This window comes from Rhea pennata, chromosome 1 (assembly GCF_028389875.1).
Source record: "Rhea pennata isolate bPtePen1 chromosome 1, bPtePen1.pri, whole genome shotgun sequence".
In the NCBI taxonomy this organism is placed as follows: Eukaryota; Metazoa; Chordata; class Aves; order Rheiformes; family Rheidae; genus Rhea; species Rhea pennata.
Window position 1 is genome coordinate 122395422 of NC_084663.1, and position 123621 is coordinate 122519042.

Consider the following 123621-nt stretch of genomic DNA (forward strand, 5'->3'; position numbering starts at 1 on the left):
GAGAGATTTCCTGGGATGGTTTCAGCTGGCCTCACATTTACTTATGCCTGTCCCCTTTTTCTTGTAGTGATCCACATGACAATACTAGTGAGGTCAACTTTTAGCTGTAAGGCTACTCAACTCAAGATCTCTTGCATATATTTTGCTTTTTACTTATTTAGTCTTAACTCTGCAATATTGACTATATCTTTAACTACTAAATTATCTGTAGTAAGCATATTATCAACAAGTTATCTATATATATTATTTTTCTCTCTCTCATCAGGGATTTGGAGGAGTTCGCCCAAACTCAGCCTCTGGCTTTTGTTTCTTTCATTAATCCTTTAATTGCTCACTTGTATGTGATTTCACACAGGTGTAAATCTTACTGCAAGGCCAGTCATTGTTCCTGCTCTTGCATTAATGGATGCACTGTTTCTAACCAGGAAGTGTTTTCACATGGAGCACTTTATTAGTTAGACTACAGATTATCAGTCTCACACAGTTCTATACTGTTGTTTTGCTATACTACTATATATATGGGAGAAAGCACACAATAGTAGACCTTTGCCACCTCAGTCTCCCTACTGAAACTTATGAAGCACCTGTTGTCCATTTTCTTTGCAGCAGATCTCACTTTGGCATCTGATTGCTGTACATTATACTAACCAGCACTTCATGAATCCCTGGTTCTTGTCATTATGTACATTTTTTTAATCTGACAGAAGAGATGGTCTGCTTCATGTGATGATCCACTAGTATCTGTCTCAGAGACTTCCTATCAGTTATTGCTGCCTAGCTCTTTTGACATAAAAGCATCCAAACTTTTCTTCCCTATTGCAAATGTAGTAAGGCACTTCTGATGACACTGTTTCTTACTCTCATTTCCATTTCTGGCAAATCCAGATTGTAACATGACTGCAGAACTAGCATTTCTCAGAACCTGTGTTTCATGAATGTATATTCTGAGGCAATACCACATTGGTCGTGGGATTTTCTGAAGTTGTGTAAATTATAAATGCCTTTCATGCTCACCAGGGAGGATATCGACTGGCTCCTTTCTCTTCTCTCCTTAGCTCCATAAATGTGATACTGACATTGAAATCTGGAATAAAAATTGTATATACTCTAAACTGTGTAAGAATTCTCCAGCATTATGTAAATCAGAGCATCAGTAACAGATGTACAGACCAAACAGACACTGGGACATTCAATTCTCATTTTGGTGATATCTTGGGAAAATTGCTCATGTGGAAAAATTATCACATATAAAAATATAAAAACATATAAATCAGTCTATCTGACTGCAATATCGCCAAAACCTAGCATACCCATTCCTACCTGGGTTTTGGAGCTTGTCTAATGCTCTTAGCCTGCTTTACTCACTGATGGCACAAACAGGGTCTGGTTTTCATCTTGGATATGTTGCTGTAGTGCCAGTCTGTCTCCACCAGTGTCACCAAAGCTACACCTGAGAAAGTAAATAAGAGTCCATAAATTGAGGGTTATGTATGATGCTGACAGATAATATTGGACAATCTTCTGTGGCCTCATTCACACATTAATAAATCTCTGGTGATTTATTATGTGATACATACAGCAACACTACTAAATCTTTGTCCTTTTAAAAAGAATGTTTTTTGAGTTTCAATCTGTCAAAGCCTCAGATTACTCAAGAAAGCACTTCAAAGTACATCAAAAGCATAGTGGGAAAGCATATTCTCTTCCATGTAGTAGCAGTTCACAAAAATACAAACATCCTGCTTCCAAAACCAGGAAAAAAACAACTGCTTCCACATTGAGGTGGGAAATTAAATTTTGATCTATGTTAGGGATTTGGCATATTGCAGTCTTTTTTCTTTTCATGATTTACATGTTTATCCATAACAGGGCAGTCTACCAGCAGCTCTAGCCAATAATAGCAGCAATGGTTTAGCTATGAGTGAGCAGGTTTTTGCTGGAGCAGTGCATAAAACAGATATTTTGGTTTGTCAACATTCAGTTCTAAGTGTTGGGCTGCTTCCTATAGCGCTGACCACCAAGAAGAAATATAACAAAACCAAATTGTATACTAATATCATCAGAACTAGAAAGTAAGGTACTGCAGTTGCCCAAAAGCTCTTCTAACGCAGTACTGAGGCTGGAGAATCTGAATTGCATTTAAATTTTGGCCCCATCCACCATTCTAGCTGCACAAAGGAAAAATCAATTGAAAAAGCTGCTGTAAAGACTCACATAATGGTAAATCAGTTTCCTGGCGTCTATGTCAAATATTAGGAAATTCAGAGTTAAGAATGCCCAATGAATTCAGCTCTGTCTCCTCAATCCTATGCCATAAACAGGGTTTTTGTTACTCATCTTCCTTCTGTATACACATTCTGTATATAACTGGGCTGGATCAGCCTTTTTCTGACTGTGATCTGGGACCCATGCATGACTCATAAGCTATCAGAAAGCGTTTGATGGATCAGGCTGCCAAAAGTATCAAACATACATGCATCTTATCATACATGCAATCAAGAAAATAAGCAAGGTCATGAACAGAGATACACTAAACACATACTCAAAGCTGACCCTAAGGCTTTCTCATTGAATGTGAAAAACATTACAGGTGCATTACAAGAAAAGATCCCTTAATTTTATCTGGAGTTGGTATGTAGACCTTGGACAAGGTAAAAGAGCATTGGGCTAAGTCATCTCTCAAGGTCCGTTCCTGGCCTGCACTTCTGCGGCTGCGCAACACACTGTGTGCTGGATTCATTACACCTGACACTCAGTATCTGCGACACAGATGTTTACACTGAAGTAGTAGTCCAGTCTCCCAATACTGTCAGTGAGAAACAGGCCCTGAGAGGGGATAAATCCACATTCCTCCCCTCAACATAAACACACCAGGAAATAAATATCAAACAGTTGGAGGGAAGCAGGGTGAAAAGACAACTGCAACAGTAATAACACAATGTCAGTTCCTAGATGAACAATGGCTAAATAGTATTTTACTCTCACCGTGGCTTCAAGCCTGGGGTCATAAGGCATTATCTATGCAACCGCTCGGCGCTCGCTGTTTCCCTCACTTCCTGAACCCGAGATTAAATACGCTATGCCCACAAGATAGTAAACAAGTTCAGAATTCTTGAAGGCTTGGGATTTTGAGGTTGAGAATAGGCTAGTAGGAGAGGAGTTAAGTCAAAATAGTATTTATCCAATATTTTCAGGAACTTAATTAGGTATATGACTGTAATCCTACTTTCCTTTTACAGAAAAACAGCCACTAAAGTTAATGGGTATTTTTTGCTTAAGAAGATTTACAAGGTAGGACCTCTAGTTATAGGAGAGGAAATGCAATTTCAATGTAAGTCAGGAGTGTTTGGTTCAGCTTAGAGTGCCCTGTAGATGAACAGAACTAAAATTTACCATAGGGCATTTGGAGATAAAGAATGCAATTTGAGAAAAAAGTATATGGATCTGTAGTTACAGAAGAATGTGTATTGCACATTTGTATTCTGCAAGGTTTTGTTATTCACCTATCAGCATGACCTACTTCCCAACATCATGTGTTTTATATTGGAAGACTCTAATAAAGAAGTAGAACTAAATTTCCAGTGGAAAAGATACAAAACTAATATCCTTAATTCTGCCGAATAAAATATTATAATTTTGTAGTACAGTTATAATTTCTTTTTGTGTTTGAACTCCATAACCTTTTGAAATACACATATGTAAGGTATATACTCACACATATCAGCTGTTTGCAATAAGTTATTTGATTAAGTTTTTATTCAGAAAAAATACAAGGCAGGGAAAAAATCCAAATAAAATTGTACTTGAATTTAGTATGATTTACAGTCCATCTCCCATCACAATAGCAATTACGTATAAAGTGCATGAAGGAAATTCAAGACACCCTCCATGCCTCTTGACTCACACTGTGCCTTAGTTTTCTGCTTAAATTTAACATAAATGCCTAAAGTTTTTCAATTGTGCACACGAAGATGAAAATCTAGGTATCTCACTGCTGGCTAAAATGTCTTGTAAACAGCTCTGTCAGATTTGCTCAGTTCTTTTCTAATACAGACCAACATTAGAACTGAGCAAAAAGAGAAAAGAAATCATGCTATAATTGAGATATCTAGAAGGGAACTAGTCATATAAACTCAACAGTTTTCGAAAAGCAGACCCCTTATCATTTGCCCAGTTTGTCATTCAAAATCAACAGTCCCTTCAGAAATGCTTATATATATTTAGCTTGTGACTTCTTTATGTCTAGATATTTTTCTTCTAACATATTAGAAGCATTCGTATTTATGGTGATAGAACTTTTTTAATGCTTGCATACCTCAAAAGTGATCCAATGAAAACTGATCACACTTTCTGAAAGGAAAAGAATATTTATGTTTTGAGCTGAGAAATTTCAGCTCTCATGGCAACTGCTTTTCAGGCAATTGCCATTGTTAGGAAGCATATGTTCACAGTACAGATTTCTGTTCATTTGTCAAAATCAACTGCACGACAATACTGAGAACATAACAAAGTGGACAATACTGTAGAAATTATTATATGGGCAATGTTGAACATTCAGTAAGTTAAAGGATATTCAGCTAGTTTGGATTTAAAACATTTAACTGCTTAGACGAATTCTAGCTTTTTGTATCTTTCGTATCACATGCTTGTTAATACATTATATTTGCATGTTGTTTTGGTAAGACCTCAAATTAAATACAAAGTTGAGTTTAGATTTGTCTCCCTGAGCTTCCTGCAGCTGACACATCAGGGCTCTTGTAGTATCTGCTGCACATAACATGATCAGCTGTAAATGTCTGCCCGGGCTTGGTTCACCCCAGAAGTTAATCAGCCCTCTGCTGTAGCTGATGGGAAGTTGTATTTGAAGTTAGGTGTTAAATGTGGCTCAGTATTGAAAACCAATGTGGGAGCCCCTCCAGGGCTTTCTAATTAATGCTCTGAGAAGCCAGAATGAGAGTTTGGGGGCTATAGTGGGTATAATGGGTACAAAAAGGTGCAGCAATGCTGAAAAGAAAATCTCTTCAGATTAAGAGAAGATCTGCATCTCCAAAATATATTAACATAGTCAGAAAAATTGATAAGACGTGTGAAGATCAATGTAAGACACTTCCTTTTCAGTAGACCCTGCAGACCTGATGGGGTGATGTAAATAGCTACTTTCCTGAGACTGCTAAATAGGTTTCAACCACTTTGATATGCCAAGTGTTTTTTGCTCACTAGAAAAACCTAGTAGTGGCTTTATTTGAAATCTTGCTTTATTCACATAGCAAGCATCACTTCTGTTGAACAGCTCATTTTAAGCCTGGGGATGGTAATCGATGAATACCAGGACATTTGCTCTCAATTTCACTCTAGAGGTAACATTCAGCACTTCACAGAGCTGTCTTAGTATCTGAGAAAGAGAAGATGCCGCTTGCCGTCAAGATGTCAGAATATAGTTGAGCTGAAAGGTGGAAATGAGTTTTCTGGCAAACTTCACCGGTTCTACCTTTGGGGTTTTATCATGCCATTCTGTATTTACCATCCCTATTCCCAAACTTGAAATACATTTTATCTCTTCTTGTTTTTCTGCATCTGTCCCATGCTAAAACATTCCCTGTATCCTTTCAGATTGCAGTTCTGATCTTCCAATTGTTATATAAATAGCACTCACATGGGCTTCGATTGACATTACAAGCATGTAAGCACTGCAAGGTAGGGCTGACCATATATAAGAAAAACAGGGAAATTTTACTCTTCTGTAGTTATAACAAAATTGGAGCAGACCAGAAACAGGTCAGGCAAGTTTACCCTTATCTTCCTCTTGATGACATAACCAAGTCTTCTGCCTGTAGAAATTGTAGACATACTGTTTTTGCAATTAAGCTGTGTCATGCTTATAAGCAATGTCACAACGCAAATAAGCAATGAGTTGGATACAATTTATTAATTCGCAGGCATAGGCTATTCACACATCAGAGGGACAGAAAGAAAGATCAATCAATAGTTAGCAAATAAAGCGGAGTTTACGTACCACCAAGCAATTTGGGCTCTCAACCTCGAGGAGTTTCCTGGTCAGGCGTCCCTGAACCAGGGAGGAGGCGACTTGCATCTGTCTCTTCTAGAGTGAGTCCTCTTCCCTTACCTATAGATATACCTGACAGTGATGACCACAAGTCATACGACAAAGCTTTGTTCAGCCGGTGGAACTAAGATGTGGTTCAGATGAAACAAAGATGTGGTTCCAGGTGGTCAGTTCTTGGCAGATTGTCCTGCTCACAGGACAATGCAGCTGTCCAGGTTCTGCTCACAGGACAATGCACCTGTCCAAGTCTTATTAATAAAGCAAGTTGTATCAGCCCTCAGGTATCCGCTCACATTAATAACAGTGACTGGAGGGCAGCCTGTGGAAGCAGGTGTACTTAATCAATATAACAATGCGGTTCAGTGTAGCCTCCCCTACAAGCTGTCATGAACTATTTCAATTAGCTCATTTTTTAGAATGAGAATTTCTTATTTGGAAACAGACTTTTGAGGTATACTGAAAGCTTACATAAAGAAAAGATGGAAGCTGTACTACGTGCAAACCTCCCCCTACCCCATTTTCCCTGTTCCTGTACAAAACCAGAAGTTGCAGAAAAATAAGCTGCAAATAGCCATGTACTAGTAGTATGGAAATGTATAAAAAGGGGGAGTTTCAGTGCTGGGACACTTAGAGGAATGTTATTTTACCTTTGCTCTGTCTCCTTGGCTGCTTTAATTTATGGCAGCCTGCTAAGAAGCTATTCCGGCCAAAGATTTTGTGATTTGTCAAACTGGCATAGGCTGAGCAGCATTAGGCTAGGCTGATCAAAAGGACCGCCAATAAGAAGCTCTGCTGGAGCAGGAGATATCAAAAAGAGAAAGAAAAGAAAAAAGCAACATACATACCTAGTCTAAGGTCAGAATCTGTGTGTTGCACAAGAATTCATGTACAACAGGAGTGAGTTCAGCACTAGTAAAAGCACAGCCATTAAGAGATTTAAATAGCACTTCATGTAAACACAGAACATAAATATTTAGATATCGCTTGCATGTATTTTTCTAAAGTAGTTTGAAGTATTATGTTCTGCATGTCACATACTGCAAGTAAAAGAGAAGAACATTCAGAACCTAAAAAAATTAAAAATATTTCTTTTTTCCAGTGTCCTAGGATGGCTGAGTGTAGCAGGTGTGCTCTTCTTCTGATGATCCAGAGTGTGCTATGACTGGTGATTCTCAACGTTACTGCGTAACACAACTATCCTCAAAATCCCTATTCTAGAACCAAATAAAATGAAGTAATTTTCAGAGGTACTAAACATAGGCAATTTCCATTAAAAGCTTCAGAGAGCTGCACATTCTCACCATCTTTAAGAATGAAAACAATTATTTAGTGGCATCAGTATGAGTTTTGAAGGATGACATTAGGTACCAGCACTCAAAAACATTGTCCCAAAACATTTTTTTTTTTTTTTGTATAAATATAGTGGTAGACTTCAAGCTCGGATACTTACCTCATATCGCAGCGATGAGGGGAAGGGCAGACATCCCTACGCCTGCACCTCCGTTCCCGCCTGGGAAAGTCTCCCCACGGTTGGACTTCTCCGGCCAGGACACAGTCCCCACACGCAGGGCCGGCGCACCCTGAAGCAAACCAACCAGCACCTGCACCGAAACGCTAACTCTCCAGTCTTACCCTGGAAAACGGACCTGATCCGTTATTTCCCTTGATCCGTCCTGATCTAATATCTTGTGATATGTATTGGAATATATGGATTTTGTCCGTTGCAGGGTGCTGTTGAAAATTAAATAGCGGGGGCAACATCCTGCTCTTTCCGTGGAGGACTTCCACTCAATTCAGTCCTTTGCGGGGCGTACAAAACTTCGAGCCTACACCTGAACGTCCAGGGTTTAGCGCGTTAGAAAGAAGTCAGATACAGACTTGTACGTTTATTAACGTCACTACAGCAGTGCTCCAGAGCGTTTCCGTTACTCCCCTCCCACACCCCACGCCGCCACCCCCCCCCCCCCCGGTGCCATCTTTCCCCCTCCTCGGGCAAGGCCACCCGCCCCCACGGATGCGGGCACGCGGCCAGGCGCCCTCAGGGACCCCCTCACGGAGGAGGCCGCCGCCAACGGTCGCCCGCCGGCGCGCGGCGGCGGGGCCGTTGCGGCACGGAGGGCGGGGGGAGGGGGCGCCCCCTGGCGGCCGCCCCGCGCAGCCGGGGCGGGGGGCGCGGGCGGCGGCGGCGGCGGGCGGCGAGGGGAGGGAGGCGGGCGGAGGGGGGGAGCGCGGCGGCCGCCGCCCCCGCTCTCCGAGCCCACCTCCCTCCTCCGCCCCCGCCGGCCGGGCGGTTCGCCTGCCCCCAGCGGCCCGGGAGGAACTGAACCGTCGCTGCACAGGAAGTAGCGGCTGCGGGGAGCAGCGGCGGCGGCGACAGCTGGGGCTGCCGCGCTCAATGAAAGAGGCTCCCGCGCGGCCGCCCGCCCCGCTCGCCCCTTCGCCGCCCACCCAGGGCCGAGCCCGCCCGCCGCCGCCGCCGGGGGGGCGCCGCGGAGAGCAGCAGGCGGAGGCGGGCAAGGCCGCGGGGCTGCGGGCTGCGCCGGGCGGAGGCGGCTCCGGCGGCCACTGCAGGTTGGTGCCGCTCCGCTGGCGGGAGGGAGGGAGCGGGTGTTGGGGGGAGCGGGCGGCGGATCCTGCCCTCCAGCTCCCCGCGCAAGGCCGCCGCCCCGCTGCGCTGCGGCAGGGGATGCGCCGGGGCCGCTCCGTGCCCGCGGCCGCCCTTTGTGCGGCGGCGGGGGAGGGCAGGGGGCGGCCCGGCCCGACCCGGCGGTGCGGCACTACGAAGGGGCGAAACGGGCCGGGCGGCCCCGGCTGAAATTCATCTCCGCGAGGTAAAAATTAACCCCCCCCCCCCCGGCGGCGTGAAGCGAGGCTGCCCGGTTGCCGCTAAGGGAATTGCAGCTGGAGCCTGTGCGAAGCGTGCAGTGAAGGTGCGGAAGAAAGGATGTGCAAAAGAAGTGAAAGAGTTTTTTTTTTGTTTTTTTTTTTGTTTGTGTTTTTTTCTTTTTTTTTTTTAAAAAAGCCTCTCTCTGAAGAGCTACGCCGTATGTACCTGTGCACAGCGCTTGCGGGTGCAAAATGGAGAAGAGCAAACCCTATTGATTTGAGAGCGTGGACCGAATAGGATGTTGTTGTGCCTGGATTCTGCTCAGATGATGCTGGTGGATTTAATAAGCTGCTAACCTCCTGTGTAGGCACCTGAATCAATAAGTGCATTGATTATTCCCTTACAGCTTTTAATATGCTATTATGTTCTAAGGAAACTTTTGTGCGTTAGGACTTCTGTCGGAGTGTTACCCATTCAATGCATCATTTTTATTTTCTTCCCTAACATTATTATTTTTTCCCCTCTTTGAATCTTCATACCTTCACCCCTTAGATGGGAGGGTGGACAGGAGCCGAACAAGAAAGGAAAATGATACAGTTTGCAGTGATCTCGCTGTGATTTCCTCAAAGCAATAATTTCATTAGCTCAAGCTGTTCCGCAGGTTATCACGTTAATTTCAAGTTCAATGCAACTGTAATAGCTTTTCCCCTTCTCCCATTCTAACGGGAGTAAGGTGGGGTCCAGGAGTGGATGTTTGCCCTCAGCGAGCTGCTGATCTGTGCTAACACATTGAGTGAAGTGGCAAGCTCCTCCATTTGCCTGGGCAGCGTTTCTTTTGGTGTGATGCTCTGTGCTTGAGGCTTTTTGTTTGAACTACAGGTTGTCTGGGTAAAGTTCAACATAATTGCAGATAGGTATTTATATATATATATATATATATATATATATATATATATATTTTTAAGTTTCAGTTTACCTAGTAGTAAAGGGTGTACATCTCATTTTTATTTTCTTTCGAGACTGCAGCGGTATGCAAGATGTCAAAGTTAAACAGAGTTGTGGGAACCTACGGGGAACTTGCTTTGCTGCTGTGACTGTTGGGCTGTTACAGAGCTTTGTAATGGGAACAACTGTAGTCCCTTGGGTTTTTAAGCATCAATGATCAGGTCTTTCCTGTAGCTTTCACAAGAACCTTGGCTTTTGATTCCCTACTTCTGTACCATAGCCCGCTACCCCTTCATGTCTATTCTTACTGCATCTTCACTACTAAAATTGCACTCAGTACTTCTAGTCAGCCTTCTTTAAGAACAATATTGTCCACTCTTTTGAAAGTTCTGAACCACTTTCTTGCGAATTCTCACCTTCACTTCTCCACTCCTATACAGATGCTTAATTGGAAAAAGCTGGATAGAGAACAATTAGTCTCCAAATACGGCTTGGGTTCCGCAATCTTAGGAGAAAAACTTGACCAAATTCTCCCTGTTGAGCGTGGTTAAAATGGTAGCACCACTTAGTAAAGCTTTGTGTTGCAGTTTAACAATACATTGCAGAGAGCTCAGTCCTGACCTCACTCAAGAGCGAGTGAGCTGTTATCTCACAAGTGTTGAAATCAGAATCAGCAATAGACGAGGTAATCTTGAACTGAAATAAGGAGGCTATTTCTTCCTCCCAGGATATTCTTTTTGATCGCTGAAGAGATGCATTAACAAACAAAGCAATTCTATAATTACATAAACTCTGCTAGTGCAAAATGTGTGTTCTCTTTCAAAGCAGAGAAAGCCAGCTGCCATTGGTCATAATCTTCTTACAACATGAAACTGGTTGTTGTGCAGTCCAATGTTAGCTTCACTTTTTTTCTTTCCACTTGTATTTGTGGAAAGATGCATTGTTTTAAAATCCCAAGTGGTGTTTTGCTTGCTTACAAAACTGTTACTGCATAACTGGATTAGAAGCAGCACTCTGTGTGAGGAAATAGTGTGAATAAGGTATTGCTGTTAACTGAAAGGAATTACCTACAGCTATAAATTTTGGTAGGCTGCTTCTATACTTTCAGGATTCCCCCCCCCCCCCCCCCAAAAAAAAAAAAAAAAAAAAAAAGAAAGAAAGATTGAATGCAATCTTGCATCTTTTGCTTTTTAAAACATAATGATGTTTCTTTGTCAGTATCTGAGCCTGGCTAGAAGTGTCTTGTTCTTTCGATTTCTTTCTTTTCTTTCTTTCTTTCTTTCTTTCTTTCTTTCTTTTTTTTTTTTTTTGGGGGGGGTGATTTTGTGTGTGTGTGTGTTTTCTAGAATATTAATACTTTTTGTTGATGCATGATTCTTAGTCCATTTACAGCCACTGCTTGAACAAAGAGCAGGTGACTAGGCTGCTAGGTACTCTGAATGTTGCAAGATAAATGAATTCACAAAAAACAGAGATAGCAACAATTTCATTGCATCTCAGACCCTTCCACCAGTCTCTAGTGATGAACCTCTAGAAAGGATTCTCTGTCTACAGTTGCATTTCAGGCTAGTCACCAGCAAACTTCTGCTTTTCAATAGTTCTTTAAAAGATGGTATTGATTATTTCCTAAGCAAAACTAAAAGGAAGAGAATATTGAGGCATTAGGAGGTGCTATCCAAATCTCTTGATTACTTATGATATCAACCAATATAAAATGAGAAACAGAAACACTAATAATATGATTCCAAGGCCTCTGCAATATATTTGATGAATATATTCTTAAGTGTTGCACCAAAATCAATTTGCCATCTTGATATATGATCATATCAGATTCTAGGAGTGAGTCAGCACTGAAGTTGGGGCTCAATTAGTGCTAGGACAAAGAAACCTATAGGAAAAATCTGAATAATCTAGAGTGGCTTGGTGCACCAGCAAATTAAACAGTTCTTTACCGCTGATTATGGTTGACTAATTCCATAAGATTAATATCAGTTTGTTAAAAAGAAAACAATCCTCCTTTCCATTGCTTTTTGATGCTTCTGAAATCGTATATGCCTATGGTTTTACCTGTAGTTTCCTGCGTGCCTCAGCCTCTGGACATGTTTAAAAGTGAGCAAGACATGACAGTGAAGAGAAGCTGGGCACTTAAAGCTAGTAAATAGAAGTCATGGCAAGAATTAGAGAAATGTCTGTCTCTTTTGCAAAGACCAGTCTGGGAGGATTGTCTGTTGAATCAAATCTTTCTTGACAGCACTTTCTTTTTCTCTGCCTTTATCCAGTACTTGGATAGCTAGAGCATTCATTCAGGACATAAGGTAAATGATTTCTCTTTGAAAGCTTGAACCCAGCTAAATGCTTTGAGGACCAAGCAAGGAGTGATTAGAGGCTTGTCAGTCCTTTCTGTGTAACTGTCTAGCCTTGTATGGCATTAGACAGCATAGCTGTATAGCTCGGTAGATGGGACTTCTGTCTCAGGAAGCAGGAGGCTGGGGCTCTTGTCCCTGTCCAAATGAATTTTCAGTATTGGAAAAGGAACCAAGAGTGACACTCTTCCCAGACCAGAAGATACGTGAAACCATGAGAAGCAACAGTTGCAGTAGCAGAGGGCAGGGACCAGCTCTGCTAGGATACCCTGGTGCCTTACCAAGGAAATGGTGGGTGAAGGTTATGATCCTGTCCATGAAGAGAAACTGTGCCACAACTGGTCAAACTATATGAGAGTTCTGACTGGAACTGATGGACAAAAGAGCCTGTCAGTCTTGCCTTCCTGCTTCATACCTGTGTTTTATGAGCGAAGGACTGACCTAATCCTAGCACCCTCAGTCATCCCCTGAAGTTGTTGATCTCTGCCTAAAATAACCTCTGGAGAAGGCTGAGACTGGTAATGCATCTGCTTGGCGAGTGCTCTTTGTAACTCAGCCCAGATGCTCATCCTTCTTTCATCCTGTTCCTTGCTGTTCTTAGGCATACAACTCCCTCCATGCCCTTTCGTAGGGAGAAGAAGCACCTAATTTGGGGCTTGCTGATTCCCATGGCGATCAGGGGACTTGGGACCAAGGCTCTGTGATGCTTCTTACTGCAGTGCCTCATTCCTTGTGCGCCTGCAGATACCAACCCGTTGGTATAAAGCTGGGATGAAAGAGTGGCCCAATAGACTGACTGTTGTGTTGCACTTGGATGAGAGCTGATGTGTTAATGGGGCCTGGTACTGTTATTTATCTTGCTGTAGTATCAATAATGTGTCACTTGCTTTCAAAACAAATGATATGGCCTATGCTTTGAAGAGTTTAAATATCCTTCAAGGCTTTTTGTAATGGAAATGCTAGTTCTCTTGGCCAGATCAGTCTCTGGTCTGGGTACAATTTTATGCTTTTCATTACCACTGGAGTCTGCGAATGCTCCAAAAAACTACTAGTCCTTGGAGTAGGTGCTGAGCTCCTGATGTTTTATGAGAATAAAGGGGCATGTAAATCCTTTGTGTTTGGAGTGAAATACTAAAATTTTTACAAATAGAAGAGGTGGAGCAGAGTGTATGTTAGTTTCTCCCAGAGAACATTTAGGATCGAGCACTTTATATGTGTCTGAGTATTTATAGCAGGACTATTTAAAACCCTTTAAAGTAAAATGATTCTGCGTCAGTGTCCAGAGCTCTTAAATAGTCAGCTTTAAGTAATATGATATTGGCCGCTTTGTATGTGTAGCATCTCTTTTCCACACTGACAGACTCTCTGTTGCTATAAAGGAAATGGGATTTCAGTGCTTTTTGTTGGGGTGTGTGTGTGTGTGTGTTGTTGTTCTTCTGTGTTAACAATACTTTGGTAATTACAGTGTTTCTTAGGAGCTTGACAGCATAAACTGAGTCCTTTGTCAAAAATGTAATGTTTCCCTTAATTAAGAAAGACTAGAAGCAGCACCTGATTCTATTAATAAAATAGTCAAAGTTGACATCTATTTAGGATATATTAATGAGAAAAACAGAATACATCTCTGACTGAAGTGTTGCCCAGAATAAATGAGGTTCTGTGAAGCTTTTCTTATGGAGAAATAAACTATTAGTACTGTGAATGTCGCACATGCATGGCTGTGCGATATTCATGTGAAACCTCCCCAAACCCTTTGGTACGTGAAAACAATACCCGCTATTTCTTCTTCAAAGCTGTTCACAAATGTTAAATAACCCTTGCGACAACCCTGTGAAGTCAGTATTGTAGTAAATTTTTATGGATGGCATAGTAATTAATTGGCATTGTCTCCATCTGCACTGTGAAAATGGGATTTTCAAAGTGCCTACGGCCTGGCTCACTGCTAAAAATTACAGTTGTGTTAGCAAGGGGTGGGTGAGTGCATCTTTCTACCTGTTCTTCTGGCTATAGCTGTTCTGATAAAGACCTTTTTGTGGATAAAACTGTTAACATAAAGGTGTGTACCTTAGTTTGGTTTGTACCTGTCCTCATAAAGGAAATTTAGCATGTTACAGATTATATGGCTGATGTTAAATATCTTCAGTTCTTGGAGAGGAGCTCAGGCTTGTTCACTGTGCTGGTATATGTAGGACTTCAAGCTTATCTACATGTAAAATTTGTGTTCCTCAAACTGACTTCAGAGTATAAAGGTGATCGTTTGTGGGATTAGGTCTTGGTAGAGCTTTCCTCGCTAGGCTTTTGCCAGAGTAGGCTTACACAGATTAAGCGCTACCTTGACTCTGCTCTTAAGTTTCTTTGACCTGAATAGGCTGCAGGCCCGACCATTTCCTTTGCAGTATGAGCATAAGCTGTACATTTAAGCTGAGGAAGGTGTGGAACAACTAGGCCGTAAGTTCCCACTCTGGCTGTATCCATGCCTGTCCCTCTGCTCTTCCGGGTCACATCAGTGCCTTAACTTTTCTTTGCGGCCTGGATTTGGTTGCTGAAGTATGTGTGTCTATTCTCCACCAGTTCTGCCTACTGCCCTTCTAGGATTTATTAATGCCACAACAGATGGCTTGGAGAGGCAGTGCCTGTAATTACTGTTGCAAGATTTGCCTCAGCTTGACTCTGTACAAAGAGGACGTTTTCCCTAGAGGTTCCAAGTTGTTGAGTACTTTAAATGCAGAGCTGATCTTTTCGGGGGGGGCATGAGAGTTAAAATGTATGGATTATGTGCTAATTTAAAAAAAAAATGTATTTACTTTTAACATGTTTTGCATGATAGTTTAGTGCTACCAGTTTGCAGTCTTCTCCTGCTGGGTCAGATTTAATTTTTTTTGATAGTGTTATAGGCTAGACTGCTTGTGGACCCAGCTTTTGGTAGTGTCTGATATACCTTTAAATATTACAACTGTAATCAATTTATTTGTTAATGGTATATTTAAATATCCATTCACTTGACAGACATGGTTTCATCTGGTTTTAGTAAGACTTTCATTCCTTCTCTTAGCTGACCAGACAGTTACCAGGCTGTATGGTTGCTCCATATATCTTTAATGCCCCATGCAAGTGTTTGTCTCCCAGTTGCAGTTGTGATTGATTGATCTAATATTGTGCTGTACAGTACATACTTTCCCATGGGCCCCCTTGTTCCAGACGCCTTCCCCACCCTCTATTGGGCTCCCAACCAGCATGCGTCTGAGCTGATCAGCTCCTCTCTCAACAATCTAGTGCCTATAACCCTTGGATTGCTAACTGTTTAACCAGCTTCCAATTTAAATTTAAAGAGGGCTGAAACGACAGGGGAAGAAAGTTTTTTTCACTTCTTGCACTCGGTGAAGATACCTACTGAGCCAAACCACGTGGACCTGCAGCAGGACAGTTTTTCCTTCTGGTTGTCACAGCAGAGGGGGACACCTGATACCTCAAACAGTCTCCTGGAGTTGTTCACAGCACAGAGCTGGAGTTTTGCCTTTCTGAGGGAGCACGAAGCTCTGCTCACTATTGCAGGGATTTTTTTTCTAATTCATTTTGCATGTAAAGCACTTCTGGCTAAAATTCTAAGTAGCAGTGGGAATTTGAATCAGATTCCCAATCCTTACTGACTTCCCCACTTCCAGTGGAACCTTCTCATCTTTGAGATCATGCATTCAAGGTCTGTCTTGGTAATTGATATATGTTTTTTTTTGTTTTGTTTTGTTTTTTTGAGGTGTGTGTGTGTTTGCTTTTCTGGCCACTCAATGCTTGACTTCCTGTGAAGGGGTGAAGTGACATGTGTTTTCATAATCTCTATTCATAACCAACTTTTATGAAACTTGTAAATGGCTTTCGTACTGAATTTGTGTGTGTGGCTTCATTTTTACCTTTAGAGAAGACAAAAGCTCTTTGGAAATAGACATGTTTCAAACATAGCTGGAGCTGTAGCAGAGATTATATGATCTCTCTTAAAAATTGAGATCACTTAATCTGAAATATAATGTACTTCCAGTAATTTAGTATGCCTTTTATCTTATTAAATTCAGTTATTTTTGACAGTGAAAAGTAGGCTGTTCAGTTGGACTGTCCAGTTGCATTTTCCCTAACACTTTTTTCCTGTGATGGTACAACACCTACTACTGCCAGATGCTGTTGGTTTCCTTTCAAGCTTTCCTACCCAAATACTCATGAGAAAACAAACAGCCAGCCCCTACCCTCAGCTCCTCCTCCTGCCACCTCTGAAAGTACTGAGTTTGCATTCATTTTTTTTTTTTTTTTAATTTCCCCATAATATGTCTTAAGCTGAACTCCGAAGGCACGGGCACTACTTCTAGCTAGAGAAGTCGCCTGGTTACAGCTCACTGCATGCTGGGAGATAAGTCAGCAGCAGGGTCACAGCATGATTGCCCTGGTCATCAGCTCTTCCCTGGCTATCCTTTGCTAACTGCTGCCAAGGACGTGTTGGGAGGCTAGGTGGACCTTAGCTCTGAGCAGATACAGCCATCCCTGTTTTCTGCCTGGGTCCTGCTCAGCCTTAGGAAAATGCTCAGCTTTGTGTTTCAAATGAAAACTTTGATTAAAAATCACATTTCTTAAACTTACTTGTTGCAGCTGTGGCTGTGAATTGAGGACTGTGCTCTATTTGTGTAAGAGGATTTGGAGTACAACCTCAGAATGAAGACGTCAGCTGAATGTTCACGTATGCTTAAACTGTTAGAAGTGTGCTAGCAGGCTCTCTGGGATGCAGTTGTACCCATGTAGAAGACCTCTTGATGATACGTCTCTACTTTTTTTTTTTTTTTTTTTTTTTTTTTAATTTAGAAACTTTTGCCAATAAGGCAAACCTTACCAATATGGAAATAAGCTTTATTGGCTAAGAAGTTTCATATCAGTTTAATTGTACATTACAGGGTTTTTGCAGACATAGATACAACTCCTTAAAAATTGCTTTGCCTTCTGTTCTAGTAGCAGTATTGTGCTGGCCAAAGAGGAGAACTGACCTAAATGATGGTGGTGATATTAAAGAGAATTTTATGTAGTAACTTGGAAGGTAGGTTTTGTAGCTTTCCAGGATCTAAAATTACCATTAACTTTACTGGAAAAGCTAAGTTTCCTTGTTTTGTTGTTTACATATCTAGCGGTCATTCACAATATCATCTTGCTTATATTTCAGAGTAAGAGCCAGATAGATAGTGTTCATCATCACTGAAATAACAGGACCTGCTCTTATTTTAAGTACTGATGTGGCAAAAAAAAAAAAAAAAAAAAGTCCTTTCCTCGCTTTTTTTTTTGTCTTAGATTTTTTTTTCTTTTTCTCTCTCATTTATTTAGTTATTTTATTTCAAACCTAAAACATTTTCCGCAAATGCGGTGATCTCTGTTGTTCTCACTCTGCCCTTTTCTCAGTAAGCATCCATATGGTGGGCCTGTATTTGAAAGCTAAACCTTTGATTTCCTTTCAAGGCGTTAAGGGTGGAAAGGCAGTACTTTACATCCAGCTGCACTAGTCCTTAAGACTCCAATTTAAGAACTGTTCTGATGGATCATGCAGGAGGCCATGAGCTACTAGGGAGGGCTATCAATGGATAACTTGTCTGAGAAAGGAAGAGTATGTGGGTTTTTGTTTTTTGCTTTTTTATGTAAGGGAAACAGTCAAATGGTGTACTGTGCTTGGCACTGTGTTTGACATTAACACTGCTCATTACACCTGTGACTGCTGCTGTGAACTGAAGAACATCCCTTGATGACATGATTGAGTTTATAATGTCAGAATGAAGACTAATTTTTCAGTGAAGGAACATCCAGAGAAAATCTGGGTTTACTATTGTTTCAACAAGCGTTTTGTTAATTGACTTATTTTTATAAAACTTCACCTAGATAGCTTTTTTAATTGAATATTTAAGGAAGTTGAAAGCAGATATTTTGTTGTTTAATTCGTGCTGATAGTTGGCTTAATATAATTATTTTTTAATGTCCCTTTAAAAATGTGGCACCTTGATTTTTCTGACCCTCCTCATTGATGGAAAAAATGGATTTAATTTGTTTGGAGAAAAGTGTCTACTGTATCACTCCTCTGTGACAAGGAGGCGTGTAGGAAGGGTGGGCTGGGTGAGGAAATTGCTGGCTTTTAAAGTGATGAGTTCAGGCTGTAAACCTTTAAGAATGTCTAAAGCGTACTGTGCAGTTTGTAAGCTTGCTTTCTGAACCTCATGAATTCAGTTCTAAATATGAACCTATCAATATTACGTAGATGCTTTGGTTCTACAGGGTGACCTAAAATAACCAGCTTACAGCTTTTCCTCTTTTTTCCCTCTCCTCCAGGAAGCCTGTCCTTTTCTTCTCCCTCAGCATTACATTCTTGAGATATGACTATCAAAAGAAGGAGCAGAGCAGTATTGTGTGTTCAGGTTTCTGCCTGATCCATCATGTGGAGTACTCCTGGGTGGGAGCAATTTGTCGGAGGGCAGATAAAGCTGGCTGCTTACTTCCTGTTTAGTTAACTCATTGCTCCTCCCTGGTACAGTAGGAATATCATTACGGAAAAGATTGGCAGCATCTTTTCTACTGGGATTGCAACTTAGTCTTGGAGGGAGGAGTCCATTTGCTGGTACTGTTAATCCCCACCCCTGAATGAGATCACTCAAAGTGGCCTCACTTTTTGGTGATATCACTCACTACATTTGGGTTTATAGTCTCCCTATTTATACTGGTAGACCTTAATGGGGTCTTTTCTTTAATGTTTGTTAACATTTCATAGAATCATAGCATCAGTAAGGTTGGAAGGGACCTCTGGAGATCTAGTCCAACCTCCCTGCTCAGCAGGGTCATCTAGAGCGTGTTAGACAGGGTTGCATCCAGGCGGGTTTTGAAGATCTCCAGAGAAGGAGACTCTACAACCTCTCTGGGCAACCTGGTCCAGTGCTCCGTCACTCTCACAGTGAAGAAATTCCCCCTTGCATTCAGGCGGAACTTCCTGTGGTTCAGTTTCTGCCCATTGCCTTTTGTCCTCTCACGTGGGACAACTGAAAAGACTTTGTCTCTGTCCCCCTGACACCGTCTCTTCAGGTACTTGTACACATGGATAAGATCCCCCCTTAGTCTTCTCTTCCCCAGCCTGAAGAGGCCCAGCTCTCGCAGCTGTTCCTCATAGGGCACATGTTCCAGCCCCCGATCACCTTCGTAGCCCTATGCTGGACTGTCTCCAGTAGCTCCTTGACTCTCTCTTGTACTGAGGAGCCCAGAACTGGATGCAGTACTCGAGATGAGGCCTCCCCAGGGCTGAGTAGAGGGGCAGGATCACCTCCCTCGACCTGCTGGCAACAGTCTTCCTAATGCACCCCAAGGATACCGTTGGCCTTCTTGGCCACGAGGGCACATTGTTGGCTCATAGTCAGCTTTTCCACCAGCACTCCCAGGTCTTTCTCTGCAGAGCTGCTCTCTAGCAGATCAGCCCCCAGCTTGTACTGGTGCATGAAGTCATTCCTCCCTAGGTGCAGGACCCCGCACTTGCCCTTGTTGAACCTCAGGAGGTTCCTCTCTGCCCATCTCTCCAGCCTGTCCAGGTCTCTCTGAATGGCAGCACAGCCCTCGGGTGTGTCAGCCACTCCTCCCAGCTTGGTGTCATCAGCAAACTTGCTGAGGAGGCACTCTGTCCTCTCATCCAGGTCATTGATGAAAAAGTTGTCCAGGATGGGACCCAGTACTGAGCCCTGGGAGTGGAGGGGGTGCCACTAGCCACAGGCCTCCAACTAGACTCCACGCCACTGATGACAACCCTCTGAGCTCTGCCTTTCAACCAGGTCTCAATCCACCTCACTGTCCACTCCCCTAACCCACACTTCCTGAGCTTGCCTAGGAGGATGTTATGGGAGACAGTGTCAAAAGCCTTGCTGAAGTCAAGGTAGACAATGTCTGCTGCTCTCCCCTCATCTACCCAGCCAGTCCTTCCATCAGAGAAGGCTATCAGATTGGTTAAGCATGGTTTCCCCTTGGTGAATCCATGCTGGCAACTCCTGATCACCTTCTTTTCCTCCATATGTCTGGAAATGACATCCAGAATGAGCTGTTCCATCACCTTACCAGGGATGGAGGTGAGGCTGACCGGCCTGTAGCTGCCTGGGTCCTCCTTCTTGCTCATTTTGAAGACTGGAGTAACATTGGCTTTCTTCCAGTCCTCAGGCACCTCTCCAGGTCTCCATGACCTCTCAAAGATGGTGGAGATGGCCTGGCAACAACATCTGCCAGCTCCCTCAGTACCCGTGGGTGCATCCCATCAGGGCCCATGGATTTGTGGATGTCAGGCTTGCCCAGAAGATATTTAATCCTATCTTCCTCAATCAAAGGAAAGTCTTCCCTTCTCCACACTTTATCCCTCACATCCAGGCTCTGGGATTCTTGGGGGCTGCCCTTGGCAGTGAAGACTGAAGCAAAGGTGGCATTCAGTAATTCTGCCTTCTCTGTATCCCTTGTCACCAGGGTCCCCACCCCATTTAGTAGCAGGCCCACATTTTCCCTAGTCCTCCTCTTGCTGCTGATGTATTTGAAGAAACCCTTCCTGTTGTCCTTAATGTTCCTTGCCAGACTCAATTCCAGCTGGTCCTTAGCCTTCCTCACCGCATCTCTACATACTCTGACTGTATTCCTATAATTCTCCCAAGTGGCCTGTCCCCTCTTCCACATTCTGTGAACTACTTTCTTCTTCTGTCTGAATTTGGCCAAGAGCTCCTTGCTCACCCGTGCAGGTCTCCTGCCCCTTTTGCTGCACTCCTTATTCATAGGGATGCGCCACTCTTGAGCTTGGAGGAAGTGATGTTTGAATACTAGCCAGCTCTCACGGACCCCTCCTTCCTTCTAGGGCCTTAACCCATGAGACTGCACCAATTAGGTCTCTGAAGAGCCCAAAGTCCACTCTTCTGAAGTCCAGGGTTGCAGTCCTGCTTGTTGCCTTACTTCTTTCCTGCAGGACCCTGAGCTCCACCATCTCGTGGTCACTGCAGCCAAGGCTGCCCCCAACCTTCACATCTCTAACTGGTCCCTCTCTGTTGGTAAGGACAAGGTCCAGCAGGACACCCTTCCTTTTAGGCTCCTCCACCATTTGTGACAAGAAGTTATCATCAGTGCATTGCAGGAGCCTCCTGGACTGCTTGTGCCTTGCTGTGTAATCCTTCCAGCAGATGTCAGGGTGCTTGAAGTCCCCCATGAGAACCAGGGCCTGTGATCTTGAGGCTACTGCCAGCTGTCTGTAGAAGGCCTCACTGACTTCCTCTTCCTGGTCAGGTGGCCTGTAGTAGACACCCACAACAGTGTCCCCCATGCTAGCCTGCACTTTGATCTTCACCCATAAGCTTTCAACTGCCGCCTCCTCCTCCACCCCCAGGCAGAGCTTGATGCATTGCAGTTGCCCTCTCGCATAAAGAGCAACTCCACCACCTCACCTTCCTGGCCTGTCTCTCCTAAAAAGCACATGGCCAGCCATGGCAACATTCCAGTCACGTGAGCTTTCGACCATGTCTCCATGACTGCAGAGATCACGGCCCTGCGACCGCACACGGATCTCCAGCTCCTCCTGTTTGTTCCCCATGCTGCGTGCATTGGTATACACGCATTTTAAAGAGGTGGTCATGCCTGCAGCTTTCCCAGGAAGGGTGTAGAGGGGTCCCCCATAGCCATGTCCCAAATGCACATCCCCAGCTGCATGCGCCTGTTGGAGGCCCCCCTACCTGAGCTATGTTTTGTTGTTTTCCCTGTCTGTATGGCGCACCCCCCCTCCCCCCCCCCATGCTTTCTGCCTAGTTTGAAGCCCTCTTTACTAGGCTGGTCAACCTGTTTGCAAAGGCAAATATGCCCTGCTTGGTGAGATGAATCCCATCTCTCCCCAGCTGTTGTTGATCTCCAAACCATGTTCCGTGGTCATGGAATCCAAAACCCTGCTGCCAACACCAGCAGCACAGCCGGTTGTTGATTTGGAAAATCTTCCCATTCCTCTTCCCACTTCTGTGTCAGCAAAGTATTTAAGGGAAAAGAAAGTCCTAGCTTCATCTGTATTCCTACCAAATATTTATTTTTGATATCTGAATAAAAATGTAGTGCTTCCACTTAGTAGATTGTGAAGTGAATGCGAGTCAGTCTTATACCGCTGAAAAAAAAAAATCCCCCTCACGCTTGTCCCTAAAGAAAAAGTAGGCACATAAGACTGTGATGTATACTTGCTCCTGTTTGAAATCTGTGAAATAGTCCTACGCAGCATGAGGTGCGGTATGGTATGCAATTGTAGGCACTGCCTTTTAAGAAACCCCTTTTTCCAAGGGGAAATCGGTGAGCAAAACCACAGGAAAGTTTAGAAAACTTTTAGTAAAGGGATGCTTTACTGAATGAGGGCTGTTGCATTTAGAGAACACATGAAAGTATATTGCAGAGGAGAAAGGAATAAACTGCCCTCCATGTCCACTGTAGAGAGGTTAAGAAGTGCTTGTGATGTAGAAGACAGAGCTGGAAAGCTTTGGAAAAAACTTTCTGTTGCCAAAGGGGAGTTATGAACTCTCTAGCTAGAAGGAGCTCAAAAAGAAAATATCCTGGCAAATGCCTTTGGGAAGGGTTGGGGTTTGGTGCTTCTGCACTGTGGACTGGAGTGCTGTGACCCTCATGGGAAACGCACCATTTTTAGATGCAGAGTAAGGTGTCAGGAGGAAGTAAAGAAAGTTGGTTTTGGCAGTACCTGATCATCCCTTATATTGCCATGAAGAAATGAGGGAAGAATTTTAGAGGACAAGAAGTTAGTGTGGATAAAGAAAAAAAAAGAAGTTAGAGATGATGGAGAAGCTTAGCTAAAAAAAGGTGGGGACGGCTGGGCTAAATGACATCTTGAAATCCCCTTCCTACTGTATCATTACTGATCTTGTGCACATTCTGTGTGAAACAGTTCTGTTTCAGCAGAGAAATAGAATGCTCCAAGTCTGTTCTGCTTCTGGAGTCTAACTTACTATAAATCCCAGCACAGGGCAGCACTGCTCAATCTGTGCATCAGACTGACCCTGGGAAGAGTATTGGTATTCTTGCTTTTCTGACAAGGGTCCTTTTAATTGATGGCTACTTTATAACTTCCTTTTAAGTGTGTGGAACACAGTTAACTTGAAGTCCATGTGTTCCATGCAGAAGGTGGAGCAGAGCCTTCAGCATATTGATCTTGTAGATCAGCCTCAAAATTGGAGTCTGAATCCAGGGACTGCAAAGACCACAGTGTCCATTTCCTCTGTTTTGTGATTTTTCAGCCGTTCAGTGCTCAGTGAATTTCTGTGGTACAGAATTAATTCCTGACAACCAGCCAAAGTACCTTAGAGTTGCTCTGGCCAGAAGCTGTAACTACAAGAAATGTGTGGAGATCACTAAACAAAAGCTGAAAGCCTAAGTAAACCTCATTCAGAAGCTGGCCGGCATGTGCCCCCAGAATTTCAATGCAAGCACTGGATCTGTCTCCTAACAGAGTGTTGCTTGCCTTTTTGGTATTACAGCCATTGCACAAAGCTGATGGGTGCTGAAATAAATCGTTTTGCAAAATGATAAGCAGCAAATTAAACTGATTCAAGTTCCTGGCTCCCCATACTGTTGAACGCTTCACTAAGGTATTAGAGAAGAAGTACCAGAAAATTGTGGACTGTTAAGGTCTGCTATTCTGTATGGATGGAAAAGAAATATCATCAAGCTTCCTGAAATGCTTTCTTTTATATGTGGTATGCTTGAAATTGTTTGGCAGGGCATATGGTCGTTGCATGTTGCTGAAACAGAGGCAGTCCAGGATGCTCCACACAAGGAACTCCTTGTTCTTTCCCCAGCAACAGCCAGTGCCTAACTTTGGCAGTACTGAACTGTAGTCAACTGTATCTCAAAAACTTAAAGTGCAGTTATCTTTACTATAAATGAGACACGGCTTGACTCATTGTGACTGTGAACTTCAGTCTTCCTGTCACTGACTGTAGTGTGTGTGCCTAGGTAGCAGACATGGAAAAGATAAATTGAACCTTTATTCGATGACTCAGTCACTTTTGTGTGAATTTTTAATATGCTGCTTTTTAAAATGCCATATGCTCTTATGAGAGGGGAGCCCTGCTGTGTTTTTGCCTTATTTCCGGGATGCAGTTAAAATGGAATTCCATAATTTGGAAGCATTTTGGATATTACTGTTTAGCAAATGGATTCTATATCTTGGAAGACTTATTTTTTTTGGGAGGGTAACATAGGATTTTAGTATTTGGAGTTCACAAATATAGTCTAATGGAATGGTTTTTGTACCACCCAGTGAAGGTATAAACAACAGAATGCCAATACCTACACTTCATGTGCATTGGCTCTGACTAGCCAGTGAGTCCTCATTAGCTATATGCTTCTAAACCTGAGATTAATTATTACACAAATTAAAAACCCACTGCACTGATACAGATCCTCTTTGCAGCTATGTCCGCATTTTTCATCATTGAATTTTTGCAGAAACTTAGCTTACAAATCCTTACTAGAAAAGGATAGGTCTTGGACAGGTGAACTTACATATATCCACCTTATCTTGATCTCTTGATGTAAGCTTTTCTTCGTGTCTTTGTGCTTTTCCTCATTCCATCCCATATGCTGGGGATTTGTCGCAGATGTGCTGTGTGGTTCTGGGTTTTTTGTTGTGTTGTTCTTTTGTTTTTGTTCTTTTCTTTAGCACTTAATCTGCCAAATTACTAACGAGCAGAGAAGTTCAGAGCTGTGTTGCATGATGGATGAAGTGATTGTATTAGGAATGCTTCATCTCTGTATGTGTGTATATAAATCTTCCAGTGTAATTAGATCAGGTTTTTCTTTATTGTGCCTATAACCATTTTTCTATACTAGAAATATGAAGGGAAGGGAGGGAAAGGAGGAGGAGTAAGAAGTGAATAAAAAGAACCTTTAACTATTTCTGTTTTCTTGGATTTGCATTTATATAAGCCTGTCTGGTATTGGTAATGGGTAGCAGTGTCACTCACCGCGATGCTTTTGAAGCCTTTTGGAGAAGGTGAAACCTGGTGCTCTGGGACTGAAGAGGGAAGAACCTTTTTGCTGCCGCCTGCTCTGGCTGGGAAAGCTGGGCCCTGGCCTTTGGGCTTAATCTTGAGTTGGAGCTGCAGTTCTCTTTGGAGCTCATCATATATGGAGCCAGCAGGCTGGAATGTAACAATAACCCTAAATCCATGTTGGGGTAGACTCTGCCATTATGTCAGCTATGAACAAAGTCAGAAGGTTTTTGGAAATGGTATTTGCTGAAATAGAGCTCATGGGGGAAAATGATGGAGAGTTTGTTGTCCTAGAGCCTTTTTCTACTTCTTCCTATCCTCCTTTTCTTTCCAGGATCTTTCTTTCACCTACTGGAAGTGTGTTTGGATCTTGAATTTGCTTTCTGTCAAAATTCTCAGTTTCCTCCAGCTTGTGCTCATTTAACTGTTTCTGCTTTATCAGTCCCTCTGTACCAAGCAGAAACTTTCCACTTTATTAGAAGATGAGAGGACAGAGCTGCCTTCTGGAGTGTTGGTACAAACATTTAAGAGCCTCTCCCCTTTACGATTTGCTGTTTCAAGACTGAACGATGTCCTAATTTATGCAGAGATCCTATTTTAATACTATTGTTCAGAGTGTTAGTTTTGCATGGACAGGTTACAGTCTTCTGCGATGGGGTGATAGTTTCTGCATGGTAACAGAGTTCTCTAAGCCTGCTTAAGACCTTGATTATATTGGCCATAGCCGGGCTAGTTGTTTGGTGATGCGTTATTTTCGGAAGAGTATAATTGGACCAATAATCTTCAACTTGGGCTAATTTATTTTGTGTGAGTTTATTCTGGTTGCTGGACATTGCTTACAATAGAAGGAATAGAAGTTGGAAGAACTGAAGTGTTCAAACTCTTACTCGTAGTCTTTCCTATTGGCACATTTCCCTGATGTGTTTGAGTTTGAGATCATTGAATAGTGATTTCTGTTCTGTATTGAATGTACTTTTAACCATCTTAACAAAAATGTTTTGGTGAAAATAACAAAGCTAAAAGGAGAACAAAAACATTTCCTTTTGGCTTAAGGTGTGGTTTTTATAGATAGCCGACAATGTTTTGTTTTGACCTAGTTAGTTTAGACTTTATTCCTAGTGAAAACTTGAAATTTGAACTCCTGCTAGTTAGTAGGTCAAATTTAATAAAATTTGAGTGAGACTACATGGAGGACTTAAGCAACATTTCTATCAAGCTTGTTCATGATGTGATCGGCATTCCCCATCAGTAATCAGTGGCCTTAAAGAAAAGGTAGACCACCTGTGTAAGTAGAAAACTGTGTGTGCATATCAATTGATGTTAATATCTTTGATACCTGATACATACCTGTTTGCTCTTAATTTTGGAACCTTTTTTCTATAAAAATAGGAATTGCCATGCTTTTGCATGAATCATTGGACTATGCAGAAGTTTTAAATCTGTGATGTGCTTTGGAAACCTTGTCCTTTCAAGTTTTGATGTTCTGTTTGCCTTTGCAGCTCAGTTCTAGTGTGTGCTCTTCCTCTTGTGATCACAGTTTTCAAAGTTTCTTCAGTTGTTTGTCAGACTAATGCCATGCCAAGTGCCAGATACTAGCTTTGAAAAAGCAGCCTTTTCTATACATTCAAGTCATGTGGCCTTTCATCACAGGAACTAGCTTATAGGGATAGGATAGAGCAGTTGGGATGATTAGAAATCCAGTTTAATGTTCTTAGATTTAATTAAATGCTGTAGAGACTAGGAGTGTAGCTTAGGTATCTGAACATCTAATGATATTTTAGGCACTCTAGGATATTCCTCTGGCTTACAGCTATGACTCTCAAAGGGTGCTGGTTTCCCATAAGTCCAGTGTCATATCTGCCAGTCCCATCTGGATGTCATGGATATACCTTAGAAACATCTTTAAATGGCACTTGATATCTATGTTAAGAAACAAACATAGGTGTTGAAGAATTTTGAGAAACAACTTTCTTCTGCCTGTCAGCTTATAACCTTCATAGTTGATAGGCCTTTCCGCAAACCTCAGTTGTCTTCTCGCCTCTGCCTCAGTATTGGTCTATGTGTTTAAAAACAAAACTCTAAACTAGTACCAATAAGCAAACATACCGTAGGATAGTGTATGAATTTTGATAAAGTTACTTGAGTTTTATAAAAATGTACTTTACTGTACTGTAAAAAAATGTAAGGTTTTTTTAAGTTGCACTGAAACAAAGATCTTGTAGTAATCTGTAATACTGGGAACTTCCAGGGGTTGAACCTAGCAAATGTGCAAGTGTATTAAATCTTCCTTCAAAGATACATTCTTAGTTTTTGAGAGGGTGAGTGCCATAAAGCTTAATATTTTTAGGGTTGGTAGGAACAAGATTTTTACTATGTGTTAAATAGTTTCTAGGCAAGTGAACAAAGTAGCATCCAATTGTTTACTTTCTTTCCTATTCTTGGCCCACAGTGCCATACTCATTTTGTCAGGTAGCATACTCCTAAAATGAACAAGGTTATTTCATTTTAATGAGTAAGGTAGCAAATGAATTGGTATGGTGAGATTTCAGGGTTATGTACTTTTTTTAAAACAAAGCTATCGCGTACTATTCCAGTGTATTTATTAGTTTGGAAGCAGTGCGCTAAGAGATGGTGGGAAAGCAAGAAAAAAAGAAATATATAATAATAAAATCTGGTGATTTAAAGATGCAAAATATCTCTAGAAGTTTCCAGCTTTGGAAATTTTTTGTGTAAAAAGTGGTCATTGCCTAGCAAAAGAAAAAACAAACTAACAAACACACCCTTGCCTCTCTGTGCTTTCCAATGATTTACTCAGCAGTTCACCATAATACTTACAAGTATGTTTAAATTCTCTTAATTTGAAGATTCTTATATCTTCTAAATGAAGTTTGTGTTTGTTTGTTTCAAAACGCACACTCTTTATAAGCAGAGGGACCATAGTTGTAAACACTCTTTGAAAAGAAAGCGTAACAAACATCCTGAGCTATGGAAAGAATGATTAATATGAATATTGAGAGAAAGTACAGTCTTTGAAAGGCAGCCTCATCAATGGTGCCAACTCTGGTAATATTCATGAAGTCTTTGAATGTTGTTGAGCTTGGTATTTGAGTGCCTATGGGAAATGAAGGTGGTGCAGGTTTTTTGGTTATTAAATATTTAGTTATTAAAACTACTTTTGTATAGGTGTATATATAAAGAGGCTATGTAGACTTAGTTGCTTAGTATTTTGAGTAAACATTTCATGGTTTAAATGCTTTTTTGAGAGGGAAGGCACACAGTGGAAGGAGAGGAGGAAGCTGTTTTTTAAAAAGTACATTCCTTTTCTCTTAATTTTTTCTGTGTCCAAGGAAAAGAAATTGAAGTGGAACATAGCGCTTTTTTTTTTTTTTTTTTTTTTTTTTTTTTTTTTTTTTTTTAGAGTTGAGCAATAGGCAAAGCTTGAAGTCTAGAAATAATTAGAAATCTTCTCCCAGCTTAGTAGCACATGCACATTTCTCTCCAGTAATCAGGTCTTCTTTGAATGATGTTTAACTCGAGTTGTTACACAACTGGAGAGTAAACATCCTTTCCTCTGGTGTGCAGCGAATACTGAGTACAGTTTTAATTAATGTGTGTGCTTCCAGAAGATGATGTTAATTGTGTGCTTATTTTTAACCATCCCTTTATCTACAGATTAAACCATACTTTGTATATGGGTCAAAATATAGTCTGTTCACCAGTACCTATACCGTAAAGTGAACAGTTTTACTAATGACAGCATGCTATAACATTAGAATGAAATGGATAAATAATACTATTATTTGTGCTTTCTTATTTGTTCTAGGTGTTTGAAGGTGGTAATCAAATGCTACTTTGTGGCATAAGAGCGTGCTGGTGGTGGGGATAAGGTTGCCTCCAGGAGGGGAGTGTAGCTGGGGCAGGAAGCGACAGTGGAGCCTGCAGCACTCTGGTGGGAGCTAGACAGTTGGACTTGGCATCGATTTTAAAAGCCATGCAACACCTGGCTAAATGCAATGGTGAGAACTCATAACCATTCCTTGCGACTGCGTTGCTAGATAAAATGCCCACAGAAAGAAAGTTCTTGTATTGACTTCTGCCCATCTGTAGTTGGAACTTCCATGTTGTTGGAAGTTATGAGGGTGTTTCTCTGATTCCTCTGTCTCGGAGCGCTCGGTGCCAGGGCTGACCTGGTAGGTCCAGAGGGCATTTTGATGTTTGTGTCACTTGTGCACTTTACCCTAGTAATGCAACTCTGCCAAATGGCATCTTTCATATTTTAAGCAATATGAGATTGCAGCTAGTTCTTTGAAGGCTGTTGCATATCGGGTTCTGCTGTGAGTGGTGTTAAGTAAATAAGTGTCAGTACATAATTGTACTTCTTTTGGATGTGATTAGAAGAAGTAGTTCCAGCCATTTTAGCAATGTCTTCCTAATCGCCTGACATAGCAGTGGTGTGTGCAGCGGGGGGCACATCTGGCAATAGCTGGGTGTGCAAATGTGCCAGCATCTAACCGGCTGTCTCTTGCATGGTTTAAATGCTTCTTCAAGAGGGAAGGCACACAGTGGAAGGAGAGGAGAAAGCTGTTTTTTTAAAAAAAATTACATTCATTTTCTCTCTTTTTTTTTTCCATGTCCAAGGAAAAGAAATAAAGTGGAGCATCTAACCGGCTGTCTCTTGTATGGATGGTGCCGTGAGAATACAGCTTAATCTAGGCCTCTTTTTTTTCCCAGATGACAAAACCCCCATAAATGTCACGTCAGAAGTCCCTTCATGCCAGTAAGAGTGAACAGTGTTAAGTTAAACCTTACGAGCCATGTGGAGTTCGAGTATAAGTTAGATGGGGAGGCTGCTGCTGTGGCACTAAGTCCTCGGAGGTGATGGCAGCATCTTCAGGGTGTGTGGTACCTTTCATCACTACAGTACCCAAGCAGCTGTCCTCTGTCTGCAGCCTTCTGTCCATTAGCAGCGTTTTTCATTGATGTTTCTGAAGGCCTTGGTTTGTTGGCTTAGTGCTGAAGGTATTACCTGTTATGTATGAAAAGTGGCACAGCTTTATTTCTCAGCTTGTAAAAGTAGACTGCTTGTTGCTATTTTAAAAAGATCGATCTGCTGCGAGGTGAGTGGAAGCCTGAAATGAAAGGAGTAAAAATTGGCTTTAGTGACCCCCAGATGTCTTCTCTCAAGTGTGCGTGGGATCTTAATCCATTTACCACTGGATGCGCTATGCTTAAGATACCCTGTCACCTAGAATTTTATTTTCCATGTGCTAGTAAATATTTGAACCTTGTCTGTCATGTTCAGGAAGAAAACACTACCCTTCCACGGGTGCCCGTGTACCTGTACATTAGCCAGGGCTTCCTGCCTCTCCTCCTGGTGCCTCCAGAGTGAACGCTGCCTGGGACAAGTTCACGAAGCGTAGATCACTGAGCCAGTTCTGGGTAGTGTTACCCAAGGTGTAAAGGAACTACTACAGGTTGAAGGAGGAAAGATGGAGGTAAAACCTCCCCCCGTGCCTTTACATGGTGGATCAGTTTCCGCTCCTCTAATCCCTGAGTACAAGGACTTGTGTGGATGAAACTTGACTGTGGGTGAAACTACCAGGGAAAACTGGATTTTTTTTTTTTAACTAAGACTTTTAGGAGATTTGTTTTCCCTCAGTTTGAATTCTTGTAACTTTTTGTGTTTGTAGGATGCTACATATATTTTTTACTTCTTTAAATTAAACCTAGTGGTATTGCTCAGCTTCAGAAAATGTAAGCTTTATGTAATGTGTGCCCACTTAGACATTTCTTTTCATGGGGGCATGTGTGTGTGTTCCTGTATGTGAGTTTGAGAGCAAAGTAAAGATCGGAGTAAACTCAGAAACCTGATAAGACTATTGATCTCTCTCCCCTCTGCCCCCCCAACCCCAAGAAAGTTACTGTACTTGCCTAACAAAGGGGAAAGAAACATGCTGTACTGCAGTAAATAAACTTCTCTTTCTTGCTGTGTTCAGAGAGGTTGATTGCTTTAGCTGATAGAGGTGTAAGAAGGACAAAACAGCTTGCTTTCAATAAAGCCTCTGTGGCTGTTGAGTTGGTCAGTACATTTTGATTTTTTTTCTTTTCTTTCTTCTTCTTCCACCCCCCCCCCAATATAGTTAGTCCTCTTAGTTATGGCTGACTATAAAGCTCAGGTGGCAAACCATTATCATTTGGTTATTGTTACTTGACCAATAGAAAGAATACAATGAAGTAGTGCCATGCTTCATGTACTTTTGTATATTGATACGTTGCGTCTTGGTGTCGCCTTTCTCTCTGCTTAGATTACAGTGCCTGCACACATCTGATCCTCTGCAGAGCTCCTCTCCAGGTAAAGTTTCTGTGCTGTGCCTTGTCAGGTAGCTTGAAACAGTGAAGTAAACAGCAGCTGTATTGCTCATGGCAGCATTTGTAGGAATGTAATGGCTTTAAATGGTCATCAGCTCATGCATCTCATTTGGGCAGGAACTTGCCCTCAATCTGGAAGATCCAGGCTTCTGGGAACTTCATGCTTGACACATTCACCCTTGAAATACTCAGTGATCTGAAAAACATGTTTTTCCTTCCCAGCCCCTTCTTGCCCCCTCTCCAGCTCTAGTCTCCTGCAGTAGAATCATTTTCTCTTATTCCTCTATTTCTTCTTATTTTGCTAAAAGAAATAAATGATATAGGTACTTTCACTTTCTCTTTTTTAGCTGCTCTTACACATTCTAGTTTATCAGTCTGCTGTCCTTGTTCCCCTCTGTATCTTTTTTGTAACCTCTTACTTTTCTTTCCCACCTCTTTTTTACTCCACCCCACCTACCTTGGATTCATGGGTCACAAGCCAGTGATAGAGACTGTAAGAATTATTGCAAGATTAATCCTGTGTTTCATGTATCTGTACTTAAACTACAACTTGCCTCCAAGAAAAACATCCAGACTTGATTTAAAACAATAGTTAGCTCTGCAGACTGTCCTAACCCTTGGTGAGTTTTTCCAGAGGTTGGTGATCTTTGCTGAAGTATCTGTGTAGCTTGTGACTTGAAATTTTTGGCTTCATCTGGAACATGTTGGCTTTTATTTACCAAGCTTTAGAGCCAGCAGCTGAGGTATAATCTACCTTAAACGTGTTTCCATGCAGGGATGTAGACTGTGATCAAGATTCTTTTTCTTTTCTTTAGTTGAAACAGCTGCTGACTCTTCCTGGAAACGTTTTCCGGTTGTTGAAATCATTTGTGAAGCTATTTCATCAGTCTTTGAACTACTGATGCTAGAATTGGACATACAGGTGCATGATGACAGTCCCATCCCCTGCTTATACAGCTCCTCACAAGAGCAAGGCCCGTTTTTTGTTTCTTTTTGTTTAGGCCTACTTCTCCCTGTGCCTGCTTACTAACATACTACTTTTTCTGTCTTTGACAGTCACTTCTCCTGCCTCTGTCATACTGTTTCCTTTACCTGTTCTGCTTCCCTTGCTTAAAGATTATCCCACTTCCCAGTGTTGTACATGACTGTCTTTTCCCAGTTTCCCCAGGACCTACTTTTTATACCTTTGGGGTAGAGGGACTTTCCAGTTTGAAAGCCATTGAGCAAATACTGAAAGACTATTCGTATGGATCTACTTTTACTACCTCTGCTTTGAGGTACTGCTTCTGTTCAGAAGGATTAACTTTGGAGGAACCATTGATCTCAAGTCATGGGACTCATCAAGTTAGGGAATTAAATAGTGCTCTTCCTTTGTTTTCAGTGCCTAAATATTTAGAATTGGAAAAGCTACCTTTTTTGCTTTTCCAGTTGCCTATCTAAAGAAGGCATGTGTAGGGAAAGTAGTTCTTTCAGTTACTTGGAATTAAAAATCGGGGGAAAAAATGACAGGGACTAGATACACTCAGCCTGTCTGTCTTATGGTGTTTTTGTTTTGTTTTGTTTTGTTTTTTTCTCCCCTCTGCCGTTCAGTGTGACAGTCTGGCTAAGCGTGTTCTAGGGAAAGCTGTCACTTGTCTTTGAAAGGTCATTCACATATTCAAATCACTGAGCACAGGAACAGAAAACTCTTTCAGAACAGGTGTCCAGAGATACAATAAAAGATAATTTCTTGTATCTTATCTTGAAAAAAAGAGCAAAATAACTAAAACTGTAGTATGGCACTGATGGAACACAAATGTCAAGCATTAGAAAAAAATTAAAAAGCCAGGTTACTTTGCAGTTCTCACTGAAATTAGGCCTTTATCTCTGAGCTGACAGAATTGAGATGAGGCTTTGTTTGTTTATTCAAAGAAAGGAAAGGATCTTTCCGTCCAGCCTAGGAACAAAGGCCTGCTTTTGTTCCACAAAGTCTAAAATTGGCTGGCGGAGTGGATTACTGTACGAAAAGCTCTTAGAACAGGTACGTTTGTGGCTGTGACTTCTTGTTACGTGATTCTTTACCTTTGAGGCATTGAGAGTATACAAATGCAGGGGGAAAGGGTTATCTGCCATTGAAAGTGTGTTTCAAGTGGGGAGACCATAGCAATCAAATGGTAAATAGTGTTTTGTTTAACAAAAATGTGGAAAACAGTTTTATTCCCCCGATATTTCTCTGTCCCATTAAGGCCACTTGGAAATAAAGATCATAAAAGTTGAAGCAGGCTTGTACCTTTTATTATGGGTCTAGTTTAATTGATTTGTGACTTAGCTGTAAGGGACAAGAAGATGCTGATCAAATCTTGGTAACTGATTAAAGCCAGTCAGAGAACAGTATGTATTTATCATGTGTCCTCTTATGGACAAAGTACCTGGGAAGGTTTATCTTGTGTGATGAGTAAAGAATCCATCTTACAGTGGGTTTTTTAGTAATCATGGTAGGTTTTTGTATGAAGTAGTGATAATGTGTTTGAGATAAAGCTTTGTTCCACATAAATACTCCTTTGCAGGTATGTATTTGCATAAAATTTTTGATAAAAGTGAAATAATCCAGAACATGTCTCTGTGATAGCTTTAACCTACTTCCCTTTGAATGTTGATTGACACTTGCGTGGCAGCTTGTTTTTGCAAAATTAGCCAGCCGTAGGCTTTCTGCTTACCTGCTGTTTGGTCTATCTGCATTCTGAGATTCACTTTCCTGTGCGTTGTAGGAAGCTTTCCAAAGGACACCAGATATTTGCAGGTGTGAGCCCAAATATCAGTTCCTGTGATTCTTCTATCTTTTGCATGTTCCATTTTTGGGTTACTGTCAGCAAAGTGGAACCATTGCTTGGTGGTGTGATCCTGAAAATCATCGAGATATTTAAGCTGCAGCACATGTATGTGTGATCGTGCAGCCTGATTGCTCTGACTGTTCAGCTGCTGGGGTGGAGGAAGAAGCAGAACTGCTGCTTTTGGATGCCCTTGTCTGCAACAGCCTCTCTTGGAGACTGGTTTTGGATATGGAAATGAAATGACCTGATAAGAAAAGATAGCCTTGCAGAGCAAGGCTGTCTGCTGGCGGGTGCACAGCCTACACGTGCTGCTGAAGGTCAGCTTCCCAGCGCTGGTGCTCTTCAGGAGAGCTCTGTGTGGGTGTGTTATTTCCCCTGTGCCTGGTGCTCTGCATCACCCCCACCACCTGGAAACTTGCTCCATCTCTTTGCTCCTGATCTGCCGTGGCCTATTTCAGTGCTTGCTCATGATGTGAAGATTAGCTTGGCAGGGCACTGAGGAATCTGTGCAGTGGTGGCTCCTGGAGTGCCTTGGGGCCACTGATAAGGCTATCAGCCTGGAGTCTGCTCTCTCCCCTCTCCAGCCAGGTTTCTTCTTGGGTCAGCAAAGGCCCACAAAAGAGCTTTAACCTTTTTTTGGAAATTCACTAATGAGCAAAGGCCTGCGATATCAGGATCCTCTGCCCTCTTTGTCAACAAGAAAAGAACTTGTTCTGTAGTGAGAAGCCTTTCCTCTAGTCATTCTGGGAGACCATTTGCTTGTTATTCCCCTCATTTAAGTGTTTCCCAAGGAGTGTTTTCCTAAGAAGAATAGCAGCCTGGAGGATTGTAGGGAGAGATAGGTGGAGTGCCCCAAGGCAAGGCTTGATGCTGCAATATTGGGTGCTGCTCTTGAGGTGCTTGCTGAGCTTGCGGGAGAGAGTGGGAGAGGAAGGGGGAGTGGAGAAGCCTCACTGAGCAGAAGAGGTGCAATAACCTCTGGCACACTGAAGAAGCAGGAGAACTGCTTCTGCAATTGCAGCAAGTCTTCTGGGCTACATGGTAGTCGTACTTTATAAGTTTTATGGTGCTGCTTTAGTTTGAATGCTCTTTAAGGTTTTTATGAAGTAATTCTATAAGGGACATTTTTAGGTGTATTTTGCATGTAATCTCATGAAAGCTTGAGTGGATATAACAGTGCAGACATTAAGCCAGCAAATCTTAAGTTACCACCAAAAATACCCCCAAACCAGCGCAGGCTTCATGAAATATATGTAGTTATGTCATAAGCTCCAAACTTTTGAATGCATGTGATTGATCGTTTTCTTTGTGAGGAGTACATTGGTGTGGGTTTCTCTTGGTCTTTGCCATATAATAGAGATTTTTTTTTTAGCTCAGTGCTACTTGTATGTACAGTAGCAAAAATCTTAGGTTTTGCTGTTCTTGCATTTTAGAGTTGTAAGGGAAGTGCTTGTGGCCAGGTTTTCTAAGGGGTGTGCACATGCCTTATGAGTTGGAGGACATGCTTGGTTGGGGATGATGATTCTGGCCAAGAACACTGCACCAAAATGTTTTCCACGTTTCTACTCCTGCATCAAATTCAGCAGCCACTTCCTCATTGCTTTCTTCTGCAATGCTGTCCTTTGCCAGTTTTTTCTTCTCTCCCTGGGGAGAATGTGCACTGGTGAGCTGATTCATCAGCCTGGAGAGTGATTAGCTGTGCTCAAATTCGTCCTTTCCTCAGGCCTCAGTTTATTGTCCAAACATGAACAGGACTGGATGATATGAAGGTGTGAGTGTGTAGCTCTCATCAGGATTTTCCCTCTGCATTTCTTAGGGTTATGTTATTCCCTTTTAGATATAGGACTGCTTCTGTTACCTCTTGCAGGCAGCTGCTGGATCTGCTTAGTCAATTCCCTATGTTTACCTTTTTGGCTCCCTTTGCCCCTGCTCCCAAATTTGGCTGTTCCTTATTGACTTCTATTTTAACCTCTAAAAAGAGGACTGGACTACCTGCTCAAGAGGTTTTTTGTTCATTTGTGTTTCTTCTGTTCTGTAGCTGTTTCTTCCCTCTTTGGGTAGAAAACACTGAGATCTATTAGAGAATTTACCAGTAGATTAGTGTATGTTTGTGCTTGTGAGATCCAATATCTCTCAGATTTTCAGTGACTGATAAATGTTCTTGGCTGGGTTTGTCAAGGTGCACATCTAGTGCAGGAGCTGGGAAAGCTCAGAAATACAGCAAGCAGCTTGCTGAAAAAATAGTTCCAGTCTCTAGTTAAGGTGTGTTGCCTCCCTCCCTCCCCACTGCAATTAAAGCATTGCTCATCCTTCTCCACATCTCACATTATTGGAGTGCCCTTCTTGTGATCCCCTTACATCAGGGTGAGAGTGGATGTGATAGAACATTCCCTCCATTCCTTGATTTTCCTGTAGGATCCATGCGCCAGTCCAGAGTAGTGGAGTTAGGAGGACAGGTAAGACCAGGACACTAGACCTCCTGTGTGCATGTCTGTAGCCCCCTTATGTGGGAGGATGATGATGGTTCACTGCAAGGCAGAGAAGGACTGTGTTCAGGAATGAGTGGCTAGGTCAGTGAAACACTCAGTAGAGTTGCTTGCTAGAGTGCTATGACTGTGGCAGGACCAAGAAGACGCTTTGGAAAAGACCAAAAAATAAGGACTGGATCCCTTGTCATCACACTGTTCAGTTGTCAGCTTGCTCCCTGACTTGAGTTGAACCACGCTGGTTAGCACTCTCTTGAGATAAACCTGCCTTAGGGTACCCTAGCCCTGAGCTTTGTGAATATGGGTCAGTCAGTGCTGCTTGGCCTTTTTTTTTTTCTTTTTTTTTTTTTAACAGCATAGCTCCAGCTCAAGTAGAAACAACTGTATTGCCTGGCAGTGTGCATGCCAAAAAAGTTCTGCCTTTGCCTTAAACTCTTTGTATAGTTTGCAAATCAGCACAAAGTCCACTGAAAAATAAATAGGCCTCTACAGCAATGTGTCCTGAGCCCATGGGATTCAGATTCTGAGAGGATGATTAATGCTAGCTCAGTGTTTTATAACCTTTGAGTTTCTAAATGTCGTGTCTGGGAGAGGAAGGGGAAAATATACCCATGTGAAATGTTCGGACTCAGTATTGCTCAAACTGTGAATCAAAGGACTCTGTCAGGCTTTTTTGTCCATATCAGTTCAAATAAACATGCCAGTATCAGATTTTCCTAATAGTTGTAGGAATTACAACAATTGTACATATTGTAGGGAAGGGAAGGTTGGAAAGGCACCTGTCCATCAGATCTCTGAAACAAATCATTATTAAAACAAACCAAACCCAAAGCAATGGAACTGTACTGTCACATAGCATGTAATATGTGTAATGCTTTCTAGTAGGAAGTTTCTTCCTGTGCAGTGTTGGGCTTTGGCATGGGTTTTGGAGTTGTCCTGCATGGATTTGTCTGTACTACAGAGAGATCTCCTTGCTAGGAGAGTTGTGGCTGGCTGTGTCTATATTAGCCAGTTGTGATGGGAGTGGGCCAGTAGATCAGATGTCAGTTTCACAGAGTTTTTACAGAGTTTGTGTTTATTGTTCTTTGGATTAAAATTAGCCTGCTCCCCTTGATTGACACTTCATCCTATGCATGTGATTCAGTGTTACCTGAAGCAAAGCTGCCTCGCTAACCTCTGTTCTTTAGACCATTGCTCCAGGAAGTTTCAAATTGTTGCCTTGTTTTATTCATATGGATGATGTTAGCATGCCCTTGCCCTGTGCCTATGTAAGCCTCGTGTGGGAACCACCTTTATTTCTGTTCACGCTTATCTGAGTGACCTAGGCAATCTGATGTCTGCTTCCCCTCCTGACTCCTGAGTTTAGTTATGTTGGGGGAGAAAGGGGTTTTTCACCATCAGCTGCCCCTGGAGCATACCAAATGACCAGACTTTCAGCTTCTGGGCATTACAGTGTTTGAGGAAGAAGACAGAAGTAACAGCTCTCTCTGAAGTTTTGCAGCCGCTCTGCTTCTGGTCCTGGTAGACAAGATTACCTCGTAGTATGTCATTCTTCTCAAGTCATGCAATGACCAGCAGTGGGCACAGAGTTTTCCATGTTAAGTCAAGGCCTTCTGCCACTGTATGAAGTTCTTGTCACTGTATGAAATTCCAGTAGCCTAGGCCTTGTGCAAGAGTGAGTGTCATCTGTAGATTCTTGTGACCTTCAGATTCTACCACTGGTGGTGAGCTGGTGCAGAGTGAAGAAGTCCACCATTGGTGTAGTTATGGTTAAGGTTTCCAAGGCAGTCTTCCAAACCTTTCACTTCTGGATAGTGCAAGTGGGAGGGATCAACAACATCATCTGGGCTTTTGTTCACACCCAAGTGGTGTGAGCAGCATTGATTCCAACCTGATGCCTGGCCCAGGGCCACCATGGATAAGTAAACAGTGGGGGCAGCCCCTCCACAGGCCTGTGGTCTTTGGACCATGGAAGCGTATTTATAGGTTCTGACCTCATGTATCTTGCCTTATTGGTGCTGTCTGCCAGGAGATGGGATGTGACTATTCACAACACGTTCAGATCACAAGTGGTTGCTGTGTCGTGCACAGCATCGATGTAGTGGATGAGTCTTTTCAGAGACTGTAATTTCAGCCTTCCACGACTGCTTCAGGCAGCTCAGGCACCCAGGATGACATTCCTCCAGGGCACTGTCAGAGAGGAGCACCCCCATGCCAAATGTCTTGGAGCAGACTAAGTGGAACAGGGGAACAAAACTATGTGCCAGGCCTCAACAGTGTGTGAATGACATATGCTAAATAAAAGGCAAGAGATTCCTAGGGCTACTCTGTATCTCCTTAGCCTGTTTTCCCCATGTTTGCATGCATATGCGTGTGCTCTCTCTTCCTGTGGCACTCAATCAGCTGTCCCTTTTCAACCACACTGATTACTCTGAAAGCATTTTTTGAGTCTCCAACCCTTTTGGTCTTCCATGTGGTCAGGTGTGTGCCTGTGACTGCTATCATATTTCTTTCAGGAGACCTTATAGGTCAGAGTGGTTTGCAGAAGAGGAGGGGAGTGTGGGCTCAAAGGCAGCTGGATCTCTGGTATGCTGGGGTGGGGAAAAGAAGGCAAGCTTGGTAGTCAGTGTTAGCTGCTGTCATCTCATGGGAAGAGATTGGTGAGAGGAGGCAGTGGTGCCTGGAGCTTTTAGGATGAGGAGAAACAAGGAATATTGCAAACCGTGCAAGTGTCCCATTCCCAGCAAGTGTGCTTGTGAGAGATTAGGCCAGGTTGGCTTTTTTATTGTATTTTATTTTTTATTAATAATTGGAAGGGCAGAGACATCTCCCAGAGCTGTGATGACAGAAGGGGCCTCAACTGCCATAGCTGTGTATGGAATCTTTGTCTTCTTGGCCCCATTTAAATACTTAACTAAAAACTCTGTGGATTATAGGGGGAAGTGTAAGCTGACATTGGGGCAGGCTGTATTTCTAACCCTTCTGTACTGGTGTACCTGTTGGCATCTGTGATTGAGGAGGAGGAGGATTCTGTAGGAGATGGAGGACTTCCTGCAGGAGCTACAGAGGGTGGCAGCGATCTATGTCAGAGGGCCTTAAAGGAGGAGACAAAAGCAAGCTGGTTGGTCCTTGCTATGTGGCTGTAATTCAGTGGTATGACTGTGTCTATTTTTCCTAGGTTTTCAAGGATGCAGGGTGGTGGGAGTAGCAGGAGATGGAAGATCGATATAAACTGATAGATCCACTTCTGCCCTGGCTAGCTTCTGTAAGACGTGGGTGAAACTGAGCTTCAAATGGTACGTCCTACCTTGTTCTGATGAACTACCCCTGTGCCATAGTTAGTGCTGTGTTGTAGGAATCTATCCTGTGACCTGCTAATATATGCAGCAGGTGAAGGCAGAGAAGCATGGGAGGAGCGGGAGGAAGGAGAGAGGCAGAGAGAGTGAAAGCAGAAAAGGGAAGAAAAGGATTTCCCCTGAAATGTTGATCCTTGTTTGGTTTTTCTGGTCTCCACTGGACAGAGAGCCTGCTGAGAATCTTGGATGGCCTTGGCTGCCCCCTGTGGTGGCCTTTGAGGACATCTGACCACATCACAGCCTACTCAGATAAGGGAACGGTCTAGGGATGCGTACTTTCAGGGTTGTGCTAAACATGGACCTGCCCTACCTGCTACCCCATAACCTGCTGATGTGTCTCACACTGGAGTACAACATGGCACATTGTGGACTCCAGAATCTATCAGACATGATGGCAGCGTGGCAGACATCACAGAGCAACCGTTCCTTCTCCTTTCTTTCCCTGGGGTATTCACCCCACAGGCTCTCCCCTGCCTGCCTCACCTGGCCTGCAGGCTGCACACAAAGACACAAAGTGATTGTGTATTTGATCCTCTTCCTGCAGATCCTAACCTGCTGAGCACAGTCTCCTGGCTGCTCTGCAAGATCTCTGTGGGAGGATGTGTGTTATTGGGGAAGTACCAGGAGTGGAACTATAGTGTGGCTGCTCACTCTTGGTGACTGAATATGATGCATGACTTTGTAAGGTTTCGGACCTGTTGGAATATGAAGGAGGGAGGAAAATGAGGGGAAGAGTTATTACTGTGTTTGGTTGCTACAAGAGCTGCTCCCTGCCTTACATTCCAGAGAAATGGAAATGTCACAAATTACACTCTTTTTTGACTGTAGGGTCATTATAGGGAAGCCTAGGAGGGCTTCATTAGCAGAGTGTGCTGTATGTATGTGTGCTTGGTCACCAAGGCCTCAGTGAGAGATTAAGTTGAGTTTAGTTAACAGCAAATACAAAAGTGCAGGTGTTACTTAGTCCTTTGTTTAGCATGAGATATTCCAGGTGTTGCATGAGCTCTTGACACTCGAAGTCTCTCCTACTGCTTGGGACATACTGGAAGACTTAGCAGAGGTGCAGCCTGCTAACTACTTCAGATGCTTGTGTCTCCAGTAGGGTTTAGAGTGCATTGGGTGAGATTGGGTGGATCTTCTGGTTTCGTTTCATCCACAGGGAATCTTTTGTTCATACCAAAAATCATTCTGTGTTTTTTTTGAAAATCAGTGTGCTGAAGTGGGAGCAATAGGGCATTTCCTTCAAAATTGGACCAGTGCTGTGAAATAAGGTGCAGTTTTAGATGCATCTATTGAGTCTGCGACTTCCCTGGTGCCTTTGATATTATGATGGGCTCTAGTGTTCTTGTTGGACTTTCCTTGTTGTTTTTTTTCAGCTTGTCATAATTGGGGCAGGTGCTGGAGGTCTTGTTGCAGTCTTAATTTTTCTTAAAGAAACTATTTTTGTAATTCATGTGCTGGAGTTGATTATCTTGGCTGCAGTATTGCTGTCCTGGAAATGACCCCCTTGGCTGCTGGTTTGGATGTGTCCTTGTGAGTCTCTGTCTGTGGCTCCTGTGAGGAACCAGCTTTTCTCTTTGGAGGAGCACAATGGAGGACTGTAACACTGAGAAGGGTATGTGAGTGACTCTGTCTGTAATTACAAACGGGTTATGCCTAGGTGTACATTGCCCCTGAGGCGGACAAGATATATGTGGTCAGTTTGACACCAGAGTACTAATAGAAGCACAGAAGAGGTCAGTTTGGGCATAGCAGAAGGAAGACTGCCAGAGGCAAAAAATAGTTCATTCAAAATATGTGTTTCTGGACAAACTTTTCTTGACATGTTCATTCTGGAATTCGTTTAATCCCTTTTTAAGAAGGGATTGTCCAGTTCATGAAAAGTGGACAATTTGTCCAAAAAAAGTCATGTGGACTCTTTTTTTAAAAAAAAATCTAGGAAATAAGAATAAATATGATATGCTTTCCCATTTCCCCCAGATACACTTCTCTTAAGCAAACCTTAAGTCTGGATTTCTACTGTGGTGGCTGGTATTTTTGTTTAATAACCAGAGAGGTTATTTGGTTGATCTTTCTCTCTAAGATTTTGAATGTTTCTGTTGCTTTGGAATATCCATGATGATAAAGAAATTTTATTTGGTCAGTAGAAGAGGTGGTGGCAACAGTAAGAGAATTTGCTTATCTTGTGAATTTTGTATGACTGAAAAGAGAAGATTCTTCAATTACAGCTAGCTGTTTTCTTGGGTTTTTTTTTTTTCAGTTTTCTACAGAAGACTGAAATGAAACCATAGCTGATCGGGAAACATTTTAACCAATAGAAAAAAGTAGTTCCAAACTGGACAAAAGGACAACTAGGTGGATTTTCTCAGTTAAAGCCCTTCAGTAACTTGCTTCTTAAAACTATGAATTTAATCTGAAGAGTTAGTGGCTTCCATGGTGCAATACTGATGCAATGCAAGATCTGCAAAGATAAATATACAAGAGTCAGTCCAAGATTGGTGTAACTGCACAAATTTTAACTTGAAAAAGGCCTGTAATTTTTAGGAAATTGCTTTTACCTCTCTAGAAGGTTACTAACTAAAGTGATTTGCACAGTATGTAAGTAGTAATACCCTGCCGCTAACCAAGCTTACTCATTTGATACAGACATGAGCACTGAGCAATTTCTGGTAATGTTTTGCTTTATGAAGCCCTTCAGCTGTTGTTGTTTGGTTTTAGGATTTTGCGGAGAGACAGAGAGCTGTCAATATGTGGGTAGTGCTAGTTGGAAAGATAATTGGAAAGTACGAATGAGTGATGAGACATGTCTGGTAGATCTATCTTTTGATAGAGACAGTCTGGAAGGAGGGCTAAGTCCTTCAAGGTTGAAGAGAGAAAAGTTTCAACTCGTATGGAAAGGTCAGTATTTTACCAGTACCTTTTCTTCCCTCTCTTCTCGCCCCTGCCCAACTTTTGCTGTTTTGATAAATGTTACCAAGGGATCAACATAGTCAAAAAAACTAGCATAACCCAAAAATCTAATATATATGCAGTTAGAGAACAGGTATCCTTCCAGAGCATTGAGCTGAAAATACAGTTAGCTTCAAAATACAAGTTAAGAAAGCCCTTCTTCCAATTTTTGTAGATTTAATAAACATCTCTTAAATAACTATTTTCTGTTTGCTTTTTGATGAAAGTTTACTACAACTAGGAGATGCTTCACTGAGACAGTTCTGGTTTTCCTGTCTCTGAAGTATCTCTTCCTAAGCAAATAAGCTGCACTTTTGATAATATGTACCCTGCTCTAAGTACAGACCCTTGAAAATAAATCTTCAGGTAGTTTGCCTAAGATCAGAGGTAGGAGGCTGTTGGGGTAGAGTAAACACATTAGAAGTAACAGGAAAAGAGACTTTGGGGCAAGAATGTGGCAGCTATAAGGAAACAGAGTGAGAAAGAGATATTTAGTCTTTTATTATTTTCAGATATGTGACCCAAGCTGCTGCTGCTGCTTACTTGAGGTTTTGTTGAAGTATGGTGTGTTCTGGAGTTGGGGTCGTGGTTTGGTTTTGTTTTTAATAGGTAATCTACAAAGCATCTTGAGTTTTGTTGAGGTTTAGGCAATTAAAGATTCTTCAAGTTGGCTGCTTTTGCATGAGGCTAAGGTGTTGCATGTAGAGTGGTAAAAGGTTACACTCAGAAGTTTGCTTCCTGTTATAAAAACACCACTTTGAAACACTGAGGAGCCGTTATTCTCTACGCAGTGCTAGCCCTTAGACTTGTATGGTTTGATGAATGGTGAGGCATGCTATTTGCAATGCATCTGTGTTTCATTCACCTAGCTGAGATCCATGAAGCAGACTTGCCAGCAGAATGCATTTTCTGGTAATGCTTCATCAGAGATCGTGCATTCTTTCAGATAGACATAAAGGAATAAATATAGAATAACTGAGGTGCTAAAAATACCACTTGCATTGACGTCTTCTTTTTTCTTTAAAAGAGACCTTTTGGATATTTTGCAAGATGCTTCATATCTGCTCAGAATCATTTTCATTTTAGTTGCAGTGATTTTGAGGGAGAGAAGTCAGCTGATCTTAGAAAATAGCTTATCTTGATTTGATTTAAGAGTGCGATTTGGGAATAGAACAGATGCCGAGGAAGAGACTTGATGTGGATAGTGGTGTGAGAAGTTGGTTTAATTACTGCAGCTGTAGAAATTGAGCACTTGCAATCTCTGAGATTACAAGACTGCTCAGCTCTTGCATTTATGGAAGAAAGATCTTAAATATGTTGGTCAAACTCTAAGATATATAATGGGTCTCATTGGAGAGATGGTTCCACGACAGGAAAGCTGCTTGTGTGAAAGGGCTTCATTGCAGTCAAAGATATAGTAATTCTGGCATCCTTCTCAGTGTGAGATGGGGAAATAATCTTCCAAAAGATCTCTAATCTTAAGGTGAGATTTTTTCAGAGTAAGAGGATGATTTGCTTGAAACAGACTTTGAAGTAATTCTCTATTTGCAGATAATCTGCAGTGGACAGGGCTTCTTGCACATAGTTAGCCACTGATTATATTCTGAGTAGTCTTTCCAGATCTGTGTTGTGAGAATGAACTGGTGAATCAGTGAATAAATTTAAATTGGTTTAAGATTTGGCTGTTACTTTGGCACCTTGTCACGTAGGTTCACCTGTCAGGTACAACTTTAGCTTTTATTAATTTACTGCCCCGTTCCTTTATTTGCAAACTGCACATGCATTTCAGTAGCTGGAAATGGTGAGATGAGCCAAAGCGAGCGCCTGCCATCTGCAGCGCGCTGCTGTCAGAAGGCCTGCGTATGCTGTGATGCATGGGGAGGATGGGTTCAGGGCTTTTTGGCCTCTCGCAGAGAAGACAGCAGCTGCTAGCTTAGAGAAAACAGAGCTGGAGGGGACCCAGGAGGCACGTTAGCCTCTCCTTATGCTTCAGTCGTTCCTGGCAGATGTTAGCCTCGGCTTCTGACAATAGCTTCCCTCCCTCATCCCCTTTTTAATTTATCTTTCTGGGTGCAGTTTGAGCCTCTTGAGCACCGGCCTGGTATGGACAGGGAGAGCAGACTCTCCCCATCTGCAGCCCATTGGGCATTTCACTGCTGGGGCCACGTCCCCTCCCAGCAACAGCCCGCTCTTCGGCAGTTGAACGGGGGGCACGTTGCACTGCCTTCCGGCTGGGGCGGCTTGTCCTTTTGAACTTAATGGCAGGTGTAACTCCCACATTAGCTGTAATAGTAGCTGGCACCTTCTGCAGTCGCACCGGCCTGGCGTTAAGTGGGGCCCGCAGGTGCCGCTGGCTGCCCCGGGTGGTGTGAGCAAGCGGTCTGGTGAGGATTTCCTCTGCCTGTCCTAGCTGGAGCAGCAGCTGGAGCAGGTTCCTTGGCTGACTACAGGCAAGATTAATAAAATGCTCTGTACTGTCACCTTTTGCTCGCAACTGTTTTCTCTCTCTTTGACTGTGCCCTCTTCTGTTTGACTTGGGATATTTTTTTCTTCCTGTTTTTAACCTCTGACACAAAAAGCAGTTTAGTCTTTGACCAAATCCAAGCTAGAATGATGTAAAGATAATGCATCCTGTCAGGAATTACATTGTTATTTTAGATTATAACCAAGTCAAGCTGGATCAGGCTTTTTGAAGTCTCTTTTTACATATATTTCTGATTAGTTAAAAATACTATGAAGATGCTATTAAAACTTTCCTTCTTGTTTATGCAAGGAAAAAAAAGACACTACTTCAAAGGTCCAGTGCACAGATTTTTCTGGAGAAGATAAACTAGGACTTCACTCCTGTGCCATTCAGGTCTGAAAATAATATTTTTCTTTTTTTAAATTGAGTGTTGGTCATTGTTACTTGGAGAGGCATATGTGGAATAGGTCTGACTTTATTTTCTGGGATCTTTAAAAGTTGATGTGTGCAAACTTATAACCTGGTTCATTGTTAGTTTTGTGCAGAAAGACAATATTTTCAAGCACATGCATGTAACTAGTCTGCGAAGAGAAAAAAATGGTTTCACTATTAATGAATAAGAATATTTTTCCCAGTGTACAGCTATGTTTAATTTTCCTCTCCTTGTTTGTGTTATTGAATGAAATGTGATAACAAATGCAGCTAATTTTTCACCACTGCCACCTCAGAGCTTATGCAACAATTTAGAATTTTAAAACCTTCCTTAGAAGGCTTTTATTCTCTTAATGCAGCATGCTAAGGGATTCAGGCAGGGGGAATACTTTTGACTAGTTGTACACGTATTTTATATTAAGCTGTTTTTTCAAAAATGCTACTCATTTTGATTAATGTTCTTAACCAGATTGCTGCTCCATAACCTTTTAATTTCACTCATATTTGAATTTTGAATTTTGAATAAGCAGAAGCATTTGTGGTCTAGTCTTGAAAAATAAAATAACTATCGAAATAGTTGCCATACGAGTTTCTGCCCAGTGCTAGGATGCAGCTATCTCGTGTTGCAGTTTGCTTGTGCTAGCGCTGATAATAGTAGGTGCTCTGCAAACAGCTTGGAAGCTTGAAGGCTCTCCAAAGTGAAGGCAGACGATCAGGTGGACAACAACAGGGCTGATGAGGAGCAGTATGTGAAAATACTTTGACTCAAGCCTGTTTGATTCACTTGTGACCCTGGTGGCAGTCTCTTTTTGACAGGGGCTTGATGTGGATTGTTTGTGAGCTCTGGGAGAGCTTGAGTCTCCATCAGAGTTGGAGACAAAGGGAAGCAGAGGAGACAAAAGATGATTTACTACTTAGAGTTTTAGCAGGGGCTTTGTGATCTTGAGAACTGTTGTGTGGTTGATCTGAGAGTTCCTGGCTCAGTTATCTGGCCCTTCTTTGCACTATTTTCCAACTTTGCAGGTTGGGAAAACAGCACTTCCCAATGCTGCAGCAGGGCTGTGAGGCTTGGTGCGTCCACCACTCTCAGAGGATACCCTCGGGGGGACCGCAGTTCCCTTGTAGAGCTAACGTTGGAGGGACAAGCTGGCATTTCATGCCACCTTCCTGGATCTACCGAGACTATGGATAAATCCCCTTCAGAAAAAGGGAAGCCTGTCTGGTTTTCCTAGTGAAACACCTTCTTTGTGAACCTTTGGTTTGCCTCCATCCCTGCTAGCCTCAACGAATGTGTAGCAAATGCTGTAGCTAGTGGCAGAGGGTGGCACAACAGCTCTGTTGCTTCTGTGGGACCCCTGTCAGTACTGTGAGCAGAGACCTCACCAGGGAAACCAGCTGGTCCAGGGTGTATTGTGCACGCAGAAAGCACCACGATTTTTAATCCTGATATGGCCAACACTTTAAATCAAAAAATATAAATATACATACATACATATATATATATATATGCATTATAATATTACATATATTTTAACTTTTACAAATACAAGGCCCATAAATGAAAACTTTTTTGCAGACACTAGCTGGAATTCTCAATTTCTGTGAGGTTACTCTTTCATGTTAACTTTATCAGCCCAGTGAATTGATAAGAAAATGATTAATTTGGAGGATCTGGAAAGTCTGCTTGTGAGACATGAAGCTTAATGATCAATTGCCTCTCATTAGTGGGTAATTATGGAGAATTGTGCTTTGAGTTCTTTTCTTTTTTTCTTTTTTCTTTTTTTTTCCCCCAACTGAAGGCCATTTAAAGACCTACAGTCTAAAAGCTATCAATAAATCTACAGCACACCAAATAAAACTTCAGAGCAATGGGAGGAATGCTTATGCAGGCTCAGCCACACAAGAGCAGTTTCACACTGAACTGGACCTGGTGTTTGAGGCAGGGCAGAAGACAAAGAAGACAGAAATGCATCATAATGAAAGGAACGTGGTGTTGTGAAGTTCAACCAGAGAACCAGAGGAAGAAAACGAGGATGCTCTTTTCTTTTCTTTTCTTTTTTTCTTTATGGACTTGAAAGGTGAGAGAAGGAGAGGAACTGTGAAATTAAGATTAACCCTTGCCCTCTAGGTAACTCCTGTGTATGTTTTCCATATTTCACAGCAAGTCTTATTGCTGCAGTATTTAGATGCTGAACATGGCACTTAGGCCTATTATAGAAAAATGTACTTATTCTAAACAGATGCATTCTTCCAATTCTTAAAGCAAAAGAAAAATCACTGGAGTTACTATGGCATGACAGACTTTTGTCACACACTGTGGTAGAAAAACTTGTGCTTACAATTAAAAACTCATTTTTTTTTTTACAAAAATAATTTAGGTGTTCTTTACAGTCCATTTCTTTCCAGAAGCCAGTTTAGCTAATTCTTTATTTTATGAAGCATGTATAAGCTTGGATCAGCATTGAAGGCTTATTCATAATTTATGTCATCAATAATCCCAGCTAAAACCCCTCTGTTGCAAGCACTGCCAAACACAGGGAAATTTGGAAATATAGCCTGAGCATACTCAGATTTCCCTCTTATCCTTCCTCTTTTATGCTGCCTTTTTCTAGGCCTTTAATAAAGATTAAATCATAACAAGAAGTAACTTGTCTCTAAGGAATTGCAGATAAATGAATAGTTTTCTTGGAAACAAACTTTTCTGGGTTGTAACTTGGGTAACACTTTCAAAGACAGGTAACACTTAACTTGATTCCAAGATGTTCTGGTACATTTTTTTAAGGCAGCTGTGGTTTTCCCAGTTTACCTAACATCATATGGCCAAGGCTTCCTTTCCTGTATTTCATATTTGAAAGCCTTCCAAAAGCACAATAGTACTATACAGGCATCTGAACTGGCTTACTGAGGATCTGCCCTCTGTCTGGTGCTGATCTGTTTCAGGTAGCAGAAGCTTTATAGCTTCTTTAACCAGGAAGGATTTAACCTCTTCAGCTTAGACCAGCATCCACTAGTAAATCTTGCTACAGTGATCTCAGACGTTACATGCTGCTTCAGATGTTACTAGCTTCTGGCATTACAGAAGGGATGACCTACAGATGCTTTATCCCCAGCAATTCACAGCTGGGAACTTCTGGAGGAGCTTTTGTCTGTTTGAAAAAAAAAAAAAAAAAGTTCAAGGAAAGGTTATGCTAAGAACCCACCATCATCAGGGGCTTAAGCTAATGTATTGAGTTGTAAACAGAGACAGCTAAGGTGCAAGCATGTATTTCAGCTAAAAAGCAATAATTCTACCAGAAGAGTGGGACAAACAGGCGAGGGCAGTAACATCTTAAGCTCCCACAGCTGGATCTGCCAGAGGATTGGAGGATCGGAGCAGTGTCTCCATAGAAAGCTCAGAACAGATGGGCACAACTAGTCTTCTGCTGGTGCATAGGCTCCCTGTGATGTGTGAACAGAAAGGTTTGCAGAGTTACGAGGTCATGGATACTTTCCTTTGCTTGACTTCTGCTCATTTCTTTCCCATCTTACAGAGAGGCTCAAAAGGTGGAATGTTTTGGTTGCGAGTAGCACTGGAAAACTGAAGACTATTTGTCTGCTGCAGAAGTCTCATTTCCATCTTAGAGATGGAGAGAGTCTGTCCTTGGTACACCTAGGTCGTTATTCTGGCTGGTTTATAACAGATGCCTTAAAGAAGGATTTACAGTCAAGGCAGGCAGTGATTAGTATTTGCTCTGTCACATCTTTACAATTTCTATTTCTTCAGTTAATGTCTAGTCCCACTTCCCAGCCTCCCCATCCACCTGTAACATCCACGGCAAGAAAGTTCACAATTCAGTTATGTTTTATGAGGAGACAAAACTTCCTATTGTTTGTTTTGAACCCTGTTGAGGTTTCCCTAGTTTTTCTACTGTGACTAAAGACCTGTCTTTCTAAAAGTACTTTTAGAGTCCATCGTTTCCATTTATAATTAAGGAGATAGTTCGTAGGGGTTGCCTTTCTAAGAAGGTGATGGTCGTAATAGTAGGATAGTGATAGAAGGCAATTTCCTGAAGCCCTTCTGTTAATACCTGTACAACTCAGTAATGACATGGTTTTGGCATGAATTCAGTTTTATACCTAGGGAGAATGTTAACTTCTGATTAAAATACCGTGTCAATTTTTATTTTTATTTTTATTTATTTATTTATTTATTTGGCCTGGCTACTGTTTCCCCTTCAAAATTGAAAAACTAACATGTGGAAGGTAGTCTTTTGGGAATGGTCTGAACTGTAGGCCAAGGAAATAATTAGGAGATTCAGAGATGTTGCTACCTTCTACGTTGGGAAGAAAACTAACCAAAAATGGATTCAGTAGCTTTAAAAAAAAAAAAAAAAAAAAAAAAGGCATGAAACTTTCCCCCTTGTGCTGAAGACAGAAGCAGATGGATACAAATGAGTTCTGTATGTCCTAAATATTGGAGTGCTGAGAATATTTTTTCAAAGCTGGGCTATCAAAGTAGCTAGTGGAAGCATGATTTTAGAGCTCTTCATATTGAATTCAATGTAAGATATTATGCAAGAAAGAAACTGCATAAGCACATAAGTACACACATTTATATTTAATTGAAAGCCTTTTTGAAATGGAAAAATATGTATGTGCCTAAATGTAAGTGATTGTTTATGCACAATATACTGCCTAAATTCATTTATTCAGTCTTGGAAGACATCAGAAAAGCAGTTCAATATTGTTTTTGGCTTCCAGTTTATGATTTTTTTAAAAAAAATCAGGGGGAAATGAGGATCCTAAATTGGAAAAACTTTTCTCTTATACTTTAGAGCTCAAGTATTTCTTGTGCAGTCACCAGCACAATAAAGTGTCAGGCCAAAACCTGCTTTCAAAACTTGTTCTCCACTGCCATTCTTTAACATGGAAACAAAAATTTAGAGTTTCTCCTACCAGTCACAATGTTTCACTCCAAGACTTTTGATCTGGGTATTATCGATCTTACCAAAATGTCTGCAAGGGAGAAGCTATACATACACAGTGAAAACATACTTGTTCCAAGCAGCAGCTTGGCTTGTGTGGTGCAATTTGCTGAGTTACAGCATGATTTGTTTTACTGGATCTACAGCTTGCTTTGTTGTGTGACACTGGGAAATAGGATGAAATTCTTTCTGTAGCTTGCTGAGCTTTTATAATGTGCACTTTATATTGCCACACTTGCATGTAAGGATTTTAATATAAATAAAATTACTGATACTATCTTCAGTTAAAGGATATTTTTTTGCCTTTTTAATTCCTACCTTTCTGGGAGAAGAGTTAGTCATTATTGATTTGTCATGAGCACAACGATTATTATGAATAGTCTTCTCTGTAAATCTCCCTCCACCGCCACCCCATAACCAACACACTATGTTCTGCTTTCCCCTATCAGCACTGAGAGCCGAGCGCTTTTGGCAACGGTTTTACAGACCCTTCAATGAATATTTAGACGGAACAGCTATGAAAATGGCTGGAGCAGTAAAAAGCAAGAGTTGCATCATAGTGTGCATCTCGTGTGCGTGAGAAGGGCATCCTATATAAATAGCTTTACTTCTTTCATTGTTGTCAATGAAAGTTTCTCCTGGAGGCCTGCTGTTCTGATGGTTGGGTTCTGGCCTAACTTTATTCCAGGCCAGCTTATACCACTTTGTTTGTACATCGACAGTGGTTTTAGCTCAAATAGTTTATATCCCTTCCTCGGGCTTATCTTTACAGTCCTACAGGGAGTCTTTTGTTCAGCAGTATGTGCCAATCTCCATGCATGCTGGAGCTCCTCTTCTAGACTCATTTTTATTTCAAGTATCTCCTTTTTGAACATGGGCAGCTTCTTCTGTGCAATATTCCAGATGGGGTTTCAGCCCTTTTGCATACTTCCCCATCTCTACTGGAAATGTTTCTCTGGATACATCCCAGGATCATACATGCATTTTTCACACCTGCATCCCAACCATGACTTAAGACCATTTGGGCTAGGGTCAGTTTGGCAAATCCAAGTCCTTCTGCTGCAGACACTGATGATCTCCCAATGTCTAGCATGAGCTTGTTTATTTTATATAAGTGATTATGCACTATATTTTAGCAAGTTTTATCCCACTTTTATGACTCCAGCCTTTACAGTCATGTGGTGCTTAATATACAATAACTCAATGCACTCTCATGTTGAAATTGCTTCCTGACATTTTCATCAGCTGCCTTCATTATTTTGTGCGTGCAAGTAGTTAATCAGTTACAAACAAACAAGCAAACAAAAAAAACCCACTGATTTGGGTTTTTTTGGAGCATTTTCATTAGTAACTTCCCAGTGCCTATAGGTTTTTATTTCCATGCTGCCCATTGCTGTTTCTCTTGGGGAGGATTCTTGTCAACATTGCAGTTCCACTACCAGTCTCCAACTTCACGTGCTTAAATAATATGTAATACCTAGTGATATTAACTTAATGTTTGTTGAATATCCAGATAGCTGAGACTTACTTTATTTTGAGTAATCTCTCTTTGCAAACCTGTGTTTTATTATGTTCTGATCTCTTTTTAACTTCATGTCTTTATTCTTCTCTGTCAAAGTCTTTGCTGAAGTCTCGTGTGCTGTTAATGTGTTCATGAGTTCTGTCATCTTTTTATTTTGGAAAAAAGTATTAGTATTAAAATATTCAAATATATTTATATCTTCCACATTTTGAGAGGTAGTTTTCTATTGGTTCAAAATAGTTGAATTTATATGAGCATTGAGCAGTTGCGTTTTGTTTTTGTTGGACAATTTCTAAGAGAAAGACAGAATTGTAAAAAGAGTTGTATCTTTTGAAGTTGTGTGTCTGATCATTCATTTTCCTTCCCTCCTATGACAGAGAAAGATAATATCATTTATTCCAAGAAAACAATGGATGTGTTTTGACATCAAACTGGCCTTGAGAAGTCTGCCAGCCCAGGTGGACTAGCAGCTAGTGCTGTTAACTGGATACAAACCTAAATCTGAGGTAGACCATTAGCTTACTGAATAGCTAACTAGTTTTGCATGTACAGTTTGGTTTCAAGAGCCTGTCTACACAAATTTGTCTGAGGCTGGTCACAATTAAGCAGTTCTTGAACAATGTTGTACCAGGGATGAACACATAAAGTATGAACTTAGATGACTGGTCTTTATTTCTGTTCTTCTGATGCAGATATTGGAAAGATTTTTGCTAATGCACTTCCAGTAGCAATTATCTATTGGAAATTATCTCTGAGAGATATTTTCCTGTAGATCTTATATCCTAGTTAAAACAGTAGTAAATGAAGTGAAGAACATTTGTTGTAATGGCTTTTAAGATAACATATCAAATGATCTTTTAACTTTGCTAGAAGCAATGGTAGGTTTCAGAAATGCTGTATATTAGCTTTTGTGACACACCTGAATTATTGTGCTGATGTTTGAAAAATTCTTTAATTTGTTATTTTTTGAGAAAAATAAGTTTGCACTCTGATTTAAAAAAAAATCTTCATTTATGTTTTTAAAGTTTGGAGATTTCTGATAGTTTCCAGCAGAAAACTGCCATAGCATAAGGCTTCTGAAATTAGATAACGTGCTTTAAAGAAGCCACTTCTATGTAAAGTACATCTCTAATTACTGAGACTAAATTATTTGAAAAGTGAGCTTTTTTAAAGTAAATCTTCAGTTCAGTAATTCTAAAATTAAATAATAATTAACTTAATTACTCCAAGACCGTAAAAAACTGCTCTTAATAAAGTACAGGACTGAAGTGTGTGTTTTAAGAGAGGATAATTTCATCAGCTTCATTTTCAAATAATTTCTATCAGGACAATGTTTGTAGGTAAAAGAAACACCTTTTGTTATCCTGATTAGTAAAGCTGGGAAAAGAAGACTAGTTCTTGGGTATGAAAACCCTTTCTCAGATCTGAATAGAAGCTGCAAACTTCAGTACTAAATGTAAGTTGAGTACATTTTCATTAGGTATGTGCCAACTGGACCTTCTGAAAGAGGCAGTAGACGGTACCCTTGGAGAAAAGCATAATATTGACACAAGGAAGACAGAAAAAGAAGTTATTTCTCATATGAAAAGAGAAACATGGGTAACTTTTGTAAGAGTTTAAGAATTTATGATATAGGTTAGCAACTTTGTATGGTTTGCATTGTATTTTTACAGTGCAATTTTTTTACATATTTTTATCTTGATTAATTGAAGAATAGGAGGGGTTTTTTTGTCTGTAGGCAAATAAGAAAGCAAATTTCTTGAAACACAAACAGTGGCACTTCCCAGGTGGGAGGTGATGGAAAGTCTCCCATTACCCTGAATGTTGCCAGGTGCCAGATGTCTTCTGTGGTCCTGTTGGTAAGAAAGAAATCTTTCCTCTCATCCTTGTATTTGTGTTTTGTTTGTAGTAATAAGATGCTACTAGAAAAAAACTGAGGGTGCAAATCTGGTTTGATTCATAGTCTATGATCCCTATGATTTGCTGGGAAGAGTCAGAAATCTCGCGCTTTTGGAATTTAATTTGGGGACAGAGTCTGCTCTTCAAGTTGATGTTTGCCATAGTGTTTGCTGGTGCCATCTCGTGAATGCTCTATCTGTTAATAATGATTGCGGCAAAGACTAACCACAAAGAAATCTCTAGAGGACCTCATAAATTGTAAACAGTCTCTTTCACATACACCCCCCACCACGCACATGTGTAAAAGGGGAAGTGTGGCCTTACTGTGCTTTCAAAGACCTTCTTGCAGAATTCTTAGAAATCTGAATGCTGATTCAAGAGTAATCTTGGACTACACTTTATTTTTTTTAAGTCCATAATTAATAAGTCCATTAATATAAATGGACTGCATTTAATTCAGATATCTATAAGTTTTTTCCAATAACCAGATAGGAAAATGTGCTAACACATCTGATTTGCTTTTCTTTTTGCCCTTTTTTCTTGTCTTTGCTAGAAAAGGTGGCAGCAAAGGGGGAAATCTGACAAGACCCCACTGACACAGCAATAGGACAAGGTTTATCAGGACAAGATTTGAAAACCCCAGAATGGCTAGTGTCAAGTATTGATATCTTAATGATGACTTCTGGGGTACTCAGCCCTTCATGGAATCTTAGTAGCTGTTTTTATAGGAAAGTAATTTAATCTTGGTGATTTTACCAATATCAACAGTGCTGGTAACCTTTCAACATCTGTTATAGGACAAGTAGTCTCCCAAGAAACTCTGATTTCTGTGAGATACTTCTCAAAGCTCTAATTCAGAGTGATACGTATTGGACCAGCCATAGTCTATGTTCAGAGCATGTATTCTAACCCCATGCAAAGTTAGGCCCATTCTGAAGCTGAACATTTTTTGCTGTAAGGAAAGTTAAAATATTTACCCAAAGCATGTTGAGTAGGTAGATAACCACTTATTGTACCTAAATCTGCTTAGTATTGACCAGGTGCAGCCCCTGAAAATAGCCTTATTACAATGTCTTGGTAACCAGCTGCTTTCAGAACTGGTTTTGGTGAATGTTTTTGCCTGGGCAATGCCACAGAAATACTTGAAAACTTCAGTTCTTATGGCTTTGCTGTTTTGTAGCTTATTACTCAATTTATATGGGTGCAATCTTATTTATTTATTTCTTTATTTATTTTTGTGAAAGGCTTGAAAAGACCATCAGTGTGAGTGTTACCAAGAACTTAAATATGTTAGGGAGCAAGATCATATAAACTATGCAAGGCTTTGAATTTTCAAGCTCTGCTTCTATTGGAAGAGAGTACTTGGGCTGCTTGTACCCTGCCTGTTGCTAAACCTTGTGCACGTTCTCCTTGTGCAGTGAGTGCTGTCTTTTATTTGTGGTCGATACAGCCTACAAGGAAGAATAATCTGGAAAATACATGTTCTGAATGATGTGGAGGGCCATACTGGAAGCTGCATGACTTGAATAGTCCCATGAATAATTCTTTCAGCCTTCGCTTTCTTAATTGCTCAGATGAATCCTGAGTAGGTCGATAGATATTAATACGGGTCAGAGAAATTTTACTGAGACCTTTTCAGTATGCCAATAGATACTTCTTATGCAGAGCAAACCTCCACTTTAGGAACCATTGCACAGCTGGTGCCTCAGGCACACAGTCAGAGATGAGGGACTGAATTATGGGGAGACTAAATTGTAATTGCATTTGGTGTAGTCATTGTCCCTACATGTTGTGGCTTATCCATAGGCAGAGAGCTTATAGCAACTGTCTGCTGCTATTGTCCTTTCTGTGTATCTTCATGAGGGAATTTCTCTTTCTTAGGCTTGCCAATGTGATGATTTGTATCAATTTTCAGAAGATTCAATTTTAATATAAATTTAACTGGAGGCTACAGCTACGGGAGCTCCTGCAGCTTTTTGATCTGTTTGATTTGTGAATGTTACGGATATGCCTGCTGGGGAGGGCTGGGGCTTAGTCTTTGCAAGAGTGGTCGGGGACATAAAGATTCAGCAGACCGAAAAAGCAGCTTACAAAAGCAGTGATGGCAGTCACAACCTCAAGAATTTCCTATAAAGTTCAAGAAAGGGGAAATGTAAAGTACATTAGAAAACTATTTAAAATTTCTGTTTTCACATTTAATTTGCTGAGGTAGAGCCTGTGGTTGCGTGTTGCTTAGAAGCCTGTAAGAGATAGGCCTCTCTTCACTGGTGAACTGATACTCTGAAAAGCTTCTGACAGGGATATGCTCCCTGCCCTTAGTCTGATGTGGCTTGATTTTAAGCCAAGAGTCTATTTTGCACATGTAGGGAAGTAATATTTTCCTATATCTATTTTTACTTGATAATGCAGTGGCTTGGGATATTATGAAAATGAGAAAGGACTAGTTTTGAGTTTCCTTGTTAGTTTAAAAGCATATGAAAAGGCTTTGGTCTGTTATATATGTATATTATAGCTTAGAATATTCTTGTGTAAGGTGGAAAATATTGCTTTGAGCTTTTTTTTTTTTTTTTTTTTTTTTGTCTTTCACTTCAGCACATCTTCTCTAACTGTTAAGCCTGCACATAGCACATAAGAGGGGGCAACAGAAGGTGGTCAACTCCCCATGTTTATTTGGAGGTGAGTGTACCAGCTATATTTTATTAAGCACTTGATGCTCAAAATATGTGCTACTCGCTTCTGTTCCTCAGCAGGCTTAAGGAGAGGAACAGCCTTCTCAGATGATGCTGGCTATGCTTGGACCCAGGACCAGCACTGTTTGGTCTTGCCAAGGTGGTTGCTGCTGCAGGCATGCACAAGGACCAATTCTAGCATGGAGGAGGTTTAGCTGATGGAAATAAAAGATACATAAATTGGGTCTCTTAGGCACTGAGCAAGCAGCTTGGTGGTTGCTGCTCCTGAGTGGTATGTAAGCACCTATTCTTAAATCCTAATTTAGACTCTAAAGCTTTGTCATGAATGTGGTCCTTTAGCCTGTGAGATGTCTAGCGTAAGGCTTAACTTTAAATGAGTTCACTGTTAAAGCCTGTTTCCTTCAAAATGTATACACCAAGGGGCTGAATTATGCAGGACCAATTTCACTTGTTCAACCAACCTTTGATTACCGATTGCCTATTAGGGATATTTTTTTTGAGAGGAAAAAATAATCCAAACTAAAAATGCTTATAAAGAAGCTACGAAGGCAAGTATTGTTGCTCTTTAGTAATCACTTTCAAAATGTAATTGTTGCAGTGGGAGCAATTACATCTATGTGTGATCTAAGTTTTAAAGCTTAAGTTTTAAAGGCTTGCATTCAGGACTTTTGACAGTGTTTTCCAAAGCAGCAGAAAATACGGATGGTAATATGTGCATGTTTTCTCAACAGATATTTTGGCATGGTATTACTGTGCTTTATAAGCAATGTCAGCTTTGTCACAAGGGTACATTTGCCCAAGATCTGTACTCTTATTCTCACTTTTTAGAAAGAGTCTTTGTTTTTTTTGCTGTTGTTTTGACATTCAAGTTTAATTGAACAGCTAGCCAGCTGCCCAAGAATGGTTTGGCCTGAGACTGAGGAGTTGGAGGTTGTGCAGCTGTGTGAGTTTCTAATTGAAAAAGGCTGGCAAATAACGGATGCCTCTCTAAAAATAGACTATCCTTTGCTCCTGAAGCAACATTAACAAGAGCAGCAAAAGAGAAGCAAGTTTAGTGCAGTGTGAACAGATGAGGCAGTTACTGGGCTGCTGTGGCAACAGTTATTTTTCCATGATGAAGGGTGAATGTACCTTTAGGAACTCGGTGCATGCCAGATGCGTAGCAGACGACCACCAGAGTGGTTGCTCAGCGGCACTGAGTACCTGCCTGTTGTGGCGTGTTTTGTGACTCCCTGTTGGAAGACCGACCAGGCAGATGATGCTCCTTCCCCTTAGCTTTACGAGCTATTGCCCTCCTCAGTAAGGACTCATCTGGATACTTTGGATCTGTATCACAAGATAAAATGTCAGAGCAAAAGGCTTAAGATGAATAAGCATCTTCCTTTGTGGTGCTTTTTTTCTATACTAAAAGTATAGCAGATGCCACTAATTGCTGTCTTGTATATCCCAGAAGCAAAATATCTGCACTGTTTGAGACTGCACACCAATTTAGTGATGGAGTATTTGGTAATAGACTTAGAAACCAGTGACGTGTACTGCTCTGTTAAGGCTATTCATTCCTGTGTAGCCACTACTATCTATTCTTCACCTTTATTGGGTTAACTGTTCCTAAGCAGGCCTACTGAAATGATTTATTTTCTCAAGACAAAAAAGTCCTTAAAATTCTGAAGAAAAATGTAAAAGAAAAAAAAATCTGTTGCATGTGTTTTATATCTTGTTTGTATAGACTTGGGATGGGGAATAGCTATAAAAATGGTTATACAAGCAAGCCTCAGGAGAGGACAAGCTTAAGTGTGAGTTAAGAGTGAGCCTCTGGTTATATCTGGGAGTGGCGACCTGTGAACAATCAAACAACACATCTGGATGATCTCAGTTGCCTGGAAGATGAAAAAGAGTAATGAATTTAGCAACAAAAGTATTTTTTATTAATGCAGCATGGTTGGATTATTATAGATGCTTCCAAAATATGGCTTATCATGGCAAAGTTAAAGGAGTTTAAATAGAGTGAATCGGAAAAGAGGTAATTCATGTTTAATGGACTTGAAAGTGAACAGCAGACTGCAGACCCAAGAAGCAATTATATGTTGCTAAGTAAATAGCATGAAGATTCTTGTTATATCTATATCTATATAGATATAGATATCTATATATATATAGATAGATATATCTTGTTAGATATATATAGATAGATGTATCTATTTCTCCTATCAAGATAGTCTATCTTGATAGGAGAAATATTGATTCTTTTACATTTAGTTCTGGTGATTAGACCAGTCTGTTTATTTTAAATGAAGCTAGCCTGCTTTGCTAGACTTACTGTCTATAAATGTGTTCAGTACTAACACACTGCACTGAACTGTAGGCAATTTTTAATACCCTTGAATACCTGTTTTTGGAGCATCTAATTGCAGATAAGCTAAGGGTTATTCTCATGGATAAAAATGAATCATAAAATCATAAATGCTGCTTCTCAAACCATTACTTTTCCTGGCCGAGGAGCTTTTGAAGAGCAGTGTCAAGCTAGGAGCAATGACATCCAGAATTTGAGCATGGCTCTTTTGAATGTGAGGCTTTGGTACAATAAGCACCTCTCTTATGGTACGATAAGCACCTCTCTTATTAATATAGTTTCTAATTCTTCGAATGATGGAGAGCAATTTTTGACTTGACAGTCCAACTATTCTGAAAAACTGAAAGCTCTAATAGAAATGGGAACCTGCTTTTATAGTAATAATTTCACATAACATTTCTTTCAGCTCTTTATTACTGTGCTAAGTAACAGAAAATATAATCTGTGCTCTAGTTATCTTGTGTGTCCCCCACAGAAGTGTAAAACAATGTTAAAAAAGAAATCCATGCACACGTTCGCTAATCTGGTTTGGAGGCTTGGATTAGGTGAGTCGGAGAAATCTCTCACAGTTGGATTAGTCTCAGTACCACAGCACTCATAGTACTGTGAAGGGACTTACGATGTCAGTATTTTTAACATCCTTTCATCTAATCTAGTTTGAGCTAATTTACATGAGATGATGATTAAAAAAAAAAAAAAAAAGAGCATTCATGCAAACTTTTGTGCTTTTGTGATCACTTGTGGAGTACCATTCATGCAAATTCAATTTCTGAATTTTGCTGATGCAAAGAAGGCATGCATTTCTAGTGGGCTAGTCATTTTAAGCATCCCTACAGCCTTCAGTAAAAAGATATTTAGGTCATCTCCCTCTCAATTACTGCGTTAAAAGCCTGCTATTCAGGGGAAGCTAAACAAGTGGAACTGAATTGTGAAAACAACAATCAGCCCTGGATTTTTGATCTTTTTTGGCAGTATCCTTCAAGTGTGTGTGTTACCATAGAAGGGTCTCTGGCCCTGAAGAATTTGTAGAGATATGAATTAACTATATACCACAAGAGGCTTATTTATCAATAGGATGCCAAGCTACCAGGAGATGGAAGCTCTTAAGAATTGGGGAGAGCTATAGCTGTTTCTTTGCAGTCTTTCTCCCACATGATTTGAAAGTGGCTGGAGTGTTTGCAGAACAGCTTCTGCTCAGCTTCGCAGCTGTTAACCAACAGTCAGCTGAACTATAGTCTGAACTATAAATTAACAACAAACTTTCCACATCTAAGTTAATTTTCTGAACTGTATTTATACTGTATTTATAAATTGGGTTTGGTTGTAATTTAAGATGACTTCAACATGTGCAAAAAGCATATGTTCATGCACAGAGTTCAACTTTGCATTCAAAATATGATCTCCAAATTTGTGTAGGAGAAAAGAATTTTTTTCCCCACTTGCAGCAACAACATTATTGATATTCATGCCAGAATGGGCTAGTGTAATCATCTTGTCTGAGAATACAGAACAAAAACTTTGTCTAGTGTGTCTGTATGTGTTTTTGCAATCTATGTGTTTTGAGCTGTGCCCTATCTTTTCAGAAAGATATCTGGTCTTATGAATATGCAAAAAAGCCATCTGACCACAAAGATAATTATTAATTCAGATCAATAACAACATTGTAAAATGTTTGTTAGTGAAATCATCCAAAAGAAGTATAGCTGTTGTATGCAGATAGGAACATGCTGCTGGTGATAGGAAAGAGAATAAAAGTTGGATTATGTACAAGGAAGAATGGAGGAGGGTTGGTGTGGATCGCTGTCCTTCTGTCCTGCGCTACCTTTCTTGCTTTGTTACCATTTGGATTGTAAATAGCAGATTGTACACACCACTTAACAAAGTAGCATCACTTTGCACGTAATCCTCCTCTGCAGCATCAAATTCTCTAGTACAATTTAGACTGCCATTTCAGCTTGCATGAACTGATTGAGAAGCTGTCTGGGTTCTGTACCTGCTGTTGTTCCAAGCCAAATTTCTCACCTTTTATTCCCTCCTGACTGTAAGCAATGGGGTTTTGTCTTAAGCTAAGTGACAACTAGTCACCCAGCAGAACACCTACCACTTCTGCTTTTAGAATTTTTACTTCTCTTTTGTCTCCCTTGTGATTGAGCTCTTCCAGAACTAAATACTTCAGAACAACAGCTTTCGTGTTTCCCTCCCTTTTGCCTTTCCCTCCCTCTCTCCCACATGCCTCCCACCTCCCCCCAACTTAAACGCTTAAAAATTTTCTGGTGGAAGTGTACATTTCCTCTGAAAAAAATGTCTCACATCAGACATCCTTGTCTGTATAACAAATGTCGGTTTACTGACTATAGGCTGGTTATTCTTACTTGTCACAGACCCATGAAGAAGCCTGCAGAATGTATGTGACAAACAACTGGCATCTGTTCTGCTTCTGAATACTTCTGGAGCAGCCTTTCACTATTGCTAAGTGTGCTGGTAAGCTATGAATGATTAGGAGTTTGAGTAGTACGTCCTTAGGGTGAATTGTATCTTTGAGTGAAATAAGGTGCATGCTCTTCTGTGGAGTTTCTTGTTTTAATATAGCAGAGCACTGGCAGGGGAAAGCTTTCTTATTGTCTGTCTCTGTTTTGAAGCTATGACTTTCACAGGATACAGATAGTTCTCTGTTGCCATCTGGGGCCCTCTCTTTATTGTATTTGTTTTTTTTTTTTTTTATTTATTTATTAAGTTTTTCTATCTTTGCATTTCAGATAGTGGTAGCAAGCACCGGAGCAGAAGTGTAAAGCATGAGTAAGAAAGGTGAATGTTCTGAGTCTCATGTTGTCTTGGCCTCCCATTAGGAGGAGGTCGATTTGCAAACGTGCAGCCCTGAGAACCAGCTTCCCATGCCATTCAGTGGAGTGGCACTGCTGCTCATGTGGTCCTGGGGTAACTAAGAAAAGTGTTATTGTAGATGCAGTCATAGAACAAGCTTTATTGTTCCTGTTTTGCAAAAAGCAGTGCTTTATACCTAAAACTGAAAGCAACTCAGCACTTCTTGAAAGACAGACTTTCAATTTCTTCCAAATTAATAAGTGGTGTGTCAAAGAAATGCTTTGAACTTGGGTAAGGATTTGTAGATGCACATACAGTGCTTATTGAAACTTCATTTAGCAGCAGTCAGAACTTGTGTCCTTGTTCAGCTGTAGCATATTTGTATGTTGACAGATATGTCCTAATTGGCTCTGTTTCTCATAGTTGAAAGTTGATTTTGCATAGTCCTTCCATACAGAAAGCAAAGGATGTCATCCATCTTATCGTACTTAAAAATCTAATCCATGATCATCCAAGAATTTTCTTTATCCCTTATTTTTCATCCCTGTTTTACAGGTAAGGAATCTCTATCACAAACAATTTTCTAGATGCACATAAGATGAAGATAACTCAATTTTTCTGCCTTGGTTCCATTTTTATATTCCTCATCCTTTTTCAGCCACAAACAATTTTGTGTGGCTGAAAGCAGACTTTTGGATGAGTCCCTAAATTTTACAATTCTGTGCTGTAGATGCACTCCTGAAATTTCTTTTGTAGTTTATTTGAATACAAAAGATGAATTCCCAGCTTCTTTTAAAATTCAGCCACCTGAGCAGAGGGGATTGTTTTCCGTAGTCTTAGACGTGAGTAGACACTATTGAGTTTTTTCTTAATCATCAGAGACTAAGATTGGCAACACTATATAATTACATAACATTGATTATTTTACACAATACAAGAGACCTATTATTCAGAAATCATTTTGTACTAATGGGCTTCTGTTAGATAACTTCTTTCTGTTTGTTATATAAGGGCTAGTATTATAGAATCATTGTTTGAATACCAGCCTATAATTTTAGAATAGATTTTATAATAGAAATACCAAGTAAGCCTTGTTCTAAGTATAGGCAATTTTTGCAAATTCCTAATTAAAAAAAAATGAGGGTTTTTTTGTAATTGCTGCTTTGCTTTGGTTTTCATTTACAAAATCTTGATGGTCCTGTGACCAGTCACATTCCATCGTATGCAATTTCTATACTGAATATTGTGATCTGGAAAAGTATTGATCAGCAATCCTAGAGACTGTTGGTTTGGCTTCATCTACTGAAACTCTATAGGCTAAGTACCAGTTTATGGATTGTGCATGCTTTGAAACCTTCTGTCACCTCTGAACTATGTATGTGTTTTGGTATCTCAATTTTTTGTTTTGAAAACAAAATTTTTATTTTCTAATTGAGAGCAAAAGCAGTATGGCTGGTCTCAAAATAAGACTGGGGAGCACAATCAGTAAAAAATTCCCTTGGAGCCTGTAAAAACTGCTTATTCCCACAGAAGGAATTCAGTTGCAAGCCATCTCCTCAACTTGCAGAGATGCGGACAGTAGTAAGCCTGTTACCCATGCAACCACTTTGGGGACGTGGTTGAGTTGCAGGTGAGGTTGGAGGAGTGTTTAAAATAGCCTCAGACTTTGCCTTTTGAATTTGCCCATAGGGGGCACTTGAAATTTTCCTTTAAGGCATGAATGCTGTGATGTTGCTGCCTTGCTTGAGATGCCTGTTTCTTACAGGCCCAGATCCACTGGACCTTCCTCTCCAAACTTCCTAGAACACGTCATATTTATCGTGTATGTGTGTGCCTCTTGAGTTCCACTCAGCTCTGCTGAATTTCATGTCAGAGAAAATCTCTTAATTTAACTGTCATTTCTTTTCTTTCTTTTTTTTTTCTTTTTTTTTTTTAATAGTTCTTGACACATACCCCCCCACACACTATTTTGGTCCATGCTTGCAAATAATTCCAAATACTGCACATCTCTGATTGTAAAACTTCATTCTTAAGTGTTTTTGTAACATCTCTTTCCACTTGAATAAAATCTCCACTTAGAGGGCAGTCAGGGATTTAGAGGAGTTAGCAAGCATCTCAGTAGCTTTCCGCAGTGTTGCTGCTAAAGTCTGGTGAGAAAACGAAAACGTTGGGTCGGTGGCTACCATTTGAGTTTTTCCGTGGTATTTGAGCTGCACTTTGGATTTTGTTTCCTCTGGTTCCTTTTAGGGGCCTAAGTCTTCCCTCGTGAGTATCAGCGGTGCCAGTGAAATAACTGTATTAATACAAGGAGCTGTAAAATTGTAGATGAATGGAAATAACCGTGCTCCTCCACCCGACTTTTGTGTCCATATGTAGGCATGGCTCCGAGACTCTATTTGGGCCGTTCAGACTACGGTGTTGAACTGCTGCAGGCCCCTGCGCCTTACTCACCGCAGCGGTGTAGTGTTGCCTGCTGGTTGGTTTCTTGTTTCTTTCCCCCGCCCCCTCTAGACACCAGCATCTCTTTTTTATTAACCCGGCAGCTGGAGTGTGCCCGTTGTGGCTCAGGCTGCCCTGCCACGCTACATTTGGAGTAGGGAGAAGAGAGGAAGCACCAGCTTGTGGTTCAGTGGTACGTTGAGCAGAGCCGTCCTCGGAGGAGCGTGGAGGGAGGGCTGCGGGGCCCGGCGCCCCAGCACCGAACCCTTCCTGTGGCGCCCGCGAACGTGATGTTGGCCCCTCGCCTAAGGACGAGACTGGCCATGGCGAGAGCTGCTTTTTTTTCCAGTTCCTGCCTCGTCCTTTGTCAGCTCTTAAAAGCGTCGGGCAGCGGCGCTGACCATACGCACCTCCTCCGGCGAGCGAGCCCAATTGGTTGTAGCATGGTAATTTGCTGTAAGAAGATTACTGGATTAGAGCAAAAGCTTGGTTTGTCAGCAACACCACCTGACAGTAATATTTATTGAGAAGTATTACCTGTTTTTAATATTAGTCCACTTACGCCCCGATCATGCCGTCATCCTTGAGGAAAGGGGGGCTTTTTTAATTTGGTGTCTTACTAACCAGCGTAATGGAGAGGACACCCAGCTTTCTTCCCTGGTGCTGAGCAGGCAGTTTCAGTAGCTGCAGAGCTTCCAGATTTACCTCGATGTGCTTTTGTCATCATAATCCGTCCTCCATGTCAAGACTGATTTACTTTCCGAGCAAAGACTCGCGTCGTCCGTTTTGTGCCATTCCATTTTTCCTCCTCCTTTTTTGGTTTTATTAAGCAACAACAAATTGGGAAGATGTTGGTAGGCCAGTCGGGTATGTGCTTGCTAGCTGGAGTTTGCGCTACGCTCATTGCACTGGCTTTAACCTATTACTTGTACTGGTAAGTTGAATCCCGGGCCGCGGCAGTGGTGGTATTTTCCTGGGAGTGGGGTGAAGAGTGGTGGTCCCTTTCAAATTGCTTTTGGAGGGTGATGCATGTAGTAACGTGTGGTTTCCCGCACTCCTGCCCTACTCGTGCTGGTGCCCCATTAGCTGTCATGGGGCTTGGTGGTGGTGTTTGGCGTTTCTGTATGTTTTTACTTAGCTGAGAGCGTAATGGTTAAGGATGCTGCAGCAGGTGTTGGATAAGATGGCAAATACTTCTCTCCTGTTGAACTGTGAAAGCCTTTCTGAACTTTTTATGCTCCTGAGTTTTCATGCTCTTGCTTTAGCATTTGTACGGTTGCCTCTGTGGGCACGCAACGCGGCAAGCAGGCTGCGACGGGCTCGCCACTGCTGCACCTAGCTAATACGTGAACTCCTTTGCCCGGCCCTTGAGCCTTCAGGAGAAACACTTCGTCCGTCGTTTCTCTCGCCGCGTCCCGACAGCAGGACGTGGTGCCCGAGGAGCCCTCGGCAGTGTGGCCCGTGGGGAGGGCTGAGCAGCGGCCTCGCACGAGCCAGGGCTGTTCTGGGGCTCTGGGTTGGCTTCGCTGCTCTGGACTTCTACGGTCCAAGACTCGCAGCCGAAAGAAATCTTGGAACTTCTTAGAGCTGTGTCTGCAGCAAATAGCAACTTTGGGAAGCCAGAATACAACCCATTGATTAGTTTTAGTGGAAAATTTGCGTGCCATTTCATTAAAAAAAAAAAAAAAAAAAAAAAAAAAAAAAAGCCGGCTGGAGTTGTACTTAATTAAAATGGTTGCCATTGGCAAACTTTCCAAAGGATGTGATTTTGCTGAGGACAAATCTCCAGAGTAATGCGTGGGTTTTTTATTGGTTTGTTTTTGGTTTTTTGGAGTAATGAATAGACAGATAAATGAAAATCTGGGGGGTGATACTTTGGTTTTGGTTTTGCCAAGTTGTTTTCTTGACATAGTTATGGTCTTATTTACCAGACTACAAGCAAGTGTGTATGTACACATAGATGCACATATATTTCTAATGTTGATGAATTTGTTTATGTTTGTGCTTTGCGGAGAATCTTTGCAGATACATAATTTTTCATCCATACGATATAGCACAGATTAAAATCCCTGTAATTACTAATCTCTTTATTCTCAGAAATGTTCAAGATATGAACATACGTAAAAGTTGACTTCGGTTTTTAGTGTGGAAAGAACATAGGAAATGCTGAGTTTAGAGGTATTGTTAACAGCTGTATAACTAAATACTCTCTACTAAATAAAGTTATGTGGTACATGTATACGTGAGTAAAGTCAAGGTGTTTATTTTTATGTGTCCTGACTCAAGTCTAAGTGTAATGTAAATCACTTGTGCCTTTGTATTGATACAAATGTTATAAATTTGTGAGCAATACACATAGGCATAACACATTCATCTCTTATTTGTGGTGTTTTATTTTTTCTGTCTATAAGAGCAGTCTGGTTTGTTCAGTCTGAAATTCTTGACTTGAATCCAGGTCAGAACTGGTTTGCAGGGCAGATTACAATCCTGCACACAGCAGGAATTAACTGGTATTAGATCAGATCCTCTTCCTCAATAACCTCGAGGTTTGGGAGAACATTAATGACATCATCTACTTGTTTCTGAAAAGAAAGCTTATTCAGACCTTTCTGATTAGATATTGATGAAACCTAACCCTAGTACCTCAGAGTGCTTTTGTGACATTAGCTGTTTTGAGTGTTTTTTTTTTTTCTGATTGGCTCATTTAACACTTCAGTGCATTGATGCTTGAAGATAGCTAACTTTCATAAAGTGTTCTAGATTCCTGATTTTTTTAACATGATGCCTGCTCTGTAGGAAGTAACTACAAAGACCTTTTTTTAATATATATAAATAATTAATAAAAGATATGGGCATATATCTTTTATTTGTTATTTTGACTGCTGCAACCCTTCTCAAACAGGGCTGGGCCGATTAAGATGAGAGATCACCAGTTCAGCAGGGAATCAACTTTGCATATTGAGAGATTAACCCAGTTTTCCTATAATTCCATCCACGGTCTTTTGCTTCTCTTGAATTGGAGCATCCTTATTAGCTTGCTAGATGGGAAGCGTTTGGTTACCCTCTGGATAACGTAGTTTGTACTCTCTAAAGAATCCATCTGAGGAGCCAAAGGGTCTCTGTTTCTTGGGGATTTACTGGCACCTTGCAGACTTTGGGCTGGCTGGCTTCCTTGCTGCATACTTGATGCAAGCAGGCCACCGACCTCTGCAACAACCTGGGAAATCCAGCCCGGGGAAAAAAAAAAAAAAAAAAAAAAAAAAAACGTTCAAATGTGCAAAGGCTGGTGCTGGAGCAGCAGTGAAGGATGTGTGAGGAAGCACTACGGTAAGAGTCACTTGAAATTACAGGTAGCTGTGTATTAAAAAGCCACTCCAGAGGGCTCGCAGGCCCAAACATCTCTGCACGTAGGCTTGTTTTTATATCAGGTATGAATGCCTCACAAAACACTGCAACAATCTATTACATATACAGGTAGTATAACCTGTAGTGCAAAATAAAGGCCACAGAGATGATAGTGAGCAAAAGAAAAGAGCAGGAGACATTTCTTTGGTCAGTCGTTACTGTCACACAATTTCCATGGTGGAAGTGTTCCCACAACGTAAGACCCTACAAGAATTGTCCTTGTTTAGCAATCAGTGGATCACTTAACACACAAATAGCAGATTTATCATTCTACTTGTGCTTGTAATCACTGAATAATATATAAGGTGAACCCATAAGCATCATCTGCTCTGATTTCTTGTATTTTTAACTGAGTCTTTCCAAGCTACAGAATATTCAAAACAAGTATCTTTTCATTTCCTTTCTTTTCTCCCTGCAACTTCTTGTGCCAAATCTGTTAAAAAGTTCCAGCTTCTGGCCAGTGAAGGAACCTAAAATAATTTTGTGTAGTTAGATTAATTGGTGTACTTCTTATTAGAACATAATGTAACTCCGTGGTTTTACTGCATTCCTAGCCCTGCCTTGTAACTTGAGTGCTTTGCCAAATCACCTGAAATTCTCATGAATGAAGCTCCTTAAGGTTTTGATTTTATTAATGCACTTTCCTGTATTAGGAGTGAAATAATTCAGATCAAAGTTTTGACTACTATTGTATTTTATTTTGCAGCAGTTTAGGGTTTCTTACTGAGAGAGGAAAAGATGAATGAAGGTCAGTGCTATACTTGCATATATATTCAGGGAGTTTTAATGAGCTGCATAATTTCACCAACCTTTTATTGAATATAATTGTGCTTTGATCTTTTGATCTCAAGATATTTGAAACAATAGTTTGGCACATCATCTTTAATGTAATCTGTCTTCCAATTTCACTTGCATTTTATTTGGATTTGCCATCACTCTATTTATTGAGAGAATATTTGTATTGCATGTTGTATTTTTTGGCTGCCATCAGTCTGGTATCTTAAGTAGAATAACCTACAGGTTCCTAATTTGCACAAATTAGAGGATGGGATGTACACCCAGTGGAGGCAAGGCACTTCCGTGTCTGCAGAGTCTGGCGTAGCTGAACCCCAGGATGGTTAAGAATTCTGCAGTGTAAATGCTAAACTAATCAAACATGTACTTAAAGACCTGCTCCTGTCAAGTTAGTATTTGATCTGTGCGTTTCTTAAGAGTTTCTTAAGAGAACAGCATGGTGGGAGACTGTATGGTGACTGTCTATTAAAATATTATCTTAAATGAAAATTGATTTATGGGGAAAGTAAATAGGCAAAAATGAATAGCCAGTTCATCTGTTACCACTGTTTCTGCACCAGTTCCCAAGCCCCTCAGGGAACAGTACAGCTAATGGAAAAAGCACTGCTCCTCTGAGCTCTGGCTTTCAAGTCTGGTTGGGATGGGGAGAATGTCCTTTTATGGGTGGTGGACTCTTAGGAAGGAGTTTAAAAATATATATGCCTCATCTATATTTAGTGCATTATTTGCATATCTTAATGCTAGACTGCTTTAACAGCTCTTATAAGGACTTAGAATCAAAAGGATTGATGCCTTGGAGAGCAAAGGCTCTACTTCAGTTTGCAGGCCTGTGCAGTCCTCCCAGAGGGACTCTGGGCACGGAGGGAAGAGAAGTGCAGTGGGGAAAAATCCCCAGTGTCTTCCAGACCTTCCTGCCTCATTTTTATCTCTGTATTTGGTAGCAGAGCAGAGAACTTGGGCTACAAGCAATTAGAAACTTAGTGCTTGTGAAGCTGATGATGTTTCTGGGTTTGAGAAGTTGATGTTTCTTCTTAAACAAAATGATAGGGAGAGAAGAATTATGCTTTGGTCTGTAAATTCTCTCAAGCCTGTAGCATACCGCTGTCTGCGCCATACAGAAGAATGCATCTAAACATGATGGGGAAAAGGTCTCCCCCATCCCCACTTGACACATGAAGTGCAACATGATGCAATTCTTTATAAAGTCTATTATCTGTGGATAATGTGCCCATAATCTACGGGCTACTGTGCTTTGTATACCACATTTGTATGAAAGCCACTGTATGCACTGCTGCTTTATTTAGACAGCTTAAACCAAAGCACTGAGAAGATAGGTGTCCTGCAATGACTTGATGGTTGTCTGTGGGATAAATGCCTCGAGATCAAACCTCCAGTGTCTTCCCAACTCAACGATAGGATCAAACCATGCAGTTTTAACTGCGTAATGCATTCAAATAAATGCAAACTTTACAGAAAAGTTGAAGCTTTGAACAGTCTTCTTAATTTGGATTTCACAGGCTGTTTCTGTGCTGTGGTTGCTGTTCACAGGTCTGCAAACAGGGAAATATTGAGTATCTGAAAACTCATTATCCTAAGAATTTGACCCTGCCAGTGTTTACAGACAAACCCTGAGTTTATCCAGGCCAAAATAGCATTGCTGTGTATTTAAATTTGATGACTTCAAGAGGTTGAGCTTGGCTGATTTTTCAGCTTGCTTAGGTATGGAAATACAGCTTACACCACTGTGGTATTCAAATACATTTTTCTGTGTCCCTCTGCTCAGCTGTATGTTTTGAAGCCATTAGAGGGGCTGTGGGAGTGGCCAGGGAGAGGAGATTGGGGCTGTAGCAACCTCACTCAAGTTCTCTCAATGTGCCAAGCTTGGGTGTTATTTGATATCAGATATATACAGAGATGTCAGGTTGTAGAAGTGTCAATCAATGCTAAAATGCAAATTCGTATGGAACCAGGCTCCTGGAACTACTTGTTAAGATCCTTTTTTTTTTTTTTTTTTTTTGCAGACTGCATTCTAATAATTAATATCTTGTTACTCAAGCTCCTCTCTGCAACCAGAGCAATGTTTACATATGAACAAAAGGGGAATTCCTATATATTTGTTGGAATTGGAGATTAGGAAAAATGTAAGATATTACAGGCTAATGGAAAGATTGGGAGAGCTACTGTCCACAGGCACAGCAGGATTTTACTCTTGAATGCAAACAAGTTGACCTCAGGGACTTTGCTTTTCATGCCCATTGCAGCAGCTGCTGTGTTGCAGACTTCCACTGCAGAGAGGTGGACGCTGTTCCCATTTTCCTGGGGGTGTGCAACAGTTCTCCAGGCACTCGGTCCCCCATGGCTGATTTGGATGCCCGTTGCAAACAAATGATGTCAGGCTGTGATATGAAAAATATGTGACTTTAATACTCTGAAATTTAGAAGATGTTGCCAGAAACCAGTGATTTGTTTTGTATGAATTAGAACCACTCAGGCACCTTATTTTTGCTTATATTTGTATGCCTGTACACATACATACCTTCATGGCGTAACTGTTGCAGTAATGGACATCGTGCTTAACTTCTGGGAAGTCAAGTCAGCATTGAGGAGCCACCTGTGTAAGCTGCTTGATCTCACTGTGATCATAACTGTACCCAGAGTTCAGCCCAGTCGCTGGGCAAACTGACAAATCACGTTCCTGTTGGGCTTGACTGGGAAGTCAGTGAGCCATGTCCAATCACAGATTTTCAGAGAAACTCCGTTTTCCAATGTGAGATAGGATAAGATTTAGGAGCTGTTGTTCACAGGAAACCAACCTGTGATGGGATGGGAAGGGAAGGATGGAGGGAGGTCAGAAATGCCGTGAGATGGAATTTTTCTGTGCTCTCTGCTTTTTCAGATATTTATGATGACTTGGGTTTTGTGATATTTTTAGGTGTTCTTTGCTGTAGACTATCTCCTGTTACTGTTGAGATCTCCACCTGGGAAGCAGTGGATAAATTCTATTTTGGGGGCAGGAGGGAGGAGGGGAAAGACAGTGGAGGTGGAACTAGACTTCCCTGCTAGGAATTTGATCCTTAGGTGTAAACAAGAGAGATCAACCTGGCCCAGTGAAAACTGCAGCTGCTGAAAGTGTGTTATCAAAAACTACCATACCATTAAATGGCTGAAAAAGGAATGTGTGTCTCAGAGTTAGCACAATAAATGATGAGACGTCTCTTAATGCTAATGAAGAGATTAAGAGTGCAGAAACAAATGCTCTAAGTAATACTTAATTTGCATCTATCTTAAGAAGGAAAGGGGATGAACTTGCTTTAAATCAAATCTTAGGTTTGCAGAGCTAGGGGGGTGGGGGGAGGGACTCTGTGGCTGGGTTACCTGATAGGGTATATCTACACTGCATTTGGAATGTGATTAGTTTTAAAGGAGGGATGAAATGCTTGCAAGAGTAGCCATGGCAACATAAAGCTCACTGCAGGCGGCAAAAACCACCTGGGAAGTAGAGTGAAAACTCAGGCTGTTTGGACTTAATTATTGTTGCTCAAAGTGCATTGCCTACCCTTCTGTTGAGTGCACTTGATGCCACGTCAAGGAGGAGGAGGTCCCAGGATAGTTTTCTGTAGCCGAATATGAGGTCTCAGCATCCTTTTTTATATGGGGATCTAACTGAAGGCTCACAATTTTACAAGCATTCATTAAGGAGTTGGGGAGAGAAGGTGGCATGCCTTTTGAGGCTGAGCCCTGCTGCAAGCAGAACTAATTTCAGTTAGTGTGATGCTGAGGACTTTGTCCCGGTGGGTTTTGAGACTCTCCAAGGGTGGAGATTCGTTAGCCCCTCTGGGCGACTCACTTCAGTGCTTCCATGTTTGCTGTTAATAAAGTTAGCAGTGGTACCAATCAGGGTCTTCTCGTAATATCTAAAAATAGAGAAGGGAAGCCTTGGCAGGGAAGGTATGTTGCTGTTAATTCCTTTTGGAATAAGTTCTGGGAATTTGAAGGGCTGTTGCTGGTGGAAAGTTCTTGATCTTCTCAACAGTCTTGTTCAGGCTTTTTAAGTTAGTGTGAAATGACACTGATGGAATAGAAGTATTGGTGGGACTTAGACCTTAGTGTGGATAATATGTCTGTTGTGGCTTTCCTGTGTGTGTGCCTGACATAATTACTGCCAGGCAGATTTGCACTGACCATGTTTGGATAGTGCAGCAAGATGAAGGGTGACTGGATAAAAAAAGCCATATCAAGTTTTATACTTCATAACATGGTCCCAAGATAACTTCCTACTGTGGCCAATAACTTGATCCTAAATTTCAGGAACTGATGCATGTTATTATTACTCGATGTCCAAATGTGAGCAGTAAGTCGGCATTCTGGAGGCTGCTTCATAGGCAAGACCAATTCAAAATGCCAAAAAACCTTACGTTTGGTCATCGTGAAACTGAAGTAAACTCAGATGCAGACCAGGCGTTTTCTTTCTTGGCAGCCCTTTTGTCTGGGAAAGAAAGAATTAAATCATTTGCAAGTGTCCACAGTTTGGCCTCGTACATATGAAGACCTGAGCTCTCATATTGTGTTAGGAATCTATCTGAGAAAAGATGCAGTCAACAGCTCAGGTCTCTCTCCTTCTCACATTTGTCCCATTGTCTGAAATACAGGTTTATTAATAGTCACCCTAAGATAGTTTCCTTCATGTCACCATCAAGCACATACTCTATTCACTTTAACATGCTCAAATTTATTTATAAAACTGGAAGCTGAAAGCAAAATTCTGAGATATATAGCAAGATCATAAAGTGCTCACAGGAACTGTCAGGCAGAGAAAGATTGAGGGGACTAATTAGCTGTATATACAGGAGTAGGTAAGAAGATAAAAATGCCATCAGTGTATAGATACCAAAATGCATTAACATAGTGGAGAGGAAGAAACTTTGCAGAGAAAACTAACTAGAAACAAGAATATGAAATGATATGTCAGTAAAAATATTATTCTTAAAATATAATAGCCTTTATTCAATTTTTTTTTAGCAAAACAACAGAGCTGTGCTTGTAAGGACAGAAAATTGATGGGATCTTGAGTTCTTGAGAAATTGCTGTAAAAATAAAACTTACAAGCCATTAGGAGTCTGTTTTGCGCCTTATGTTCAGGAATAGCATCAAATGCGTTTTACTAAATAGACCATCTTTCTACTTTGTACACATACTGCTATGATGAGGGGAGGACTGAAAACAAAATCTTTGTTGCTCTCTAGAGATCAATGGTAGAAGCTACACTGCTGAAAATAAAAATTTATGTGGAGAGGAAACAAGATAAAATTAGGTATATTTGAGTTTACTGTCCTCTTGATGTTCCTGAGAAATTTTTGAATCAACTAATGCCTGCTTTGCTGGTCCACTGGGAGTAAACCTAATCTGAGGAAGCTGATGCAACGGGCAGAGTTGAAGAGGGCTGCAGCAATGCAAAATGTGCATGCGTGTGCACGCAGTTTCCTTCCTGTGCCCAGATGGTTAGGAAATGAATAGCCAAATTCCAATTTTTTTTTTCCTGTCAATCAGTAAGCTGCTGCTGCCTGACTAAATTAAAGATGTTAACTATGTGTCTGAGACATAGTAGTAGCTGTCAAATAGGTGTCAGAATATAAGATGATTGTTTTAAGCCCCTGTTTTTCCAAGTAGAGGGAGAGATTAAAATAATGAGGATTTCTTCAGACTTATCAATAACTCCTGTAGCTGCATTTAGTGGGGGAGTGAAATAACATGCTAAACATTGGCATGAAGGTGGAGTGTGATGCACAGAAGGCAGGTCAGCGTTGCAAGTTCAAATGTACAGATTTTGGAGGGGCACGTGGACTGATGATCTCTGCTCCCTATCCTGCTTTGTTTTTATGTTCCACCTTTTTCTTCCCTGCTCTCTACTCTTTCACCTTCTATCTTTCAAGACCACCATCTCCCTCCTACTCTTCGCCACCTCAGCTCTTGCAGCAGGTGGCTTGATTGAGTATAGACACTGGGTATCCTGCATGCTCCTGCCCTCCATTCCAAAGGGATCCTGGGAAGCTACAGCTTTGAGGAAAGTTGGTGCTTACCTGGTGCAGTTCTTGGACTGAACTTATGTTGACCTGGGTAGCAGCAGCTACATGTATCAAGTTTTCTGTTTTGCAGTTGTATGGCTCACTTCAGGGAATGTGCCTCCATTCCAGGGCGTGTGACTGCAAGGGCCATCTAGGACAGTGCACTTCTGTTCATCCAGAAGCAGTACAATACACTGAGATGGAAACAGGCAACATTTTTTCAAACACTGCATTTTTATACAATGTTTACATTTGTACTGCTTTACACCCTTTGCTGTTCTGTGGAGATTGCCGAATTACCGGCGTTATGAAATTTATGTAGGCTGACTGATAAACATTCCTAAACATTTAAATAAATCACTTACTGTCACTGAGTTCACTACTTTATTTGCCAGTTCCACTAGCTAATAGCTTGCTAGCACTCTGGATATTTGCTGTCAATAAATTTTATAGAATCATAGACTCATAGAATCAGTAAGGTGGGAAGGGACCTCTGGAGATCATCTAATCCAACCTTCAAATTTCTCTCTTTAAAGAGAATGAAGGAACTCTTAATTTTTGTTGAGGCTTATGGTTTGTATAAATCAGAGTGGGAAATTCAAGAAAGGATATTCCACCAAATCTGCAAAATTGTAAATCCTTGTTCCAAAACACAAAGTTTCCTACAGAAATATGTGTGGGTGTGTGTGCATGAATATATATATGCTTTATATATATATATATACACACACATATATATATAAAAAAATTTATATGTATTATATATATAATGTTATATATATTTTATATATATAATGTAATCTATACATACAGATTTTTAACCTAGTAAAGCCACATGAACATTGCCTAAACAAAAGAATTTTAAATGCTAGTTTCAAGAACAAAAGGACTTAAAAAAAACAAAGCAATTAACCACCATAATAAATACATACACACACACACACACACACACATACACACAATTATTGGTGACTAAAACTAACACAAATATGTCTGTAATCATTTCTTTGGGGTCTTGCAGCTAGTCTAAGATTTGACTGATGGAACTTCAGAATATGCAGCCTGATGGGAGTCTTAGTACAGGGTACGAAACAGAAGTCAGTCTCAAGATAGCAAGCACAGTAGGAGTCACAGTAGTGACAAACATACTTATGAAAGTGTTATTCTTTAAATACTTGCTTTCCTCCTTTCTTTTAAAATACATTTTCCCCATAGCATTCTTTTGATGCTGACAGGAGCATTTTTAAAGCATCTAGACATAAATGTGTGCAAATCCTTCTTTATGGTACCAATCATAGTTATTGTAGTGTCAGATTTTTGTATTCGTAAAAATGCATTTGCACCTGTACAGAGAAGCTATCTAGCCCTGTAACTGCAGAAAAAAATGAAAGGCTTTGGAAGGATACTGAATTACTCTGAAAAAATACACTGTGGACAGCAATTCTTTCTACTAAAAAGAATAGCTGCAGCTAGACCACATTCACTTTGAGAATAGACAAAAAACAGGGCTTCAGTACCATTGAAGGTCTGGCCCTATTTAAAATTCAGAGCTGCCATTTACTTCTACCTGTTTTTTTGTTCGTTTGTTTGTTGTTTATTATTTAGAAGAGCAAGAGGCTCTTTGCTTTTTCAACTCTCATTTGGGTTTTCAACTTTGAATTAGCTAGTCCAAATGAGGAAAATAGTCTCTCTACACCTGCTAGCTCTATCAAAACCAGAAGTAATTAAGGCAAAAAGTCTTTCTTCACAACAGGAATTGAAAATGCTTACATTTGAGGGGAAAATGTCAGTATCAGCATTTGTGCCACAGGAAAAGCTGAAAATAATAGAGCTACTAAATGCAGAATATGTTTTCCTGATGTTTAAATCCTGACTTGACCTCAAATCAGATGAGGGTAAAAATCCGGAGTTCTTCAAAATAATATAATTTTAAGCAAATTGAATGTGTTTGAGGCTGGTGTTTGTATTCTTAAACACGAGGCAGTGTTCTGTGCTTTAACCAGTTTTCTCAGAGCACTTCTGAACTGTCATAGCAATGAGAACAGAAACACCAGCTCTACTGGTCAGTGGAGTGGTGTCTGCCTCATATTCAAGGTATTTGTGAGCAGTAATGATAAATACTAAAACTACAGAAAGAATGAAAGTAGGAGAAGCTGATGATCTGTAACAGGTATAACAAGTTTAGCATTTGTGAAGATAATTGCAAGGCAAGAATCAGTTCCAAGCCATTTAAAAACTGTGAAGAATTGCTGCTTTCCATCTGTGTCCTTCTTGGAAAAAAAAAAATCAATGTTTATTTTAACTTTTCTATTATTTTTTATGTGATAATTTATGCCTTAGCTCACCAGGAAGAACTAAGATGGCATTGGTTACTTTTGTGGAGAGGAAAGAGTTTTGATACTCTTGCCACACTCCCTGAAAAAAAAAGAATTCATACTTCTGTCAAAATGAAAATTTTACTACAGATTGGAGGGCTCGCAGGGACTCAGTAGCAACGCATAGGTGCGTACTGCGGCATGATAAGGCAAGTAGTGAGCCGGCTCCATAAGCATGTTTGTTATGGCCAGCCCAACCTTTTGGCGTAAACTGTGGAGTACGTGCTGTCCTCGCTGCCAGTTCCCACACTTCTTTCTCGTTACGGTAGTAATTACTTCGAGACCATTTCTTTCCAAGTGACAACTGGATTACAATGAAATGCTCTCAGACCTACACCAGCTATCCTGGAAACTGCTGGTGTGTCCTGTGCTAGATATATGTGCTGACCTGCGTCCCTGGGCATGGCTCGTGGCACGGCGCCATCGCCTGCTGGCGTTCGCGGTGTGGTGGAAGGTGCTCGAGTGCTTCTCGGTCCCTTCCCAATGAAGAGGGAGCAGAGGGCTCCTTCCGCCTCCCCCCTCCTCCCCACAGCCACAGGGCCATTGCACCTCGAGCCGCAAGGCCGGAATGCAGATGTAACGGGGCTGCTCTGGACCTTTGAGATGTGGAGCAAATTCATCGCAGCTGTGGTTCTTCCCTGTGGGGGATGCGCCACAGTACTGCCATCCTCCATACTCCCTGCTGTGGGTGCTAGCCCATCCTGGGCTGAGAGACTGGGGGGGGAAGGCAAAGGCCTCGCAGGCCTCTGATGGCATCAGGATGGTGTCAGGTCTTGCCTGCCACCATGATGGACTTAATGCAGGTTTTGTGGAGGAGCTCTCCCCCTACAAGGTCCCACCAGCTGCGGGATGGTTTCCTTGGCTTACCTGCGGGGTGGAGGAGTAGTGTTTCCAAGTCTCTGCCTGGCCACTTAGCTAAAACGGGCCATCCCCATCACTGCCCTCCTTTGGGGAGAAGCGTATTGCCTCCTGCAACACTGCCCAGAAGTCTGGGGAAGCGTTTCTTGTCCTTTCCTGTCTCTTTGTGCTGTGAAGAGATGCCTCCATTGCTCCCACAATTTGAGGAGGAGGTGGCATGAGTGTGTATTGGAGCAGATCTTCATGAGCAGCTGTACCCTGCTCTGCTTGCCTCCAGTTTGGCCAGCTCAGATCTGGAAACCTTAAAACGAGATTGCTATGGCATTTGTACCCGAACTTGTAAGCAGCAGCTTGAGCAGGTTCACTGGGGAGCATGAGCCAAACAAGCACGCAGGTAGCCTGTAGGTGTTTGTAGAGGCACTCTGCATCTGCGGCATCCTGAAGCTGTATGTTGTCAAAAAGGAAAAGATTTCCTGTACCTGCAGTGGAACTTCGAGAGCAAGACAGAAGCACACAAATACGACGGTTACTAGAGGTTTATTGGCTTGTTTTTCGTGGCAAGTGTTCAAAGCTACTCAACTGTTTTGTGGCGCTGTGGCAGTTTTGCTCATTTCCAGTGTGATGGTGGAAAGGTGTGTGAACTGCTGCCAAGCCAGGCAATAAGCTCCACCTAGCTGTTGGCTCTCACAGGTATCAGATTGTGTATAGGAATAAAGAGATGCGTAGTGTATAAATTCCACATTTGTATCTTTCAATTCTGCTGAGCAGGGAAGATGCTGCTGAAGGCCATTCTATGATTTCACTGAAGAGGGCAACCGGCTGGGAAAAGAAAGGGACCGTTTAGCACCAGGGGCATGGGAGAAATCATATCCCAATACCTCTTGGCAAGTGTCACATCCCAGTATTGCCTGTCATCTGCCACACTTGAAATTGGGCAGAAGACCTTACTGTAGCACTTGGAGTCATATTGCAGGGAGCAGTTAGCAGGACAGAAAATACTTGGCTCACCTCTAGAGAGCCGGAGTGGAACTGCGAGATCTGCTGGAGTGTGCTAAGTTATCCAAGAGCTTCTTACAGCCTGCTTTTGCCCTCGGTGCCTGCAAAAACTGGAAACCCGACAAGCATTTTTCAGGGCTCGGTGTTGATGTACAAACTGAATACCAGACGGGCAGGCTACGCCGGCAACAATGTGCACAAAGGTTGAATGGCATAAATCCTCCTCTCTTTCACCGGCCCGGGAAGTTGCTGGTATGTATAACGAAGAGGAAAGTGTAATGCGAATGAAGGAGTAGGAACAGGGGAGCTTGCAAGGATTAGCACCCGCTTCTCTCTTGATGGCGGCAGGAGCTTCTGGGTTTTAGCTAAAGAGGCAAAGGTGAAGAATAGTAGCCACAAAGAAAGTTTACAGTTCCCAAAAGAGGGAGCCAGAGTGGCGGAGTAGAGTTTGCTGAAGGTGTTTAACAGCCATTTCTATCGAATCACTTTTAACTGCCTCTCCAGAGCCATAACCTTGAGGAGCCCTGCCATGAGGGACTCAGCAAATTTGCTGTTATCATTATTTGTCTCTCTTTATTTTGGGTGCTTTTTAGCATAAGATGTCATGTACTGATACTTAGCCTCTTTTCCTTTTTCTTTTAAATTGTAGACTTGCACCACTACCACTCTTGGCATAAAAGCCACCGAGGTCCATTTCCTTTATGCCTCTTGCCATGCCCAAAAGCTGCTGAGAACATGAGCGCTCCTTGCTTTGAGTTGATTTCTTCCATGTCCGTGTCTGACTGCAGCAAAGACTGCCTAGTCAACTCTTCCTGTGAAGTGGTGTTTTCAAGGTTGATTTTTTGAGGCTGACTGAGTGGTCAGTGCTCAGGAGGGAAATGGGACCAGTTCTCCCATGAGACTGGTGAGCAGCACCTCTCAGTGGGAAAGCTGTGCTCTAATACAGGTGTTAACTTGCAGTTTAGCTTAGCTGTGCTGCAGTGAGCTTATTCAAGAGCAGCTTCTTTTGGAACTGAATAGCTCTTATTTTTTTGACACAAATTATTCAATTTTCTTCTATTAAAGATAAAACTTGGAGTATGATAAGAATAAGAGAGATACATGCACAAGCAGATCTTGAGGTAGTGGAACTCCTTTATAGGAAAGCAAAATAGAGAATCCTTTAATGTTCAAGTGTCTTGCAATTACTGCAAAACTGTACCATGGAAGAAGTGATGTCACTGTAGTTCACAGTGATATTCAGCTCAGATATGGAAGTTGTTGTTTTGGGCTGGTTTTACCCAGTGAACTTGCAACAGAATCACTCCAGTTTTTCTGTCACAAGCAGAAAATTACTACAAAAATACCAGTGTTTTCTTTGTAGATAAAGACATGCCTGAAGCGAGAGAGAATTTCTTCCCTGTGCTGGTTGTCTTGTGGTCACAGACTTCTCAGCAAATCAGTTTTCATTTCAGTTACTTGATGCATTTATTTAAATAGAAGCTGAGTTAACTGAGTATGTATGTTAAGCAGAATTGGAATTTGTGCACACCTGCTAATTTTACTCTGTGTGTGCACATGCATACACTTAGCATGGTAGAAAGGAAACTGTTTAAATTTGGAAAATAGCCATTGTAACATCACTTGTGTTTTTATTTGTGATACTGTAGCAACAAGTTAGAAAAATAAAACTGCATCTCTAGCAGAGGTGTAAGCACAATACTCTGCTGCTAGCGAAAAGGCTTAATTGTGTCTGTAATACTTCATGAGAAGAGAGGGAAAACTGCCCCTCAAGTGCAGTGATGTGTAGTCTCAAGTGCTGTTTTATCCCCATGTAAAGCAGTTCCATCAGGTTGTTTGGATTTTTTTTTCTGTGCTTTGTTCACATATTCTGTGGTTCTCTATCTACAAAGCACAAATTACACAACTGGTTATCCTGATTTTCAGAGCAGCTCGTATCTTGATAGAAAGCTCCCTCAAAGTTTTGAAAGCAGGGAGTGCCTGTGGCTAAAGTCCTAGTAAGGTACGGACTTCTTCTGGAGGTTCTTCATAGGGCAGTAGAGGTTGCAGGTTGTTTAGCTGTGCTGTGGCTGTAGATCATCTCTGCATAGAAAGGCTGCCCGACAGCCAGGTAATTTCTTAGCACAAGATTCATGGAATAAAGGGGAGACTTCATAGTTATTTCCGGTGGTACTCACCAGTACTCAGCCATAAATTGTCTACATCTGTACTTTATTTAATAACTTACTTTCTCATGAAGTTCATTTGGTACATCTATAATCTCATAATAATATAATTAAAACATATAAAGAGTAGAGGAGGCATGAACAAGGACTGCTGATTGAGGGCATGTGCTCCTCACGTGGGTTGCTTTTTGCTCTCCAAAGAGTTTTGCATGCTTATGAAAAGCTTTGTTGCTCTGATTTGGTTGTCGTTGTTCCTATTGACCATCATCAGTGGCGTGGAGTCTAGTTGGAGGCCTGTGGCTAGTGGCATCCCCCAGGGCTCAGTACTGGGTCCCATCCTGGTCAACTTTTTCATCAATGACCTGGATGAGAGGACAGAGTGCCTCCTCAGCAAGTTTGCTGATGATACCAAGCTGGGAGGAGTGGCTGACACACCTGAGGGCTGTGCTGCCATTCAGAGAGACCTGGACAGGCTGAAGAGCTCGGTGGAGAGGAATCTCCTGAGGTTCAACAAGAGTCAAGTGCTGAGTCCTGCATCTAGGGAGAAATAACCCTAGGCACCAGTACAAGCTGGGGGCTGACCTTCTGGAGAGCAGCTCTGCAGAGAAAGACCTGGGAGTGCTGGCAGATGACAGGTTGACCATGAGCTAGCAATGTGCCCTTGTGGCCAGGAAGGCCAATGGTATCCTGAGGTGCATTAGGAAGACTGTTGCCAGCAGGAGGAGGGAGGTGATCCTGCCCCTCTGCTCAGCCCTGGTGAGGTCTCATCTGGAGCACTGTGTCCAGTTCTGGGCTCCCCAGTACAAGAGAGACATGGAGCTGCTGGAGAGAATCCAGCGTAGGGCTACAAAGATGATCAGGGGGCTGGAGCAGCTGCCCTATGAGGAACGGCTGCGAGAGCTGGGCCTCTTCAGCCTGGGGAAGAGAAGACTGAGGGGGGATCTTATCAGTATGTACAAGTGGCTGAAGGGAGGGTGTCAAGGGGATGGGGACAAACTCTTTCCAGTTGTCCCGTGTGACAGGACAAGAGGCAATGGGCAAAAATTGAAGCACAGGAAGTTCCACCTGCACGTGAGGGGGAATTTCTTCCCTGTGAGAGTGACGGAGCACTGGCACAGGTTGCCCAGAGAGGTTGTGGAGTCTCCTTCTCTGGAGATATTCAAAGCCCACCTGGATGCAACCCTGTCTAACGTGCTCTAGGTGACCCTGCTTGAGCAGGGGGATTGGACTAGATGATCTCCAGAGGTCCCTTCCAACCTTGCTGATTCTATGATTCTATGAATATCAATTATTCTATTGGAGGTTTCTAGTCCTCACAACTCAGAAATGAATTTGCATCTTTGTGACCTGAGCTTGGCTTAAGCTCTTCTTCCATATGCATATTTCAGAAATTCATGATAAGCGGGATTTTTAATATGAATGTATGAAAAATAGAATGTTAGAATTTAGTATCATAATGGTTTCGCTCTTAACTCCTTAAGTAGCGAAAATGTTACTGAAGTAGATAAGATAGCACCAGAATTTAGGTTGAGGGTTATCACATTCAGAGCAAAGGATGTTGGTAATTAGTTTTGTAAGTGGAGATAAATATGTTACAATAAAGCAGAAACAGCTGAAAAACTGAAGTAGCATGATGAGAAAAACTGAGAACAAAAGACTAAAGATGTAACACTGGCTCCAGCAGGTTTTGTTACTGTCAAGCACATTAATTGTCATTGGGTTGGAGTATTAGACTCAGTGGACCAAATTCTAATTTCATGCTCATGTTCATGCAAGCTTCATGAACTTCAGGGGATTGCACATACATGATAGGAATAAATGAAAAAACAAAATAGAGCTGGAAATGTACATATATGGAATTAATGGCTTGATTTTTCCTCCTGAGTTCATAAATAGATATGTGTTTCATAAAATGGCCACAGTGTGCTTAGTGCATATGCTCTCTTTGTTTTTAACCTGATTTCTTAAAGAAATGAAGAGAAATCACGTTCTCTGTCATTCTGCCTCCTAACAGCTTTTGAACTTGGTGGCAAATTTCAACTACGTTTAACAGAGAGGTAGAGGCCTCAAAGCAGTTTAATCATTAGGAGTTTCATGGATGTAGAAAGCTGGATAAAAGAAGGTCAGTATTACTGTTTCTACAAAGAAACAGGTTGTTGGAAGCACATGATGCCTTTTGGATTCTGGAGAATCCACACGAGTGTGCAGCCTCAAGACTTGGCTCCATAGTAAAGAGAGCTATATGAGATCTGCCGCTCACAGAACTCATTGCCCATTATGTGATGGCCATTTTTGGTTTCTCATCGCACTTCTGTGGTCTCATGATGATAAAAAAGTAAAATGACCCACAAGATGCGGCTCTAAACTGCAATGGAGATTTGGTTTGAGCTGAGCTTTACGTTAGAGCTGTCCTGCAGCACGACTGTGAAAGGTAGGCACTGTGTGAGGAAGTGAAAGGGAGAGTGCTGGAGGTGTAGGCAGTTCTTACTGCAGCTGTACAGGAAAAATCTGGGATTTTCTTGGTGAAAGGTCAGCATTGTGAAGCTACAAGATACTTCGGGAAAGGAAGGGAGGAGGAGACTTCACCATCAAGTCTATCAATGCATCCATGATATGAGTATACTTTAAAAAAGAAAAAGTGAATAGTGCTAAGATTTGCTGACTTAAGCTAAGGCAGACGTTTACTTCATAGACATTTAGCTGTTCTTAATATATGTGTCAATGAGATGCAGAAGCCTGGCTTCTCATTCCAGCAAATACCGATTTCCTTGTCCTCTTTGCAGCCTGACTGTGGAATTCAGCAAAGAAGCCTGCTGACTACCCCTTTGCCTGTTGGTCTGTCCTTAAATTGTCTGGTTGCCCTACCTTGGCAGGGATGCAGAAAGGTAAAGAACTTCTGGGGTAAGAAAGGCACTGGAGAGGAAGCAGCTCTGTTTTGGCTGCTGTTCTCGCTTCACATTGCACTATTATTCGTAAGACTTGTGGTCCCCAAATTCTTGGGGACACAGTGAACACAGTTGCAGGCTCACGAAACCAGCTGTACTGCCACCCCCCTGAGAGCCATGCAGCATTGCACTGGAGGCCTGCCAGTGTGAAGCTGTGCCTGGAGCGCAGGGGAGGGCACCGGCCCCAGAGTGATAAATCCTGCCTTCCACAAGTAATGAAGCCAGAGAAGCAACGCGCTGCGGTGTCCTCATCTTTCTGCTTGGTAGAACTGGATGTGCCCTTTTTGGTCTGTAATACCACCAAGTCCTCCTTAGTTTAAATGACAAACACTGGAGTGCTCCGAACTTCTTCAAAGCAAAAATGTAGAAGAGGAGCCAAATCATTTTGCTAGGTAGGAACCTCCAAGGATAATACTTGAAGTTTCTACCTCCTCATGACATTTGGATGTGTTTTGGCCCTTGTCAGAGAGGGACCAATTTGTGCATAAAAATAAAAATTACTATTGTAATAATTATGATAGACATGGTCATCAGCAGAGCTGGCTGCATATGGCACTACAGAATACAAGTGGGGTTTCTATAAACAGTTATCTGGGGAGAGAGGGAAATTGGTCTTTTTTTTTTTTGGTTTGTAGTGTTTTTGACAGATGAAGAGAACGACCCCACTCTTGGAAGTGTAGAAGTTGGTGCTTCTGTTTGGCAGTAGTTAATACATTGACTCGAAGAACATCCGAGTGAAGAGACAAATGCATCTGTGACGGTATTAGGAAGCGAGGAAGCAAGTGGCACAGCTACCTCCTTTAACGTGTGTGTGAACGCTGCTGCTGTGTTCTGGCTGTTTCAGGCACCTGTACTCTGCAGCCCTTCAGTGCAGAGTAGGGGAGAGGAGAGCTCCACTTGTTTCTTTTTAAATGTGATTCTTTGATTCCCAACAGCTGATTTCAGAGAAGTTTATTAGCAGAAGAAACATTTTGTCCATCTTTCTTACAGGAAAACACTGGGACAATTTAGATTGTTCACCGTAAGCTTAATATGAGCTTGTTCAACTTGCCCTGCTTTCTGTGATAGGCACAATAGTTGCTATGTTAAAACAAAATAGTTTTTTCCCCCTCTGTAACAGGCATCTGAAGTGGTTAGATTACTAATTATAAAAATAGATTTTGATTGTGCAAAAGCCAGTGAAACGTTCTGTGGCTTGAAAGCCAATTGGTTGGAGATGCAGTACAAACAAAAGCTTTTCCAAGTAAAATTGCTGTTGAGTTTTATAAATAGTACCATAATATAATCAGGTGGCCAGTGAAGATGATTTGGTTCCTTACAGCGGGCAGGTACTTTTTCCCCCCTAAGCTTTGGGAACTTCTAAATCACCTTCAGATGCTTGATTTCGCAAAAGTATTCATTCCCATCTACTGGTTGTTTTGGTCGTTTGTGACACTTCAGAAGCAAGACATTAATTCTTTCAGCAAACTTTGGCCAAGATTGGGGTCATGCCTTTACTTTGCGTGAGATACTGAGGCAGTGGTTTGACTATATAGTAAATCTAGTTTTAGGACTTCTATTACCAAATGTGTCAAAAAAGTCAGTGTCACTGCACTGTCTGGAATAAACTCAATCCTATGGCTCATTTAAAACATTTTTGGGGTTAACTTTATACTTGCAGAATTTACATTGGATCAGATGTTGTCTGTTTAAGCTGCTCTGACTTTATGCTGATTCAAATATTACCCGTCCATCTGCACCTGGTGTAAATAAGGAACATACTTTTGAGTTAAGCGCTCTGGCCAATACAGTGGAAATAAGATTCTGTGCCAAAGCCTTTTCTGGATCAAATTTGTACTGCTATATAAGCAGAGGTTTTTTTATTGTTTTACTTTATTTTCACATTGAGTGGTCTATTTGGTCTAGAATCGTGGCCTGAGAAACTGAGAACCTTTCTGCAGCCATGGGCTTTGAACCTGGAAATAGCTCATTTCCATTTTCATGCCTTACTTTTCGAGAATGATGCTCTCTGGGACTGCCACTTCTCCTTCATTACAGAATTTGCTAAGGATGGTGAACCTGCTCTGCTATTCTAGCTCAAGCAAATGTGTAACAAGGTCTCTGTAGCCCCCAGCAGCCCTTGCTCAGCGCTTGCTCAGAAGTGTACAGAGCAGCGGCTTTGACAGCAGGCTCAAGGCGTCACTACAGTTGCACAGCTCCCGAGGCTCAGTGTGCCAGGTATTGGGGTATAGAGGGATGAACAGTTCAGGAGCAAGACTAAGCAACATTTGAAATACTGCAGCCATAGTGCAGCTTGTTTACTTACTGGAGCTTGACTGATTTGGTGTGAATGAACAGGTCTGTGTTCTCCACAGCATTAAGTCCAGTTTATATAACTTTGTTTGAAGAGAGGTGTGAGATTCATCTTCAGCGAGCAGTGGTCTTCTTGGTTGGCTGTGAATTGTAAATAATGATTCTTTCCTATTTTTGAAAGTGATTTGTACCATCAACAATTTATTGATCTGAATGAAGCAGGCCTGGAAAACATAGTGTTATCGGGTTGAGTTCCTGTTGCTGAAGTTGCATGGACTGTTTCAGCACTCCCATCTTGCCTCCTCAGGGCTTATAAAGTCCAGTCTCAAATAGATTTTGTTCTTTCTCTTTCAGGACAGTTATTCTGAGTGACGGCCCTTGCAAGCGCTTCTGAGTGGTTATCATGGGCTTCATTGCCTTTCTGAAGACCCAGTTCATAGTTCATCTCCTCATTGGGTTTGTTTTCGTTGTGAGTGGACTAATCATTAACTTCATTCAACTATGCACACTAGTCCTCTGGCCCATAAACAAGCAGTTTTATCGCCGAATAAACTGTCGCCTTGCCTATTCACTTTGGAGCCGTGAGTATGCTTGAAGGGGGTTTGAGGTTTTGGGGGAGGGTTGCTTTTTGAAATGGAAAAATAAATAAATATATAGGTTCATATCATATATATATTTATTTATTTATTTATTTATTTATTATTATTATATATTTTTTATTTTTTGAATGTGAGCCAGCAATGCACCCTTGTGGCAGAAAAGGCCAATGGTATTCTGGGCTGCGTTAGGCAGAGCATTGACAGCAGGTTGCGGGAGGCAATCCTTTGCTTCTACTCAGCCCTGGTGAGGCCACACCTGGAGTTCTGGGCTCCCCAATATAGGAGAGACATGGAGCTACTGGAGTGAGTCCAGAGAGGGGCCACAAAAATGATTAAGGGTCTGGAGCATCTTTCATGTGAGGAGAGGCTAAGAGAGCTGGGGCTGTTTAGTCTGAAAAAGGGTTGGGATATCTTATCAGTGTGTATAAGAATCGGATGGGAGGGCGTCAGCGGGACAGGGACAGACTCCCCTCGGTAGTGCTCAGTGACTGGACAAGAGGCAATGGGCACAAACTGAAACACAGGAAATTCCACTTGAACACAAGAAAACATGTTTTCACTGCAGTGATTGTTGAACACTGGAACAGGCTACTCAGAGAGGGGTGGAGTCTCGATCCTCAGAGATGGTCAGAAGCTAGCAGGACGTGGTCCTAGGCAACTTTCTCTAGCTGACCCAGCTTGAGTAGTGTTGGTTGGACCAGATGGTCTTCAGAGGTCCCTTCCAACTATTCTGTGATTCTTTAGTATATATTTGTGCATGTGAGTGTACATATTTGTATATGTTTATCACTACACACAAAAGAAAGTTAGAGAGCTGATTAAGTTAGTAGCAGACTTTTTCAGAGAAGTCCAAAGCAGCCATCTCTTCTGAAATACTGTGAAAGCAAACTCATGTTACTGATGCATACTGTGACTTTGTTATTTAAAAGAAATGCGAAGTAAAGCTGCCCTCTCCCCTCCCCCCCACACACTATATCTTAATTGGTAGGAAGTTGGCAATTCTGTCTCAATACCTTCTTCATCCTGTGTTAGGGCCTGTGTTAAGTGATACGAAGAGGAAGGAGACGTTCAGAAACTACTTCAGGTATTTAATGTAGGTGCTATGCTGACCACTTGTTTGGGAGCCTAATTTGACTGTGTGGTCTGTGAAGAGAGATATCTATCTTTAAGTACCTAATACAGATGCCATTAGAGCTGGATCATGTGACAACTTCAAAAGCTCTTTTATACCCTGTGGTGTCCATCTGCAACGCCTATGTATCCTCTTGTGAGGAATTTTCTTCTCCCCGTGTGACAGGTCCAGTGAGTGGGGCTACTCTGCTCTCTGCTTTCAGACCTTCACAGATTTTCTTCCCTGTGGATGAATTTTTTCTCTCCTTGCATAGCTTAAGAGGACATTGGATTTCTGAAATGAGTGTTTAAAAGGCTTCTTAATCCAAATGTCAGCTCCTATTTCAGTGGTGAATCATCTAATTCATTTCCATTCTCCATCCTCTCCCAATGTACATGACCACTTACCTTAGTGGGAGTTGCTGAGCACTTTGGGTAAGTGAGTGCTTAAGTTATATTTGAGCAGGCCACTAACAGGCATCCATATTTTTAAAATCATTGATGTGAAGTGCTACCAACAAAAATTCCCTGAAGTATCTACCTAAATTGCTTGTTAAGCTTGTTGTCCTTGTCCTTCCGGTGCTTTTTATCCCACCTGTTCAAACTGCAGGCTAAGAAGCACTGGAGAAAGGAGACTGAGTAGAAAATGGCAGGCAAACTGTCAGGAGAAAAGGTTTTATAATGGAAAAAAAGTGTATGTAACTAAAATTAGCATAGTTGAGGGGGGCGTGGAGGTGTATGTGATTTTTCTTGTTTGATTATTTTGTTTGTAAATAATCCTTAATGTCCTTTTAATAACTTACAGCCTGATCTTATCCTGAAAACTATTGTTGCTTAAGTAGTCTGGCTTTTCTAAAGATATGTGCTGCTTGTAACTATAAGGTTTGTAAATCCAGACTCTTGATTTCTACAAGTTAGCACTGTGTGTGTACAGAGATCACCTTTTAAATGCTGTTGTCTGTCTGCTGTGTACACTGAAAATATCGTACACTGTTGTCCAAAAAGGTCCAGAAAAGTAGAGCAGATAATTGGATTGCATCTGGAATAACCCCTTGTGTATAGCCTACTCTATAAATTAAATGAGTGTGAAATTAAACTATGAAAATTAATGTAAAAGTTACGTGGGCTGGAACAGTGATGATGGCCTGTAATGGAAGCGCTGACAGAACATGCATTCAAATTGTGATTTATAATGAAATAAGTAAGCCTTGTAAATGTAATATTTCAAGTGTTGCCATTCATGCTAAAATATATTCTGTTACATGGGAGCCTTTTGGCAGTGACTCTGTAGTTTGGTGTTCTATTCCAGAAGTTACATTTTAGTTACGTTTTTCAAAATGTTTATTTTTAGGCTGATAATACTGATCTAGGCAGAGCAAGAGCTCTGCTTACAGTAGTTTTTCTTTAACAAAAGCTGCTCAGCTAATCTGGCAGAGGAATGTGTGCACAGGAATAGATCCATAGGTATACATGAGTGTGTACATATACTGTGGTCTACAGAAAACAAGGTTGTAGGTTTACTACATCTCATCTCAAATATGTAAAGTTTGGCTTCAAAGGAGAAGGAGATAAACTCTCTCCCATGTCCATGGTAAATACTGAGGGGGAGGTGGGGAGGAAGAAAAGGCAGCAAGAGAAATGTGTTTTGGCCTTGAAAATTTTGTAACAGTAAGAAGCACTGCAATTACCTGAGGCGGCTGTGATTCACCTACTTAAGGACGAGACAGACTCAAACTTTTGGTCTCAAACTTGTTGTGTGCACTCCTCCTCTTTAGCTGAACCCTCTCTCTGTGCCACACACATGTGCTCTCTCTCCACACTGCTCTGCCCAAGAAACAGGGGTAAGCCATACCCCCACAACCCATCCCTGCAGGAGCACAAGTCTGCAGTTCATCTCTCTCCTGCAAAAGGAAAATTTACACCAGAAGCTTCAGCATGTCCCATCCTGCCTTTCTGCAGTAGCCATCACCCCTGGCCAACTTTTAGCCTTCCTAACCCAACCCGCTGCAACCTGTTGCACCGTCAGCCAGAAGCCGGAGCTCCCCTGGGAGCAGCAGCATGGCTCTACCAGCATGCACGTACACACATACGTGTGTTCACCTGCTTTGGTGGGTTATTTCTGGGCTGAGAGCTGCTGTTTGCAGCAAGCACCCATTGAGCATGGGTTTTGCACAGCTGATACAGCTGTCAGTTGGGGAGGACTGAATTTAGGTGCCTCCAACGGTCCCTTCCATGTTGATTATTTTATGACTTTGGTACTTTTTCGAGGCAAATAGTTTGTTCACATTGCTTCATACGTCCCACTTAGGTCTCACGGAGCACGAGCTGCCTCCACTGCAGTGTGGGACGGCCAGCTAGTGGTACTGGTGGCGGTAGCTGGGCTGGAGGGACCTGCAGTCCTCATGGTGCTGTGCCACGATCTGCTCTAGTTTGCCAGTCACAGTTGAGAAACATCTGATTTTTAAATTGTGAAACAAATGGCTTTATTTTGGGGTACTGTTCAGCCAGCGAGCACATCGCAGTGCCTTACAGATTGCCCTTGAGGGCCTGCCTCTTCCCTAAGGCAGCGCTGCCTGGTTAGGGGAAGATGTCTCTTCCATCTGTCACTCCTGCCAGGACCATGCTAGGGTAAATTGGTGCTGGAGGTTTCTATCAGACTCTGTACTAAAAGTGAACACTTCTTCACATATATAATTCATGAAGGAAAATCTGTATTCCAGGCTTACTCATGTCAACTCTTTTTCAGATGACTCATGTCTTTGGATAGCACAGTGTGTTTAGTTTAGTCTAGTTGCAAATATGATCTCCCAGAATCTTAGTACTTTAAGATGACTGTCCTTACCTTTCAAAAGAGCTGGGAGATGAGCCATGCCTTCTTTACTTGTTTTGTTCCCAGATGGATTGTGAGGCCATAAGACCACTTGCTTTGGCACGTTGAAATCTGGACCACAGGAAAGGTTTTGGTGGTAGTAAAGTGTTTGTTCTCAGTGATGGTTACATGAAACATTGCAAGTCTTACTTGCACTTTGCTTGAAAGAATAGGCTTGCTGTAGCAGTGACAGGATCAGTACTACACAAAATAGCTATAACCCACACACCCCAAAAAGAAGAAGAAAAAAGAAAAAAAAGGAAATGAACCCATTCCTTGTTATAATTACATCATTTATCAGTACACTTGTAAAGAACAATCTGTTTCCTCATATTAATTCTCCAGCTTATCAACCCTTTTGTTTTAATATGAACTCTGGCAAATCTCTAAGCAAAGCTTCCTCTACTATTTCAGAAGGAGTAATATAAGAACACTCTTGCACCAAATCATCCATGCCTGCTTCAAAAGAATTTTTCCCTGATCTTAAGGAAGAAAAACTTGCATTTTCTTATCAAGAATAAATACAAGTGTATTTGATGTTGGAGATGTTAGTCCTCAGTAAGAAGAGAACAATGTAAAAGGAAATTGTTCAGGGTCCCACACTAAATGTAGTCTCCTCTCCTGAGCACCTGCAAGCGTGTAGTTCTGGAGTGAGTGTGTTCTCACTGTCCTCCCTTTTCACTGAGCCAGGATAATCCGAGCAAGAGTGGTAGATGACCACATCATTCCCAAAGGAGACAAAGCTAGAAAGACATGACAGAAAACTAATTGGTATAAACTGTTGTTCGTTGCTTTAATTTCAGTTGGCAAGGGTTATACTTCCTTGACCAACAAGTTGCATAACTTTCTTCTGCTTCCAAATAAGTTAGTCTTGAAAAAATGCTGCAGGATAATGGCCTCGTAGATACATGGGCATACAAGGAATATGAATGAAATAACTAGTGTTGAAGAAGCTGTGCCTGTTCAGCAGATCACAGTATTTTTTTTTCCCCGCTATTCACCTAATACTAAGTTTACCTTCTCTCTGGTGTAGTACAAAATGGGATCCAATCATATGTAGTAGCATGGAAGAGGTATTGTGATCCTACTGATCAGAAGCCCTTGTGCAGGAAGGAACTACTACATTTTGCAAAACCAGGGCCTTCTCATAAAAAGGTGAAATATGCAGGGAAGCAAAACCTGATATAAAGAACTGAGAGGACTCCTTCTAATTTGGCCCTGCAAGTTTGTAACAGTAATGTAGGAAGAATTAGAATTCAACTGTGTCATATCTTTGCAACCAAATTTTTATTGTATCCATAACTAATTGAAATGAGAAAATGCCAGTGGACTATAGTATGCATGGAAGCAAATCATCTTGTTGGGGGGATGAACTGTTCTCACACTTCTTATAACTCTTATGACACAAGTAATGACTTCTACTACCTGATGGTACTGAAATTAGAGAAGTAGGCTAACCATAGCAACTACATTAGTTGCATGCTGAACTTCGGTGGAGTTTTCTTTCTTCTTTCTTTTGAAGAAAGTGGAGGTGAAAAATAAGAGAGGATAATGAAGAAAATGTACATAATGGAGTAAGAGAGACACTGGAATTTTGAAAAGTTGAAGAAGACAGAGGTGAAAGGACTCATTTCTTCTCTTGAAGGCAGAGGAAGAAAGGCAACTACTATTCCTGGCCTTTCCTAGTTATTTTGATAAATTAGCCTCATCCTCTGGTGCTTCTGACTCCATGTTGATGACCATAATGTTGAATGATTTAAGTCCTGTGTTCTAATGATAAACTCTATTGCAGAAGGTCTATGGCATCATATCCATTTAAAAGCTCTTTATTGGTCTATAAGCTCCATAAAGCTTGTTTCATGCTGAGTAGAAGCATTAGGCTGAATCTGTGCATAACTTATATTCCACCTGGGAGAAAGCATACTCATTCAGTGGAGCAATCAACAGCTCAGCAGTCTTTTTTCAGGCAGATTTTTTTTTCTTTTGGTGATCATGACATTTCATATTCATAATAGAATGTCTAAATTTGTCACTGTTTAAAAACTTGCTGAATTATTCATAACATACATATCTACTGGCCTAAAAACTGCATAAGGATAGTTGTGTGATCTCGTCTCTACCTGTCCAAGCTTTCATTTCATTTGCAGTGGATTGGATTGAAAAGGTGAAAGTGGTGTTGGGAGTCAGAAAAAGTTGGTTATTGAATCGGGCTGAAGATTAAATGGTAAATGCTTTCTGTAAATGTCACATCTAACTCATCTCTCTATCTCCATCATGTTTGTCAGAGTTGGTAATGTTGCTGGAATGGTGGTCAGGCACAGAGTGCACCTTGTTCTCCGATCAGGCTACAGTGAATACCTTTGGGAAAGAGCATGTCATCATCATCTTGAATCATAATTTTGAAATTGACTTCTTGTGCGGATGGACTATGACGGAGCGCTTTGGAGTGCTAGGGGTATGTGGTGTCATGAGCTTTCCCTTTGTCCTGAAGACTACAGGTCTGTTTTAAACCCATGCATGTTTGGTTTCTTTGCATTTGGGTTTTCATATGCAACTCCATTAGGTCTCTGTCATCTCAACCTTAGCGTTTTTGTTTGGTCTCACTGTATAAATCAGCAAATGACATTTTTCGATTGTTGTTTTTGTTTTTTTCTCCAAGAGTTCCAAAGTTCTTGCTAAAAGAGAACTATTATATGTGCCCCTAATTGGCTGGACATGGTACTTCCTTGAGATTGTCTTCTGCAAAAGGAAATGGGAAGAAGACAGAGATACAGTAATTGAAGGATTAAAACGTTTGTCTGATTATCCTGAATATATGTGGGTAAGTGTCAGCTTTCTCCTATAGTATCAGCTGTGCTAGAAGTGAATTGATGAAAGAAGTACTCATATGGCACAGTTGCCTTATGTCGGGGGGAGTTCTGCTCCCTGCTTCCTTCGCACATAGTCAAAAAAAAAAAAAAACATATGCCTTGCTTCAGGAGGTTTTGGGGGCATGCTTGTAAAGAGTTGCTCTATTTGCATGTGGTTAAGGAAGGAATGTCATTTGGAAGGCAACTCAAGCTTGCATAGATGATTAGAAGCTTGAAGATGATTTATAAATCAGGTTGGTATAATGTTTGCTCATTATGTCTTAACTTCTTTTTACTTTTTTTTGTTTAAGAAAAAAATAACACAGCCCATATTTGACTACCGTCTATATAACCTTAAGCTAAATTTTTTAAGGTAGGCTAAAAAAGGCACACAAACAAAAATGTTTTTTGCTTGGAAAAGTGCATAAGTGTGTATGTATTTTGGGAGGAGGTTTGCACAGGCATAGGTTTTGATAGAACATTCTTGTGTTGATCTATATTCTTTGATCTATAAAATTATAGATTTCGCAGAAAGTCTCCATGAAAACAAATAATAAATTTACACTTGCTCTTAGAGCTATGCTTTTCATTTTTATTTTGACACTATTTGAAATCAAGGGTGAAACAGATGTGCCTCATGATGTGCAAAGTCATTAGATTTTACTGCAATAATACAGTAGTAAAATCAACCTATGAACCTTCTTTTAGCTTTGAATGCAAATATTTTGATAAAATTACTGTTTTGCAGCACATTTAATGTGGTTTTTAGCTGATAAAACATTTTAAGGTTTTTTCCATTTTAAGTCAATTTCAGTGTTATCCAATAGTTTGTCAAAATAAATAGTGAAATAGTAAGCTTTAACTAATACATAGTGAATGTACCATTTGTGATTTTCTATCATTACAAAAATATAAAGAATAATAATCGGGATAGTGTGTTTTAAACTACTTAATTGCTTGAATAAATAGGTATGAATAAAATTTAATATATCCTCCTGAGTAGTTAAAAAAGACAAAAACCTACCAATTAAAAATGTCAAGACTGTATTTTTACTTGTCAGCCTATACATTTTAATGGTTTTACTGTTGAAAACCAAGGACTAGTCTCTAGAGAAAACAGCTAAAAAATATAAATGCAAAACATAGTTAGCATTGATTATTTAAATTAAGACTTCCTGCTTGGTAATTTAAATCATGATTAAAATTGACTTGAATAAATAGATTTCCTAATTTTTGTGCGTGCTAAATGTTGCAATTAGGGTTGTCTGTGCAACCTTCGTTAGGTTTCTTTTCACATATGCATTGCAATGTAGTCTGTATCGGGGTCCCATGCTTTAGTTCAGAAAGATCACTGCATGATTGAGTAGACAGGATGGGGATGTTATATAAAAAAGAGCTTGAACATAAGAGTGTAGACCAAGGCTGCAGCGTTACACGCTCTGCCTTGAGCTATCCTAGCCACCCGTCTGTGGAGATGGGTTAGGTGTTCGTAATGAATACTCCCCAAAGGGCCAAATGAAGATTGCAAGGCCAGGCTCTCTTCTGCCACTGTGCTCTGGCACTTCTAGCTATTGTGTTTGGCTTTGCAGTTTTAACGTTCATTTAACTTACCTTTTATGGTACGCGGTATGTGTATATACTAGAAAGAAAAAGTCAAGACACCACAGTACTGGCAGACAACATATGTATAGTGACAGCAAGCCTTTCTTTTGAGTTGCAACAGTACAGCGTTGTACCAGCCTGCTGTGGGAAAGGGCAGTAGCAGCCTTCCTTTTCCCTTTCCCTTTCCCTTTCCCTTTCCCTTTCCCTTTCCCTTTCCCTTTCCCCTGCCTGTTGCCTGTCCATGATGCAAAGGTTTGTGCTCTAGAACGCAGCAGTGCTTCTGAGGTAAAATGAAGTCACGAGGGGTACAAGGTCCACCATTCAAAAAGGCCAGGGGTAAACAGAAATGCACTCTGAGGTCCTCAGAAGAGTTTGGTCTGCTCCTTGTGTTGTTGCTTCTGGTCTCTTTTGCAAGTATAGCAGAGATAATACAGAGGCTGGAGAAGGACAGATCCATGTTTGTGCTGCTTGAAGTCAGTATGGGAGGATTTTGGTGTTAACACAGTCAGACTGGTGATTTGCAAGATGAGCAAGGTAAAGGCTTTAGGGAAGACAGCACTTTTTATGAATACAACTGATATAGGGGAAAAAAACAGAAAAGCTTTCAGGCAGACAGGTCTGTCATCGGATGAGTAATTCTGATTGTATACAACAAATTTTAAATGAGGTGGTTAGTGACTAATGTTTTTTTCCAGAAGTGGTTGGGTACTGATGTTTGGATTGCTTTCTGTGATTTGTAGTCTAGTCTAGCACCAGCGAAAGCTCTTTATTTTTTGCAAGTGAACGTTTCATGTATAACCATTAGTCTTAAATTTGGGACCTGTATTGTTAGATTTATATATCATCTATTGTGAATGAGTTATGAGGTGATGTTTATGCCTGATACAAATTAGGCAAATGAAGTGTGTGTGTGTGTGTGTCGGGGGGGGGGGGGATGCACATGTGTATCTTGCAAAAATTTTCAATGTTCTGTTTGTTTTCTTCTTGTGATCACAGGTTATCTTTTGTTTTCTCCTTTTGTCTTGTACTAGTTTCTCCTGTACTGTGAAGGAACTCGTTTTACAGAGACCAAGCATCGTATCAGTATGGAGGTAGCTGAATCCAAGGGGCTACCTAAACTGAAATATCATCTGTTGCCCAGAACCAAAGGTTTCACCACTGCTGTCCAGTGTCTCAGGGGAACAGGTACTGGCAAGCTGTTATTTGTTCCTAACATTAACTGCAGTATGTTATTTAGTATACCGTGTTGTATAGCATGGTTTAGTGCTCTTAGTTCTTGTTATGTCCATTACAATTAGTAAGTTAGCAATAATAAACGTTCAGCTTTTGAAACCTTAAGTTTTTGCCATGTAACTCAAATTATTAGTTTTAAATAATAAACTCCTCATCGATGTCATTATTGCCTAGTTCATCAAGTTTTGTTGTCTTTGGTAGCACACATGCTGTCTAGATGGGAATGTCAGGTGACTGATGTAGATAAACACCATTTTGTGCTTATGTATTTTGAAGTACTCTGCTACCTGACATCATTAATGCAAGGTTTTTATGAGGCCCTATTGCTGTCTAATGCAAAGATACTGGCAACACAATTGCTAGAGATGCTGATGTAACAGTCGTATTTTCTTTTTTGCAACAGTTTCAGCAGTGTATGATGTAACACTAAATTTCAGAGGAAACAAGAATCCTTCTTTATTAGGAATTCTTTATGGAAAGAAATACGAAGCAGATATGTGTGTAAGGTGAGCATATCATGATGGAGGTGAATTCTAAGATGCTTGAAGTGTATTCAAATTTCGGAAGGAAATGTCCTCTGACATAGTCCCCTTTTCCTTGTCCTTCAAGTTTCTCTGCAGGCCACAAAGACCCTTCTGTTTTCCCCCTGCTTTGTTTCATTTCTGTGTTTGAGAGCCAATGACATCACCCAGCAGAACAGAGAGCACTGAGTAGACTTTCTGAGCCTGAGTATGTCCACACTGTCTTTCCAGGGTTTCTTCAGATTTTGTCTGTCGTTTTCCTTTTTCTACTGGGAACAGAAAACCAAGCGTTCTGTCCCCTTCCCAGTCCTTTCTGAGCATATGTGTAGTACAAATAGCCTGTCCAACAGGAGCAGTCTCTTGTAATAAGTGGTGTAAAGCTCCTTACTGTGCCAGTTTCTCTCCTTTTCTCACATGATTTGATTATATCAGATTAGAAGTTAAATACTACTGAAATTCAAACGTCATGTGAATGCAGTGGTTCATTCCTCACAGTTGGACTTTTGCCTATCAGAGCAACTCCTAACACCTTGCTCCACACAACATATGCATGCACATGTGTGCACGCATGCACATTCACTCTCACTCTCTCTCGATTTCTGCTTGTAGCCTTCAGCTTTGACGGTGTCCCGGTAATCGTAATAGCTTTGACCTTTCCTGTTGAACTTCTTTTTCTCTTTTATATTTGGACTTTACAAGTGTCCTAGACTTTCCATAGCTCCTTTGACAACTCATCATTTGTGCCTCTTTGAGGGCTTAACCCTCGCTTTGGAAAATATTCTAGTAAAGAGGTTGATCGTGTTTAAAAAATAGAAATAAAAACTGCCACTTCCCCCACTCCACCTACCTGGCCTTGGGTCTGTGCACTGCAGATGCATGCCACTGTCCTTTAATGAAAGCAGATGTGTCATGCCAGAGCCTCCAATAGTGAAAGGCTGTGGGGAAACACACGTGATTATCTGTGGTGTTTAGATATGGCAGGAACAGTTTTATGGTAGAAAGCTAGCCCAGGGAAGGCAGAGTGCTGCAGCCTGAATAGGGAAGGACAGTTGTTCCAGTGCTGCTCTCTGGTACTGTGCAAGATTTTAGTGTGAGATTTTAGTCTTTCAGGTGGAAATACTCTGGAGATGATGGGGAGAGAGATTCACACTTGGCAGGGATATTCCTGATGAGGAGTGGATGATTTGTAAAGTGAGCAACTTAACCAGCTAGCAAAACAGCACGTTACGCATTTGCCACATATAATCCCATACTGACAGTAGATGTGCGTTGCGTGTCTAACTAGTCTGGGATACGTACGTGTGGACGTCCATATGTATAATTATACACTGAAGAGTGGCTGTATCCAGTTAAATATCCTCTAACGTGCTAATTGAGATGGGAGTTGGTCTTATTTATTGGTGAGGTGGTGGGAAGAAAGAGGAGGAATGTAGCCTTCAGTAGTCTTGGATTCATAAAATTCTACTGAAGAGTAATGATGTTGCCAGGTGAGATTACTAATTGTACCCTACTAAAGAAACTAATGACCATGTTGTTCTGATAACTTTGATTTTAAAAGATGCTTGTAACCTGAGTCAACCTTCTCAAGATACTTTTTTACACTTAAACTTTTCCTCCACTTTGGGGGAGGGTATCATGATATTGAAGAAACTGTTTTTACAGTCTAGTTTTGCTGAACATGGATTGTGTCCGTAATGTGTTGACAAACTTGACCTAGGTCAGAGAAAGAAAGCAAGAAAAGCTTGCTTTTTGGTGAGAGGTATATGCAGTTACCTGTACAGAGGTAAAAAGCTTAGCCTGTCTACAGATGATCTAGTCTTCCCTCTGACTGGCTCCAGGAGAACAGAAATCATTATCTAAATTACCAAATGTTCTTCCTGTGAGTACCCTCTTGTGGTGATCTCAGTAGAGTGACAACTTTAGCAGAGCTTTCAGCAAATGAATTCTTACCAAGCTTTTTTTAAGCATTATTTGCATTAATTGAGTGACTCCTCCTGTTAGAGCTCTTAAAAGGAATTATGTTTTTTTAAAAAAATAGTGTTTAACTGTTTTATGGGAATGCAGAAATATATTAGAAGCTTTGAGCTTATGAACTGGCCCTAATCCTTGGCAAACCATCTCTGACTTCTTTTATCGCAGTAGTGTCTTTCTGCTTGGCTCAGTGAATCACTGCTTTGGATACTCCCTGTCTCCCTCTGAGGTTGCTACATTACTACGAATAGTTGAACCTTTGGCTTTTCAAGCTGAATTGTCCTAGAAAGTTGGCCCACAATAGTGTACCGTCCATTGCTTTGAAATAAGTCTTGCACTTTTCAGGTTTCCTGGTCATCCCTGTACTTCTACTTCTTTATATGGGATGCGGTAAAACATTTTCCCCCTGCTGCCACAGACTCATAGGCTTCAGTTTATTTAGTGGGAATGTACTCCCTAGTTGAACAGTAGCAAATAATTTGTATCTGGGATCATTGTGCCTGGAGTTCTCCCAGAGATCGTTTTCTTGCTCTTACTGCACTGCTGTAAGAGATGGCCAAGACTGTTCTAGCTTCCTCAGAAATGCTTCTGAGGGTAAGAGGTGTGCGTGCTTGTTCTCCGTATGTCAAGTGACTTCTCTCTGAATTGATCCAGGACTTAGAGAGTTGTGCCACTGAGAAAGGAGATGATCCATTTGTGAGTGTGCTATTGACATATCCCAGAATTAAAAGAATGCAGGAAAATAGAGTGGCTCTTTACTGCCAGAAAGAGACACCTAAAACCATCCGGGTTCCAGGTGAGGTCAGAACAGTTCCCAGGGTTATGCACAATTTCTGTATGTACCCAGAACTGTATGCCTCAATCTGCAGGGGCAGAGGCAAAGAGAGAAATGTAGTCTCTGTGGAATATTTTCCTTAAAGTTGGTACAAAGTGAATTTTTAAAACCCCCTCCCATTCCTCCCAAAATGTTTTATTCTTCACTAAGAAATTAAAATGAACTTTGTCCTGGATTTTGTCATTTGTTTGTTTTTTTCCCAGCTCTGAATTTCTCAGTCTGAACTCATTGGGATTCAGCTGCTGATGGCTCCACTGAGGGAACATCAGAATTTTAATGGGAATGCTTGTTTTACTCATGTGCTCTGAAATTGATGGGAGGTTGTGCAGTATCTTTTGTTCTAGTAATTTGAGTTTTTAGGTGGAGATCAGGAGTTGTTTAACACCCAGATTTTCTCCACACTTATGAACTCTAATGCCTCCTGCTAGTGCCCGATATTGAATGGGAGGTCTTCCTTAGCAGAGGTCTTAAGTCAAATACCTGGATTTTTCTTTAATTCTGTTTTCTGACTCTCTTTAATAAACCAGGAGATTTCCTCTGGAAGATATCCCTCAAGATGAAAAGGAAGCTGCAAACTGGCTTCATAAGCTTTACCAAGAAAAGGTAAATGGCTTTGCTTTCTCCACTTCAAGACTTTCACGGGGGCAATGTGTTCAAGAACTGAGTGATGCATACTCTTCCACTGGAGGGAGAGAAGAGATGAGAATATTATGTATAATTTGGCAGCCATTCTGCAAACTACTGGAAGGATCAGTGCAAAGAAACTCTGAGGGAGCCCTGTGCTTGTGTCCTCGGCCACAAGAGGGGTAGCTAGTAAGTAAGTCTTGAATTACAAAGAAGCCCTATGGGGGACACAGAGGGAAGGACAGAGGGAAACCCAGGCTGTGGAAGACTAATATCAGTCCACGATCTTTTTATGTTCTTCAGCTCTTGGGTCTCTGTCATGCATTTTTAAAAGCTCCATTTCCCCTAAAAATGATTTTAGCCACTGAAGAAGAGTGATAACTGTATATCAAGGGCAGCTACTCCTGACTCTAAGCCACAATTGTCCTCTGCTTTCATTTCTTTCATGCTATCCCTTTCCTTCTGCCTCACTGTGATATCTCTGAAGTTGTGTGACATGGTACAGACAGTCCCTGAGATCTGCTGCTGGAGACTAGTGTAGCCCATGGTCAGAGTGTGTTCAAAATGCTCAAAGCTTTTTCTCAATTCCTTTTTTTTTTTTTTTTTCCTTAGATGGTTAATTTCTTGATGACAGATTTAAATTCTGTGGGGAGGGAAAGGAAAACTATACTGTTGCCAAGTCTTAATGCAGGCTGGACTGGTGAACTTGAAATGTGTATCTTGATTTTTATGCTGTTCCTGTGTGGGGGAAAAACAGAGGAGCACAGAAACCTTACTTTTGTGGATTTTGTTCTGCTGCAATGACAGCATTTCCCAGTTTATGCTTAACTTGTAGGTAGGCAGCAGGTTATTTGTAAGTGTCCAGAAATTCCATTTCAAGTTTAATTTTGTTCATTTTAACCTAATCTGTTTGAGTAGGTAAGCTCTAATACAATTCAGGGGAGATAAGTTATCTTGCAAAGATATCTTGCAAAGTTATCTTGTAGTTATCTCTCTTCCTATTCCCCCCTCCCATTAGCTGGTGCATCAGGTGGGCTTGTGAGTCAGCTAGTGTAATACAGGATTAGAGAGCCAAGAAACCCTTTGGAGTCCTTGAATCCAGTCTCCGGCTATCGCAGACATGCCATTACATAATTCCTTTGTAAAGACGTTCTTGGATGTGAGAATGCCTTCTGAAATTCCCTCATTTTGAGGAGCAAACATTAAGATATATTTTGCAAAGGGTTTCTTTCTCCATTTTGCCCCATCTTTGCTAAGCTAAGCAGACTGTGCATGGAGCATTCCACTTTGCTTGGCTCTGTTCCTTGGACAGAGCGCTCTGCTTTTGCCTCCAAATAGAAGGTTTGATGCTTCCTGCTGATGCTGGCAGTACCTCCATTCTGCTTTGGTGTCAGATGATGGGGATTAGGGCAGATATTATTTATGTAGGTGAGTATTTTATATATTGATCTCATGGTGCTAACAATCTATTTCTGGACCTGTTACTGGAATCCTTAAAATACCTTTCCTGTAGAAAGGGAACATGCTCAGAAGGATGTGTTGTTGACAAGCAATGCCTTGAGTTTTGTAGCCCTTCATAGGCGAAGCTAAATGGGCGGTGGAGGGAATGAGAAATAGCCTTACTGAGCCATCCTTGATAAGTTTCAGGAGCATTCACGTAAACTGAGGGCAGAACGTGCACCTGCCGCTCTTCTGGGCGATACGTTTCATTACTGCATCTGTCTGCGGGCTTGGTTCAGGATCTGACAGCTCTGTTGAAGTTCTGCGGTTCTGGCTGCATGTTTAAGCTTCGTGGGGCAAATTAGATGCCAGTATCTTTGCTTCATATTAAAATGCTATTTGGGCTGGTTAGTTTGTGCTTTGCTTTCCTTTTTTGGCTGTGCATGCAGCGTTTTTCTGCTGTGCTTTACTACATCATGCTGACCTTTCTGAAAATGAAAACCGGAAGAAAAAGCATTCAGCAAAAGAGCAGGCAGTGTGTGAATTGGCCTCTGGCGTGAAACTGCCCTTCCAAAGAAATGAATAGAAAAGGTGAAAGGATTTGGTAGCGGAGAGACTGATACTGTTTCAAGCTTCTGACTGTGGCCAAGATTTCCTTCAAAGTGCTAATACAGTGGCCTTGGCAGTAGACAGAAATGCCCAGATAAATGACAGCAGTGGAGGTGGACGCCGAGTACTCCAGTCGAGTGTTTACCTCAGATACAGTCCTTAACGCTGTCCTGGAGTTGACTAGTCTTGGATTGCTTTGTGCAAATATTACAAATATGTTTTCTTCCATCTTCTCTTTCTTCCAGGATGCTTTGCAAGAGATGTATAATCAAGAAGGCATATTTCCTGGCCAGCAGTTTAAACCTCCTAGAAGACCATGGACTCTCCTAAACTTTCTCTTCTGGGCCACAATTCTCCTATCTCCTCTCTTCACATTTGGCTTTGGCGTTTTTGCAAGTGGATCACCTCTTCTTATCCTTGCATTCCTGGGATTTGTTGGAGCAGGTAAAAAAAAAAAAAAGAGAGAGAGAGAGAGAAGATGCAAAGCCCAAAGTGACAAAATGGGGTCCATTGTCTCTGATAAGTTCACTGTATAAATTAATAGGATCGGGAGTTGCAAAAAAGTATTTGGATAGAAATTGTGGGGAAGGAGAGCACAGTCTTACTGTACATCCTGTCTGTGATTTTTTTTTTTTTTTAGAAAAAAAGAAATTGCAGTTTCCAGGCTACCTGTCCAGTTAATCAACATATGAGCATTAATGATATTTTTAAATCCAGGTTTGTTGTCCTCTTCCAGTGACATCTGACCTGTGATCAGTGTGCATCCTCATATGGAGCACAGATGAAAAATCAGCGTGTGATCTGTAGACACTACTGATTTCAGACTTTGGATAACTCATATTTGTTTTGCTTGTGTGTTTGTGTGCAACTTTCTGAGTCTTTTAACAGCTTTAATATGCCTCCCATTTTTCTGTTATATTTTAAAGCTTCCTTCGGAGTTCGTAGACTGATAGGAGTAACTGAAATAGAAAAAGGCTCCAGCTATGGCAACCAAGAATTCAAGAAAAAGGAATAACTGACAGCTGCAGTTCAGCACATGTAACCAGACTGTGGTATCCAATTAACTTCAGTTAAAAAAAAACACACAAAAACACTTAGAAACTATCTTTTTCTTAATAACTGATGACTAATATTAATGAATAAAACTTGAGCCAAGAATGAAGAAGTTGGAGGCATCAACTGAAGAGAAAGCATCGACTTTCTGCCTGTTTAAGGATTATTGTAGTCAAACTATGGGAGAAAATCTGGAGGAAAAAAGAAACTAATTTTTCTTGCTTTGGGAATGTGAGGGGGGAGGTATAAGGGAGCATTGGACATGGCCATGTGCGTCTTCAGATGACTGAACACACTGGTTGCTGTCAAGACCACTACACTCACTTTTACAACAGGAGCCACTGAATGTTTCCTCTTGCTAAAGCCAACGCAATGTTTGTTGTTTTCCAATGTTTTTTTAATTAATGCTCCAGGGATAAAAACAACCCTTCGTAAATTAACTGAAAAACATTCTTTGGGTCAGAGTCATTTTGGAAAGGCTGCGTTGTCATAGCTACAGGTGAAATTGTATTTGTATGTTACACTGATACCTTTTTATTTTCAGGCAACATCTTACAACTTCTGTAATGCAAAGGAATGGATAGTGGAGTTTGGATGGAAGCAGTATATTACTGATCGGCACGTATTATAGAACAGAATCACTAATATTACAACAGTATAAAATTCTCATCTTATCTCCTGCCAACTGCTCAAGGCTCAGTTTAAACTCAACATACAACTTTGGTCTTGAGTGTTGTTTGCCCTGTTTCACATCATACATATGTGTAACCTTGAATTTGTTTGGGTTTATTTTGTTTTTTGAATTACTGGTGACTGTGGGATTTGGAGTTGTGCAAAGAAGGAAATTTATTCAATTGTCCTGACATTTCCTCTTTTTATTTCTGTTCATGTGTGTCCTCACTGAAGTCCCATTCAACCAATTTCTCTAAGTAAACCGGGAGACAGCAGCAGAAACCAGCACAGTAGCTTTCCAAAAGCTGTCTTTTACATGAAGTAACTCTAAAATGAGGGGCTAGTAGGAATCAGAGTTCAAATACTGGCATTTCTTGAGCTTTTAATGGGAGTTTTGACATTGATTCAAAGGGGGACAGGATCTTACCCTGTGTGCTCTACCAATAGGCTATGCTGCACTTTTTACATGGTTGTGCTTTAGTTTTAATGTGGAGTGTATTGCAAGATGAGCCGTACTATTAAGCACTAGAGTAAGTTTGGGATCTCTTCAGGGATTTTAAATAACTTTAGTTTTGCTTGTTGATCTTTTGGATTTTTTTCACTGAAATTTAGAGAATTGTGGCTGTACCTCTTTTTTTTTTTTTTTTTTTTTTTTTTTCAAATGCACAGTATGAGATTTTGTAGATTGCTGCTGTATGCGTAGCTGGAGAATTATTGGCAGACAGATGGAAACTACCAACATGTTCAAGTCTGAAGGCCAAATTCTGCATTTGGCTACACACAGAAATTGGTGAAATGGGTTGCAGATATACAGCTGAGTGCAGAAGCTGACCCTCAAGGTCTGTCATTTTAACCTAGCTGCCACTAGACTATTTATCTCACTTTTGTAAAGAATCTTATCAAAGCACTGATCATCGTTTTCCTCTTTGCTCTAGTAACCAAGATAAGAGAGTAATAATTTACCTTCTTATTGTATTTACTCTTAACTGTTGGAATGTAACCTGTTCTTCCACAGGTTTTTCTTTGTTTTTAAACATTAGAAGACTAATTTCATAACTCAAAAAAATATTTTACTTGGGGTCATTAATCACTGTTCCAACATGCACTTGATTTTTATTTGTTGTCTTTTCAACAAGAGGATTTGAAGGAGGTCCTATGTTGTCTGTCTTTTGTTAGACTCATCCACAGTGCAGCACTGTACCAGCAGCCCAGTATTAGTATGTTGTGCTTTCTACCCTCAAAAATTCTGCCCTTAGCTCAAGCTTAAATGTTGGTGGAATTTGGAATATGCTTTGGGAATTGAGGAGAACAGAACTTAGCCATGACTTTGTTTTCCTTACTGAATGTTTTTGCACTCTGCTTAAACACAGATTAGATTTCTAAATGCTGATAAAGAGAACTCTCTGATTTTCTGGTTTTGTTTTGTTTTGTATTGATCAGAGGACCAAAACTGGTGGGCTTCTTTTTTAAGTAATTCAGTAATGGATTTAATTCTTGCTTGTTAGAAAGATGTTACAAATGCTGTATTCTTGCTTTCTGAAGATGATAACAAATATATTTAAATTGTACTGGTTCAGCAAAGCGAGGCTTGCAAAGCAAGCTGACTGTTGACTATGCTTTACACTTATCTCTTATGCAGTATATTGAGGGGCATGACAAGAACTTCCCAAAATAACTCCCTTAATGTTGAGAAGAGGGGAAATGTTTAAGGGGGAAGGAAATTAGTAGCCTTTCTCTCACGGGATTCTTTTCTCCTCTTAGTGCATGTAACTCCCTCTTAGGAATCATGGGATTAGTGCATGTACATCAAGGGGAGACTAGTCAACATTTCATATTTTCTTATCATAACTTATTAGTCATGCATTGTTTTTGAAAATATAATATATCATCATTTGCTTAAATTTTGCTCTTCTAAGCAGACATATCAGTAACCATTTGGAAAACTGAAATATACAGCAGTGCACAAAACAGTATAAAAACAGCACAAATCTCTTCATTTTGAATTTTGTCTCATCAAATAAGCTTTTTTATACATATATAAATATATATACACATACACAGAGTATGTATAAATTAACATGATGGGAAATAGCTGAAGTTAATGTCACTAATGAAGATTAGCAGATGGCTTAGATTGGAAAAATGAGCATAGATTTTATATCTTACACTATTTTCTTCTGTTTAATAGATCATAGCTTGTATATTTGACTACCAAGCCCTCTGAAAGCAATAATAAACAAAAATATATCATGTTTTTTGTCTTTACTTTCCACCATGCTGTCTGTAAGTTTTATCAAACTTAATGTTATAGGAGCATTTTCTCTCTTCACCTTTCAAAACTCTGATTTATTGCTTGATTGTTTAGATAAAATAGCATGTTCTCCAGTTATGGACTTGCAAGTTGATTTTCATGGAGCTCAGCATTGACTCAGAAGATACATGGTTTTGCAGACTAAATATGGACAAAGGCTATGCTCTGGGTCTTGGCAGCCTTATCATTGTCATGAACAACGATGTTGCTCTCAAAGCAGGGTTTGTAATTCCAAGATAGCATCATGTTGACCTACATCTGCCTTTCTAAGAACCTGGTGGGAGAGCTCTCAGACTGCTGGCTTCATGGCATCTCTGTTAGGAGGGCAGAAAAAGCTGATGCTGAAGAAGGATGCGTAATGTGTCCGGATAACTGGTATCCAGAGGTCTTGACTCAGTAGGAATTACCACTCTGTTGCTCACTGTGGGTTAAATGTGCTCTTGCGGTTGACTTTGTGTTACTGAGTAAAGTATTTCTCAGGCACAAAGAGCATGAGCAATGTTCCTTTGTTCTGCTTTAACTTATCTTGAAGGGCTCTACACTTAATTGCTGACCAATGAATATGACTACTACCTTTGTCCTAATTGCCTAGTATTCACAGAAGAAATGAATGCATCTGCCTACTCACTTCTTCTGTGTGATACCACTTGTCTCTATCTACTGATGTCTGTGTATTTGCTTGCCTGTATTTTCTGCATGTTGTTCGGTTAGGACTGCTCAGCAGGAGCTTGGAGCTTTCCAGCTCAGTGTGACCGAGGCCCACTTGTGTAGCCTGAGCTTCTGTCGTCTTGAGTTTCAGCGCTGGCCAACGGGTTTAGTAGGTCTGAAGAGACACAGTTGCATTTAAGTCTACTGATAACACAACTTTGCCGCTACAGAACAGAACTGGTATCAGGGAAGATAAGTCTTACCCAGGCCTGCTCACAGATGGTATCAATACCTGCTAGTAGAACTCTCCCTGGCATTGAGGAACCCAGTTAGAGGGGATTAGCACACAGTCTTCACTGGCAGTTGGAGTAACTCGTCAGCGGGTGGTCAGTGTGCATTTGTTAACTGCTAAAGGTAGAGTTCCTGTCTGGGACAACCCCAAAACTGTTTTCACTTCATGCACATTTTGCTTAAAGAAGTGTGGGGTTGAAGGCTTTTTTTTTTTTTTTTTTTTTTAATGCTAAGTTCACACTACAGAGTGAACAGTGTTTCAGATTGAAGTGTGACAATAGTCACAGAGCTGGGCATCTTGGAGAAGTATTTACTAAGCAAGTCCAAGGCCAAGACGGACAGCCTCAGCCCAAATACATTTCACTCAAGTGCTGCAGGCCAACGCTGCTGAAAGTGAGAAATGAATTCCTAGGGTCTCTCTGAAAACTGGATGCAGCGCCATGGCTCTCAGCATCTCCTAGATGTCCATGCGGTGATGCCGCTTGGCGTGAAGTTTCTGGTTCACAGCAGTCTGTGTTATACATTCCGGTTTGTGCCTGTTAGTGGAAGCCCATCTTCGCGGTAATGTTGAACCTGTGATTCGACGCACTTTGTCGTGGCTGCTTGCTCCCTTACCTTGATGCAAAACGGGCTCCTGCAGAGCTGCCAGCACTGCATGAAGCTGGGATTTGAGGCAGATAACAGTCATGCCGAGTTGCAACTTGCATAGCTGAAAGGAGGAGAAACACACACAGCTCCAGCCAAATTCTTGCCCTGAAAAAAATGGAATAATTGCCAGGAACTTTGTAAACCAGAGATCGGCGTGTTTGTGGGCAGGCAGATTCCACTCTAATACGAATGTGGAACTCTCTGTGGCCGTTTACAAGGTAACTCTTGCCATATTCATGTGGTTGGGCTCAGAATTTGTCTTGAAAGGTCCATCCTCTCGTTACACAGTGCAGCTTTTACTATGGCACACTTCCCCATCTTTATCTTGAAGAATAATTTATCTGACTTTTCTCTATAACAAGATCTTCACAGATTTCTTTTTTTTGTTTGTCTGAGTTTTTTTTTGTTTTTATCTATTTTGAAGGAGAATTTTGTAGAAGTCAGTGTTACAGGGTCTGTGTCGTGTTTGCTAGCCACCAGAAAATAACATGAAAATATCTCACACCTTTTGGAATTGGGAAAACAGTGAATTGCCATCCATAAACTAGCATCATGTTTCTTTTAACGTTAGCCTCTCTAAGTTTATAGGACACTACCTGTAGTTTTTTAAAATGTTATATCCATAGTTGCAAGCTACTCTTCAATTTTAGAAACTTGGAAAAAGTTATTTTTTTCTAACTTTTGAGAGTACTTGAGTGTAGTTGATTGTCTATCTCTAAAAAGTTTTACAAACATCACTAGCAGAAGAAGCATTGTCTTTTATATATTAAAAAAAAAAAACTTCTATCAGAAACTGGAATATAATACTGCGTTTAACTAAATTGGTAGTATCCTTAAATGTGGGGACCACCACTACGAATTGTCAGTCTTACACAAGTTTTATTTCTCTCTCTTTTTATTTTCACCAACATACATTAAAAAAAAAAAAAAAAAAAAAAAGAAAGATTTAACTGGTAAGTTGGTATTTTAATTAGAGAAGGGAGGAAGGACGGGCAGCACAGGTTAATTAGGAATGAACTTTTGTTTCCAAGGCATGAAATGCTTATACAGACCTCATTTATTCTGTGCATCTGCATCTGTGCACCCAGACAGGCCGTACCTACCTACCTAGCCTTGCTTCGGCTGCGTCAGAGCTCTAAGTCGTGACGATTGAATGGCGCTTGCCCGCGAGGCAGGACGCTCCTGCAGACTGGCACGTTACTCGGTCATAACGATCACCAGCAAGTACTGTAGCTTTAACGAAGATCTTCTCTCCGAGAACACTAACCATCCTTCACCTGACCGATCGCTACAAATCCGTCATTTGGGGGGGAAGCGGAAGCACCAGATTGTCATCCTTAGCCAAATCTAATGAGTAATAAAACTGTATACAGGGTACACATTTACTGTGCATGTGTATATATTTTTGTACATTTTTACAGTTATTTCCTACACTTGCTTTTATGACGTTCAGAGAAGACGTGTCTGAATCTGGTTAAAAACTATTGCTAAAAAATAAAAAAACACTGTCACCTACCGTAGTTTCTAAAAAAAGAACTGTGCCCCAAACAAATACGCAGATTTACAGTGCTATGCAAATATTATTTTGTAAGTCGTCTCTTAAATTTTGCTTAAGTAGTTCATGCTGTTTTTACTGAGCTTTGAGAAAATGATTAATGTGAAAGACTCATCTTGTAAAATAAAATAGCTTTGGCTGTGTGAGAGTATTGTATGTTAGAATCTCATTCATGCTTTCTGTTGCTTATTTTAACTGTTTGTAAGTGAATTTGTACATAATATGCTGGCATAGATTTTTTTTAAATTGTGCTTAAATGAAAAAAGACTACTGCCAACATCTGATTTTCTGCAATGTTACTTAATCAGTAGCTAATATGTAAATGGAAGTCTTGCATTCTTTTTGGTTTTGCCAGTGACAGAACTAAACACATGCTAAGGGCTATTTTCATTTTGCTTTATTTGTTTTTATTTCCATTTGTGCTGCAGGCTGATCCATGTCTGCATGCAATAATCTAGGTGGTTCATTTTGTTGAGGCTGGGACCCAGGGAGTAAATAAAGTTAGTTCCAGTCATTGCACTGTCATTAAGAACTGTGGAGGGAGTGTGTACACTGAGCATTCATCGTAACAGTATATAATCTTTTGCGTGGCTCTTCAAAATGACCCAGACCAGGGGACGGGATGTTTCTTTACTGGAGAATCTTCCAAAGTAAATCCAAAGCTATGTATGATCCAAGAAGGCGAGAGTCCAGCAGGGGAAGCTGGTTGTACAAACAGGTCCTGCAGATTAAACCAGTTCTTGCATCTGATATCTTTCAAGTTTGTTTTTCACTGGAACATAAAGAAGGACTTCCCCATCTCTTCAGCCCTACTCCACACTGTGCACTCCCACCTGAAAGCAAGTCAAGACTCACTGGAAGATTGCTTAAGACATTTGCACCCCTCCCCTTCTCCTAGGTTTAGCAAAAGGCTGCCCAGTAGAACTAGATCTGTCCAGCTTCTATCTCAAATATATTCCTGGCCTGCTTGTGTTGACCTACTTCTGTAGGCGTAGAGCACAACTGCTGTGCGCAATGGCCATGCTGCCTAAGGCAGCTTGGAAATGGAAGAAAACATCTGCTGCCTAGGTGGAGGATCAGGGAATGATATTAGGGGGTTTCTTTTAATGATCCCAGTATGTCACGGTGACTTTTATGTTAAGGGAGCTTCACACATGTCCTCATTTTTACTGAAACACAGTAGAAATTTGCATGTGGTGGTGGCCCTTTCTCGGTACGGCCCTGCCAAAATAACGTGATTCATACATATTTCATCCTTTTTCTTCCAGTACAGCATTTACTACATCAATACGCTTAGAGAAAACAGCTTGGGTGCAGTATCCTCGACACTAGATGCAATCTGGGGAGTGAAGTTCATGTTTCAGATGTGCCAGACTCCTGATGGCGGTTAAGCTGGGCAGAGGGCTTTTTTTGAAGGTGCGGGAGGGGGATGCACTTCCTAGAGAACAGCAAGGTAATAATGCAGAGTATTTTTATAACATTTTTCCCTTCTGGCAGTCTGAGCACTTCTAAAGCTTGCAAACATTACTTTTCCTGCAAAATTCATCTCAAAATTAAGTGTTGTCTAGTTTCCAAGCTCTGCATAATCTTGACCAAACATAACAAAGGAAGTGTTGCAATATATGCCCAGATGACCCACAGAATTTATATGGGAATAGGATAAAGAGGTTTGTGTTATTTTTAATAACTTCTGCTGAGAATAAGTAGAGTTTTCCATGCCCGCCCCACCAGTCTGGGCTCTGCTCTGGGACTATAACATATTTGTGATCAAATGGTTTCAGTGCTCAATCTTTCCATAGAATTAGTAGTTCAAAAGGTCCCAGTTGTAAAGTGTTAATACACTAACAAATGGTCTGGTACAGGTGACGTTAAGTCTTTCCTCACTGATAAAACTTCCAAAAATACAGATTAAAAATTGAAAAAAAAAAAACTTATTTGCAGAGAGGTAATTTTCTGACAGCAAAATAATCCTCAGAGCACTGTGAAGAGTAAGTACTAGGTTTCTTTCCTACAGTCAGGGACACACTAAAACCACGTGGCTCAGTGATTTTTTTTTTCCCAAGGCTCTGTGATGAAGGGAGTGAGTAGTGTCTGTGGGGAGTCTGCTTACAGTTCCACTGACAAGCTGTTTGTGACAACGTGCACGTAGAAGTAGCACCTTACATAGTAGCTCCATAGGATATGTTTAATATTTAAGAAAGTAACTGCAGTGAAATTCTGTGCTCAGATTTTAGTATTGGGAAAACCTCTGCTTGTGGATGAAGTTATAACAAAATGCTCCAAGGACCCTTTTTTCAAAATCAAACCTCATTTCTAAATATAAGACACTTAACTAGAAACTCTAACGTGTGCGTGTATATAGTAAATGCAGAACGTACCATAGCAGTACTTTTCAGTGTTTCTCAGTCAGCTGAATGGAGTTTGTATGGTGTTTGTAGTGTACCTGAAAACCTATTCCACATCGTCAAATGATTTACTTTTCAAAGCCCTTGTGATGGAATTACAATTTTTTTCTGTGCCATGTGCAGTGCTGCACAAAGGTCGCAAAGGTATTTCAGGAGTCATTCTCTGTGTGGGTGCCTAGTGGTAGGTCACGGTTTGTACTTGATCACCTCTTATATGTACACCCTTATATTTCTGTAAGAAACTTTGAAATAATTAATGCATAGCAACAGATACATTTTTACAACACTGTAGCATGAGCGGAGCCATGTGAGAAACAGGCAAAGAGAATGAGGAGAATCCTGGCGAGGTTGCTTGAAAGAGCAGCAACAAGCATCCTTTTACGGACCTAGTGAATACTGCAGGTTTTACTACTGTGACACTGTTTTGCAGCATGCCTATGGTGACTGATTTTAGCTCCACGTGATTTTAAATTGCCCCCTCCCATTTCAAAAGCAGAGGATCACGGATGCTATTTTCAGGTTATTTCATTGTTCCTTTGGAATTTGATTCTGTAAATATACTTTACAATGATGAAGAGGAAGGCACATCTCAGCACAGTGCCTCTTGGGTAGGTGAGGCACTGAGTTTGAGTTGTATAAAGGTGATTCTACAGGCAACTACTGCATATACGATGTGTCTGGATCCAACTTGGGCAGCTTGGTCTTGTTTCTTATGCTGCCATGGTGTCCCCGGATGTGACGCTCCATGCAGCTTTCTTTTATGCCAGAGTAAGAACCTCAATAGGAACAAGTCTGTGAGAAGATGGAGACACCTCCGTCTTGGCCCTCCCCTAGAAACTGGCCAAGAAATATTAACCCTTCTGGACAGTAACCAGAACCACCTTGCTGGGTGCCCGCAGGGAGCGGCCAGCAGATGCAGACCAGCCCTCTAACCCAGGCATGGTAGGACAGCTCTAGCTGTCTGACTGGCACCTTGAGACACAGATCAAATGGTCACAAAAGAGACAAAATTTTGCAGTATTGCCAACCTATTTTTTAGTATCCTGCCTCAGATCTAGTCTGAGTGCGGTTTGCCCTTGCCTGCTTTTTATATGAAGATCCTCTCTTGTTTGCCTTGCGGAGCAGGCGTTCCCACTCGGTTTGCTCAAACGCTCTCTGCAAAAGCAAAGTACGCTGTTTCCTAAGGCGCTTGCTAGAAAGCAGACTACCAAAACCATACCACCTTGCCATCTGTGTTAAGAGCTTTTGCACAGACACAGATACACGACTGATAGAATTGGGATACAGCGAGCAGGCTCCCAGGGGACTGATTACAGAGAACAACGGTAAAGGGCACAGTTGACTTCAATGACAGGTTGTTTTTCTTTTTTCACTATGGCTTGTGATTTGAATTGCCTTTCTTTTTCATCTTGCTGATGTAGGGCAACGTTTGCAAATGCTGAATTTAGCAGCAGCCTAGTTGCCTCATGACATCTCTCTCATTTACTTGTCCAATGAAGTAACAAGCAGCCAAGGGAATGCTCCATTTATGAGGAAAATCAGTAGAAGAGAGAAGCTAGATAGGGTTTAAGAACATGTACAAATCTCCTCCCACCTTGGCTGCAACGCAGTACAAGCTGTACAAGTATTTTCAGGAAAATGCTATTTCTTGTCTCCTTCCCATCAGTTTAAAAGCTACTATCAAAGACAGGGAAGTGCCACACACTGCCATTTTCAACCTTTTATTTCATCTCTGACCAAATTATATAGTATTTTTAGGACTGCAGGTTGGATCATTTAATTGTAGACATTACAGCATACATATTCCTGAGCGTATACATCACTATCATTGAATCAGTAAGGTTGGAAGGGACCTCTAGAGATCATCTAGTCCAACCTCCCTGCTCAAGCAGGGTCACTTAGAGCATGGCAGACAGGGTTGCATCCAGGCGGGCCTTGAAGATCTCCAGAGAAGGAGGCTCCACAACCTCTCTGGGCAACCTGTGCCAGTGCTCTGTCACTCTCACATTAAAGAAGTTCTTCCTCATATTCAGGTGGAACTTCCAGTTTGTGCCCATTGCCTCTTGTCCTGTCACATGGGACAACTGAAAAGAGTCCAGCCCCGTCCCTTCAACACGCCCCCCCCCCCCTTCAGGTACTTGTACACATTGATAAGATCCCCCCTCAGTCTTCTCTTCCGCAGGCTGAAGAGGCCCAGCTCTCGCTGCCGTTCCTCATAGGGCAGCTGCTCCAGCCCTCGGATCAGCCTCGTAGCCCTATGCTGGACTCTCTCCAGTAGCTCCATGTCTCTCTCGTACTGGGGAGCCCAGAACTGGACACGGTACTCGAGATGAGGCCTCCCCAGGGCTGAGGAGAGGGGCAGGATCACCTCCCTCGACCTGCTGGCAACACTCTTCCTAATGCACCCCAGGAGACCATTGGCCTTCTTGGCCACAAGGGCACATTGCTGGCTCATGGTCAAAAATCATGATCATGTGTGGTCTGAAGAGTGCCTCCTGTAGTGTCTTCTCTCTGCTTAAAGGGAAAATTTTAAGTGAAATTCACTTATGCTTCCACTAGCTCTTTACAAATTTTGGACGGGATTAGACAAGGCAGCAACCTGCAGTTTCTAGTATGTTACCCACACTTTTGTGAACCAAATGCCAAATTACCCATAAAGAGACTTCCCTGTAGAAGTGTATTCTGAATTAGGCATCTTTTTTGGTTATTGCTTAACACTACTGCAAATCATGTAAGTCTCTCCACAGAGCAAATATAGCAAGAAATGTCTCCGCTGGATTCCTGCTGGTGTCTGTTACACTTCTGAGTGCAGAGTAATGATAGTAATAATGAAAATTAAGGAAAAGCCATGGCTTTGCTGTGAAGAACTCAAAATCCCGCTCCCAGCCTGACTTCACCAAAGAACAGATGAACTGTGAAGAGAGTAGTAAGGTGGGAAATGCAGATACTCTACTTCCAGTGTACAATTATTTGGTTAATTCTTCCAAATTAATAAACCTTTCCTGTTCCTGCTTTCTAAAGGCTTGATTCTGCTGCTTTCCTGTTCAGCTTAGCCTGTGGACAGTCCTGCAGACCCAGTGGTACCCATCCTGACCAAGGCACAGCTCAGCACTGTGGTGAGCTTCCTGCAGGTCCTATTAGACTCTCAGACTCTGCTATGCTGTGCATATTGGGTCAGTCAGATACTTGGCGGTTGCTGGCCAACATCTGGAATGGTACACCCGTGAGGTATAAAGGTCAGTCTAAACTAGTGTTCCCCCCAAAACCTTTATGCCTTCATGCTTCAGCCAGAGAAAAACTTACTTAGAGTAGTGTTTCGTTTAGTTTTTTTTAAAAGGAAACCTAATTTCACAGTATTTTGTCAGGTATCTATAGGAGCCAAATTCTATAAATAACCTTCAAAGTCACTATTTTTCAAAATAGATTTTTTTTTTCTAGACCATAAAATTTTTAAAAGCCTGGTATCATTAGATGTCAAAACATCAGATTCAAATGTTGCATTCTCACTGGTGGGAATCTTCCCTTTCCATTATTATCAAGTCTGTGTTTTTAAGTTTAGTGGGAGAAATGTCCATTAAGCCTCATTGACTATGTGTCTCAAGTTGGTGTGGGAGAACTGCAGGATGCAGTGCAATTTATGCCGGGGCCATTCATTACTAGAAGCGAAATTGATGTGACTCCCTAGAGAAGGCCTCCTGTCAATGAAGAATTCCAGAAAGAATGGTGCTCAAGAAGAAAAAGGAGACTAGATAAAACAAATATAGAGAAAAAAAAAAGTTTCCTCACCTCACTCCCCTGTGTGCACACAGCCAGGAACAGAAATCTCCATAGAGTGATTCATTTCACTCTATGCATATTTAGGTAGGATTAATTCTGGTGATTGCCTGAGATCGGTGGAAGGTGATTCAGTCTCTTCACTGGCACCAGTGTTTCCCCCATCATGCTGGGAAAGCGTGAGCCTTTTTATAGTGATTTCCAGAACGGAGGACAAGGCTATGCCTTATTCCTTCTGGTCAATGCTCTCTGCTTTATAATCTAGGCAAGATTTATGGAGCAGAACATGGTGTCTACTACTTATTTGGCCATGAGGCATTTCCATTTAGATAGTGCCGCTTAAGATGATGAGCTTATTTGAGCTAAATCCTGCTCAGCCCATGGTGGAGATTGGGGGCAGGCATAACTCTCCTGAGAGATTAGCAACCTCACAACGACCCTCATCTGCCCCCAGTCTCTGCGTAGCAAAGTGAGTTTGCAGATTGCAGGAGCGCAGTCTACCATGCCATGGAGTGGCTCTTCTGAGGCTCCCCAGGACACCTTGTGGTTAGTACTCTCTTCACATAACCTCTTTACGTGTAATGTTTGAACAAGCAAGGCTAACTCCTTTCACGCGCAAGTGGGATTTCTTTCAGCTGTAAAGCATCACTTAAAGGAATTGCACAAAAATGAGGCAAAGGGAGAATGCAGTCAGTGCTAACAGGGCAGGTAGAGCGTTCCTTACCTCTCCGTTAGGTCCTTTTCCCTGTTTTAGTGCTCTGTTCCTCCCATACACATAATCATGCAGTTCCCATCATTTAGAAAGCTTCATTTCCAATCTCAAGTATTTTAAGGGTCTATAGCGTTTTTTTTTTTTTAATAAGCTGAAGGTTTTCAGTACAGTGTATTTATTGGGGCCATAAAGGCATGACCTGCTTCTTAGCCAGTACAGAAGGGTGGGGGAAAGTAAGTGTTACTTGCTTTTCTGCCAGCAAGTAGATTCAGAGTGGGACTTGCTAACTGGGCATGACAAACAAGCTTGTCTAGGGAAATCCATATTTTTTATTTGATGAATTTAATGTTAACTGCTCAAAGTGCTAAGAAATGCTTATGTGAAAGAGCTTTTGAATATTCTGAAGCAGTGAGATGCAGACAAGATGCAATCAGAGGCTATGTAGTGGAACTCTGTATTTTTGATGAGAGAGATTTGCTCAGACCAGGGTCAGTCCCATGTCAGACTGGAGCAAGAAATCGAACAAAACCCCTGAACTGCAGCACCCATGGTGGAAAATCTGCAAACGTGCTATTTCCTGAGACTATGTAGTCTTTTGCTGGCAACCGTACAAGAAGGCAGTTGGCCTATTTAAATTAAGTACTGCACATAATGGAACATAAATTATTCTTGTTAACTTCAGTGTGATAATATGGTTAGGAGAACAAATTGCTTTGAAGCGATATTTTTTTTTCTTTCTCTCAGAGGGCTCTCTCAGTGAAGGAACCTCTGGAGCTAGTATTAGGTCTGGGAATTTCACAGGCACTAACAGGATTAGGCACGTGACTTCCTTTTCATTTTAATAGGAGTCAAGTGTTTAATTCCCTTGGGCTCCTTTGAGATCCCAGCATGGATTCAGAAGCAGCACTCAACATGTTGGTACACCCAAATATACCTCTCTAGTTGTCCCTAGAGAAGGATATATTTATTAAACCACCTATCAGAAAGGTGAACAGCTCTTTTTCACTTGCAAGAGGAAATCTATTCTCATTTAGAATAGCTCTTTCTCTCTCTCTCTCTCTCTCTCTCTCTCTCTTTTTTTTTTTCCCCCAAGTTTTCTCTTAGCTCATCTCTAGTTTGGTGTTCAGGGCAAGGTTCATGGTGCCCTTCCAGCTTAAGCAAGCTACAGAGCACAGCTGAAAAGGACAGTAAAGGCAGTGCGTGCTTGTTCGCGGTGCTGTAGAGGACTCTGGATATAAGTAGCATCATGCTTTAGATATATTTACAGCCTTATAACCCCCTTATCTGGGGAAGGGGGAGTTCACAGCAAAAATGAATTACAGATCTCCATGTCTTTTCTCACCAGTCAGTCATCTCTCTTCTTTCACAACTGTATTGGTAACTTTATTACTAAAAGCACCAATGCCAATAGAGCCTGACTCAGAAACCTGTGGCACAAAAAGCCCACGCTGCCTGTCTTTGTGATCTCCAAACCTATGGCACTTTTGTGTCCCTCCTTGCTTAGTCCTCCTTCTTCTCTGCAAAATCACCTATGCACTGAGACTAAAAATGGCAAGTTTCAATTTAGTACCTCTCTGAGGGGTACTACTATCACAGCATTTAATGTGAACATTTAATGTTTACAGCATTTTCTTTGAAAGTGAAGGCTGGTGTGATGAGGGCATCTTAGCATTTAGTGGTGCTGCAAGAAAAAAGTCTCCTCCCAATGGGACACACTCCTACAAATGTTTGGGATACCAAAAAATATACAGCTTCTGGGCCACAACACAAACCTGACTTTACTTCATGTTTCCCATTCAGCAAGGGATTAAACCAAAAATGACCTGACTTGGGGAGAGAGAGAAACACACAGTGTTCATACCGTCTCCCTTCCAATTTTGGGAAGTTACTACCACACTTACAGGGATAAAGCCAGAAGTATGGGTTTGAGTGGCATTGCTCTCTCTAGGACAGAAAGGAGCAAAGCATGAGGAGCAGCATAGCTCTTATACGTTGCCTGCTTAGGACACTGACAAGTTAGGAGACTAGAAGGGAAGTCTGCTTACCATAGCTAAAAAGTAGCTATTTTGCACCTATTCTGCTGAGTACTGCCCTCCTCTACCAGCTAGGGAATGTTGGGGGTGGTGGTGGGGGGACATTCAGAGTCACAGGAGTAAAAGAAAAAGGCAACATCACACATACTCTTGAAATCAGAGCAATAAGCTTGCTTGTTTGCAATATTTTCAAAATTAAGTCCAAGGACATAAACATCTCTCTATGCTCTGTTTCTATTTTTACCTCTTTGGGGCTTCATTTTACTCCATGCCAACCCCCCTACAAAAACACATCTGAAATCTACAAAACCAGATTCCAGTGTACATTTGAAAACTCTCCTTTCTCTGCCCAAACTTCACTCAAAGGTGCTACATTTGATCATATCTGTTGGGTCACTGTAGAACACAGTTCTGTTGATCCAGAGCAAGAAATAAAATCAGGACTTTAAGGTGAAGGCTTTTACCTGATTATTTACTTCTAGGCATATTCTGATGGCTTTTCAGGCCTCTTCTTCAGACTTCATTACTCTAGAATTACCTCCATCTTGCCACCCAGGGAGGACTTGCCTAAGGTAAGCTTGCTAATTTCTAATTAATATTGCATTTTAATTTAATAACTAATGGCTTTTGACATGTTAATTTTAAAATGAGCTTTCCCCTGATGAACTCAAAGAAGATTATTTAAATAATGGTGTAACTCAATTTAATATTCCCTCCTTCCTTCTTCCCATTAATTTTTAATTATACCTGGGACCTGTGAGCTTTTTTCCAGACCAGTGTGGTGGATGTACAGAAATGCTATTGCCTAGAAAATCAAATTAGAAGTTTTATGGACTAGCTCATAGCAACTTCACCTTCACTCTTTCGGAGCCAGGCCCAAGCAGGAGGATAAATGAAGAACAGCAGTAACATAATTACTGTGTTACTATGTTTGTGTAAAAATATAATTAGCTAATATAGGTTTGTTTTGCAAATCTCTCCTTTAATATCTTTTCTGAAGTAACTTCTAGAGATGACTACACATCTCATTTTATAACAGTTTGTTAGGTGAAAATGAAGAGTCATAAATATATAGTGGAGGTCCTTGCCCTGTCCTGTCTGTACAGCAGTTAGCTGCAGAAGTACAGGTGCATGGATCACAGTGCATAGCGGTTAACACAACTTCAGTAACAGCGATTTACCTCTTGAGTTGTAACGTGGGTGTTCTCTGGCTGTGACAGAGGTTAAATAAAGCACTGTCTCTTTGAACCTTCGTTTCAGGTTCCTCATACCTCGCAAGGCACTCACCCCTTACTAGTGGTGATACCAAAGCTCCTGTACACAAGAGCTGAGCAAGGAAACATCCTGGGCTGGTGCCTTACCCTGCCCTGTTCCAAGGGATGGCCAGCACTCAAATTTCTTTGTTTCTGTGTTTCAAATCCTTCTCTCAGAATAATTTAGCTTTCTAGATAAACAAGAAATAAGCCATTTTCTTCTGAGGCTTTTAGCTCCAAGCAGAAGTCCAAAACCACTTTGGGATGTGACTGCTCAGAGACTCTGCCCCGGATGCTCTCCTGCTCATCCTCTTCGCATAAATGAAAATGAAACTCCTCGACCCTTTACTCTTTTAACAAAGGCCTCCTCTGTTTGGGCTAGTACACCTGCTTTTGATTTTCCTGCTGTAATAGCTGGCTCTCTAGCAATGACTTGCACTTGGCAAGGCTAGATAATTTGAAAAGGGAGCTGCTAATGGAGCAGGTAAAAGCAGGTTCAGAGCGGCAGCCACAAAATGCCATACCGAGTGGTGGTCACTACTGGTTTGGAGCTTGACATTCAGGACCACCTAATTAACCCTAGCACTAACCTGTTGGCAGCTGAAGTGGTTCTTGTTTGCTGCTCAGGTCCAAGATTGACGTCCTGAAAAGATTCTGGATCTACAGAAATTCCTGGGGTTTAAGGGCTTTCTCTTTGTGCTGGGAACCGCATTTGTTTCTGCCAGCGGTCGAAGCTTGCTAACGGAAAAGTTGTCTGGCTTTCAACTGAGCAGTAAAAGGCTCTAAGATCATTGCAGTATTATTAGTCAGCTTCCAAACAAGTTTGACTGACTCAGGAAATGGATATAAATGACTCACCAGGTGAGAAGGAGGCAAGGATAATGATGGCTTGACTGCAAACCTGAACGGGTGGGATTTTTCTGATCTTCATTGTTAGCTCAGAGGAAAAAAAGGTCATGTGTATTTTTCCTGTTCTTACTTTTATTTTATTAATGTGGTATAAAGGGACACAGGTGCATTTGTTTGCACCATTGAACACCTATCACTATAACCCTGAATGTACTTTGAATTTGTTCTTCTTTACTAAGCTAGGATAAATGTACTTGTAACACACTAAACATTTATCTGTCAATTTAAACACTCTTCTCTTCCTGCCTGCAAGGTGAGTCTGCCATGTTAGCTCAAACAAGCTACTTTTTTGTGGCATCTTTTCCTGATGAGTAGGATATTTTGAGAGCTATTCAAAGCAAGCTGCCTGGGAGAAGAGGAAAGTTTGTCATAAGGAGTGCTAGTAAGAGAAGTATTGCCAGCAAAGGAGATCCTGGTTTCTTTGAGTCCCAGAAGATGAAGACTGAGATTGAAAAGATGGGGATTATGATGCATGTGTCAGAGAAGCAGCATGCCACTGCTCCTCCCTTCCAGGCCAGGCAGCATCTCCTGCTCCTTGCTCCAGTTGCTCTGCCGTGGCTTACAAGCCATTTTTTCTTTAGATCTTCTTTCTTAGGTGATTTTTTTTCCCTCTCTGCTTCTTCAGGCTGTAACTTTTCCTGAACCTTCTCAGAGGTCTTTCACATATCAGTTCAACCCTGTAACTATATGCCTTGGCAAGCATTTAAGGGCTCCAAAAGAAGACACACTCACAGCTTTCCAGCAAACAGTTTCTATCACTTCCTCTCTTGTCTCTGTATCTTCGTAACTTTCTGGTGATGTGTAGGCAGTTCACATAACTGTGCTTCAGAAACACATCTGTGGATGGAGTGAAAATGCTTCTGGATAGAGCTGGTAGGGAAATGGACTTCCCATAATAGTTTTGTTGCCATTAGACACATTTCAATCAAACATTTTTCTTCTAACAATTTGAAATAAAATGCTAAAATTCTGCTTATTGTTTTCAGTTAAATGATTCCTGGCTTACTGACATATAACTTTAAAAAGATGAGGTGTTTTTTAAAGTATTCATTCTAAGCAAGAATTCACTTTAGAATAATAAAAGCATTCTTCCCCAAATGTCAAAATCTTAACTATTTTCCTACATTTTTTTCTTAGTTACTAGTTTTGTTAGTTAAGAATGCCTCCAGCATAAATGCTTTCATATACAAATTCATGAATCACAGAGGGAAGGCACCGTATTTTCTGCTCTTACAGTAGAATAATGTGAAAAGCTATCACTAAACAGGTATCAGATGGATATATCAGTAACTTCTGGGTTCAGTGTTATCCTAACCTCAAATCTCGTAGTCTAAACAAAGATAGGCATATACATCAAGCGTAGAAGTATTTGTTTAACAAGACACTTTGCATCTCATTTTTACAGTGTTTTGATTAACAGGAATCATCTGAAAATGCAGACAAGGATAACGTCTGTTGACAAGGTTTGCATTGACTTGAAAGAGAGCTATACATGGATGAGCCACAAGCTGGCGGCACCAGACTACGCCTTTGGGTGTCAATATCCTCATTTGCTTCCGCAAATTGAAAAGACACAGAACTATACATCTGCTTCTATATCGGACTCCTTAATTAATTCTTCCTTTAGGATAAGGTTTCCTTTTATAAAATGTATTTACTGTTAGTAAGCAGACCTTTTAATCCCAAACACACTGGAGTGAATCAGAACAGCAACCACAATGCATTTGACCAGAACTGCATCAAATCCAGTATCTGTTTCTTCCAAATTGTTCATTGCCAAGTCCCTCAGAAGAGAAAGTGAGAAACCCCTACAAGCAAGGATTTCTCTTCTGACCTGCTCATTGGAAAGGTTTTTTTAAGCTTTTCCCATAAGCAGAAGTTGATGATCATCTTGAAAAAAGTCTTTCTACAGAAATTCGTACCAAACTCTTCAAATCTTACTTCTGCCCAGATAGCGATAAATTTAGACATTCAAATATCCATTCTATGTAAGAAGCCTTATATAAATCTTTTAATCATCAGTAAGAACAAATATTATCCCAGATAATATTTGATATCCCAGAATCAAATGCAGCATGCAGATTGTCGGTTGAGAAGCTTTTAAATTCTGTATGACTCCTTATAAATCCTAATGCAGAGAGAAGTTGTAAAATCAGGGGAAAGTGACCTGCCTGCAAGATCAGACATACAAAGCACAAGTGGAAAGAATAATCGTTAGCTATGGAGATAGTTAAAGAAATGTGATTAAACAAAGTTAGCGTGAAGAGCACAGTCTGCATTTTTGGAAGTTATTAGTAAGTTTGTGCGCTCTGTTTTGGGGGAGATACCTATACAATTAATTTTTTTCCAAAGCTGTTTTTCTTGCTGGTGTGTTCTCATGCATCCAGAGTCCTGTTCCTGTATCCCCCAT

General features: G+C 41.1%; 1 protein-coding gene across 2 annotated transcripts; it reads left to right on the plus strand.

The window, feature by feature from the left end:
• The first annotated feature begins 8561 nt into the window (after window positions 1–8561).
• Window positions 8562–106978, plus strand: AGPAT3 (1-acylglycerol-3-phosphate O-acyltransferase 3). Of its 2 annotated transcripts, XM_062573837.1 has the most exons (9): window positions 8562–8635; window positions 87040–87266; window positions 93549–93718; window positions 93923–94084; window positions 96746–96899; window positions 97351–97453; window positions 100802–100877; window positions 103193–103391; window positions 103874–106978. In XM_062573837.1, exons 2-9 carry the CDS (start codon window positions 87089–87091, stop codon window positions 103960–103962), a joined length of 1131 nt encoding a protein of 376 aa, XP_062429821.1. In that variant the 5' UTR covers window positions 8562–8635; window positions 87040–87088; the 3' UTR covers window positions 103963–106978. The 2 variants fall into 2 exon arrangements, with proteins under 2 accessions (XP_062429821.1, XP_062429828.1); XM_062573844.1 differs by lacking the exons at window positions 8562–8635; window positions 87040–87266 and adding an exon at window positions 88754–88829.
• Window positions 106979–123621: the final 16643 nt, after the last annotated feature.

What these genes read in the sequence shown, in the direction of transcription:
- AGPAT3 (XM_062573837.1), top strand. Translation starts at nt 87,089, where the DNA reads ATGGGCTTCATTGCCTTTCTGAAGACCCAGTTCATAGTTCATCTCCTC. An exon ending in TGCCTATTCACTTTGGAGCC is followed by an intron (nt 87,267 to 93,548) that starts GTGAGTATGCTT and finishes CATGTTTGTCAG; the next exon opens with AGTTGGTAATGTTGCTGGAA. An exon ending in AGCGCTTTGGAGTGCTAGGG is followed by an intron (nt 93,719 to 93,922) that starts GTATGTGGTGTC and finishes TTTTTCTCCAAG; the next exon opens with AGTTCCAAAGTTCTTGCTAA.